A 144,179-nucleotide genomic window follows, 5' to 3' on the forward strand; every position below is an offset into this window, starting at 1 on the left:
GACCTAAAGAACGTTCCCAGGCTTAATCCGCAAGTATCACTGGAAATGTCAAAAACGTAACTTGCACTTATTTTAAAAAGATCATATGCGTACAGGAATACTAAAAGACAGTAGAATTCATTATATGATGCTATAAGGCGTACAAAATAATAAAAAATAAAATTAGAAGAAATGAGGCTTACCTCAACAAGGCACTTTCTACAGAGACAATATTCCTCTTCTCATGATGGATTCAAGAGGAAGTATCCTTCTCATTGCTTCTTTTACATATTTACCAAATATAGGAATGCCTTTCAGAAGTTATTTGCATACAACTCATATTGTCCAGCATCCCCATTCCCAGTTATAACACACCTGTCTCTTGCTAGTTTGTCCATTTTTTATTCTAAGAGAAATATTTTCCAGCGAATTGTTTGGGGTATGTTTTCACAGAGCGACACAACTGGAGTTTATACTGCTTGTCTTCCACTGTGGGAATGAATGCCCTATCTGTGCAAATGTGATCATTCCCCCCCAAAAAACCTGAAGTTTGGACTGGTGCACCGAACAATGCTCTCCCCATTTTGATTTTCACATGCGTAGTGCTTTTAAGGAAGGTTGAACTATTTCCTAGGTATAAATATTAATTATGAGAATTATAATACTTCTCTGCTATCTTTCTTCTAGGTCACTTCCACACAGCTGTTTATTGTGGATGTGCTGCTGCTCAGGCATGCATGTTTGGTGTTGCATCCACACAACATCATCCTCATCAAAATGGCACCCCATATTTTCCCGTTTAATCCAGTTTAATCCAGGCTTCCCAGAAAACCTGATACAAATACTACTACACAATAAGTATGCGGTATGTTAAAAAAAAACCAACTCCCCCCATGGCAAATGTAAAATGCGAAAACTTTGCAGAGGTGAAATCATCATATTGTTAACTTACAGTGTTATGGCATACATACCTATTCAGAAGCAAATATTTGTGTTTAATGGAGCTTACGCCCAAATGGGTGTAGTGGGTGTAGGATTGCAGTAATCAAGCCAGATTAAGATTGGTGGGGGGCGGGGACACACACACCCAAAAAGGCATAGTCCTTGACAGGCCCATGCAGAGCTTGTCTGAGGCCTAGGGCAGCATTCTTGTTAGAATAAAGTTATAAACGCAAACAAAAAATGCAGGAAACCCTGTCCCGGCACTTAGCCATGGGTAGGCAAACTAAGGCCCAGGGGCCGGATGATCTGGCCCAATTGCATTTTCAATCTGGCCTGTGGACGGTCCAGGAATCAGCGTGTTTTTACATGAGTAGAACATGTCCTTTTATTTAAAATGCATCTCTTGAGTTATTTTGGGGGCCTGCCTGGTGTTTTTACATGAGTAGAATGTGTGATTTTATTTCAAATACACCTCTGGGTTTTTTGTGGGGCATAGGAATTCGTTAATTCCCCCCCCCCAATATAGTCAAGCCCACCACAAGGTGTTAGGGACAGTGGGCTGGCCCCCTGCTGAAAATGTTTGCTGACCCCTGCAGCCCTACAAGGTTCATGTCAAGTGTAGGCCTACCTGGCTTCCCGTTGTCCCCCACCCTGGCCTGATCCTTGATAGTACAAAGATGCACCACTATGGTTAATGGCAACTAACTTTTTTTTTAATTATAAAAGAATGGAAGTGGTTTGTTGAATATTTATGGAAAAATTGTAAACAGGTAAGAACATTGGCATGATTATTGTAATAACCTGCAGTTTCATAAGAGTATGTATTTAAAGTAGGTCAATAAATGAGCCAAATTAAGTTAATTTGGACATGCAGGAGATATTAAACATAATTTTTAAGGAACCACAGAAAGAGGGGGAAGGAAGTCAAGTTTTGAAATGTTAAAATGATTGTAAAATTAGTGCAATGTATAAATCTGAAAAGCATAAATAATTAAAAAAAAACTATGGTTAATGGCAGCAAGGTAGGTTAGGCCAAGTTATTGACTGACCCAACAACTGACTGTTGTTTATTGAGATAATAAAACTGGTTTGTCCGCCTTTTGGTGCAAAGTATCAGGAATGGAACACAGCAACCAAACCACCAAGGGCAGGAAAGATACTTCTTTTCCTAGCTTTGTGGTTTTATTTGCCCATGAATGTAATTCATTTACAGTTTACGGATGTTCCTCTATACAGTACTACATACGTACGTGTGTATATTCTAAAAATGTTCCTCAGCTATGTTGTTTCTACTCAAATTAAGAGTTCTACATGGTTTACGGTCGACACAGTTGGGACTGCAGGACTCTTGCACCTTTAACAACTATGTGGAAGGCAGCCATGAAACAGGTTTAGCCTCACCTAGTAGGAAAACTCAATTGCAGCAAAAGCTTCGCCTGTCAATATTCCATCTGCCAGGAATTTTACTAATGGCTTTGCAGCCAACCATTTTGCTTTGGGGCCCTGCATCCCAAAGAGGGCTCCAATTTCCAGAGGGCAAAGTGTTTATGCGAGAACGTGGGCCTCTGTTTCCGGGACCAGGGAAATCCTGGAGGCCCCCCACCTCAAGGCTCTCCACCTAGACTTTTCCCAGCCCTTGCTGGAAAAGCCAGGGGTCGCACCTGGGGCCGTCTGCACGCAAAACAAATGCGTGACCACTGCGCTGTTGCTGCCAATCCCACAGCTAAGCCTTGCGACTGCGTTTGCGCTGCGTGCGACTGAATCCGCTCCTGCCAGATTCCTTCTTTCTGGTGCCTGTCTCCTTTATGCAACCCAACTGTGTGCTGGGAGGAGGGGGGGGAGTAATTTCCAGACCGGAAATGCCTCCCGGGCAACGGAGGGAATCACAAACACGCCTCGCCTTTCCTTGTTTACAAAAGGGCGCTCGGAGGTCCCGCCTCCTAAAAGCCGATAGGGTAGCTACCCTGCTCGTTTGGACAGTAAGGGGCGGGGCACAGCCAACTTTTGAATGGGTGGGAGCAATTTGTGTCCGGGCGTTCCTATATTTTTAAACGGTGCTCCTGCCTTTGCATAATAATTTTTGCCCTTCATAATGATCCCGGTGGCAGGTGGACTCGAGCGCCGCCTTTGGAGCGGAATCCCAAACGCCTCTCTCCTTCCTCGGGAGTAAATGTCACTTAGTCCCATCGGAGCTGCTGGGATCCGATGCACCGCTTTACCCGGGAGTAAGCCCCGTTGGAACACAGCAGGGTTTGCGCCTGAGTAAACCTGCACTGTGAGTCTGCTTCGACTCGCAGCTTTATGCAACTCGCCCACGCCCTTAGCGCTATTGTATTTGCTCTATCCGGCCCTCCTGTTTGTTTTCTTTACACATGTTTTTGTAAAAAAAGAAAGTCTAGTGATTTGCTGAGTCATACGGAGGTTGCTATTTTCCCCACTAGCACTTCAGCAAGCAGCGTTTTCTGCCGGGTTTGTCCATCTCAGATCGGGGAGAAGGTAGGGAACCGATAGTGGAGAAGAAGAAAGGGAACAGTTGCGGGGCCATGATAAAGGTCACTTTATTTGTGGGAGGGTGGGAATTAAGAAAGCAAAGCAAACTTCTGATGGTCGTATTAGCAAAGGGGAGCAAAAGAAACTGTGCGATCCTATGCATGTCCTCTCGGGTAAGTCCCGGTGAGTTCCGTAGGGCTAGCTCTTTAGGTAAAGTGTGCATAGGATTGCCAGCTTTAAACCATTGACTAGTTTAAAAGAAAATCCATTTCTAAAGGGAGTTTGTCGCCCCTTTGCCTGACTCTGCTGCCTTCCGGCCCAGAGAGAGAGAGAGCATAGTGGCTGGACGCTATTTAAGACGCACGTCTTCTTTTGGGCAGGTGGTGTGAGGATTTTTTTTGGGACTCGGTGCCGTTTCTCCAAGGATGGCTGCGACTGCGAGGAAAGTTGTCAAAACCGTGCTGAGCAGGGAACAGGCGGAAGGAGTTGGAGCTCGGGTTCGCAGAAGCATTGGGAGGCCTGAGGTAAGGTGCTGGTTGTTTCTGTTTCACATGATACCCTAATGCAGCCTTGGGCAACTTGGTGCCCACCAGTCATTTCGGACTAAAACTCCCATCAACCTAGCCAGCTCCTGGTCATCCAAAATTGCCACACCTATGTGGTATTAAGGGGTGGCTAAGGGTACCTGAGCTCCAGATATTTTGTGTCACCCCCTTCATTCATCGCCTGCCCCTTTCCCTTCCTCTTTACTCTCTCTCTCTCTCTCTATATATATATTTAAAATCTTACCTTAGAGCAGTGGTACCCAACCTTTTTTTTGTCATGCTCCACCTAAGCATCTCTAAAATCCTCATGCCCCCTCTGTGGAGGAAGCGTAAAACGCCATTAACTGTTAATAACTCATTCTCAAATTGCCCCCCCCTTAAAAATCAAATTGCCCTACTGTGGGTTATGTGCTCCATGTTGGGAACTACGGCCTTAGAGGGTTCAAATGCCCATTTGGCCATGAAGCTCATTGGGTGACCTTGGGCCAGTCACAGCCTCTCAGCCTAACCTACCTCACGTTTGTTGTGGGGATTGAATGAGGAGGGGCAGACGAACCATGTAGGTAGAGCTCCTTGTAGAAAAAAGGTGGGATACAAGTCCAATAAATAGTAAATTAGTCGTCGGGGACCTGATGAAGGCCCCCCCCCCAGCTTATTTTTATCCCCACCTCCCTCAAATCCTACCAGGTTTCACAGTGGCAACAAAAGTGTATTTTTTAAAAAGTAGATTTAAACCTCTCCACCTAGCAACCTGGTTCATACGAAGACCACACCCTCCTTGTCATCAGATCAATGAGCAGAGGAGAGCCATAGCCTCTGCCTCAGGTGATCTGCATGCTCATGCAAGTGTGTGGCACCTCAGGCCAAAAAAAGATTAGCCATCCCTGTGTAAAGCAGATTCTTTTCTACATACTGTCATCTCCAAGGTCCACTGATAACTTGAAAGACATAAGGTGCGGTGGCGCTGTGGTCTGAAACCACTGAGCCTCTTGGGCTTGCCGATCAGAAGGTCGGTGGTTCGAATCCCCGCAACGGAGTGAGCTCCCGTTGCTTGGTCCCACCTCCTGCCAACCTAGCAGTTCGAAAGCACGCCAAAAGTGCAAGTAGATAAAAAGGTACTGCTCCGGCAGGAAGGTAAATGGCGTTTCCGTGTGCTGCTCTGGTTTCGGTGTTCTGTTGTGCCAGAAGCGGCTCAGTCATGCTGCCACATGACCGGAAAAACTGTCTGCGGACAAGCGTCGGCTCCCTCGGCCTGTAAATCAAGATGAGCTCCGTAACCCCAGAGTCGTCTGCGACTGGACTTAACTGTCAGGGGTCCTTTAACTTTAACAACATGGGTATTCTCCCCTTCTGACAATTATGCCGGTAGTTCCCAAATTCTTTACCAGTTAACTCGAATTGAGTTCTGAACAGAACAGCCCGGTGAGGTAGGCTAGGCTGAGAGTGAGTGACTGGCCCCAGATAAACCCAGCGAGCTTCCATGCCTGTGGGAGATTTGAACCCTGTCTTCCGATGGCCTAGCTCAACACACTAACCACTACAACACACTTGACTTCCCTCCAAGTTTGTAGCTTGGTTTTGAGGCAGAGGATCTTCCCACTCTGCAACTTAAGACCCTTTACCTGGAGCTGCTGCAGATGGTTTGAGCAAAGCATCTTTCTCCTGAAATGTTTACCTGGGTGCTGTAGGCAGAGTAAGGTAACCCCATGCTATGTGCCTCAATAGATGAGTTAGGTGTTCCCTGGCTAAGGCTGTGAACATCAGTGGTGTGCCTTGAGTGCCTGCAGGTGGACTCCTATGGGTGGGGCAATAGAGGGAATGGGTGCAGTCATTTGGCATTCTCCATTGACTTCAGTGGGAGAGTTTAACTTAATGTCACTTCTTTGGAGCATTGGGGGCAGGAGTGACTTGAGCAAGCATAGTATACAGGTGAAAACTCAAAAAATTAGAATATCGTGGAAAAGTCCATTTATGTAAGCAATTGTTTTCATTAGCTACTGGAGTTTAATATATGAGATAGACTCACGACATGCAAAGCGAGATACATCAAGCCTTTATTTGTTATAATTGTGATGACTATGGCGTACAGCTGATGAAAACCCCAAAGTTGAAATTGTTAATTTGGGGTTTTCATCAGCTGTATGCCATAATCATCACAATTATAACAAATAAAGGCTTGACATATCTCGCTTTGCATGTCACGAGTCTATCTCCTATATTAGTTTCAACTTTTAAGTTGAATTACTGAAAGAAATGAACCTTTCCACGATATTCTAATTTTTCGAGTTTCACCTGTACTGACATAAACTTCCATGTTTACTTAGACATAAAACTTGTTAAGTTCTTGTAGGGTTTTGATTGCAACCGAAGACCCTCTTGCCGTGCCCCAAACTCCGCCTATCATCATTATCATTATTATTTTGCTTTTTATGACCATGTAAACCCACTGTGTCCAACATCTTTGTGTTCCACTGCTGCATGGGATTTAGCACCGAACTCATCCAACAGATTTATCGCCCATTTTTTACAGAGCAGCTTGCCATCTAAGTAAAATAAATTATCACTAAAATGACAACAATGAAAATAATATACTAGCACGGATCAAACACGGGGGGCATGTCGGAACAAGAGCTGGCAATGAGTCGGGGTGAGAGGCTTGCCCCAAAAGCCTTGACAGCTTTCCTAAAAAAGCACATTCATCCTTATTGAGTGGGTGTGACCCGGGAGGTCAGGACCACACAAGTTCAGTTGTAAGCGGTCTTTCTCAAGCAAGTCACTTAATTATTATTATTATTTTTTGGTAAAATTCTTGCTATTTTAATTTTCAGTTGAAAAATCTGGATCCGTTTCTGCTGCTTGACGAGTTCAAGGGAGGAAAACCGGCTGGATTTCCTGATCACCCTCACCGAGGTTTTGAAACTGTAAGTTATTAAGGCATGCTTGCTTACGTCTGCCGGTTTTTACCATTGCTATAGTACATAGTTTGGGAATGGGCCACAGCTCAAGGGATAGAGCCTCTGGTTTGCATGCAGAAGGTAGCAGGTTCAGTCCTTCAGGTAAGGCTGGGAGAGAGAAACCCTGGAGGACTGTTGTCACTCAGTGTAGAGTAGACAATACTAAGCTAGCTGGACCAGCGATCTGATTCTGCAGAAGGCAGCTTGCTATGTTCCTGAGGCCAGCTGACTTGGGCCTCGACCGATGACAGGCCTCACATGAGACTCATTAAAGAGTTGTTTGTTTGGCTGGTTCTTTGAGATCTCTTCCCCTGCGGGGAGGAGAGAGAGAAAACGGAACAGCCTACAGAGGCTGCCCAATGTCTCTCATTCCTACATTCCAGCTGAAGTGGCCTACATTGCCCTCTCAGAAAGCCCAGAAAGCTATTCAAGAAACACCTTGCCTTGAAATAACAGAGATATCTTCTTTACAATGAACTAATTCTTTCTTTTATTAGTGGCATGGCAACTCATAGCTCCAAACCGGAAAAGTCTGATTATCTCCCTACGGAGACAAAAGGTGTGGACAGCCACATTAACGGAAAGGCTAGCTAAACACATGAAAGCTCCGTCTGGCAAACAATTTCATAGAAACGCTGCACCCTTTTATGCCTTTTCTGTTGAGAATCCAGCGCTATGGCTTCTCCCACAAATGTGCATGCAATTATGGCAGACTGTATTCCTGTTTACGGTCCTTTTTATTATTATTATTACAGTGGAAAGTCCATAAAATACATTTAACACCCTACATTTCAAGCACATGGCTCCCCCCAGAGACTCATGGGAACTGTAGTTTACCCTTCACAGAACTACTATTCCCAGTACCCTTCGCCAAAAATTTGCCAGGATTCTTTGGGGGAGGGCATGTGCTTTAAATACATGGCGTGTACACAGCCCTTGTCTTTGCTGTCTTATTCTACAGTTTTAATGGATGCTTCCTGTTGCAAACGTTATGTACAGCGCTTACTGAGGTTTCCCTGAATAGCGGTGTATAAATCTTCATCTGTAAAAATTCTAGAATTACAAAAAACAAACAAACAAACAAACAAACAAACAAACCCTCTTACAGCACCTTAAAGACTTAGCAGTTTTGCTATGGCCACACTGTGTGATCCAGAGTCTGAAAAAGGCTATGCTACAAAAGACCTGTTCATCTTTAAGGTCATGTCAGACTCTTCTTAATGCTTTTGCTGTGACAGATTGTGGAACAATGTTTACATCCCGCCAGCAGATGGCACTGCTCAGCAGCAGTAGAGGATGTAAAGATGGGTTTGCTCAGGGCAAAATGACTTCTTAGTGAACTCAAGACTTGAAGAGAATCAGATCACCTGCCTTTTAAGCGAATGATGCATTATCAAATCCAGTGGGTAATAGGGAATACATTTATAGGTACACAAAAGTAACAAAAACAAAAACTACCCAGGAATTTATTGGGATTTCACCAGTGTGACTGTGTAGGAATACAGTCCAAGTAAATATTTGTGGGAAAATCACACCTATTTTTCCAGTTCATTCTTTCACTAGCAGCGTGATTTGTCCCTTAAAGTACATTCATTTTATTCCCTTTCAGTGCCACTCATCTATGCCTCCCCCCCCAATTGCTTTTAGTTTGTACAATAAGTATGCAGGATATCATTCTATCATGTCTAGTTTAAAAGAAAAACAGAATGTCTCTGTCTTTGGGGTACCATGAGATGCCATGGGGATTAATACAGTACAGTGTAGTGCCATTGATTTCAGTGGGCAAACAGTAACAATCTGTCTTAACTCTCCTGTTTAAATCAATAAGATTCTAAAAAGTTAACTGGCTGAATTATACCCAATATTTATTTGCTCTGTGGGTTTGTTGTTGTTGTTTTTGCTTGTTTGTTTGTTTGTTTCAAGCTGTATTTTTACTGGAAATGTTATTGTAAGTCTCATATGGCTTAGTTCCATATTTGGAAAAAAAATGTCATTTAGATTACAGTTCACTGGGCTTCAGACTACAAACTCCATTGGAACAAATGCCTTCATGATGGTCAGGTGAGGGTATAAAACCTGCTGTGAGCTTGGGCTTCCCTGATGCTCTGAATCTTCTCTTTCTCAGGTAACATACTTACTGGCAGGCGGCTCCATGGCCCATGAAGACTTCTGTGGCCACGCAGGTAAACTGAATCCAGGAGATCTGCAGGTAAGCTGAAGTGATGAGAATGGAGGTTGCCCTGTCTTGCCCTTTCACTTTGAAATTGGTTTTGAAGACGAGAAGTTTTGCACTGTATTCCCTCCCGTCCGTCCGTCGTCTTCCTAGTACACTGATTTTTGTAATGAGAAGCCTGTGACATCTCCACCCCTCCAGATTTTGTTGGGACTCGGATTGCCCCCCATTGACCAATGGGTCAGGGATGATGGGAGTTTGTGGTACAACAACATCTGGAGTGTCACAGGTTCCTCCCTCCTGGGGCAAACCATTGGACTTCAGGATGCCCTGCATCCCAATCTGAGATGGGTTACAGTTGCGGTACCACCACTCTGTTAAGAGATGAGGTTCGGGAGCTATTTAGGTATACAGGAGGAGAGTAGAGCTCCTCTGCCTTGAACTGCTTGCAGAAGAGGGAGTTTTGTGAGATGCGGGTTTTCCTACCCATGCAAACATCCTCTTCTGTATAAATTCGCCAGATAGGAGCTTTGCCCTCCTCTGCTTTCTAAACAGAAAAAGGATTAAAGTGGCTTCAGTTTGGGATTGAAGATGAGACCTGGATCTGAAAAGAGTGAAGACCGATACTGTAGACAGGGGTAGTTAACCTGTGACAACTCCCCCCCCCCCCAACATCCTTGCTCATTGGAGAAGTCTGGTTAGACTTCAGCTACATCCTGGGAGGGGGGGGGTCACAGATGATGTTAAAGCTTCCAAATCCAATTCATTCTAATACAACATTTCTTAAATACTTTTAATGCAACCCTATGCATGTCTATTTAGACCAGGGTTTCGCAAACTTGGCTCTCCAGCTGCTTTTGGAGTACAATTCCCATCATCCCACTGGTCCTGCTAGCTAGGGATGATGGGAGTTGTAGTCCCAAAAAGAGCTGAAGACCCAAGCTTGGGAAACCTAGATTTAGACATGAAGTTCAATGGGGCCTTACTCCCAGGTAAGCGTGCATAGGATTATTGAAGCGCTAGGATATTTACATTCTGGGTCAATTCCCATCATACCACAATCCACCGTGAAACTTTTTGTTTCCTAAGTGTCTAAAACTCATGGATTATTTTCAGCTAATAGCATAACAAATAATTAGACCTGTATTTTTGCATCTTGTTGCGCGTTGGCTAAATAATGCAAGGTGGAGTTGCCAGCTTTGAGCAAAACACTGGATCGTGTGTGCAATTTGGGGGGACGGGACTAGGAATTGAGTTTATGCCTCACTTCAGCTTCTGCAAAGCAAAATGTTTCAGTTCTCTCACCTTCTCCTTTACCTTTTGGTATATAGTGGATGACAGCCGGCCGTGGCATTCTCCATGCAGAGATGCCTTGCACTGAGGAGCCAGCCCATGGCCTGCAGCTTTGGGTCAACCTGAGAAGCTCTGAGAAAATGATTGAACCCCAATACCAAGAACTCAAAAAGGAAGAAGTCCCCAAGCCTTCACAGAACGGTGTGAGTGTGTCCGTCATTTCAGGAGAGGCACTGGGCGTAAAGGTAAATACATTTGCTGACAAACTAGCAAAAAGAGGGCTCTTTTTTTAAAAACTGTGAACAGTTCTGATAGTTATCTTATGGCTTAGCACAACCCACAGCCTTTAAAAAAGTGAGTCCCTTGTCTTAACTATACCTTTGGGAGCGGCGAGGGGAAGGTAAAGCCATGGCAGGGCGAATTGAGGGTGTTTGTGAGTAACTTTTCCTTCTCTGATAAGGAGCAGTAAGATTACGGGGCAAGTTCCTGTGTACTCCTTGTGTGTACGTAGTCCACATGCTATTGGGGAAGGAGTCCACACTACTGTACTTCCTTGGAAAGCTAATCTGTTGGCAAGGAAAAAGTGGAATGGAAAGAGCCCTTATATACAAAAGGATCTGCTTGTAAAGAAACTCTGTGACCTATGTGCTCAGATTTGTTTACATGAAAGGCCTGTAGCCAGCTCAGTGGTGGAGGAAGCTGTGCTCTCCCTCCTCCTCCTGAACAGAGTCGCTGGCTGGAAAGAAAGCCACATTGCTCATGATGGCAATTTGAGGGCAATTCCCACACGGTGCTCCTCAATGGAGCCCTACTGCCACAAAGAGATGTGTACTGTTGTTATGAACTGAGCTGAATCCTAGAACAATAGGATCCAGAATGCAGCAGTCTGATTGGTCCTAGAACAATAGGATTCAGAATGCAGTGGTCTGATTGGTCTGCAGGAGCCACCCTATCCAGCTCCTGGTGGAAGTGCATCAGCGACCTGATTGGCCTGCAAGAGCAGCCAATCAGGCTCCTGGAGGAAGTGAATCCATAACCTGATTGGCCTATAGGAGTAGCCTGGAATTAGCCAATTATGTGGGGCCCATTGTGTAAATAATGTATATATAGCAGACGTTTTGGGGAAAGATCCATTCATTGCTACTATGAGCTGAATAAAAAGCCTGAAATTCACACTCGACTCCCAGTATATTTCTACTGTTACAACCTTCCCCAACCACATGACATTTTGGACTACAAGGCCCACCAGTCCGAGGCAGTACAGCCAATCATTTGGGGTGATGGGAGTTGGAGTCCAATGACCTCAGAAAAGCACCAGGTTGGGGATGGCTATCCAAGACATATGCCAGATAATAATAATAAATTTATTTATACCCTGCCCATCTGGCTGGGTTTCCCCAGCCACTCTGGGCAGCTCCTAACAGAATATTAAAAACAAGATAAAAGATCAAACATTTAAAACTTCCCTAAACAGGGCTGCCTTCAGATGTCTTCTAAAAGTCAAGTAGTTGTTTATTTCCTTGACATCTGATGGGAGGGTGTTCCACAGGGTGGACTCCACTACTGAGAAGGCCCTCTGCCTGGTTCCCTGTAACCTCACTTCTCACAGTGAGAAAACCACTAGAAGGCCCTCAGAAGTGGACCTCAGTGTGCGGGCTGAACGATGGGGGTGGAGACTACAGGCACCGTCAGTGTCTTTAGCAAATGTTTTCTGGCTGTATGTTTCCCCTCAACCTGTCATATGCTTAAAATTCCAATTCACTGAAGTTACATGTTTCAGCTAGTTAATTATGTAAACCCTCGGGGTCATACAAGTGCAAAACAAGCATGCCAAGTCGTGCTACATCTGCCATTTGTAGGGATCTAAACGGCCGAGCCTTTAGTTTTAAGGGGATATAATTGTATGGGATATTATCCCTTTTGCTTACCTTTCTGGAAACTGTTTTTACTGTCAGTGAGATGCTGTGAGATGTATGAATTATTATTAATAGCACCTCACTTTCAGGAAGCAGTTGTTTAAATCTGCCTGTATAGTTCAGCCGTGGTTTGTTCTTACGGCAAGGGAGAAAAGGAGCCGGGGCCTTGTCGGAGGAGGTTGAGTCTCGAGGGTCGTAATCTTGGTATTTCAAGCAAGCATTTTATTGGTCCCCCCCTCTTTTTTTTAACAAGCTGCCTTGCTGTGACCCATCTAGAAGCACATAAAATAAGTGAGCGAGTCTCATCCTATATACTGTCGAGGCATGCCTTGGTGATATTCTGGAATGTGGCTCGCAAAGGAAGCCGGACGCCTTTGTTCTTGCAGTGAACCAACAGCCACTTCCAATCAGGAAAGGTTACAGAGAGAAAACAAGCCGCACAGCTTGCTAAGCCAGTTCCAGCTGGCCCCACACAGAACACTTAAGCCCACCCCACACTTTAAGAGCTGACCCCTGACCCCTGGGCTCTGCCTCTACATTCCACTTCTTTCTTTTATTAACTGAGCCCTTGCCTGTGCAAAAGCAGACCAGCAGATGGGCGGTCTTGCCCAGGCATTCCTCCGTAGCCCACTGTTAGCTTAGAGGCCGCTCGGCTTTATTTCTCATTTCACTTGTGGCATTTGGTGAGAATTCTAGTAAGAACATTGTCAAAGCAAGGCTAGAGTGGGAGATTCAATATGGGGAAGGGCCATCTGCTCTGCTCAGTGACCGGCACTTCCAGGTTAGGGCTGCTCACTTCCCCTGTCTTGAAACCCTGGAGAACCTCCAACCTAGAGTCAATGGTCTGGCCTAGTAGATCTATGCTTTCCTGTATCCTTAAAACATTCCGTCATGGAACTGGCAGTTCCCTCACTGTGAGAAGTGAGGTTACAAGGAAGCAGGTGGAGGGCCTTCCTGGCAGTGGCACCTATCCTGTGGAACGCCATCTCTTCAGATGTCAAGGTTGTAACTATACAACCTTTAGAAGACACCTGAAGGCAGACCTGTATAGGGAAGTTTTTTAATGTTTTATTATGTGTTTGTATATGGCAACCTAGTCAGATGGGTGGGGTACAAATAAAATAATAATGTATAATCTGTTTCTCCTTCCGCAAGGCATCCTTTTTTTAATCTGCCACCCAGAGTCTGTATAATTTTTATTTCCCAATTATTCAGCCTCGTATCTGAAGAGGTTGGCCAAGGTTGTCCCAACAGTTAACAGCACAACTTCTTAGGTGATGCTCTATTTCTGTGGCCCGAAGCTGTGTAAAATGCACCAGTCAGGGCAGATTCCTCCTTGACCACAATTTTCAAAGCATAGTCCGGTATGTCTAGGAGGAGCATAGTCTGATATTACCTGGCAAGATGAAGAAAATACACACATTCTGTGGTGCTTTAAAATAATTTATGTAGACACGCTATACCAGAGAGACACATTACACTGTTTTTACATTTATTACCTGCACTGCATTTTTCATTGCTTAAACAATTGCTGGAAGTTTTCCAGGTGGAAAAACTCAAAAAAGTTTCATGAGGAAATGAAAGCTTTGGCTATTTGCAAACCTAAATCACTGAAACAATCTGCATCCTATTTGCAACCTACCATTGGCAGTTTGACAGTTGGATGATGCCCTACTTTTGGGTGGAGGCAGTTGATCAGAAGTTTGGTACGAAGTTTCAGATGCAGAGGGGTGGCAGATGCCTACTTGGATGAAAATTTCTGCAGACTCAGCATGCCCACCTAGGATGTCAGCACCTGGCTTTAGATGCTCATGGGCATGTCCAGCAGCAATGAACTCTGGGAATGGCTACTGTAGCTGCGTTCACTGGGTGAGGAGCCAATTAAAATAGAGAGCCCCTGGGTGAGCACTTGACTGTGGCTCAGTTAATCCTGAGTTGCCTGGAAACTAATATTCTACACCAAAGAAAAAAGTATGTTTAAAGTTGGATTTTAGGGGGGGAAACCAACTGCTCTAGCAAACTTCATTTTACTATATTACATCAGTATTTGTAAGTTCCTGGGGTAAATAACACCCATAAAGGAAATACTTAAACTGCTTTGTGCTTGTTAAATACTATTTGTAGCATTTTCCATGCATTTAAAGAGCCCATACTGAAAGCATTGTCGTCACAAAAACTAATTCATTGTGCTCAATTTTGTGATCCATCAGACTGAACACAATCCATGAGCCAAGTGGGGTTGGTTATTAGTTGTCTTTTATAGTCTCAAACAGATAAGCTAAAAAAAGGCTCATTGAGCCACAATCATAGATACTGGACTGTGTTTGGCTTGGTGGGTTTAGCCAGTTGTGCAGGCATGATGTACTGTAAGTGCTTTGGATAGGATATACCCCAAACTCTGCCAACACAGCGTTGACAGATAGGATTTGGCATGGCAGAAATATTATACCCTGATGGCAGATAAACTGGGGGCATAAGGTAGGCATCATGGTCTATCTTTACACATTAGCTCTGACGGAGGAATGAAAGAATCTCTACTTTGCTTTCCACCTTTAGCAGTGATTTTAGAAGCTGCTTCCATTGTGAAAGAGAGGCAGCTGCTGCTCATTACTCCGGTTTCTAGTGCTTCACCAATGGGAACATTTCGCATTGTCTCATCAGTTCAGCCAATTAACGTCAGAAGCTTCATCACCGCATTGCCACCGGCACAAACCCCCTCCGCACAAATGTCAACACTGAATACAGCAGCAAATATGTTTACGATCATCACAGGGTCATATTTTGAGTTACTCGTTTTCATTATAATACCTACTTAGACTTGTGCGGAATTCTTTAGCTGTAATTTTTGCATTGCAGAGGGCTGGACTAGATGTGCCTTGGGGGTCCCTTCTATAAGTCTGTGAATACATACTGAGTAATATTAGTAAGCATGGCTCATTGCCCAGTTACCGCTATGCAACAAGTTCTAACGATATGCATATATCCCGCCCTTAAAAATGAAGACAATGCCTGCAGTTACAGTAAATGTTGTTTGCATGCTTTTCTGAAGCTTTTCCAATTGAATGTCTTTAATTTTATCACCTTCTAGCATTCCTGCCATTGTTTTTATTAGCAAACGTGCTATTCATTATGAAGACAAATCAATGCCACATGTAAGCTGTATGGCCTAAAGAAATTGTGACCATACCAGTGGGAAGTTGCTGCCCTTTCTAGTGCAGGTATAACAGAAAAACCCGCCACCTTCAGACTGGTCATAAATTCTCTTTCTGCGTGTTGAAGATGCTTTGTTGAACCATTTTAATGCTGGTGGCTTATTACCACGAGTAACTGGGGGGGGGGGAATGTACGCAAGATGAGCCAAAGTGGGGTTTGCATACCAAAGTAGTCATAAATTCTTTCAACATGTGGCTTCAAATCTTTCCATAAGTACTTTGCAGTGCTGTTTTAAAAGGCATTTTTGATTTAATGCCTTTTTTTTTGCCTTCCGGAAGGCACCCTTTAAAAAATTCAACATGATGCATTTCCACTTCTGATTCATTTCCTGACCCAAGATTGCAATTTGTACGCTGACTCCGGTACAAGACACTGCTGCTTGAAATTTCATGTTTGAGGGGAACTGGTTTTCCTGTTCCTTATTTTAAGAATAGCAATTCCTTTTTCTAACGCGAAGGCAACATGGATTTGGGTTGTGTGCACTGTTGTTTAGTATAGGTTCACAGGGCAGGTTCAACAAGCAGGAGAGGTCTTGGGGGATCTTGTAAAATAATTGGAAGCAATCATCATTGGAGAATGCAGTTTGTGTTTCATTACTTTACTTTTCATCTGATGCCTTTAGGGCATGTCTGCGCACGGAATTATAAAGGGCTTTTACCAATTCTTATAATCAAAATCCCTGGCAATGTGGGAAATTCTTTGGGGAAATGTGGCAAAGAGGATTGCGAGAGGATGTTCTTCCTCTCTCGTAAACCCAGAATTGGGGCATCCAATAAAGTTGATAGTTGGTAGATTCGGTATAGACAAGAGGAAGGACTTCACACAGTACATACCTAAACTATGTTGCCACAAGATGTAATGATGGCAGCCAGTTTGGACAACATTAAAAGGAGATTAGACAGATTCGTGTGGAATAAGGCTATTGGAGGCTACTAGCCAAGATAGCTGTATTAGCTCCAGAATTGGAGGTGGAATGGAGGACAACAAGCAGGAGAGGCCTTTTGCTCTCATTTCCTTGTGGGCTTCCTGTAGGCAACAGGTTGACCACTGGGAGAACTGGCTAGAAAGACCTTAAGTGTGCCCTAGCAGGGGTTGATCTTACATTCTTGTCATATAAGAAATGGCTGTTGGTACGCCATAGTAGTATGAATTACATGGAAATTATTAGTTGTAAAGTTGATTGTAGAACGGAGAGATTTCTAGATTTTGTTTACATTGTGTTGGAATATATCTCGGTTCTCGTGTCTCATTGAAAAAATGCTGACCACAATGTCTGAAGACCTCTTGCATTAGTCCGTGATTGAAATGCAGGTCTTACTCGAAAGGAACACCTCCAGGGGTGAGAGGTTACTCTCTTTCCTAAATTAATCCCTAGTATCCCTGCTGAGCCCCATGGAGTCTGTGGGTTTGGAGGATTAGGTTACTAAAACACTGGCAAAGACAAAGAAAGATATAGCTCTGTGCTCACTTTGCCTATTAAATTTGTTTAGAGGAAATTCATTTTCTCCAGACATGCCCCATAGGACTGACTTGCACATACAAACGTATAATATTTCCACATAATATTTTTAAACGTTAAAATTAATTGCATTGCTTATTGTTTCTGCAGTTACATTGGGCTTAGTAGCCATTAGTTTATCTTTCATGAGTTAGACAAGTTTAAAACTGGATTAGACAAACTATTGGCTATCATTGCATTTTATGGCAGCCAATTCTATAATTTGGGTGAAAAAGTACTTCCTTTCATATATTCCCCAATTAAGTTGGTTGCTCTCTTCCAATTCTAGTTTTCCAGCTCTTCAGTGTCCTTTTTGAGACAGAGTGACCTGAACTTTAGGCCACATTCAAAATGCTGGCAATTCTATTTTCAGTCTCTTTCCTAATAATCCGTAGGATGGCTTTTGCTTTTTTCAGAGCTGTCGCACTGAGTATTCCTTTCTTTATTTCCCCCTTCTCTGTTTAGAAGTCTCTTCGTTAAGCCACGAGCTTGACAGCAAAGCAAATCTTTTAAAACTATCTGCAGAAGAACTAAACGAAGTGCTCTCTAAATCCTGCAGATCTTTATCAGAAAGAGAACAGTCAGGAGAAAATGCCATGTTTGTCATATGGACCGAGAGAAATGTTCAAACCTGAACCTGTTCCAATAGGAGTAATAAGATGGTACGATAAAGTCCGCTGAAGTACAAACGTGTATGGTGCAGAACGCGCCCACCCATCCTAAAAATGGTTTAATCAGTGCTACCTATCCATATAAAGAGTGTTTCTCTGCTTTACAATTCTTCAACATTTCCTTGAGACTTCACTGTACTTGGCTTCTCAGCTTCTAGGTCAGTGATGGAAAATCTGTGGCCATCCCAATGTAGTTGGACTCCAGCTCCCATCAGCCCTGATGGTTGCCCTTGTTGGCTGAGTCTGATGGGAGTTGAAGTTCAGCCACATCTGGAGGTCCACAGTTTCCGAATCCCAGTTCTAGGTTAAATGCAGGCAAGGTAGCCACTGATGCCGAAAGACCTACATTGTCTCCCAGTACGTTTCCAAGTACAATTTGAAGTGTTGGTGCTGACCTTTAAAGCCCTAAACCAAGGGTCAGCAACCTTTTTTCAGCCGTGGGACGGTCCAGACCATGTGGTGGGCTGGACTATATTTTGAAAATATATAAATAAACGAATTCCTATGCCCCACAAATGCATTTTAAATAAAAGGACACATCCTACTCATGTAAAAACACACTGGTTCCCGGACCATCCGCAGGCCAGATTGAGAAGGTGATTGGAACAACGGAGCATGCCCTTCTTCATTTCCAGTATTATATAGACATTCAAACTAGGTTTATCCAAACCATCTTACATAAATTTCCTGGGCGTTCGGAACAACACAACATCTCCCTATTACTTACAGGACGAGAGCCCAGAAGTCACATATTCATTCGCCAGATCTTGCGCTGCCATGATAGATATTCGACGAAGAATGGTCCATGCTACAATTCAGTCCTAAACTGAAGGCCCTTATTGTTAGATCCACACTTCTGAAGCCCACCCCAGATAGCTGTGTTAACCAATCTTTTTATTTTTCTTGTAAATTTTTACTCACCCCATCATCTATGCTTAATTAAGTATTCTATGTACAGTATATGTTTAAATCTATGTTTGGTTCTTGCTCCTATTTATTTAATAATTATTCGCTTAGATTCAATGCTATTTATTTAGATGTTTTGCTTACGCTGGTCTATGACTGTAATAAAGTACTTGATACTGTTCTAGAAGTAGTGTTTAGCTTTAACCTCCATCAAAATGCACTGCTGGTGAACTCCCTCTTTGTTTTGATGTGTTCTATGCTGCCAGCCCATTTCCCTCCTCCTGAGATATACATTTTCCTTGTTGCTGTTCAGTCTAAGGTGTATACCCGCACTCCGACGCTGTATCTGGATTTCAAGCTAGACAAAGGAGCGAAACACACCCAGGCTGTTCCCAAAGGTAGGAAACGTTTCCTTCATCTCGTCAAAAATGGAATTTGGAGCAGCTTCAATGATGATGCTTGAATCTCGTTAATGGTGTCCTGTGATGGGATGAGTTCTTAGCGTGGGCTTAACTTCCATTCCCATTTTTGGTTGTGTGCTTGAGCCTTTTTTACAAGGCGAAATATCTGAGGGTCTGTTCTGCACACAGCACTTTTTCCTCACATGGGTTGCCAAATCCCTTCAGAGGTATGGCCCGATAGGTACATAGTCACACTTGAAAGACTTAATAGCTACAGTAGTGTGATCTCACTGGTGCAGCAGGGCCTCTGGTCCCTCGCCTCCCTCTGTGCACTTTTAAAATCCCCAACCCTCTGGAGCCAATTTGGAGGTTGGTTGCGGGGACTGAAGAGGACAGGAGTAGAATCTGTCTGTGCACACAGACTTATGTTGTGCCGCTTCATATGGCGCATGGCTTCCCACCAGGAATAGCCATAAGCCCTGTTCAGTCATTTTCCCATCACATTGTCACCATCTCATGAGGGGAAGGAAAGGGATGCAGCTGCTGGCCCCGCCCTCCCTGTCACATTTCCAGCAGCCCCATCCATCAAACACAGATTTCTGCGGGGTGAGGTCTGAAGCCAGCAGCCTGCTCTTCCTGTGTGGTTTCTGGAGAGCCAGTGTGGTGTAGTGGTTAAGAGTGGTAGACTCGTAATCTGGGGAACCGGGTTCGCGTCGCCGCTCCTCCACATGCAGCTGCTGGGTGACCTTGGGATAGTCACACTTCTCTGAAGTCTCTCAGCCCCACTCACCTCACACGAGTGTTTGTTGTGGGGGAGGAAGGGAAAGGAGAATGTTAGCCGCTTTGAGACTCCTTTGGGTAGTGATAAAGCAGGATATCAAATCCAAACTCTTCTTCTTTCTGAATTGTGCGGGGAGCCTCCAGACATAGAGTAGGCCCCCCATTTCAGACCATTTCCTCTAAGTGTTTGGTATGTGGGAAATCTGTGACCTGTTTTTATTAATGCAGCCGTTAATACATTCCAGTTTGATTAGAGCAGTTGGAGAATGGGATTTTTTTTTTTTTACCTTTTCTCTCCCAGTCTAAATTATACTCTCAAACTGTGGTTTGCCAAGTGAGGTAAAAAGTACAATACCCTTTAGGGGCAGCTGACTGGGGAAATTGGGGTGAGGTGGGGAGAATGAAAAACGCACATTTCCATTGCTCTAATCAGATTGGTAGCCTCTTGTGGCTGCATTTCAATTAATGACAGAATGGCAGACAATCCAATCCCATGAACATGTAGTTCAGCCCCAGTTCTTGCAGAAAACAGATGGCTGCTGGCTAGATACTGAGGCCAGTCAGTAAGATTTTTATGTATTGTAAATTCTCTGCCTCAGTTGCAAAGAATCCGAGTTTGGATCCAAAAAAACTTATGCACACACTTATCTTGCTACATATGCTATCCTAACTTTGGTAAGGCTCATTTGAATAAAGATTGCCAAGGTATTTTTTTAATAGTTGTTATTAAATGAGCTCAGGATCTGGAGTTGCTACATTCCTTGGCATTTGCCACACGTTTGTCTCTTAGGTAATGGGCAAAGAATTAGCTGCAAATTCGCTCCATAAGATTTTTCAGCCTTTTCTGTGAGAGACGGATGTTTGTTTCTGCACATTTGTGTTTTGTATGTAAACAAATTTATGGAAACTGTGGCCTTTTAAAGCAATATACTGAACAGTTAAGGAGCTGACGCATAAACATATCAACAAATACTCATTTGCTATCTTTTGAACTATATCCTGAGTTCAAGTAAATCACTTTTAACACTTCTAAAAGGCTGCTGAAGATTTAAGAAGGGCAGGAGAATTACAGGCTTCTCTCTTAGGTATTTATAGAGCTGGCATCTTTTGAAGAGGTATATGATGAGCATAAAGAGATCACAGTCCCTTGCTACAGAATATCAGCAAACAAGGAACCATTAGTTCCTGAGGGGATTAGCAGAAGCTCCAGAGAATTATAGAGAGCAGTGCCTTCTGGAGAGCCAGTGTGGTGTAGTGCTTAAGAGCAGTACACTCGTAATCTGGGGAGCCGGGTTCGCATCTCCGCTCCTCCACATGCAGCTGCTGGGTGACCTTGGGCTAGTCACACTTCTCTGAAGTCTCTCAGCCTCACTCACCTCACCGAGTGTTTGTTATGGGGGAGGAAGGGAAAAGAGAATGTTAGCCGCTTTGAGACTCCTTCGGGTAGTGATAAAGCGGGATATCAAATCCAAACTCCTCCTCCTCCTCCTCCTCCTCCTCCTCCTCCTCCTCTCCCCTTGCCCCAAACTCATTGCCCTAGCAGATACAGCCAGGAGCCTGGGCAATGGAAACTTATCATGCAAGCCCTACTTCCAACTTATTTTTAATGGCAACAGACATGGATGAATCAGGCAGGCCCTGCACACGTATGCAGTTGTGTTTCAGCTTTGGGAAGGGAGTATGCCTCCTTTGTGTGTTAACATGTTTTTGTTTTGTTTCTTGTACTCCTGCAAATCGTGGTGTTCCCCAGAACCTCTGGATGTTTGTGTAGGAGTTTTTAGGTATATAAGTATCACAACTCGCCCTAAGAAGCAGAGAAATAAAGGGGACTGGTTTGGAATGGCTCCTGTACAATCTATCCATGTCACAAAATCAGTTACCGGCCCACTGTTTGACTTCTGAAGCCGCAAAGAATTGACTTTTTAAGGCTACCTTCCAATCTGTGTCTATTTATGGAGAAAAATTGTGGTCATTTAACTGGAGCTTAATGTGTCGGGATTTCCGTGTCTAAATGATGGGGCTTGCTGCTGGTTCTGGGATATGTGCCCAGAGAATGAGAAGGATATAACCTTGAAAGCAGAATTGCTGTGGCTGAAATCCATGTGGTTATTTCAGAGGTGCATCTGCGTTTAAAAGAACACATTTACTAACTGTTGCAGACTAAGCAGTAACGTTTTAACGAAAAGATGAGCGCCGTTTATGTTATGAATTGTTTCCCATGAGGCATCCCAAAGCAATTGACAATATAAAACATTTATGAAGCAGGTAGAACAGTTGCATATGTAAAACCAATTAAAAAACGATTATATGTTTAAAAAAGCAGTTTAAAGCAGCAGTGCATAGATAAAATCAATTCAGACCCAATACAGGTGCCAGCTGGGATAAAGAGAGCACAGTTTTAATCAGATTACATGGCAATATTTTTTTCATCCATGTCAAAATGTTAGGCATTGAGCTTGGAAGAAACAGAGCTGGTGGCTAAATTTAGCAAATAAGGATTTCATCTAGCTGGCGTTCTGGTGATTGCATCATTGTGTACTTTTTAAAGCAAACGGTTCCCATCAAACCAAGTAGGATTTGCATCTGAGCAAAAAATATTTACAACTGGGCTAAGAAGCAGAAAACCACCAAACAATGGACTGGGCCCACCAGTTAAATGCCTTTCCCAAGAAAGAGGTCCATTTTGTGTCTCCTTCCCACAGACCTGCAGCTGAAGGATAAATTGTCACATGACAGCAGCAGAAGGCTAAGCAGCCTGTTGGAGAGGCCTTAGTGGGCTGGAGGTGACCTACAGGTCTTAAATTGTCTCCCAGTGCAAAAAGGTAAAAATGTATTGGGAAATGATTTATAATGAATTGAAAAAAATGTTTTAAACTACTTTTAAAAAAACAAAAACAGAGTCGTTTTGGTTGGGGATAACCCATACTGAAATTCCCAGGTGTCAGAAAAGGTTATTTATGTATGCAACAACTGCGGCCTGTGTTTTGTTAGCTCCCAAATGGAAAGTGAGTGAGGTCCAACTTAAGTTGACAGAATATGCACAACTTGCAGATTTAACACATAGAATAAGAGAGCAAAAAGAACACGCGTTTAAAGAAGACAAGAAAACATTTATTGAATACATGGAAAGTTTTCAGCTGAAAATGCTGGCAGCATTAAGATAAATTCAACAGAGTAAATAATTTTTGATGGATGCAAATGTGGAGAACTGTTTTGAATGGTTATAGTAAAATATACAAAGATGTATGATATGTAAAATGAACCATGGGAAGAGAAGAAGGAAAGACATTGGATATTTTAAAGTTTGTAAAATGTTTATTTGAGATTGTAAAATAGAAAATTTAATAAAAATTATTATAAAAAATGAATTGCCTCCCAGTAAGCCTCTTAAAATGGAATAACTTAATTATTTATCCTGTTGTTAAACAGAGCAGTTGATGAATACCTTGGAAAGTCCAATGTATTTTGCTGTAGTGCATGTCTCTCTACTTTGGGGAGGTTGGTAATAGTGTTGTTATGTTACACCTGAAAATAAATAAAATATGGTTTAAAAAATGGATCCTTTACACCTATGCCTTGCAAATTACAACTTTGCATGGCCTAATACAGGCCTCCATATGTTAAAACTTTCTATGTATTTGACAATATTTTGCCCTTTTACATTGCAGGTTGGACAGCGTTTATTTACACACTCTTTGGTAATGTATATGTTGGTAAGTTGCTTGCTGACTTCACCCTGTTTACATTACTGGAAACTGCTTCTGTTTTTGAGAACCATATTTATTTATTTTCTGTTTTTAGGGGTGAAATAGTATTCAGACTGTTGTAAATGTAAAACAAGCAGCATTTGCTTGCTCTGTAAAAATTGCTGCTTTTAAAGATTAGCAGGTGGCTTCCTATTGGTTTATGATGCTGGGTTGCTCTATAAAGCCTACAATGGTCTCTGCACAGTATTTCCTAAAGATTGCTGCACTGCCTATGAGCCCACCTATCTATAAAAAAAAATTAATCTATGGTTGACCCTTGTTGAGTGTCCTCGGGGCGCAAATGAGCCACCTTAGTTGTGGCAGGTTGGAGAAAGCTTTGTTTGTTGGGTAATGAAGCGGTTATCTGCAGAGGACCATAGTGATGCTAGATATCCTTTCACAGAATCAGAGTTGGAAGGGACTGTGAGGGTCATCTAGTCCAACCCCCTGCAATGCAGGGATTTTTTTACCCCATGTGGGGCTCAAACTCACGACCCTGGGATTAAGAGTCTCATGCCCTGGCTGAGCCATCTCAGCTGAAGCATTTATTTCAAAGTCGAAAACAGATATTGCAGGGAGAACTGTAAAATGCCCCTTACAGAACAATCCTATACTCGGAGGGAAGACCCGTCAAGTTCAGTGGGGCTTAATCAGGTTAATGGTTATAGCATTGCATGCTTGGGCATCGTAAGTCTTACCTTGCAATGAAGTTATTCTGTGATCAGCTGTCTGCCTGGAAATTTTCATGAAAGGTTTAATTATTCATATATGTTTCCAAAACAGTGTGAAATAGCCAGTACCTATTTGGAAATGTTAGCACAATCACCTCTTGAAAAAAAAAATTTTTTCCAGGTCCTTCTGATGCGCAACAAAAAATAGAACCGCACCACACTGCTGTGCTGGACGATGGAGACTGTATTCAGTTTGAAAACAAGGTATTCTGCAACTGATCTTTCTGGCTACAAAACATCACTCCCACCCCCAGAATGCTCTCAGTAGGTTTTAACAATGAATCCCAAATAAACCGCCTTAGCAAGAACCCCCAATTTAACTGTTAAAAGAACGGCTGAACCTGTCTTCATTCCCTTCCTTTGCTAAATGTTTTAAGTGTCCTTTGCTTGCATGTGGTGTACAGTTGCTTGGTTGCAGTTCTTGAGAAGCTATTATCCTGCAACAGCCCATTGACTCTTGTGGAACTGGAGTAAGTGGACTGGATTTGATCGGCTTCATTTATTCTTACTCTATTTTACTCCCCGTACCCTTCAGGTTGCTTAAACTGCAGTTTGCGGAGTGCTTTCAGGTGTTCTCTACAATGGAAATGAGGTGTATTCTGGGATACATTCTGACTCAAGGTGGCCCTGAATAGCAGTGTGTCTAACCAATGTCTTGATGATGACTTCTGTAATACAGATCAATTCTTTGCCCACCTCTCTCTTCAGATATTCAGTTCAGCTACACTGGAGCATAGGAGGGGCTGAGTTTTTATATCTAAGCTCTCCAGGCAGCCTCTCACATGCTGGTTATGATATAGCAGTCTTCAAAGAACAGCCAGACAAAGAAATTGCCTGGCTGATCCCTACAAAACAGGTTGAGAATTTCTGAGCACGTAGTAGCTGCCTGGCTTATTCCTAGACGTATCGCTGTATTTGAAGCCAGGAGCTACCGGTAGCTACACAAGGTTTGTGCCCCAGTGCTGGCCCAATGGACTCTATTGACCTCATGAGCAGTGAGCAAGGAACAGAGGCAGCAACAATGTTGTATATTTGTATGTTTGGATGTACTAAAAGAGCTCCCCAGATCCCCTAGAACTGAGGCTGAATTTTCCTTAGCCCCTTCTTGGTAGGGACAGGGAAGGACTCTTGTCTGAAACCCTAGACAGCCACTGCAAATCATTGCACACGAGAGTGGCCCTCTAGATGTTATTGGCTTTGAATTTCCACCAGCTCCAGCTAGCTTGACTGAAGGGTTAAGGGGTTTTTAGTCCAGCAACATCTGAAGAACCGAAAGTTAGCCAGCACTGATGTAACCGGTGCTGTGTTCTGACAATAGAAGGTAGCTTTGTGTGTTCACTCTAGTTGAATCAAAAGCACCTCCTTCAATCTGTTCAAGTTATTACTGATATAGGAGTGCGCAGTTTCCATTGGCCTCATTCACACGGCATGGCAGACATTCAACTCAAATGGCAGCGACCCGGCTTCTTCCTCTGCCAAATTGCAAAGAGACAAATCTCAAGCAGTGAGCCAAGAACAAACCATTGTATAATTCACATTGGGGAGTAAGATGGTTTGTTTGTTTGTTTGTTTGTTTGTTTGTTTTGCATGCCCCTTGAATCCAACTTTTCTTTGTATGCTTAACTGTCTCCAGGCTGGAAAAAATAGGTGATAATCAGTTGTAATTTGCTTTCTAAAAATATATATTGTCACTTATGTGCTTTTCCTAGAAAAATTGAACCTGACATGATTTGAGAGTCTTGTTTATTTTTCGGTACAGGCTACACCCTTATGTCTCAAGACAGTTTCGCAACACTAAGACTACAATAGTGTCTGTCGCAATTCTTTTCTTACATAGTATCCAGCAATTTATCTTCAGTGCAGCCAGATCCTATGAGCCTCTGCTGAAGAGACAATGCTGCTTTGACAGGGTAGTTTACCTTAAAAGCTACAATATGTCATAACACAGGAGTGGGATTCTTAAGACACCTCTTTTTTCCTTAGGAGAACTGCCACAGCACAGTAAAAAGTTATGTCAGTTCCAGTGGGAGTCCCTACACACCAGAAGAGCCTGGGAATAATTTTCTGACTATTGAAGTGGACTCTAGTCCACAAAGGTTTATGCCATAATGAATTTGTTACTCTTTCAGGAGCTGGAGAACTGATTTTTGCTATTTCTGCTACCTCTCTGGAAACTATTCCAACAGATGTTCAGCCCAGTTATGCTGAGGGATGCTCAAGAATTGGGATGGGGAAGTTCCCTTGTGGAAAATCTTGGGAAGCGTTTTCTATTTGTATTTGGCCATTAGCTCTCACCAAGCAAAATTTGCACAACTGCCCCCTTTGTTTACATGTTTAAATTCACCGTATATTTAATTAACAACTTGCATGTGGTCCATAATATTGTATTTAGATAGGATCCAAATCCCACTTTAGGCACAGGGCCCCTTCCAGATGACCTGCTTATTTGGGTTTCATGCTGACTTGCTTGCACAAAACTTGCCAAGAGGTTAGATTGTACCTGGTCTTTATTGAGCACTGATTCTGGTTTTTTTGTGGGGCAGTTATACTCCATCCACCCTGATTTGCTTGGTGTTTATGCACCTTCCCACTAACCACTTGTTCATCCTACATGGAGAGGCAATGGGTCATTGCTTGGGACAAGCGCCGGCTCATCCTTCTCCCCGAGCTTGGCAGCGGTGGGGAAAACAGTGACATTCCAGGGTCAAATCAGAAACCTGGAAGGCTTTCATAATTCCAGGACTGTCCCTGGAAAGTCGGGACACTTGGAGGGTATGCTAAGGCACCACACTTGTGATCTACTGTATTGTAATTTGCTCCTGCTTTGGGTATCTAATCTCAAAATGTAATTCATATGCTGCCGATTGATGCTTTCTGCTCATTCTTTTAGGATCCTGAAATGAGCCATTTTGTCTTGGTGGCTGGGGAGCCCATTAAGGAACCAGTAGTGCAACATGGTAAGTATCTGTTTATCAAGTCGTCTTCTTTTTAAACAAACGGGGCATACAGAACGTATTTTCATCTCCAACTTCAGGTGTTTATTCTGGAATATCTCCCCCCGCCCTTCTGTTGAAAAATCCGCAGTTGAACATCAGTTACTTCCTGCTTTGGCCTTGCACTGGTATTTATAGGGATATGCCCTGTTTGTAAATCACTGTATTTGAGAGGCCTTGCTTGGAATCTTATGTTACAGTTGTGTTTTGCTCTTGGAAAAACAGGCTGGGGTTTGAGCAGTCAGATCATTCAGATTATTTCCCCAGTCGAAGGATGTGTCATTTTACAGTGTGCATTAAGAGTTTTGTAAATAATTTTTTTGAAAAGAAGTGTATAAACGTTGGAAAGCAAAGTAAATAAATGTTACGAGCCTCTTTGCAAAGGGACTCAGAGCTGCCAGGCCTTGCCATTGTTGCTAGTTATATCTTACCATCATTGCACAAAGCTACTGGCAAGCAAAATGTGAGAAGGGGAGGGTGGGTTTTGTGGAGAAGAACTGTTACTCCCATGGAATTTCAGTAACTTGCTTACCATAGAGCCATCTGCATTGATGCAATGCTGTACATGGTACACAAATGCGTGGGTGGGATGGCTATGGATGACAGTGTGAATAATGTGTATATGTTTGTCGGGTTGGGTCCATGCGTTCCTGCAAGTAAATACATGATGTATGAGTGAATATGGTCTTGTTGCACACACGTGTAAAGTGACTGAGAACCTGTGTGTGCTGTGGTCTGATTGGGGGGGGCCCTCTGCTTCACCTGAATCTGCAGGTCTTTGTCTGCAAGTGTCTGTGGAAACAGTTCTAGAGAAGACTTGAAGGTTGGAAGCAATGTGTGTCCCCCCCTCCCCGTCTTGCTCTGCCTTCTCCACCAGATGCAAACCATGGCAAACTCCTACTTCATTTACAGCATGGTGGCTAACAATCCGTGGTACAAGAGCCACAGTCACCCCTGGCCAATCTACCAGGGGCTACATACAAGCAGTGGGTGTGCCTACCCCACAGCCCTCCTCCTTATCAACCAACCAATCTGATGGCCAGGGAGGGAACAGTTTGCATCCCATCAGGGCGCTGTGCTCCACCCACCCACCTCTGCTATGTCTGCCTCATTTCCCCCTCTTTTTGTTGCAGTAGCCAAAATTAGTGGGGTCAGGGGGCAGAAAAAAATTGCTTGGTTGAGAGCCAGATGAGGCACCCAATGTATTGATTAGCTGCCCCTGATTTATAGGGTCAGATCTTCCCCTTCCAGCATGTGTGAAATCACCAAGATTTCCCTTTAATGTAAAGGAGAAGGGAAAAGACGAACCTGTCTTCAAATGCTAGTGAGCAATTTGGCAATCCTTGCTCAATTGCTCACTCAGCAATCCTTTGATGCCAACCTTCAACACAGCTGAGCCCCTGGGAATGAATCTGGGGACCAAAAGGAGGAGGAGAAAGGAGAAGGAATGAGATGCAAATTGAATTCATCTACAGAAAGCCTAAAGCCCGGAATAATTCATACTGAATTTTGCAATCTATATCTCAGGTCCATTTGTGATGAATACACAGGAAGAAATTCAACAAGCCTTTGATGACTTCAGAAAGGCAAGAAATGGATTTGAGAGAGCCACCACTTGGAAATCAAAGATTGGAAACAAATGACGTGGGGTAGCAGAATCCAGGCTGGCTGGCTTTTAAAAATATTTGCAGCTGTACACCTCGATCTTTACTGCATTTACTGATTCTATTTGCTATTCCATTTGCTTCATTAGTACTGATCATGTGGGTTTGCCAGATTGAGCCCAAATAGTATTTCCAGTATGCCTAGAGCCAAAGATAGCTATTAGAGTGTCATCGATGGGTACAGCTGCATTTTTATTACTCTGAGATATACTTGATATATAAGCGTTCTGTTTATCTGTAATAAAAAGCGTTTTCATCTAAAACATACATTCTCATGTCCTTTCTTTGTAATAATAAATGAAATGGCTTTGTCAAAATCCTTACAACACAGAAAACCTAAAGGAAAGGTGTGTGTGTGTGTGTGTGTGTGTGTAGCTGTAGGAGTGTACCTATTGTAGTATGTATACTTTGTAAGACCATGTGTTGAAGTTTCAGGTAATACCTTTTAAAATAATGGTGTCACACATTGCATTGCATTGCATTGCATTGCATTGGTTAGTTTAGTAAACGCCATTGGTAGGGACAGAATGGGATAGGAGCCAGCATGTGACTCTTGTTTTCTGCCAGTGTCTGTATCAGATTTAAGACGCATGCTTCTGCAGGCTTCCATGAAGGCTGTGAAAAAAAGTTTCAATACAGAGAGTTGGATTACAGCTCTCTCTAGCTCAAAGCATCGGCCGTTCTACTGCCGTCTTAAAAGGAAGCTTGTAACATGGAGCACCAAACCCCCTCAGCAGATTTTTACCTTTCCTGGACCACAAATTAATTTTGAGTTTCTCTTTGTGTCCAGGTGGGAGATGGATTGATTTTTTTTTTAATAGACTGGGACCTGTATCTGCCTGCTTCTGGAAACATTTTTTAACTTTTGTATTTTTATCTCTAAAAAGTACCTACAAGAAAGAGATGACATTGTTTAAGTGAATTCTACTCTTCTTTTTTTAACTGTGCTGTTTACATCTTGTGTATAGTCTTTAAGTTTACGTGGAGAGTAAGATTCTGGGTATGCATTTTTAAAAACATTAGCAGTTCGTAGAGAAATGAATTTTGAAACGTTCTCCAGCGGTGTGACTTCAACTGTGTAGCAAAGTGTGGACGTTAACCACAAGGATGTACAAGCCGTGGACAACTGTAAACATATTTATAGTGTCTTTTCTACATCTTCTGCAAGGTTCTGAACATGGATCTGTAAAGGTAAGTGGGCTTTATTTTGGAACTCTGCATCAATAGGAGTCTCAAGACCACATGGGTTTTCCTGTCTGAAACAATCTTCGGACTACAGTGGCACCTTTTTGTGAGTTCTTTCTGGGGTGACTCTTAAGTATTGCATAAATAAACATCTTTGACGTATGTAATACCGTCAGAGAAGATTTAACAGCACGGTCCAGGCAATTTAAGCATTTTTCTGACCTGCCAGATTTCCAAGGGAAAGACAAAAGTGCATGTTTAACTAACCCATTGAAATAAATAGTGTTTAACTTTTGGCTGACTTCTGCCTTAAGGAGTATATAGAAGACAGAAATGTAATGAATCTACATTCACAGCTGATGGATACTTTTCTTTTTTGGACACTTAAAAATATATTGTGTTCAACGATAATTCATTTTCAGCGGTGGCAGGTGACCAAATGGAACCTTTTTGAAAATTCCAGTATGACAGGACTTTTTGCAATAACATGGCCTTCTCTTAAATTGTTTCATCTGCAGCCAGTGCTTTTGCTGCATCTCTCCAAACAATTTGTGCATTACCTGTAAACCTTCTCTCTCTTTGGCAAGATTAGGAAGGTTGTCTTTATGACCTATCAGTCACTCTGTTTTTGCACGGATCCACTTTGAAAATAATTCGGTTTTAAATACTGTTCCCAAATAACATATTTGCTACTGCGCTTTAATATCTAGCTCCTAGAAGTTTTTGTCATTCCAGGACATTGTCAAATGTATCAGCGTGTGATTAGAGAAACTGCTGTATAATGTACCAATCCAGTCTGAATAATTAAGGCTGAATTCCTATATGGTTTGAGAAGTAATTCTTTGCCAGATCTGATATGGGAAATGCCTTCTAAGGTTGGTTCATGATGTAAGCTTTTGGAAGATAATATTCTAGCCTCCCTTACGACTTCATTGTGCAAATAGCATATTTACGGGACTTTGAAAGTTTTTAAAAGGTATCAGTGTTCCTCATTTCCTTAACTTGTTACATTCTACTGTTAGCTTCTTCAGTAAATCAGAAAACTGAATTGAAGATTCAAGCAAGAATCCTGTTACGTTCACATTAACCGGGGGTGGGGTGGATGCAACTGCTGGCATTTGGCAAAAATGTGAATCAGCCAGGCCCCAGGGTATTTCTGCAGTACAATGATATAATGCCAATTATATTGCAGAAGCAACCTGGATATACTGTGTAGGTCAAACTAAAAAGAGAGAAAGGGTAATCATTACTTCCTGCTAGAACAGAAGTCAGCCTTTCTGGTATTCTCCATGAAATGATTTCCTTTTAACTTATCAAAATACATTTATTGTTAATGAAATTAAGGCTGCAAACCTATGCTATGCATAATTGCTTGGGAGTGGGCTCCACTGTCCTTGCATAAGGATTGGGCTGCCAATGATTTCTACATAGGAAAGAGAAAGGGCTATTTTGTGCTTTCTGTTAAATCTCCTGGGGTTTTGAAATCGTTATTTTTTTACACCAAGCACCTATTATTTGCTGATTTTTCTATAGTTTGGAATATATTTCAGCGGATGCAATTCTATACCTGCCTACTCAGAGGAAAGCCCCATTGAATTGCAGGGGGCTTATTTCCAGGCCAGTGAGTACAGAATTGCAGCCTACGGCTTAAAAGTGCTATGAAACATTTTGAGTGGCAGGTTATTCTAAATCTCAGCGGCATCAAGCAGCTCTTCTTTCATGTAGGACTACGGGCAGCTTGGTGTGAAGTAGATCGATGGACTGGGCTGGCTTTACAATCCTCTTGGCAGGGATCTTTATGCTACAGAGAAGAGCCCAAGCTTAAATTATGTCCTTTCTGTAGGGCAAGTGCCTTGAAACACCTATGTGCAGAATTCCCTTTAAGAACATAAGGTGATCCCTGCTGGATCACACCCCAACTCATCTGGTCTGCCTTTGGGGGACCCTGTTTAAAATTTCCCAGCAGTGTATGGCAAAAAGTGTTGGTTTCCCCCACTGTATCATATTACAGCAGGTGTGTGTGTGTGTGTGTGTGTGTGTGTGAGAGAGAGAGAGAGAGAGAGAGATTTCCTGAACTTTACACAATGACTGTAACTTGCCTAATTAACATGGGCTTGTTCCCAGTATGACAGCAAGTTGAAGCCTGTGTTTCATTACACAAAGAGAGAGGATCTGCCTCTGTGCGTGGTGTTAGGACCAGAGAAGTGTTGGAGTTTAAATACAGCTCAGTACTGCATACCTGAAGCAGTCAAGTCGAGCAGGAGTGCCTATATAGTTTTGGCTCTCTCTTATGTAGCATTGCTGTTCCTGTAGTCCCAAATGCTAGGGTAGGCACCCAACTCCATCACTTCACAAATGGCCAGACACTGCGCCTTCTGGGAAAGAAGAGGAACCATTGCTTTGGCATTGCCCCTGACCAGCTGCTCTGGTTTGGCCCAGTTCAAGGACAGCTCCTCCCACATGCTTGGGCCAGTAGATGGAGAGATCACAGAAGACGTTTTGGAAACTATTGGTAAGAGCTTGGAGAGACAGAACAATGCCTCTCTTGTTAGGTAGGGAGAGTAGCCAGCAGGCACTGGGTGGGAGGAAGTGGAATTTAATCATCTCCAGGAAGCAGCAAGGCAGAAGAAACACTGTGTATGTGTGGGGGAGAGGCTCTTGTCTGGGCAAAGTAGCTTCAGGGTTTTAGCATTTGTGAACCTAATAAAAGGCAGTGACACCCAGGGCCGGCCCATCCATGAGGCAAGGTGAGGCAATCGCCTCAGGTGGAAGAATCCATAGTGGCAGAGAATCCCAATGTAGATCTTCACCCCGCCCCCTCATTCCTCGATGTCACTCTTAACTCCCCGCTTCTTCCTTGGTTCAAAGCAGGAGTTCAGAGCCAATGTCCAAGCTTTGACCCAAGCCAGGACGTTTGCAGTAAATCTCCAGGACTCCGTCTGCCTTAAAAAGGTACTTGACCCTATGGGCATGTGCACTGAGCAAACAAGATTCAGGCTGCTTACTGAGAGCTTTTTCTTTCCCAGGCAGCTGTTTCAGGAAGAGCAACAAGGGGAAGTTTGGCAAAGCCAAATCTGAAGAGCAGGTGCTGTAAGAGAAGGTTTCTTCAAGATGTTTCTTCTGCCCTAGGGGAGAAGGAAGCCCTGTACTTTTTTGGGATCCAAATCTGACTTCCAGGATTGGATAGTCAAGTGGCCCATTTTTTGTATGCAGTTTTGATGAATGTATTCATTTTTGCAAGCAGTATCCCCACATTATCATTTTTGTCTTTCCCCCAACTAATATATTCATTTAATGCACATAGTTTGGTGGGAACTCTGAATAACTCAGTCGGTAGCGCATGATACTCTTAATCTCAGGGTCATGGGTTCGAGCCTCAGCTTGGGCAAAAGATTCATGCATTGCAGAGAGTTGGACTAAATGGCCCTTGTGGTCAGTTCTAACTCTACAATTCTATGGAGTGCTGCACCACAAAATTCAGGTATGTACAAATTTTAAAGGATGTCTATGTTTTAGTTCTTTTATTGTTTCAGAAAGTGAAAACTTAATAGATTCACCTTTAAATGTTCTAACCCAGTAAATAGCCAGGCCACCCCCAACACAGCTGAACTGATTAGCTATGGGGATATTCTCTACTTACATGCCTGCTTAGTTAGCAAAATTTGAGAGATGAGAGATCAAAGTTATTTTTCATTTAATACAGCAATTGGAAACACAGACAGCCCAATGTTCCAGGGCTACCACCACATATTACATTTCATGGCATACGCTGTGAATATTTATTTCCTTAGGAGTTAAGAAATTTTGCAAAAATACACATGTTGTCAATAAACATATTTATTGGCTTTCTGAACCCTCTGCTCCTCTCAATTCCCTGTGACTAAAAGTCATGATGAGCAACGGTTTCTACATAAAATAAATGTGGTCACAATATTCCGGAAAATTTATCCCGTCAATTCCCCTTGGGAGTGCCATTCTTCTCTGGTAAATCTTGAAAGAGCCCTCTTTTTAAGGCTGTAACCATACACCATGTTTTTAAAACGGCAGGAGCAGATAAAAAGCACACTTTTTAAAACACCCCACTGCATTTCCTTGATGTACGTACTTATCACTTTGAGGGGGAGGTAAAGGGAACTTGGAGAGCTTTATCCAGCCCATGCCATTCTTGTTCATGAAAATGAGTAGAAAGATAGGCCCTCCCTTTCCAGTGCTTCAAAAGTTCACAAGAAATACAATTGCGTATTTGACTTGGTTTTTAACGATGTGGCAAGCTGTTACAATAAATAGAGAACAAAAATCCCAAGACACAGTAGCTAAGGAGATATGAGTAGCTTTCAGCTATTGTATATATTCCATTGGGGGTGGGGGGAAGAGTGGCTGGAGCCACCAGCCAGGTTCTTTTATCTCCTGGATTGACATTTTTGGTACTGCTTGCTCTTAAACATCTTCCACATGCCAGTGGCATGGCATTATACCCTGTGTGTGTGGGCTAGGTTAAAGAGCTTCTACAGCTTGGTTCCTGGGTTGCTTGAAAGAAAACCATATTCGACTTCCGGCGGCGACACCATTACGGAGCGGTCGTGGGCTGCCTCGGCTGCGAGGCGACCCAGTCCGTCCCGGGGGTTGGAGCCCCGCTACCGCAAAGCGGGGCTCCGATGGGGTGCGGGAAGAGCGTCCCGCACCCTGGGCTCCCCGGCTATGCCCACTGTGGCTCCGAACCCTTCCCTCGCTCCCCCTGTAAAGGGGGAGTGGGGGTGAAGGGAAAACGGAGCCGGGCTTCAGGGGACATGCCCCAACCGGGACGCGAAGCGGCGGTTGCCCCCGCGATGAGCGTCAAAGTTCTACCTGTCAAATCTGGAGTCTAAGAATCCCGGTGGTCGTGAGTATTGGACTGGACTTGCTTTTGTGCTTTTTGGACGACCTGGGTGATATTTGGAAAGGGAGCCTGCCTTTCTCCCTCCAGAGGGATAGAAAATAACCAGTTTAAGAGACTGCTGTTACAGCGATGGCTACAAAGTATTTGAAGTTTGACAAGTGAGGCTTTTTGGATTTCCCTTTGGGGAATAAATTGGTGGACAATATCTCTTTTTAAACTTTGTGGTTCTTGCACCCTGGATTCAGGGAAAATGGCCGTGAAGGACTGTGACTGAGTGGAAAGTTACTGGTATTAAGATGGAGAAGTCTGAAAATCGAAACTGCAATTTGACACCTTTGCCCGCTTCTGCCATGCTTGGTTTTGTTTTTGATTTGGCTACGAACTGGGAAATGAGCGATGAAGAAAGGATTGTTTTATTGAGACTGGAACTGCTTAACAGAAAATTGGAAATATTGAACTGTCATATGTCAGAAAAGTTATATCCCACAGAGGAGACTTCACAGGAAATGGTTGCATTGGAAGAGAACCTTGGCACAGATCTGAAGGGATTGATTGAACAACAGGATGGAAGGATTTGGCAACTCCGGAGAAATGGATCGTCCTTTGGGGGTGGCAGACCCAGGACAGAGAGAATTGTTATATCTAACTCTCGAGGTGAGAGCTCGGGAGCGAAGGTGAAAATTATATGCCTATGTCTACAAATAAAAGAAGAATGCGACGATGAATTGGAGAGGCCGGAAGAAAAGGTGCATACCCGGATGCTCTGTGCAAGGATTGTTTTGGACTTAGTCTGGATCTGTGGATTTGTAAAGAAAAAGGATATTCCGAGGAGCGGCTCTGGAGCAAGACGACCAAAAATGGACAGAAGGGGGATAGGGTGAGCGGTATTAAGGGTAACAGGAAAAAAGGGATTTATTATGGTAACCTGAAACCGGTGTGTCAAGACTTTAGGTTTGAGATAAAGAAAAGAGGTATTTAAATTTTGTTATTAGCAGCAGTTATAGTGAATGAAGATTTTTGTTATGATATTTTGTTATGATATACTGATATATTGAAAATAATGGGTTAAGAATTAAAATCTTGTGTGGAATTAATACGAAGTTATAATATGATTTGATTTATGTTAAGACAAGAATGGGAAAATATGGTTTATTATAAAACAAGATTTGTTAAGAAGAGTGTTTTAGATTTTAATTTTTAAATTTTGTGATTTCTTAAGATTATGATGATATATGATGTTATTAAAGTAATATTTAGGATTAGAACTGAAGGTGAAAAGGCAGGGGAAGTCTGTAGTAAGATTCAACCAAAGAATTTTTTTTTCTTATATCATAAGAAGGAGAATTATTGGCGTTTGTGTATTTGTCTAGCTTTAGTTGGGTGTTGGGTCAATGTGGGTGTTATACATGTCTGTTGTTTGTTGTAAAATCAATAAATTCTTAATTAAAAAAAAGAAAGAAAACCATATTCGATAAATTTCCTCAAATAATTCATAATTCCCTGTGAGTCAATGCCGCAGAGTGTGAAGACCACGGATGCAACTTCAGGAGACAATGGGGTCTTCTGAAATGGAGGGACAGTCTTAAGTTCCTAAATTTACCCCCCCCCCCAAGTTCTTCTCTCACTACTCTCTTGTTAAATGCTGGACCCCAAGCTATGACTTGGCAGTCTCCCTGGGAACCTAATAGGGAGACACTATCTGTTAATGCTGTGAGCACTTCCATCTTGCGCATGCAACAGTATGCTTTACACATCAAGTTAACTGTGAAATGTTATCCTTGGGGGGGGGCATTTTTGAATGTTTTTCATGGCTACTGTAAGTCAGTTCTTCATGATTCTACGGACTGGATATATGTTCGTTTATCCCAAGGCACTTCTTGGTAAGCTAGGGGAATTCTTCATATTTCTTTTCTATGATTAGTAATTCTTGATCAGATTTGAACAAGGGACAGACTCCTGACATTTTGGATCATTTATCCAGCAATATCTCAAGGAGCACCTCTCCCCTTGTGAATCGACTCAGGCCCTGCAACCATCATCGGAGGCCCTTCTTTGTGTGCCTCTTCCAGGAGAGGTCTGGAGGGCGGTAACACAAGAACAGGCCTTTTCTTTGGTGGCTCCCCATTTGTGGAATGCTCTCCCTGAGGAAGCTTACCCGGTGCCTTCATTACATATATTTGGTCACCAGGCAAAAACATTCCTCTTCTACCAGACCCTTGGCTAATTAAACAACCAATGACTTTTATTGCTTTTGTTGTTAGTATGCTATGTCTTTTTGTTACAGGTGGGTAGCCGTGCTGGTCTGCCATAGTCGAAACAAAATAGAAAATTCTTTCCAGTAGCACCTTAGAGACCAACTGAGTTTGTTCTTGGTATGAGCTTTCGTGTGCATGCACACTGGTATCTGAAGAAGTGTGCATGCACACGAAAGCTCATGCCAAAAACAAACTCAGTTGGTCTCTAAGGTGCTACTGGAATGTATTTTTGTGTTTTTATATTGCAAACTACCCTGTGGTGCTTGGATTATTATTTAGTTAATAAATAGAAAAACCATGGGCTTGTGATCCCATATCTGGGATCCTTTGTAACTAATTCTTTAGTTACAAACCTTAGAAAATAACACCTCCTTTAATCCAAGAGTAATTATTTAACCCAGCCTGATGTATTCTTTAAGTCTACAGTATATCTTTACAGTCTATATTACATTGGCACATTCAACAGAAATGTGTGCTCTTTCCTACCTAAGGTCTATATATGTAGGCACAGGACTGATCTTCTGTTTTTGCCCCCTTTCTTACAGAGAACGTCACTTTCTGCCCTGGAGTGGTCAGAGCAGCAGATCAGGAAAGCTGCTAGCCTGGAAGAGCTTCTCCGCATCACCCACTCTGAGGACTGGAAGCTTTGGAAGTGCCGGCTAAAGCTCAAGGGCATGGCCACTCTGGATTCCAGATCAGCCTCGCATCGCTCCACAAGATTTGCCGCTGCTTTCTATGATATTGAGATACTGAAAGGTAGGCTCACAGTTTATGAACTGAATATTTCTGGATCCTTGTTTGTATGCAGAGCTGACCCACCCATGTGGCTGGGTGAGGTGACTGCTTCAGGCAGCATCCTGCAAGCAGCATCACCCCTCTTCCACCCCGCAGCTTTGTCACTGGTCTCCCTGGCCTCTAGCGGCTGTGAGGGACTGACAGCAAAGCTCTGCAGAACATCTCCACTGCTGGGTCTGATGAGGAAGACTGCTTGCAGAGATTGTACTCGCATGGGGGGGGCTGTGAGACGTTTCTCTGTTTTTTTATTTATTTGATTTTTAACAAATATAAACACATATAAAAATAATTCAAGATCCATATATCGAGATTGCTCTGAATCTCCTGATTTCCCCCCATCCTTCCCATGGGCACTAATAATAATATTTATAACTGCATATCAACACTTATCCAAGTTTTAACCATCCAAATTATCCATACTTTTGCGAGATATTTCTCCTCAGGTGCCAAAAGGTCTCAGGCCACCCCTGTTTTTATGTGAAAGGTAGGTTGTTATATGTGTTTTGTTTGTGTGCCTGAAATACACACACACACACACACACACTTGCTGATGGGTCTGTTCCTTGTTTATAATGTTATGTCAGTGATACAAGCAGGACACACTCTGTGTCTTTTTTAAAAAAATCCATTTGAAAATAAAGTAAAATAATATTTTAAGAAGTCGAAAATGGTACAGATAGGAGTCACCATGTGTCTAGAGATGTCACAGACACTGTCCAATATGTATTCATATAGCATAGCCACTATACCAAAAGCATCCCACAATCGTGTTTGCGGTGCTTGTTTGGCTGGGAGGAAATGACATTCTGTCGGCAATAAAGCAATTGACTTTTTGGGCTTGGGGTGCTACCCTGGGAGAAGCTGCATGGATCCCTGGAAGAAAAGCATAAGCCATGGAGCATTTATTCCATGATTTAATGTGCTCACTTGGAAAGGTGTCTACAAACTTGCAAATTCACACCCTGAAAAAACAAAAAATGTAATGTGCTGAAAGGGTGCTTGGTCAAAGTTCTGAGTTTGAAGTGCAGACAGGGGTGAAACCCATTGTTACAAGCTCTGTATCAGGCATCTCATCTCAAGTGTGCTGACTGTGATACATACCAAAGGAGACCAAAAAGAGGAGGAATGTCCTCTATGCCTGCCACAGACATGTTTAGATTTTCTGCACAAAACTAGGTATTTTTCTTTGTTTTCACTCACAACACAGTTCAAGCAACGCTGCTCTAAACAAAGCATTTTCCCCTGCAAGGAAAAATGTAAACAGACAGCAATATTTAAAAGGAATGTGCCAACAGCAGCTCGAAATGCAGAAACATTCAAATGCCTGTTTTTATTAGGTGTGGCCTGATGTAAAACACTTTATCAGCTTGGATATTGCTGGGCAGGAGCTTCCTGGACACCTGTTCTTACAAAGAGAGGAAGAAACAGAGACCAAAACATTGGAAAGGATGCCATGGGCTCTAGTCATACCCTACGGGTGTGCTGTGGCACCTGCATTTCTGTAGTTAGACCGAGGGTTGCTAACTCCTGAACTGGCTCTTATAGCTGTCCCTTTTAACAGCCGTGTGATCAGGTGACCAAAGAGCAGGTCATAATGTCTGCCGCCATGTTATGAAAAGTTTCACCTGCCCCCTTTGAGCTCATCAGATACAGGTATTTGTTAAAACATCAGGAGAAGGCCAGACATTATTCCCACCCCTTTTCTGGCCAGTTACACCAGAAGAGCTTGACTGGATCAGGCCAAGGGCCCAGTGCAGTCTAGACTCCTGAGTTAACAGTGACCCAACCAGATGTCTTGGAGAAACCCACAAGCAGGGCCTGAAGGCCACCGTGTTCTCCTCAATTGTGAGTCCCCGCAACTGGGCTTCATGTCACCCCAAGCTGGATCCCATGATGACACTGGATCATCAGTGTTGGACGGGCAGCATTGTGTGGATCTGGCAGATCATTAGGTTAGTTACCACGTCAGTCCTGCACTTCTAAGGGGGCTGATGACAGAATACCTGGGTTTTACAGGATACATTGTAAAGCACAGAAAGGATAAGTGGAGAAATTATAACTACATCAGCTATGGTGATCAGTTGGTAAAGCTCTCATCTTGATTGAAGCAATTCAGAATTGATCACGATCCCTCTCTTTCCAAATTGCCATTTCAGAGGTGAGCGTGCATCCCTGCAGGTCAACAGGGGACAAACTGGTTTGCAGCAGTGCCAGGTTTTTGCAGGGAAAACTCATGGGAGAGGAGAACCATGCCCATCAGACAACCCGGTGACGACTGAGAATGGCCATGAAATGTTGACTGGCTGTTGCAGGGGTGGGTTTGGGAGTGGAATACCATGGCAGAGGGAGCACTCCACTCTGCCGCATTTCATTGCACAACTCGCTTGGCTCATTTATATTAATAAACAGCAGATGTCATGATGTTGCTTTCCCCCCGTCAAAGTGCAGTGCTGCATCTCACACAGCTACGGAGGACTCAGAGAGCGGGCCAGTGAGCTGGTGAGTCTAGTTGTGTGATGACAACTGCCGCTTTTAGAATGGCTCCCTTGTTCTCCAGTCATAGATGAGGAATGGCAAAGGACTCAGTGCGTGCCGAGGGAGACCTGCGTGGAAGTTGCCAAAGAGCTGGGCACAGCCACCAATAAATTCTTCAAGCCTCCTTGTGTGAATGTCTATAGATGTGGAGGCTGCTGCAATGAAGAGAGCCTAAGCTGCGTGAACACCAGCACATCTTACATATCCAAAATGGTATTTGGACTTTTTTCTACTCTTCTGCAGTTTGTTTCTCCTTAAGCGTCAAATCCTATGCAGGTTGACTTTGAAGTAAGCCCCTCTTAATTGAATAGACTCATAGATATCTCTTTCCTAAGTAAGTGTGCGTAGGAAGACCAGCCACCCAATGGGGTGTCCTCTGGGGTTGAACTCCCGTCAACCCCAGCTGATAGGAATTGTAACTCAAAACACCCAGAGGACGCCACGTTGGGGAAGAACAAGGCCATGAAAGTTGTCCATAGCTATGAATCTGTTCACCATGGCAGAGCAAGTGTGGCTGTCCCACATTCACTCATGTCTGTAGGACTATAGACTCCACAATGTGAAGAGGAGGACATGGGGTGAACACATGACAAGGAGCTGCAGGCTATCAAAGATTTCAGGTACATGTTAGACTCATGTCCATCGCATGTCCTTAGGGGCGAATTGTAACTGAAGATTCCTAACATGAAGCTTAATCCTCCATTTTGCTTCATTGAGCAGGAAATGTGGAGGCTATTTAACAATGAGGGGAGGCTTTTTAACAATGTGTTTTAATAGGAATAGTGAAAAATGCTGTATTTCATCTTTCCAGCTCTTTGAGATTTCAGTTCCTTTAACAAATGTGCCAGATCCGATTCAAGTCAAAATTGCAAACCACACCGGTTGCAAGTGCTTAACAAATGCTCAGCGCCCATCGTACACCATCATACGAAGATCTGTTCAATATCCAGAAGAGGATAGGTAAGCTGGGCAGTCAGTCTTCTCTCTATCCCATTTTTTTAAAGATACACAGTGTTCATGAATTGTATGCTTTGTTCTAAGATTAGTGGTTATCTGATGTTTTTAAAAATTATTTTTTCAATGCTACAAAGAAAAGTTAATGACTGCTTGGAAAAACAATGTGGAAATATGTTACATAACATTCAGACCTCTCTTCTAGCAGCATTTTTTAATTACTATGGCATCTTTAATATTTACATTTTTAAAAAAGAGTCTCAAAACTGTCACAGGCAGCTGTGGCAAATTAATAAACAGCAGGCAGATGGAATGTATTGAGGCCCCAGTTTGATGACTTAGCAAATGTAATTCCTTGAACTGTTCCTTTGACGACAATGAGACTTCTGGTCAAAGTTCCTAAGACACGTCTCTAAATGCAGAAGCTTCTCAACAGACTCTGAGCCCTAATACACCACGGCCATGTGCCGTCTGTCTTCTTAACTCAGCCTTCCCCAACCTGGAACCTTCCCAATGTTCTGGGCTGTAACTACCATCTGCTTCATCCAGCATGTTTGTGCCGGCTGGGAGTGATGGGAATTGTATTCCAAAATATGTGGAAGGCACCAAATTGAGGAACCCTGGCTTAATGTTAATTTGAGTAGCCCCCCCCCAAAAGCTGGCTCTCAAATGCCATTTTTGCATGTATTTATTTGAATATTTACTGTATATACCACACTTCCATAACAAATATATAACAAAGTGGTGTGTGTGTATCAGTTACTTTTTAAATGTGTTCTTAACATGTTTATTTGGCCTTTTGTTTCCTTCTAGTTGTCCCCAAATAAACAAACTGTGTCATAGTGGCTGGATGTGGGACAGCGATAAATGTGAATGTGTTGTAGACAAAGATCGTCCTGGCAGAAGGGAAGGTATATACTAGTACTACTTATATACTCACTTTAATATTGAAATCTGTACCAGTTAAAAGAACAACATAACATTATGAATAACAACATTATCAAACTGAAATAGGTGGAGGTTATTCCCCCCCCCCCCCCGCTTCTGTAACTCTGCATCCAGGAACAAAAGAATAAATCTGGGTAGATTGGTAGTTAAAAGCATTTTGCTTTTACTAGAATTAACTGTGTCCAGAAGAGGGCAACCAAAATGGTCAAAGGCCTGGAAACAATGCCTTATGAGGGACGGCTTAGGGAGCTGGGTATGTTTAGCCCGGAGAAGAGAAGGTTAAGGGGTGATATGATAGCCATGTTCAAATATATCAAAGGATGTCATATAGAGGAGGGTGAAAGGTTGTTTTCTGCTGCTCCAGAGAAGCGGACACGGAGCAATGGATTCATACTACAAGAAAGAAGATTCCACCTAACCATTAGGAAGAACTTCCTGACAGTGAGAGCTGTTCGACAGACGAATTTGCTACCAAGGAGTGTGGTGGAGTTTCCTTCTTTGGAGGTCTTTAAGCAGAGGCTTGACAGCCATCTGTCAGGAATGCTTTGATGGTGTTTCCTGCTTGGCAGGGGGTTGGACTGGATGGCCCTTGTGGTCTCTTCCAACTCTATGATTCTATGAACTGAAATGAGAAGCTCAGTCAGACAGAAGTAACACTCCTTCAATTGAAGCAAAGCATTTGTCCTCCTCCCAGATTCTCCCACCCAACTTCACATGCACAGGAGGATTAGCCATCATCATCATCATCATCATCATCATCATCGATTATCCTAGGCTATGTGCTCCTAGAAAGATAGTAAAATCTGGGCAAGTTTCAAGAGCAGTTTCCTTATGATATGGCATGAGAACCTGATGTTCAAACCGGGTGGGAAGAAAACACTTACCAAGTGATTTCTAGCCATTGCCGAGACAAATACTGCCCCACCCCTGGGAAGAGAAGAAGCAACTCCAGATAATTGTGATTGCAATTAATGACCTGCAACAAAAGAGCTGCACAGCTAGCACCAGATGTTCAAGGGTGCTTTGCACTTTGTTTTTCCTAAACAACAACACTGCCCCATGCCACAAAGCAAACCATGTGGGAGAAACTAAGGAGGGGTTTGTGAAATTGTCATTAGGGTCTTCTATTCAAAAGGGGGAAGGCAAAAAGCCTATTGGGCATGCCCCAGGCTAAACTAGCTCTTTAGATCCCAACTGGAAAAAAACCCTAGAATATGGCTGTGTATACATCATACATCATACACATAGTGTATACATCATACACATAGTGCTGCTTGGGGGAGCTACAGTTCCTAGAATACTTTGGGTGTACGGTACAATTCAAATGTATGTATATTGCTGTCATGACTTACAAAGTCCGTATCCATACAGACTCTGTTTATTTCTGCTAGAATATCAACTTCATTATAATTACATTCTTTTCAAGCTGTGGACTCCATAGTTTTAACTGTAGGTTGATAGGAGTTCAGATTTCTGGACTCACAGTGCCACAAATAGTGCATTTTATAGGTTAAGTTCAAGTCTTGCTGTACATCTGCAGGATATTACCTTTGAGTGACACCCTATATGTGTGATGTATAGTGAAATGATGATGTGCCAACGTTTTCAGAAGAGGGCAAGGAGTTTTATAAATCTCTCTCTCTCTCCCCTACAAAACATGTGCAGGATTCCCTCCACTTGCTGAACTTGCGATGTGTGCACCAAATATGAACTTTGATGAGGAAAATTGCGAGTGCATCTGTAAATGGAAGTGCACTGGCAATTTATTTCAGAACAAAGAGAACTGCAGCTGTTACTTGTGTACGGAGAACCAAGACAGCTGCCTTCAGAAACACAAGGAGTTTAATGCAGAAACATGCAGGTAAGCCTTCCTTTACATTTCAGTTCAATGCAGCATGCTTGGTCCACAGCCAGGTTGATCGATTCCCACCCCTGGGTTGAAATTTGTACTAAATGATAGGGCTTGTGTAGAACGTAAACCTCCCATGTAACAAAATGATAATGAATGAAGATCCTCCTTGCAATGTGGAGCCATGAGTAATGATTCTGTGTCTTTTCATGCGTTCCTGTAGAACATACTCCAAGGAACAGAAGTGCGTACTTACCACATTGTCTTCTCTGACTTATTGTCTTTAAACAGTTGTGAAGACAAATGCCCATTCCAAGCCAGAATGTGCCCAACCACTCGGCCGGCATGTTCGAGGCACTGTTGCCGCCCGAGAGGGGGAAGAAGTCCTCACGGGTCCCAAAGCAGAGAAACACCATGACTGAGCTTTTGTTATCTCCTGTACTACCACTAAAACACTGCTAGCTGCCCGCCATCGACTGTTAAACAACAATAATAATGGATACGGGTGGCTTTTACTGCTAAAAATATAATTAAAATCAAGACTGTCTTCATTATTAAGACGATGAATGGATCTGCAAGGACATTGCCACCTGACCGCTGATATATGCTACAACAAACTTTATCCTTGTTCTGTAACGGACAACCAGAAAGACCTACGTTCATTGATGCTGTATGAAAAAGAAAGTGGCATGTTAGAAGCAATGGGGATATCTTTACCAAGCAACTTTGAAATGCAGAGAATAGTTCTATGCCCTCAACCTGCTTATTCGTCATATTTCTTTTTAGACCAACTTTTTCAGACCTTCTAAAATTTGGTTCCCTAATGCGTTCAGCATTGACTGATTTGATCTACTGTCTGTGTTTTATTATTTGGGTTTATCCTAGAACTACTGTCTGATGTGCCATATTTAAAATGTATATAGAAAAATAAAGGCACCAGTTATTAATTAATATGCGTTGACGTGTATAATTTCTATTGCAAGCTTGGTCAGAAGGAATGAACTATGACTAGAGGTTTTCATGTGCATCCTTTCATTCCATACACGTGGAATAAAAGTGTCCCCACACTCCTCCTTTTTAAAGAAGTCTGTTCTACCACTCATGTGGTAAGACTTGGGGTGAGGCTAAATGCTATTCCTGCGGCAAGAGATTTTTAATTTGATGCTAGGGAGAAGGAGGGGAGGTTTCACCCTTCCCTCCAGATGTAATACTCTTCAAAATCACTCATCTGCATTGCAATTAGCCTTCTTATTACTTTGCACCCCGCTCTTCCTCGCAAAGGAGCCTAGGATGGCAAACAATAAGAGATGCAACAATAAAATTATCTTAAAAACAATTCCAGTAGATGCGGATGAGGAAAGAACTGAACAGGAGGGAAGGTCTTCAGCAGGCACTGAGAAGGCGTTAAAAATGGCACCTTTCTAATATTCAAGGGGAGGGAATTCCAAAGGGAAAGTGCCACACAGAGCCGTCTTAAGGGGATCTGCCGCCCTGGCGCGGCTATCCCTCCGGCGCCCCCGCCATGCCGCCTCTCCGCCGCCTCCCTCCCGCGCTTGCCACCCCTTGGGAGGGGGGTGGGCGAGCGGGGGATGAGGGGCGTGGCGCTGGAGCGGCGCGGGGCTCTGCGCGCCCTTCCAGCGCTTCCGGGACGGGAGGCGAGGGCGGCCGGCTCGCGCTCCCGCGCGCATCCGGATGGCGCGCCGCTGCCGGGCAGCTTGTGCCCCATCGGGTGGGCGGCCGGCTGCGCCGCGCCACCTGGCTGCGCGCGGGAGCGCGAGCCGCCCGCCCTCGCCTCCCGTCCCGGAAGCGCTGGAAGGGCGCGCAGAGCTGTGCTCCTGTGCTCTGCTGGGCAGCCAGAGGGCGTGGCGTGGCCGGCCAGCTCGCTGCCGGCAGGCGCTGCCAGCGGGGCTGGAGGACGGAGGCGCCCTCCAGGCCATTGCGCCCTGGCGCGCCGCGCCACCAGCCCCAATGGATGAGACGGCTCTGGTGCCACAGCATTAAAGGCGTGATTCTTCCATTGTGCGGAAGGGACCTGCTGATAACAGTGGTATTTACAGGAGGCCCTCCTTCACCTGTGTGAGTGATCAACTGGATATATACGGGCCGAGGCCATAAGCAGAATAATGCACTAGATCAGGACTATGCCATGTGTGGATGGGAGCTTGAACCTTCTGCCTCCATCCCAGCCATGACCGGAATTGGATCCTGCTCCCAACCCCAAGTCTGCTATTTGCAGTTGGACAGAAATCTCCCTTTGGCTCTGCCGGCTGGGTCTGCTGGGAGCTGAAGTCCAGCATGAATGGGCACAGGTTCCTTGCCTCTGTTTTAAAGGTTTGGCTGAGAAAGCCAGTACTGTATCGTGTTTTTCAGATACTAGCTTCTTTAAGGGAAAGGACTGTACTTTAGTAGTAAGGCACAGTAGTAAGAGCCCTGGGTATGGGGCGATATATAAATTCAATAAATAAATAAATACCGTAATAAAATGTCCCAGGTTTAATTCTGGCATCACTAAAGAAGGCCAGGGGGGAAAACAGGTACTAAGCCCTTTCCCCTCACAAAGTGGTTTGACATTTGTCCAAATGGTTCTCTTTCTCCATAAGACTCCCTTGTAATGAGGTAGATGGGGGAGTTAAATGCAATTTGGAAAATGGCTTTCGCAGAATGGCAATTTTGGGGACCTGAAATTCATGCAATGATAATGGCTTGCGTATTTATATTTATTTCTTTTGCAGTAGCTTGCAGCAAATTATCATATATGGGCTAATCTCCTTTTAGTGTTAAGAGCAATTAACTGACCACTTTCATTAATGCCTTGTGGATGTAAATTGGTCTAGACTATGGTAAATAGGCATAAACCTTTCTTTTGGCCTGCCGCACTGTGACAGATTACACAGGAAAATATTGTACATTATTCCAATAGCTCCACCTAGTGTTGTCCTGACATTATTAACAGGTTCCTAAAACACTGCGCCAACTTCAAAACATATGAATTAAAAGAAAATGTTCTATGCAAACATCCATAAAAATTAGCTCAAACCTAAATAAACTACTATATAAATTTAGGAATGCTGAATGCTGCATTTCCTTGTGAGATGACAGGGAAGATTGTTCCTCTTCTTAACAAATATTAAAATGGAATATACAAATAGAATACAGCGGGATGAAATAAACATGGATGAAATAAACATGAATTTGTACAAATCTGAACATTAAGCTCTTTTAATCCTAAGCATTGTTATTTATTATCAATAGCTTGCTTGGGACAAAAACAGTGTATTTTTGGTAGCAGGGGAACATCAGCGGCCGGAGAGTTTAAAAATAGATGTCATATGATACCAATAATAGTGAATGTAACTTAGGAGACCTGTGAAGTTATACAAAGGGCAAAACAAAATGGAAGGCAGTACGATACTCTATGCTTTCAATAACATTTATTTTGCAATCTTTGCTTTGTTTTGTTTCAAGCTCTTAATCAAAATCTCTTTGGCTTTACTGACCCATTTCTATATTGTGAAAGGGAACAGGAAAGAGGCTGCAAGGATAGCAGAAGAGATCTATGGAATAGCCCCAGGTAAAATTGCAGAGATAAATATTAAGAAAACTAACTGATCTAAAAAAAATATCACTGAAATTGTCAAAAATTGATACTCATGACTGCACTGTCATCAAGCAGGTTGGAAATGTAAATATGTGTGTGATTTTGTTAATACAAGCATAAGCTAGAATGAATATGTCTAAGATGAAGAATTAAAGATTAGCAGGGAAAACCAACGTGCTTCAATATTTATTTTTGTTACAGGAAATAAGGTTTTCTTTTTACAGGTGAAACTCGAAAAATTAGAATATCATGGAAAAGTCCATTTATGTAAGCAATTGTTTTCATTAGCTACTGCAGTTTAATATATGAGATAGACTCATGACATGCAAAGCGAGATATGTCAAGCCTTTATTTGTTATAACAAAATAAAAAATAAAAAATTCCTTCCAGTAGCACCTTAGAGACCAACTAAGATACCATCTGAAGAAGTGTGCATGCACACAAAAACTCATACCAAGAACAAACTTAGTTGGTCTCTAAGGTGCTACTGGAAGGAATTTTTTTTATTTTTTATTTTGTTTTGACTATGGCGGATCAACATGGCTACCAACCTGTAACTTTATTTGTTATAATTGTGATGATTATGTTGCACAGCTGATGAAAACCCCAAAGTTGAAATTGTTAATTTGGGCTTCTCATCAGCTGTATGCAATAATCATCACAATTATAACAAATAAAGGCTTGACATATCTCGCTTTGCATGTCACGAGTCTATCTCCTATATTAGTTTCAACTTTTAAGTTGAATTACTGAAAGAAATGAACCTTTCCACGATATTCTAATTTTTCGAGTTTCACCTGTATTGTTATTATTATTTTAAAAGCCAGAATTCTGAAATGCTGCTATTTAAACTATTTCAGTATTTGTTTAATACAGTCTTATTGTGGGTCCGTTGCATCATTATGCGTACAACAATGTAAAAGATTTAGAATATGCCTTTTCTGAAAGAAGACACTTGCTGGGACAGTGAAATGTCTGCTCGAACAGCAGTTACACGTGGCTTGGCTCGCTTTTATTGGAGGGATGAAACTGGATTGTTCCTGCTTTCTCTGCCAAGCAGGGCAGCAAGTTTACAACTTTACTATATGTAAATGAGTCACAATACGTTAAGCTTAGGTCGTTGGCCAGATGTGTTGACTTTATGTCCTTCTGGGTTCATCCCAGTCCTGGCTACTTATGATTCATCCATGGCAATAAAACGATGGAGAATGCAGGGATAGGGGTTTTTAACATCATTTAAACTGACATTAGCAAAAATCTTCCATTATCGCCAGCATACTTCCTAGGCATTCTCGTAGCCTTGCAAATACAAACAGTTGTACACGGTACTAATTTTAATCTGCAATGTCAAACATGAACACGGGAGAAAAACTGCTTTTAAAAACACAATTGCAACAATGTGGCTTTTAAAATATCAGTCATGGAGACAAAATGCTCGGTAAATGCTCCAATTATAATATTTATTAGGTATAATTTATTTGTGTCTAGGCTACGTAAGTATCAATGAGCTGTCCCGTCGGAGTCAGTAAATCTGTCAGAAGCAGTAATGGTTATGAATCATTTTATTAATCTCTCTACATTTTATGGCCTGAAGTTCCCACTTACCTCTGCAGTTCTATAAGGTAGCATACGGTTATTTTCAAACACATCAGTTTCCCTCACTGAAGGCTTAAAAAAAAAAAAATTCAGATGGATAGCTTTGGGCACATACAAAGGTGTTGGTTATCTACCCTCTTTTTCTCTGTGACGTTGCCTTTTGCCAGTCTGTCAAACTCAGTATCGTTTTTCAAAACACCATCTGACCACCAACTCTGACCTCGATTAGATTACTTACACACTGTTACCGCTAAGCTTTAAAGTAATGTTATCCAGCGCTGCTGCATTTGCCCTCAGCGGTCATGAAAAACACCGTTTCCGGGATGCCTTCAGTACCTGGAACCTTGAGAGGTGCACCTTATGGGAATTATATTTGTCATATGTTTCAAGGAGGTACGTTCTAGGTTGCTTAGAAAACTACAGCTCTCTTTGTGCCAAATACATTAGGCAGCTGTATGTAGAAAGCTTGTACTTAAAAGATGGACAAGGTACAGATATTTATAGCCTGGGCCTGTTCTTGTTTTCATGGTTATATTTAACCCTCACATTTCGCGCTAATTTGTACGTTAATGCACCTCTTGTTTGCAGCATCACAGGTAAGGCAATATTTGCTCCTTTGAGCTTCATGGCTTAAAGAGTATAAAGAGAGCCGAACCCCAGTTAGGGAAAATAGAAGGTGATGTCAATTAATCACAAAACTGGCATGGTTCTGCTTAATGTAACTGGAGCCCCTGCTCCAACTACTATATATCACGAAAAAAATTACACGGATTTACTGTGTGCACCTATTTATTCAGAAGTAAGCCACACTGTGCTCAGTGGGATTGGACTCCTAGATATGCATGCAGGGCCGTCTTTAGCTTATGCGCTGCTGGGGTGCAAAGATCCGCCCAGCGCCTCTTTTTTTAGTGGGGTGAACTCAAAAGTTGTTGACTTTTTTGGGGGGGGGAATTGTTCACCTGTAACAAGGGCGCAGCAGAAAAACTGCTTTTGATTGACAGTATGGAGCAACACTAAGGGATGCGGGTGGCGCTGTGGGTTAAACCAGAGCCTAGGGCTTGTCGATCAGAAGGTCAGTGGTTTGAATCCCTGTGACAGGGTGAGCTCCCGTTGCTCGGTCCCTGCTCCTGCCAACGTAGCAGTTTGAAAGCACGTCAAAGTGCAAGTAGATAAATAGGTACCTCTCCATTGGGAAGGTAAACGGCATTTCTGTGCGCTGCTCTGGTCTGCCAGAAGCGGCTTAGTCATGCTGGCCACATGACCTGGAAGCTGTACGCCGGCTCCCTCGCCCAGGAAAGCGAGATGAGCGCTGCAACCCCAGAGTTGTCCACGACTGGACCTAATGGTCAGGGGTCCCTTTACCTTTACCTATGGAGTAACAGAGCAATGGAGGAGGAGAGCAGGGACTTCCACTCCATTGCTTTTCACTGCCACCGATCGAAAGGTAAACATTTGGTGCCCCTTGCAACCATGGGTAAAGATGGCCCTGTACACATGCATGAGATCACAACAGAAGTATGGTTGTTCTCTCTCTCTCTCTCTTCTTTCTTATTGACTCCAAATGGAGGAACAGAAGTCTGCTCACCAGTTTCTGATTGCTGAGTCTTGCAAAGTGTTTCAAATGCCTCTCTACTGGGGTCTTGCAATAGGTTTTTGCGAGACATGACAATTGGCTGATTGTCAGGTTGTGCGGAGTGCTTTGAAAAGTGCTTTTTGTGCAGCCCACATGGCTTGATTTCATTATGTTGTCAGGCAATTGACAGGCGGGTGGCCCCAACTACTTGTTAAATTTGCCCTGTGGGAGGTGGGGGAGATAACAGCCTAATGCTCGGTTCAGACACTGTTCCCTGCCCCATTTTAAAGCAAAATCATTTGCATTGGGCCATTGATGGTGGTGAGTGGAGGAACAGATATGAGATTTTATCAGAGCATGGTCATCGTCATCATCATCATCATCATCATCATCATCATCATCTATATACTACCTATCCAAGGTTTCTGGGCAGAAAGTGGTCCTGCATGTTATAGCAAAGAAGAGAACTTGAGGATGCCATTTCCCCCCAAGAAATGCCCAAATAACATTCCTCTATAAAAAGGGGCAGAATTGTATTTACACCTCTGTAAATCTCTGTTCTATAGACTTATCTTTCAGTGATCTTATTTTAGACTCATGGGCAGACAGATCTCCCCTTCACGAAGCTGCCTTTCAAGGGCGCCTCCTCTCGTTGAAAACCTTGATAGCACAGGTAAGAAACCCTAATATATTTCCCTGATTTTACAATGCAATCCTACATGTCTACTGATAAGCAGCAATGAGACTTGCCCTCAGGTTAAGTGTGTATAGGATTGCACCCCAAACTTTTTATTCACAACAATGCATACAGACTACACAAATAAATTCAGTGTTGAGTGTGCAAATTCAAAATTGAACTGAGCAGTCCTTGCAAAGATTGCACGAAAGGGAATAAAGTTAGGGCCAATTCACACAACTACTGCAGGTTGCCCAGAGTGTTTTCACCAAGATTTAGAAACAAAAATCCACCTCCTTTTCCAGATCTATTTAATGAATACGTCGTGGTAAAAGTGTCAACTTTTCGGAACAACACAAAAGATGGATAAGTTCTAGGCTGCAGCCTGAAGTAGTAGCACAGCAGAAGTCCAAAACCATGAATTCTTTAGAAATAGCGGCGTGCATAGTTTGTTTTCTCCCAATGCAGCTTTTCTTCCCAAACGTCGCTCATGCACACACCATTTTAGCATCCATAAGGAAGGAGACAATGGTTGGTTTATTAATCAGTTTCTTACCAGATTCTCTACTTACCTGTCTTCACACTGATTCCCCACAAAATTCTGTTTCCAGGGGAACTGAGTACATTAACGAGTTCATATTGTGGAGAAGGCTCTATTGCTGAGTAACGTTGCTATGTTATGAGTTTTTTTCTTCTTAAAAAAACTATTTTTATTTTATTTCACCTTTCCTTGAAGTAATGCAGAGTGGTATACATGTTCCCTCTATTTTATTCTCACAAGAGTCCTTCAGTTAGAGAAACTCGATTGCTTAAACTATGCTTGTTCTGGGAGAACTCTTGCCGGTTTCATTTTGCCGAACCACAAATCTAATCACTGGGAAAGGGTGTTTTATTTCAAGCCAATATTAAATCTTTGTAGCTATACGTTATTATTATTATCATTTGCAATTGCTTATTATCCATACCTTTTGTTCTCAACTGTAGGGGTTCAACGTGAACATTGTTACAATAGACCATGTTTCTGCTCTTCACGAGGCTTGCTTGGGTGGCCATGTTGCTTGTGCAAAAGTGTTACTGGAATATGGTGCTCGGGTGAGTACTACCACGCCTCCCTGCAGGGGTGAAACTAGGCTTTATTTCACCCGGGTCAAAGACCCAGTTTGGCACACCCTCCACACGCATTTGTGTATGCACACACGCAGAGGCTGGGAGCTTCAATGGTTGTCCCTCTGGAGGCAATGACTCTGCTTTCCTGTATGAGAGATGCTGCTTCAAAGTGGGAGCTAGCAGGGGAACTGTGTGAATTTTGTATTATTGGGAATATCCAAGAAGATAATCAAAATGGAAGAGCTAAATACCATAAAGAGAAATCACTAACAGGAAGTGCTTGACTTTCTAACGGCATCCACTCGCACGCTCAGTCTTGTCTTTGTTCTGTGTTGCAGGTGAATGCAGTCACTGTAGATGGGATCACACCTCTGTTTAATGCTTGCCGTCGTGGCAGTGCCCCTTGCGTCGATATGCTGCTTGAATTTGGTGCCCGGACGCAAGTGGAGAATCATTTTGCTTCCCCAATTCATGAAGCTGTCAAGAGAGGTAACAGTAGTGGTTTGGGACAATTCTAACTAGATACAAGAATGTCAGATTCTCTGCAGAGCTTGTCAGTCCCAAATGAGTTTCCAATTGACTGCCTAACAAGGTGGGTCCAGCCCATTCCCCCGGCCCTCCCACTTCCGAGCCACTGTTGATGAGCAGAGCAGGTAGTTATCTGATAAACAGTTATCAGAGACATTAAGCTTCATTGGTGATGCTGGGAGACTCAGGGTCACTGGAGGCTGCCTCACAACCTCAGTCTTCAACCAGCCCATGAGTGGATCCTGCCTGTCAGCTTCCTCATCTTCCACCTAAATCACAGTGTTAACCATTGTAGAACTCAGCAAGGAAAAGCAGCTGGAGGAGATTTTGAGTAGAAAAATGGCTGTGGGGGAAGGGTTAAGCAGTCCGTCCCACATCATTCCTCAGAGGCAGGATTCAGGTCAATGGGGTTTAGGAATGTCTAGTTACAGAGCATTTAGAGGGTTTCTAGGCCACTTGTATGGGATGGGGTGGCGCTGTGGTCTAAACCACTGAGCATAGGGGTTGTTGATCTGAAGGTCGGCGGTTCAAATCCCCGCAACGGGTAAGCTCCCGTTGCTCGGTCCTTGCTCCTGCCCACCTAGCAGTTCGAAAGCACGTCAAAGTGCAAGTAGATAAATAGGTACCGCTCCAGCGGGAAGGTAAATGTCGTTTCTGTGCGCTGCTCTGGTTTGCCAGAAGTGGCTTAGTCATGCTAGTAGCCACATGACCTGGAAAAACTGTCTGCGGACAAACGCTGGCTCCCTCGGCCTATAGAGCGAGATGAACGCTGCAACCCCAGAGTCGTCCACGGCTGGACCTAATGGTCAGGAGTACCTTTACCTTTATGCCACTTGCTGCCCTATAGTTCAACAAGGTTTTCTCCTCTCTGTGTTTACATAGGTCACAGGGAGTGTATGGAAATTCTTTTAGTCAATGGTGTTGATGTGGACCAAGAAAACCCACAGCATGGAACAGTACTGTATGTGGCCTGCGTGAATCAAAGGACAGACTGTGTCAAGAAACTTTTAGAACTAGGTACTCTGGTGTGTGTTGGGCTTTCTTGGATGGGATTGGTAGGCTGCTGCATTCCTAAACATCCCAACACTATAGCAGGAACCCACTCCACTGTAAGATGAAGCAAGACTTTCAGGGCGGCTGTTCCTGTTCTGTGGAACAGCACCTCTGTTGAGATACGGCAGCTGTCCGCTATTTGTAATTTCCAGAAACCATTGAAGACATTTTTGTTTCAACAAGCTTTTCCAGCTGGGTGTAAAGGTGTTTATTTTGTATTGTTTTAAAACCCATCTTATTTTGCTTTTTTTCTATTGAAAACAAACTATATTAGTTGCTTTAACTGTATCTTTGTAAACAGCGTTGAAACTCAAAACATTAAAAATGAATAAATACTCCAAATGGCTGACAGGGAGATATATATGCAAGTTGGGAACATTCTGTGCGGACCTTGGCCTGTTGTCACCTCCAGTTCCTAAGCTTCCATTTCCTAGAGGCAAGCAGAACATGTAGCCTGGCCAAGTCTCTAATACAGATGTTGAGGGAAGTTTGTTGTCGTGCTACATCTCCGAGCCTAGGGAGATTGCAAGAAATCAACTGCCCTAGTACCTGGGGGGGGGGGACAGGAGTCAGTGGGATGCTCCCTCATCTCCCTAAATAATATTAATTAATACAACCTTGGTTCCAGGGGCTAAGATGTTGTTGTTGTTGTTGTTGTCATTTTTGCGAGTAATTTTCCCTAACACAATGCATTTTGGTATGTTATTTCCATTAATAAATGCATTTCTATGCAGATTTTACCCTAGTAAATGCATTTTGTGCACATTACTTGACTGGAGGATTGCACAGCAAAATTCAAAGAAGTCTGAATTTCAAAGGATAGTTGCGTTTCAGTTCACATATTGTTTCAGAAAGTGAGAGTTAAGTAAGTATGCCTTTAAATGCAGACTCCATCCCTACATCTCTTATCTGTTCCTCAGTTCCCTCAGGGGCGGAAACAAACCTAGCTGCTGAAATAGAAATAGTTTTTAGAGAGGAAATTTATTCCAGCATTAAGAAAAAGGTATTAAAGGAGGAAATAAAAAAATCGCATTGCTGTCTCCCTTTCTTCTTCCCATGTAACGCTAACTAGTTTGTTTTCATTTCCATTCATTCTCTCCAAGGAGCTAGTGTCAACCTGGGCAAAGGACTGGATACACCACTTCATGCAGCCGCTAGAAAATCCAGTGCAGAAATTGTCAACTTGTTAACAGACTATGGGGCCAGCTTGAAATGTAGAAATTCTGAATTAAAATGTGCTCTTGATCTTGCTGCACCTAATAGCTCTGTTGAACGGGCACTGTTGCTTCGGGAAGGTAAGAAAGAGCTCAGACATTTGTCACTGTCATGCTTCTTGCAAATTGTCAGGTCTTATTGTTGTCCACAGAGGTTCTTAGGGGTTAATTGGTTACAGGGGTCTCCTTGAATGACTTTAAGAGAATTTGAGCCAATTAGATCGTGGCTATACAAATGAAATATATGCTTTGCCTGTGCATGAAAATCTGGGTAATCCTATGTCTGTAACATTTCAGTACTTTGGGGGCTCCCATTAAATTGTAAAACAAAAATGGAAATGGGAAGCCACCAGACAAGAGTGTAGCATTTATCTCTATATACAGAATAGTGAAAAATTTATTAAATAACTTTGGTTTAACTAAAGCCCAGGTTATGTATTATTGTGCTTCAAAAATTATTTAGTGAGATAAACATATAGTGTAATCTAGCTTCCCAAATTATTCCAATGGAAGCTAAAATCTAAGCTTGAATTGATGATGCTTTTTCTATACAGCTTTTTACCTGGATTTGCCTACCCTTGATTCACAGTCTCCTTGTAGACTAGATTTCTGCCCACTGATATATGCTGTACTTATCTCTGAGTTAAAACAAGATAACAAAATTAAAAAATTCCTTCCAGTACCACCTTAGAGACCAACCAAGTTTGTTCTTGGTATGAGCTTCCGTGTGCATGCACACTTCTTCAGATGTCTCTGAGTTGACATTATTGAATTCATAGTATTGTTCTTGTTTCTCTCTTCCTCCAGGCCCTCCTAGGCTGGCCCAACTGTGCCGATTGTGTATCCGAAAATGCTTGGGCCGATCATGCCTTTATTTAGCCCACAAACTACACTTACCTGAACGACTTGAAGATTTTCTTTTGTTCCGATAACCTTACAGTTCTTTTGTAGCCTAATAGAATCAACGAAAAAGATCGTTTACTCTTAATATAATAAAAACCAGGGTGAAAATTAACAAAGGCATATGGGGTTTAAAACCATAATATAGCAAGCTTGAAAAGAGCATCTGTGCAAAGCTTGTTCTGGAGCTTGAAAGTTTGCTTTTCAAATGTTTTGCCAAAATGAAGCAGTTTCTATGTAATCACAGCAAAATGGGCTCTAGGGTTCTTTTCATATCGTCCCCATGGTTTATTGTACACATACGTATAAACGTGGCACATCCATATTCTTATATTTTAACTGGTGTATATGTTCAGTAAGTCCATTAAATGTTTTTCATTTTAATTAAACATACCTAAACTTACCTGCAAGTTACTTTGTTCTATGTTCTTTGATAAGAAGAGCATATAATTCAATTGCCATGTCCTTTCTTAAGGCCACTAAAATTCAGAACAGGATTAGCCAATGCCTAGAAGATGAAAATACATCTGGTATAACAACAAGGTCATACTTTCTCATCTGCTTTAAAAGAGGAGGAAGAGGATCCATTAATGTTGGCATTATCACAGGCATATACAGTATGAAGCAGAACAAATGGATTCACGGGGAATGGTTGATTGCTTAGTTTCTAAAAAGATAAATGACACTGAATCAGTAACATCTAGTCCATTATATAAAACAGTTATCTTTCTGCCTGTGAAAATTACCCGTATTTTTTGCCATTAAAAGCTAACCTTACTTATATGCAAAACAAAATTTAAAAATCCTTCCAGTAGCACCTTAGAAACCACGAAAGCTCATACCAAGAACAAACTTAGTTGGTCTCTAAGGTGCTACTGGAAGGATTTTTATTTTTTATTTTGTTTTGACTATGGCAGACCAACATGGCTACCTACCTGTAACTCTACTTATATGCACACAGGAGGGCTCTCTGAGACCTGGTGAACATTTGAATCTTGGTGGATCTACCGTATTTCAGCAACGATTTTCCTAGGGTTGACATACTTCAAAAACCAGGACCCCTAAGTTGTTGAGCTTTTTTTAGACAAACCCCTAAGTTTGAGGGTTGTGTTGTTGTTGTTGTTGTTTTTACAAAATCACAAATAAAAAATATGATTTTTCAATTAACTTGCTTAAGATCCAGGACAAAGCGTAACCTTTCGGCAATTCCCTCTGGATGTCAACTCCGTCTCTGAAATCCCGGACATATGGCAGCCCTAGTTTTGCTCTCTCTTCCACAAAACCAGTTTGTTTTGTCAAATATTAAACTTTTTGCCAATTCATGTTCACTATTCCCTATGATACCCAAGTGCCAAACAATCTCACTATTATTTAGGCAGCATCCTGTTCTCACAGTGGACAAACAGATGCCTGTGGCAAATATACAAGCGTCCTGTAGCAGTAGGTTCTATAACGTAACTAAATATTAATTGTGCTTAACGTTTCAGCATTCCAGTTCATTGGAGGCCCACAAGTTCTAGCATGGGAGGGGAGGCTTTTCTCTGCCCACTTTCTCCACGCCATCCATAGAAAGTCCCAAATGCTGCAACCTTTCTTCACGGAGCAGTTGACATAATAAATGAAACAGTCACTATCAATGACTTCACTGTCCAAGTGATCTCTTCTGTGTCTCAAAACAATAAGCGGAATCCTGCAGGGGGAAATGGAAGAAAGTGCTGTGCTTGCAAGCACCCTGTGGGCATCTGGTTGGCCACTGTGAGAACAGGATGCTGGACAAGACGGGTCTGATTCAGCAGAGCATCTCTTATGTTCTGCCTGAAGCTGCAGAAATGGCAAGAAATCTTCACACAGAGTCCTAATAGCCAGAGCTTAGCTTCTGAATGTTTCTAGTGTCAGGCCTTGAGCCTGGAATACATGAAGTAGTAATAGAAGAAGAAAAATGCTTATACTGTAAATATATGTATAGCAGCTTTCCCTTATAATCTCTCCTATCCCCAAACATTTGTCGGTAAGCTGGATATGTGACCATTTACCAAGTGGAAGCACAGTATGCATGTAACAGTTTAGTAAGCCTGTGTTGTCCCTGCCAGCTTGTAAAAGCAATTTTACCCCACATCAAGTTCAGAAGGGTAACAAAGGGGTCATCTGTAATGTCCTATAAAATGCCTGACACATACCATTGAACAGCAGTGTCACTTTTAAAACAAACAAACAAACAAACAAACAAACAAACAAACAAACAAACAGACCTAGTCTTTTATAGAATAACCTTTTTTTAAAAAAAAATCTATATTAAATCAGTATTTATACTTTCTGTAACTTATTCAGACTAGCACACATAAAAAATGGTCACTGAACTACACCAAACTAGTCTAAAGGTTTTCCTATTAAGCAACAGTCAATATCTCTCTGTCTAAAGTTTTCAAAAGGGTTAGATGTGTTCCACTGTTTGACATTTTCGAAACAATTTCTAAACATTTTGACAGGTTTATTTATAGAGCTACAATGCTTGGATCTTACACACTTACTGGAAGGAACCAAAATTTGGGATTTGGTATGCATACAGATGATTAGAAGAGTTTGAAAACAGGGCACTGTTACTGTATACCAGAAATACATATCGGCTTGCTACTATCTAAAAGGCTGGTGCCACAAAAAGCATAATGAATTCATGAGTCTTAAGAGGCTTTGGACATCAAATCTGAGGTTCTTAGGCAAAAGGCAGCAAAGGTATGAGAGGCATCTGAAAGCCCAGCTCCTTCCAGCAGCCTGTGTCTCTGCCAGCTCTACTCCTTTGTCTCAGAACTGGGAGGGAGGGAAGACTTCCAGGATCATGTGGTTGCTAAGCAAAGGCCTTGCTTCTCCTGGCCCCACCCCAGCCAGCCATGCCCAGCAGGTAGGCCCCTTCAGAGAAGACCTATACAGTATCTCAAGAAATCCCTTGGGATCTTACCTACTCGTACTAGATCCCCCATGCACTTCTTTTCAGCATGCTAGCAGCAAGGAGACAGGAAAGAGCAATGAAAGGAAACATGAAGAATATTGCTCCCAAGTGCCTGGTGCGATCTCCTTCCTTCCTGCCTTCTTTCCCTGCCCCCTCCCTGCTTCCCTGGAGCTGGAAAGGAAGTGTCTGGGGGACCTATTGTGAGGAGGTAAGACCCCACAAGCTTTCTTAAGATCTAAAGCATTTATCTTCCAGCTTCCATTTTGACCCCTTTCAAAGGTGAGCCACCACCCCACCGCAGGCTCGAGACCACCTATTCCATTAGTCTGTTGTCTAGCCATGACTTTGCTTTTCCAAAAGTGGGCTTTCTGCCCAGCTGTGTGTTATTTTCTTATGTAATAACCTGAAAGGAAGTCCCCCCCCCCAACTATGACTAATTCATTCATTCATGATCCATAGTAAAGGCTGTTTGGTCAAGAACTGAGTTTCAGGTTGAACCTGTTTCCTGGCACCCTACCTACGAATGAGTAAGTAAGCACCTTATGCTGAGGTTAGTCCAGGCATAGGCAAACTCGGCCCTCCAGATGTTTCGGGACTACAACTCCCATCATCCCTGACCACTGGTCCTGGTAGCTAGGGATGATGGGAGTTGTAGTCCCCAAACATCTGGAGGGCCGAGTTTGCCTATGCCTGTTTTAGATCCTTCAGCTGGAAAGCTGTAGGTTGTTGTAGGACTTCCTGCCATAGTGAGTGGTGTGTGTGTGTGTGTTATATACATACGTATTGTGAGGCTAAAGACCAGTATTTTAGTAGTACAATTGGGACCTGCAATAGAATAGTACAGTATAGTGTGGAATGTTCCTGTTCATTATTCCAGTCAGTCAGCCATGCCTGTACCCCAGATACTCCATTACTCTTCTCATCCATTTTGCCACCCTTCTGACAGCTGGTTTGCATTCCATGACCACTGCAGGCTCATTGGGCTGTCTTTTGACTCCCCTCCTTTTCAGGGTTCCCTCCCCAGATATTTTCTATTTCTACAAACTTAAGGGCTCCACCAGGCTGCTGATAGTTTCATCTTGTGTATGAGTGGACCATTTTGCATACATAAGTGCTGGCACTTACACCTGCACATCACAAACAGAAGGAATGGTGTTCAGAAGCAAAACCTGAATTGTGGGAAATCACAGCTGCCTTTGATTTGCCATTTTTTATAGTGAAATACAGGCACTGTTGAAAAGACTGGATAGCTTTACCTTGAGCATAATGAAAGCAGACATAATGCAACTGTTCCTACATTGCTCTGCCAATTCTCATCATTCAATCCTGATGTATAGCCCCTTCTCCCACTTTAAGTTTACTGTCAGTTATGTGAAATGCGGTCAAAGACCAGACTGTCAGACACATCAATGTGTAGGATTAAGGCTGATGTTTCACTCTGGAGGCTAAGAGCTATTCCAACAAATGGAATAAGGGCACGAGCTACCTATGCTACTCAGTCCATTCACATTTTCCTAAAAGAACTGCTGTGATAGGCTGTGCTTAGTTCCTAAATGAGAAGAGCACTGAGTCGTGATTTCTGAAGCCCTTCCAGGTGTGTGGAAGCTTGAATGGGAAAGATATTCTTAAATATTTCAGAGTTGAGGGTTGGGGAGAAATACTATTATTTGTATAAATCATTTAATGTACTTTAAAATTAAATAAAATCAAGGGACGTGGGTGCCATGTGGTCTAAACCACAGAGCCTCTTGGGCTTGCTGATTGGAAAGTAGGCGGTTCGAATTCCCACGACAGAAGGAGCTCCCATTGCTCTGTCCCAGCTCCTGCCAACCTAGGAGTTCGAAAGCACTCCAGTGCAAGTAGATAAATAGGTACCGCTGTGGCGGGAAGGTAAACAGCGTTTCCATGAGCTCTGGCTTCCGTCACAGTGTTCCATTGTGCCAGAAGCAGTTTAGTCATGCTGGCCACATGACCCAGAAAGCTGTTTGTGGACAAACGCCGGCTCCCTCGACCTGAAAGCAAGATGAACGCCGCCACCCCATAGTCGCCTTTGACTGGACTTAGCCGTCCAGGGGTCCTTTACCCTTTTACCTTACTTCTAAATTAACAGATGATGCTACAGTGTGTTTAGATAACTAATTTTTTTTATTGAATTCTACATTTTAATTGTCTCATTATTTATCCACAACACGAAGCCCTGTTTTGTTTTGTTTTTTAAATCATGGTTTCTTTAACACACTATGAACCATTCCACAAACGAGCAAACAAACCACAACTTATTTCACTGCCTGCCCCACTAGGGTGCTGATTGGCCCATTTGAAATTAGAATTTTGGCGGGTAATCCTCCCCCCCACTTGTCCAGCCGTGGCTATTACTGACACCAGCCAGCCCCACAGGTGATCCTCACCCCACCCCCCAGCTCTCCGCCAGACCCACACTGAACCGCCACTGTACAAACAGGGCAAGTGGTTTTATCTGTACTTTAATAATAAACTGTCAACAGAAGAATACAGGATCCTTATACATTGCAGTCACCGCTGTCTTATAGGATGCCAGTCTCCTCCTTTCCCCCTTGCTCAGTGAGCCTTAGGTCAGGCTTATGAGTAGTCGTTGCTCCTCTCTGATCTCATTTAATTATAGTTGGGGAGTTGCCAGCCATTTCTCCTTGAAGGGCCACTAAGTTAATAAGTTTCTATTCAGGTAAAAAAATACGCAAAATACCAAGTGTAATATTAAGTCCCTAAACAGAAACGGATTGGGGGGATGGGAATGGGGATGAATGGAACAGTTACTCTAACTGGCGTGTTGGTTTGAATGGGGTTTTGCTTTGTTTACCCTTCATCATGTGTCGTCTTGAGTTCATCTGTGGTCAAGATATTAAAATGAAATAAAGAAGCTCTGCCTAACACTGTGCTTTTTCATGCCACAGGGAGTATAAAGGAGCAGTTGGAAACAGCTCTCCAAACATGTGGTTTTAATATTCTTGTGGTATGTGGTGCAAAAACTTCTGTGCAGAAAGGATTCAGCTTGCCATTTCTCCATGTAGTCATGCTCTTTTTGAATGTATGTCTAAAAAACAAATTAATTTGTGCCTTGTGATAAGGGCATTGCAGACAGCGCTAACCCCCCCTTCTCTTTCTCTCTTTCTCTGTTATAAATCCCCTGAAGGCACAGTTTGCTGAGCTAGTTAAACTGGCTCTTTCTGTCTTGTTTTTTTGGCAACTGAGAAGTTCCTTTCTTATAAAAACAGAAGGCAAACTCGCTGATTGGACATGGTCCTGGAAAGGATATGACATCAGCCACATCCCTCACTTTGTTCTCTGTGCCCGAAATCTTCATGTACTTTTTAACCCAGTCAATGAAGAGGTGTTCTGTTAAACTGGAGTGCCCCAGGTATTTGGGTTCCTGTAAACTTGATGCTGGCACTGAAGCCTTGGTCTTCTGCAGAATGTTCTTCACTTGCATACACACTGCTTAATAAATGACTCATAGGAACTTGGGATATTTTTTTAACAGGCGAGATGGAATTTGAACTCTTATGATCTCAGCTGTGAAGTGAAATAACAGTAGCCAGACTGTCCAGTGTCGCAATGGATGTGAAAGGGGCAAATGCGAACGCTGGCATATCGCAGAGATCAGAAAGCCAGTCTCATCCAACATACCTACCTAATTTACTGATGGGAGGTAAGTGATAATGCTGTATTTACAAAAATAAAGGGAAGAGATTGTTTCAAAGTGGAGGTGAAAGGACCATAGCTGCACAGTGAGAATTAATGTATAGAATTATGTATTTATAATATTTCTACGCCATCTTTCAGAATATATGTGTGTGTGTGGTAGTTTAGCAATGGAAATAAAAAACAATAAAATGCAGCAAAAAGCAAATGTAAATGTGAAAAGCACAACAGTGCTTAAACAAACAGAGTGATCTATGTAATAAGCATTTTAAAAGCTAGGTAGTTGAAAAGCCTAGATGAATGGAAAAGTTAAGGTGTTATCAGTCTAACTTAAGACTTGTTTTGAACCGTTGCTGCCAGATGTGAGCAAGTATACAGTAAGTTAAGAAAACTGGCAAACCGCTTTCACTAGCGTCTTTTTTTTAACATATGGCATTTGTGATAAAGAATAGTTCTTTCGCAGTTAGATGAATCAATGATTTGCTTTTGTTGTTGATTTAAAAACAGATTTAATGATACAGAATGTGAGCTGAACATGCTGCCACAATGAATGAGTGTGCATTCATGCTTAGAAATATGCAGATTGAAGATACATATAGACATTTGCTTTGTAAACATTCCTGTTTTACCAGATCTATTTTTATTAAGATATAAATATATATTATAATATTGTAACTGTCAGGAGTAGCTGACGTGGTGGGGCAGTGCCATGTCACTGCCTTCCCAAGAGAAGTGTTGCTGCTACTACTTACTGGGACAATGTGAGGCTGGGACTAGGGTAGATAGAAGTGAGGTTGAGACTGTATAGGTGTATATGGGAGGTGTTGCTGGATTTGTTCTACCAATGTGACTCTGCAACTCTGGCTTCACCAACCCTTCCACCTGTTCTCCTGTACAGCCCCAACCGTGCCCCCACCCCATCCTGGTAAACAGAAGTGACACTATGTGCATATAGTGTAGGGCCCACCTGCACTATATATTTAAAGCAAGTACAGTGGTGCCTTGGTTGTCGAACGGCTTGGCTCCCGAACAAATCGGCTCCTGAACGCCGCAAACCTGGAAGTGAGTGTTCCGGTTTGCGAACGTTTTTCGGAAGCCGAACGTCCCACACGGCTTCTGCGGCTTCCTGCAGCCAATTGGAAGCCGCGCCTTGGTTTTTGAACTGTTCCAGGAGTCGAACGGACTCACGGAATGGAGTACGTTTGACAACCAAGGTAGTGACTCCCCCCAAAGAATCCTGGGAACTATAGTTTGTTAAGAGAGTTGTTATGAGACCCCTCATTCTCCTAACAGAACTACAATTCCCAGAGCTTCCAGGACCAGGAATTGACTGTTAAGCCAATCTGAGAATTGTGGCTCTATGATGGGAATTGGGGTCTCCTAACAACTCTCAGCACACTTAACAAATTAAACTTTGCAGGATTCTTTGAGGGAAGCTGTGGCTGTTTCAAGCAGTATGAACCTGCTTCAAATGTATAGTGTAGTTGGGGGCCTACTTCTGTTACCCTCAATATCTAGTTCAGTTGAGGAATGAGATCCACATTGCTTATTTAATCTCCAAGTGCCATAGCAATATACATCCCCCCCCCTTTTAATTCATCTGCCATTAATTTAAGTCTGTTCTCTGAGACTTAATTGAGCCTGGTCTTGGCCAGAGAGGGCGGGGTATAAATAAAATTATTATTATTATTAAACTTTTATTTATTACATTTGTACCCTGTCTACAAGCTCAGTTTTATTTTTTTTAAATCTCAGAATAGTCATGAGAGGTAGAACAGGATGAGAAGACCTGGGTACTTTGCCAAATGCCAACTAAGGAATTTCATGGCCGAGGGCAGCACTGTGCATTACAATCAGTGCAGGAAACACTGGTGTTAACGTCAGCATTTCACGCAGCAAATATGCAAATTGTGGCTATGCATGTACATGTCTCTTTAAACGACTACATGCATGTGTATGGGAAATGAGGATTCCTGGATGCACATACACAATGGTTTGTGGCATCTGCAGTACATGCATTTCTTGCAGGGACGTCCAGTGTAACCAGGGTGTTTTCCTGGAGCAAATGTAATGGGGGAGCTTCCCTGAGTGAGGATTGGAACCTGGCTATCTCACATCTTAACGCAAACAGTTTGGCTGCTGTACCACGCTGCCTGTTATGTTTTCGGAGGACTGGTGTACAAATTGCAGCGGCGATCATGTTTTCCACAGTTGCACCAGAAATCCTTGAGGGAATCATAAAATTGCGTGGGCGGGTCAGAACAGCATGTGGGGGTGGTGAGGACAAGATCATTCTGTCTGGCAGGCAGAAGTGCACTGATGGAACATTCATGCAACATTCAACTCCACCCAGTATATTCATTTTACATATTTGATCAACGAATTCGGAAAATCATACATTGCAGCCTTCTCCTGCAGGTGGAGAATTACAAGCCTGAATGCTCCCCACTCTAAAAACAACCATCCTTGTCCATGAAAAACTAGCATGTCAGAAAGAAGAGTTATGGCCAGGCTTTCTCTCTGATATACAGGTATAAACTTTCTTTATGCAGGAAGTTTATGGCATAAGGAAACATTTAAACATTCAGAATCCCACCCTGCATACTGAAATGGAAAATGTGACGTCTCCTTATAATGAGTCGGACCATTGGTCCATAGAACTCAGTACTCCAGGGGTGAGGAACCTGTAGCCTTCCAGATGTTGCTGAACTACAGCTTCCATCATCCCTGGCCATTGACTATGCTGGCTGGGGCTGATGGGAGCTGGAGTCCAACGATATCTGGAGGGTCACAGTCTACTCTAACTAGCAGGATGTTTTCTGAGCACCTGGAAGAGGCCTGTCCCATCACTTAGCACCTGCCCATTTAGCTGACATTGAATTTGGGACCTTGCAAGGCATGATGTGATCTACCACTTAGCTATGATCTTCCTTGGGTACAGTCTCAGGAGGGTTCTATTACATGGTGTTCTGCAGATACAGATTGGATCATAGCTGGATGTAACCTTGGAAAATCCTTCATGGCAGACAAGTGATTCTGCTTTCTTCAACAAACCATGAGTCATGTCACAAGGAAGTGAACAAAGCAAGCCATGCCTTCTTTTCTCTAAATTTCGGCTTGTTTTCCAACTACTCTTGCCTTGTGCCGTTTTAGTTTGGATTTGATATCCCGCTTTATCACTACCCTAAGGAGTCTCAAAGCGGCTAACATTCTCCCTTTCCCTTCCTCCCCCACAACAAACACTCTGTGAGGTGAGTGGGGCTGAGAGACTTCAGAGAAGTGTGACTAGCCCAAGGTCACCCAGCAGCTGCACGTGGAGGAGCGGGGATGTGAACCCAGTTCACAGGCTCACCATGGTTCAGCAAGGCTGTTGGGTTCAGACGTGACACCAAACCATTGTAAAAACAAGGCAGAGTTCATAAGTCAACCAGTTATGGGTTTTTTGGGTGGAAAACAAACCATGATTATTTTGCTGGGATGGGTTTGGACATTCAAACAAACCACAGTTAGGGTAAACAAGACATGGCTTAATATTGTATGTGAACCAGGACACTATGCCTCAGTCTAACTTCAGAGGTTGTTGCAATGATAAATAATATCACATACAGTGATACCTTGGGTTACATATGCTTCAGGTTACATATGCTTCAGGTTAAGAACTCCGCTAACCCAGAAATAACGCTTCAGGTTAAGAACGTTGCTTCAGGATAAGAACAGAAATGTGCTCTGGTGGTGCAGTGGCAGCGGGAGGTCCCATTAGCTAAAGTGGTGCTTCAGGTTAAGAACAGTTCCAGGTTAAGAACGGACCTCCAGAACGAATTAAGTACTTAACCAGAGGTACCACTGTATATCACATAATCACATAAATGTGATTGGCCTGGAAGAGTTCTTTTCAATGAGAATGACCAGAACTGAAAGAAAAATATGAGGGCATGGATGAGATTTAAAAAAAAAATGGAATGGAGTAAAAAATAGTTAAGGAACAAGTTATTGAGAAGGTATTTTGATACCTTTTCAGGTTTCACTGTTTGTTTTGCTGAGCTGTGTTTCCAGTGAGCCATTATTGAGGATTTATGTTTGTTTAGCAGTTTGGTTAATGATCTGTGACAAAACATGGAAGAGGGAGTCTCCTCTCACAGATAGGTACTGCAGCATCTTTATTATCAAATTGAGCGGAAAACCATACATTGCCAGCAGCTGGACCTTCTCTCTTGATGACATTCTGAATGGTATTTCAGTCTCTAAATCATTCCAGAATGTACCAATTGCTGCTGCTGCTGCTGTTAAACAATCAAAGTGCATGCTGTCCTTATTCTGAAGAGTTTACCAGCTAAAATCTGACCCAGGAGAAATAACAGAGGAAGGGGAGTAAAAACAGTATAGGCAGGCATACCCGGCATAATCTGTTGTTCTGCCTGCTGGGTAATGCAAACAAGGAGAGTATATCAAGGTAGTATATATATGGATAGGGACGCAGGTGGTGCTGTGGGATAAACCACTGAGCCTAGGGCTTGCTGATCAGAAGGTCGGCGGTTCGAATCCCCGCGACGGGGTGAGCTCCCGTAGCTCGGTCCCAGCTCCTGCCAACCTAGCAGTTCAAAAGCATGCCAGTGCAAGTAGATAAATAGGTACCGCTCCGGTTCGCCAGAAGGGGCTTTGTCATGCTGGCCACATGACCCGGAAGCTGTACGCTGGCTCCCTCGGCCAGTAACACGAGATGAGCGCCACAACCCTAGAGTCGGACACGACTGGACCTAATGGTCAGGGGTCCCTTTACCTTTATATATATGGATACTAGCCTAGCAACATCATTGAAGAGGAAAAGAAAGGAAAAAAGCATGCCATTGGATGTGCTATGACACTGACTTTTTATCTCTTTCTCTAGCATGCAATAGTTTGGTCTTCCCTCGAAGTTCATTGCCTTGAGATCAGGTTGACAGGTCGGGTAATAAAACACAATTGCTTTTGCTTACTGAAGCAGGGATGAAGTAATCACATTTAAACACATGGATATCGCTTAACCTTTAAGAATCCTTTTAGACAGTGCCGGATTTACTGAGCTACAATTCCCCAAACCAAGAGTAGATAACCTCATTTAATCACATCCTTATTCTTAAGCCTTGTTTCCCCTCTTAATGCAGATTTTGTTTCTGACTGGTCTCCTTTGCACGATGCTTCCATTCATGGGCGGCTGCTTGCTCTGAAGAAACTCATCCATCAGGTACTGCACCATTAGGGAGATAAACATTGAGTTCGTCTTGCTCATTAAGCCTCTTGTTGAAGGCATGCTCCATTTTATCCAGTAAGGTAGCAAAGGTTTGACATACGTGCTGACCTGAAGGAGAACTAAAATGTAACATTTTCAGAAAATGGTAGTAAAAAACCAAACAAAAAAACCAAACAAACCCCAGGAGTTGAGTTGGAAAGGGAAGAGGTCCTTTCAGTTGTTCGTAGTAGGAAGAATGGTGGTTATCCACCTCACTTTTGCATAAGTCCACTAATGACAACGGGTGCTTTCTGGAAGCTACATGTTAATGTTGACTAAGTAGGCTGAAAAAAAGAATCATATATAAACATGTAGCATAGCTTAAGAGGAACGCTATGAATGAATCCCATTAAGAAAGTTGTATTGAAGGCAAAAGGAAGGATATTGTTGAATGGACCAGACCAGTAGCAGCTGGTGAGGCGGAGCAGCATTGCTCACTCAACTTCCCATGTGGAGGTCACTGCCGATAACAGAGCAGGTGAGGCAGTGGTGATGCTGGCGTGGTGCAGATGCAGCAGCAGAGCCAGTCCAACACTTCTCCTCCTGCAACCATGCTGACCTCTCTGCCACCTCCACACACACACACACACTCTTGATTACTGGCAGCAACCTGTTTGGGGAAGCCAGCTGAGTGACACTCTGCCCCACCAGCTGGTACTGGAACAGACTGCCTTGGAAGGCGGTGGCTCCTCCTTTGTTAAGAGTTTTTTTTAAGTGGAGGCCTGAAGGTCATCTTCCAGGGATGCTGTGACAACTGTTTGCTGCATTGACAGGAAGGTGGGCTACATGGCCTTTGAGGTCACTTCCAATTCTGTGAACAGGGATGCTTCCATATGAGCACTTCTTTCTGTGTCCACACAGTTTTTTAATAGGTACCCAAGTTGTCATTAACTGTTTCAGTCTAGTATTTTATGGGTAAGCCTCCCAAGTTTTTCCACCCTCAAATTAGAATGATTATTTTGCAATAAGATGCAATTGCAGCATAAGCCTGTCCAGCGTGAGCAGGTGAAATGCTATTACGGCATTTCGGGGATCCAGTGCCTTTAAACCGAACACTCTCTCTTTGTAAGTTCAGTCCATTTTATTGATGAATTTTTTATTGCTTTTGATCCAGGCCTAGGGGTGAGTAGTTAATAAGCCTGCAATAGACACCATCTAATTCTACACACACACACACACACACACACACACACACACACACACGTCAGTGTCTGTTTCTCTTTCCAGGATTGTAGCGGGGTGTGGTGCAGAGTTTTACCCATTCTAACCATGTCAGAAATCAGTCCTATTGCATGCCATGGGATTTGCTGTCAAGTTAGGATGGTAGCCTTACTTAACTGATTTCCTCTCGTTTCCTTTTCCTCATTTTTAAATGTTGAAACTTTTTTTTTTTATAGTGCCATTTTATCGTTTGAAAAAGAAAAGAGAAAACAATGAGAGGGTATCAGTAATTAACACCCCCACCACTCTGGAAAAGAAACGGGCATTGCGGAAATTTACAAAGGCTGTTCAGATCAGAGCCCCGATCAACAAGCTGAAACTGCAAACAGGAGGCTTGTCATTAAGCATCGGGATAAACCTTCCTGAGTGGAATTTACTTGTAAATAGGCATTGCAAAAGGAACATGGGTGTGGGGAATGGCACCACTGACTAATGCAGTAGTACATTAACAACAGCTGTGCAGAGTATCTGAACTTCACAATGTAGTTCTCCAAAGAATGTGAATATGAATGTATTAGACAAAAGTGTGCAATTCTATATTTATAAAATGCATCCTGTTAGGGGGAAATTGTTTACAGAAATGTATTATTAGCCGACACTGCATATAAAAATGTGTTTATTAGGAGAAATTTGCACTAAAATGCTGGTGGGTTTTTGTGTGTGTGTGTGTGAATAAATAAATAAATAAATAAACCCCACATTGCTGCAGAAATGAGAACTGATTTTAAGATTTGAAAAACGGATAAAATGAGAGAACAAGCTGACAGATTTGTCCATCACTAGCTACCAGTCAGTGTCTGGAATACTGAACTAAATGGACCAATGGTCTGAGGCAGTGTCCTATGTTCCTATGTTCTCATTTTCAGTCTTTTAATAATGGTGGATTAGCAAAAAGGCCCCTACAATTTCTGAAGCAACTGGGAACAATAGACAAGATAGGGAAGCAACACACCTGCATTCTGCAGATGCAACATTGTTGAAGTAAGTTTGCATATCAAGAATAACCCTTGAGTGAGCCAATCATTCCTCACATCGGTGGGACTTAATGCAACTAAAACAACGATCGCTACCGTCTCTGAGACCAAGGGTGCCTCTAGTGCTTAGGACTTTGATGCTGTACACAACACTTATCTCATTTAATTTAATTTAATTTAATTTAATTTAATTTAATTTAATTTAATTTAATGGGACTTGCTTCTGAGTAGTAGTGAATAGACTTGCACTGCTGGCAACACAAAACATTTCAGATTCATGTGGCAATGCAGAAATCAGCCTCTAATTATCCTTTCTTTTTATTTTAAATCAGGGAAGTAGTGTGAATCTTGTGACAGCGGATTGTGTGTCCCCTCTCCATGAAGCTTGCTTAGGGGGACATTCTGCCTGTGCCAGTGTCTTGTTAAAACACGGGGCCAATGTGAGTAACTTGAAGATGTCTAGGATTTTGGTGCATGCAGAAACAAGATGCCTTGATAACTCAAGAGAGTGAGCCATGTCGATGATGACACCCCCACCACCACCACCCCAAATGCTACTTTCTCATCAGCACTGATTGGAAAAATAATCCAATCTATTAAAAATAGAATAAATATTCTAGAATTGCATATGCTATGTGCAAGGTTGCTGCTGATTGCAGTAATTTGTTTATAGAAAGCAAGGCCAGGGGCTGGAATCTCTCTGAAAATCATTGCCCCTGATTTTGGCTGGATGGGAACAGGGTGTGGGCAAACCACATTCTGATAATGCTCCAAAGCACTTTGTTATCAATATTCTTAGGGCTGTGTCTCAGCACTGAAAACAACAAGGAGGTCTCAAATAGAAAGCTAGGTGGCACATGCTTATTTCTGGCTGATGAAAATGCCATGCTTAATGCCAACAAAATAATTTATGGTGGGGGTGGTTAGTAAGTATTCAGTTGCATGGCTGTTTCCCCAATGTTTGTTCCACCGCTTTAGGCAACAGCTACATTGCTGGTTCTTTTCCTTTCAGGTGAACATGGCTACCATTGACTGGAACACCCCTTTGTTCAATGCTTGTGTCAGTGGCAGTGTAGACTGCTTGAACCTGTTACTGCAGCATGGAGCCAGCCCCCATGCCGTGTGCGATCTGGCATCACCTATCCACGAAGCTGCTAAGCGAGGTAAATGTCAGCAGATGTGCCTTTATTCCAACACAATCTTTGCATCCATTGTTTCATTTAGATGCATGGGTTGCATATAGATTCAAAACCACCTGTGATGTGTATGTATGTTTAATCGAACCACGGTTTATGCAGCCGGTTTGTTTTCACTAATCAGCATCAACCACAGTTACAGGTAGGTAGCCGTGTTGGTCTGCCATAGTCAAAACAAAATTAAAAATTAAAAAAATTCCTTCCAGTGGCACCTTAGAGACCAACTAAGTTTGTTCTTGGTATGAGCTTTCGTGTGCATGCACACTTCTTCAGATTTGGATGGCACGCCTAACTGCAGTTAGTGATTCCAATCACTACCTTACAGATGCACCAAAGAAGGGAGGGGAGGGTGCAAGTCCAGGAAGAGAGTAGGCTTATTACCACAATGATAAAGTATGGTTTAGTGTTATCCCTGAGCACAACTTCCATCACACTGGCTTTCTAAGAGGGCTAGCCCTGTTTTATTGGGGTGGTTAGGAAATAAGATAATGTGGGAAACAATGTTTGTTTGAATTTCATTGTGCAGAAGCAGCAACCGTCGATCCCACAAAATAGGTTCATTAAAATTTGGCAGAAAAAGAAACCTTAATGCTAGAGACAAAGAGAGTGGGTGAAACTGGAAAAAAATTGAAAAGACAGCAAAGCCTTGCTGATTTCTATCAGGGCTACAATGTTTTAGTCATCAGGTTGGTTTTGATACAACTTATAAGTGCCTGTAATCCTTTAAGGCCATACCAAATGTGTGGAAGCCCTTATATCCCACGGAGTCAATATTGATCACAACATAAAGCATCTTGGTACTCCACTCTACGTCGCTTGTGAGAGCCAGCAAGAGGACTGCGTCAAAAAATTACTTGAGTCAGGTAATTTTTAAAATGTTATATCCTGCATCAGGGATAGGCAACATGGTGTCTCCAGACATTGTGGACTACAGCTCCAGTTATCCATGACCTTTGGCCACACTGGTTGGGGCCGGTGGGAATTGTAGTTTAAAACACCTGGAGAGAACCATGTTGGCTACCCTTGACTTGTAAGCCAATAGCAAACTCCCTCTTCAAAGATGAAACAAAATAGAAAATATTCAAAGATGGTTCCTTATGAAGGCAAAATGACATCATCCACGCACAAAAGAAAGGTTATGAGCCAGCCTGGGGAGATCTGCAATAATAATAATAATAATAATAATAATAATAATAATAATAATATGCTGCCCATCTGACTTGGCAGCTCCCAACAAAATACTAAAAACACAATAAAACATCAACCATTAAAAACTTCCCTGAAGGTGTCTTCTGAAACTCAAAGTAGTTGTTTATTGGTTTATCTGCTTGACATCTGATGGGAGGGTGTTCCACAGGGTGAATTCCACTACCGAGAAGGTCCTCTGCCTGGACCTCTCAGTATCTGGGTTGGATGATGAAGGTGGAGTCGCTCCTTCAGGTATAAAAGGTAAAGAGACCCCTGACCATTAGGCCCAGTCGTGTCTGACTCTGGGGTTGCGGTGCTCATCTCGCATTACTGGCCGAGGGAGCCGGCGTACAGCTTCCAGGTCATGTGGTCAGCATGACTAAGCCGCTTCTGGCGAACCAGAGCAGTGCACGGAAATGCCGTTTACCTTCCCGCCTATTTATCTACTCGCACTTTTTGATGTGCTTTCGAACTGCTAGGTGGGCAGGAGCTGGGACTGAGCAACGGGAGCTCACCCCATCGCGGGGATTTGAACCGCCGACCTTCTGATCAGCAAGCCCTAGGCTCTGTGGTTTAACCCACAGCACCACCTGCATCTATACAATAGTTTTTAGAAAACCTAAGCTGAGGGAGGGAATCCCAAAAACAGCAAGGGAAGAACGAATCCCCACCCCCAAAAGGGAAATAACAGTGATGCAAGAATTTTGCCTGCAGAATTTGCAAGGTATTAACAGATCCCAGGGTATCTGTTTGGACAGCAGCCACTGAAATAAATAAGCTCATATTTTAACAAGTTAGATCCACCACAACAAGGTTCTCCTTACTCAGAGGTGGCCATGGCCGATGCAAACACAAAACCACCAACGCTCATAGGCCCCTTCTTGAACCTGTCCACCCCATCATAGCAATACAGGAAGCTCCCTTATGTGAACCAGATCTTTTGCCTATCCACCTCTGTTTGTCTCAGTATAGACTGGCAGTGGTTTTCTGGGGTTTCAGTCGGATGCCTCCCAACCCGATGTGGAGATGCTGGGGATTGAACCTGGGGCCTTTTCCACGTGAAGCCTACTGAGCCACAGTCTCTCCTCAAATCAGGAATACAGAGGGTATTCTTCTCCTTGCGCTGATTGCACTAAAATTGCAAGTTTACTTAAGGCCACTAGGAACATATCATACTCTTATAGCAGGGTTGAGAAGCCTGCTAAACTCCAAATCCTGTCAGTCCCAACCAGCATGGCCAGTGATCAGGAATAATGGAAGTTCTAGTCCAGCATCTCTCTCTCTCTCTCTCTCTCTCTCTCTCTGTGTGTGTGTGTGTGTGTGTGTCCCCTGGTGGTGGTGGGGAGTGCACAGGTTCCTGTCTTACAGTAGAATAACAGATACAGTCAAACCTTGGTTGTCAAACGTAATCCATTCTGGAAGACCGCTCAACTTCCAAATATTCGACAACTGAGGCGCAGCTTCTGATTGGTTGCAAGAGCTTCTTGCACTCAAGCGGAAGCCACGTCGGACGTCCAAGTTGCCGAACTGAGAGATTCACACCTAATGAAACCAGAGTGAGTACCTCAGTTTGGCTAAACTGTAACCAATTTCGCACAGACAGAAGTGAACTTTGCCTTGTAGCTTTCTACAGTTTTAGTCTGTGTTCTCCTGCCAACACAAACACCTGCCTGAGACAACCTACGTGGGTTGAAATATTTGCTTGTTAGGTTAATTGTCAAGAACACTGGGACCTGTATTGTGCAAAGGCATCAGTCATTCTTTGTGAACATCCCTGAATCCTTTCATGCATGTTCAGTTTCCACGTTGCTTTGGCTGCAAGCCTCGGTCTGCAAACAGGCTTGAAGCCAGTTGAAATTTAAACTAAAAAAACAAACCCAACAACTAATGTGCATATATAGGAGGAGATTGTGTAATAAAGGTAATAAAGAATATGGGGAACTGCAGCTTTTGCTAGTTTTAACTTTTTCCTTTCCTTTCCTTTTCTCTCCCCAGGAGCGAGTGCAAATACTGGGAAAGGACTGAATTCCCCTCTCCACGTGGCTGCTCAGACTTCCAATGCTAACTTAGTGCATTTACTTATTGAGTTTGGAGCAGACATCGGGGCTGTGAATGCCGAGGGCAAAAAGCCAACAGACCTGGTTCCTGCAAAGAGCACACTAGTGCAGACATTGCTGCAGAGAGAAGGTGCCTATTAATCTTTGTTTCATTCAAATTCAAAGTATTTAAGGGAGCTGAATCAAGCTTTGAAAAGGACACATTCTCTCTCTCTCTCTCTCTCTCTCTCTCTCTCTCTCCTCCCACCCCACCCCACCCCACATTGTTAATTATGCTTGTTAATCTGAGCTAAGTAATAATAAAAACCTTGCAGATATCTCGACTTAGTTACAACAACTGATGCCACAATGTGACCCTGAAGTTATGATAGGGAGTACACATGTTGATTGCTACACATTCAAGGACATCTTTGTAGGATCCAGGTCTCAGAAGAAAGTAGAACTGTGTGTTCTTGTAACTCCGAAACCTTCGTTTTTATCCTAGTTACACTTCGCAATTTTTGTTCAAAGAGTAGCATCCATGCCCATATTTCTTGGTATGAAACAGAAATAAGTTGCGTGGGAACGTGCTCCAAGAAGGAAAGTATCTTGTAGAATGTACTGCCAATATGCATCCTCTGGTGTGACAACAACACACGAATGCTTTGATAGCAGTTTCCCTTCTGCTATACGCTTCTTTCCAGCAAATTTATACCCATCAAAATAGTCAAGATTTTCTTGTGCCTATGTGGTTCATTATTTATTTATTTATTTATTTATTTATTGATAGATACTATTTATTGCATTGAAATAATACAGCAGATAGTATAAAAGAAAAACAGACCAGTGGGACTGTATTATTTCCAACCCGTAAGCAAATTTGGGGACCCTCCTTATCACATACTTAAACATCAGCTTTGACAAACAAAATTAACATTTCCTTTTGCATATTTCCTGATGAGCATAAAACTCATTCATATTGATCCTGCTCAGTCTGACTCTTTATGCATATATTTGTATCTGCATCTACACACTTAGACACACGTATTCACTTAGATCAAAATGTTATATACCGACACTAGGGGATATGCATTGTATGATATAAATGATGGTGCGTTGGTGTTTTTTATAATGCTAGGGTAAATGTCATATATGAAGCCATAGAAGGTTTGCTGTATAGGCCTGATGTACTACAGTAGATTATTCCTGCCAACATAGTTGCATCTGTGTGGAATCATTTCAAGGGATAAATAAAAGATGAAATATGTATGTAGCCTAACTCTTGCTATCTATGTATAGTTATTATACTATTGTGAAATGTTTTGAAGGCCGCAAGTATGAATCACAACGAGGAAAGGCTTTTAAAAGCTCTGTTGCCATATTTAATTACCATGTTTTGTAAGAAAATACGATGTTCATCTTGCAGTTGGCAGATAAATAATATAGCTGCTAATGAGAGCTAAATAGTGGATATGAATGACTGTGCTCAGCTCCGTTAAATCATAATGAGATGTTTGACTTCAGTGTGGCAGCTCTAACATTTCTGTTGGAACACACATCATGCATTCAAACAAACGAGCATCATTGTTTTCCACGTATGATCTTGGATAGAGTTGGCTTTACTCTGGGTTATCACAAATTGGCACAATAAGAAACTGGTGATTGGATGATATGACATTCCATCTGGAATTAGTAATATAATATGTGCTAAGCATTTTTTAAACATTTCAAATGGGCTGTACCAGGGCAGGATTTAGGTTTGATGAGGCCCTGAGCTACTGAAGGTAATGGGGCCCTTTATTATGTCCAGCTGTCCTTTGTCAACAACAAATTGTCACTGTTTTTTGTGTTGAATATATGCTATATGGTAATTTATAGACCTAATAGGTATCTAATGCCATTTGCACATGACAAAATATGTATTTTATCAAAGTAATTCTTGAACTGAAATACAATTAAGAAGAAGTATATTAATAGTGAAGTATATTGATAGTGAAGTAATTGTTAAGCTCTAACTTAAAATGATTTTTTATTCATAACAAACTTAATAATGCAAACACATTGGCATATATTTTGGAAATGTACATCCAGGTTTTTTTACCTTTAAATTTTTTTGGGGCCCCCAAGAGAGTGGGGCCCTAAGCTATAGCTTGTTTAGCTTATACATAAATCTGGCACTGGGCTGTACATAAATAAGTATGTTGATGATGGGTTTTTTTAAAAAATCATTGGAAAATCTCTATACTGTGCCCACATTCAGATATTACACTCTATGTAGCCCTCGAGGCTGGAAAGGCAATTTCCCGTTAGCACTGGATCATGGCCCCCAGAGGAGAGTTTCCCCTTTTCTGCCTGCTGTTCATTTACTTGAGCGACCTAGAGATCTGTATTCTGTTTCTACTCTTGCGTAGTGTTGTTGCTCCCTGCTTGAAACCCATTGTGACACGGTTTGTGCATGCTACTCTATGAGGGGTTTTAGGGCCGAGAGAGATATCTTTTTGTTCCCATCAAATTCATTTTTTTGACTTTATATCAGAAGGGAGACCCCCGCAACCACTAATGTAGCTGAGGGGGATAAGTTTAGTACTGTATTCTTTGCTGACAAAAGCTGCTTCCACACTGAGCATCTGCTCTGCATGATATCATGATCAAAAGATAATCCTCCCATTCCCCCCCCCCATTCAGCTTTGAGGTTGTTCCCCCCCCCACCCGCCCCCCAAAATTCAGAAAATCTTACTCTTTTAACCCAATTAACTTCTGGTGTATTTTCCCCAGGAGATCTGTCGTTTAGTTATTCAGTTGCTTTCCTGGATGGTTTTGAGCTGTGTAGAACTTCTACTAGCAACTTCCTGTTCTATAGACTATCTCTCCCGCCTAGAAATCAGCACTATCACTCTGACCTTCTCCTTTGTATCTATTTTTCTCTCTCCCTCCACCCACCCTGCCCTGCAGTTTCAGCAAGGGGAGAAAAGGATTGCAAATTCATTGAGGTAAAGGCGGTATTTAACTCTTTCCCACAGATAATGGTCAAGGATGAAATCCCACTACTATCACCATTTGGGGCTGGAGAAAGTAGAATGGCCCACTTAGCTAAAACCAATGTTATTCCAGAAGACTGCTATTTCACTTTCATCTTAAAGCCTTATGGCAATAATTGGTTGCTGCAAAAAATATAATAATAATAATAATAATAATAATAATAATAATAATAATAATTATTATTATTATTATTATTCAAGATTACAGACCCAAAGATTACAGACAATCAAATCTATTTTTGTATTATTTCATTTCCCATGTAGCAATAGCCTTCGTAATACAGTCAGTTGCTTTGTTTGTTTTTGTTTCAGCCCATATTTCTCTCATGCAGTAATTTGCTTTTGACCTTGAACAATGTATCTGAATTTGGAAAAAGTCAAACACAAGAATTTCTTGAAGCTTTCAGGTGCACTGTGAGAAGCAGAGAACTCAAAGCTGTTTTGTTTCAGTGCAGCTGCTCCGGGTCTCAGGAAAGTTGACCTTGTGATGCAGCTGCAGATGGTATTCTGTGGAAAAACGATACAAAGTCAATAATACCTTGCTTGTTTCTTTGGCCTCTTCCCCTCTCCAGGGCCCTTCTCCTTGATGCAGTTGTGCCGCCTTTGCATACGGAAGTCCTTGGGATGCAAACAGCGACAGCGAATGAGTGAACTTCTGCTACCAGATGAGCTGGAACGGTTTCTGTTGTACCTTTAAGTGTTTTGTTTTGCCTGATGGGTTATTAAAGTGTTGTTTCTTATCCAGGCATATTTGTTGTTGACAGCTGTCTTTCTCAAGAGACAATGGAGTGCGCCTCCAGGGGCGAAGTCAAACCGCTGTATTAGCAGCACCGAAGTGACCTCTCCGGGACATAAGCCTGGACAGTATGTATGAAAGTCCTGGGCTGCAGAGACAACAAGACCCTCCTCTTGGCCTCGCTGATGTGGTCCAAAGGAAAGCAGCTTGGCTGCAGGAGTTGCCAGAAAGATGCATTCAAGGCACCATCCAACCTTAGGGACTCAACTCTGGTGCTAAGCAACTGGTATTTAATAACTCTGTACAGTTATTATATGAGCCAAGGGTGGGGAACCTTAGACCCAGAGACCAAATGTGGCCCAATCCAGATGTCTCAGTCTGACCCTCAGGACTTTCCCCAGGCCAAAGCTCTTCCTCAGAGACACCCTTCAGTTGCCCTACAATGCATCCTTCAGAAGTATTTGCACCTGGCTGGAATGTCTCCTTGAATTGTGATAAGGCGGAAAGTGGTACCTCGTGTTACAGACGCTTCAGGTTACAGACTCTGCTAACCCAGAAATGGTACCTCAGGTTAAGAACTTTGCTTCAGGATGAGAACAGAAATCATGTCACGGCAGTGGGAGGCCCCATTAGCTAAAATGGTACCTCAGGTTAAGAACGGACCTCCAGAATGAATTAAGTTCTTAACCCGAGGTACCACTGTATTGCTTGTCTGGTGTGGAGGTATTGGGGGGGGGGGTTGTGCGTACATGTAAACATCTTATTTTTACAAAGCTCAAATGTCACCTACTGTACAAAGGTAAGACTCTCACCTGTTGCCCCACCCACTGTTGGCCTGTGGTCACGCCCACAATCAACGTATGGCCCAGGAAAGGTTGTCTACAAAGGCATTTGACTGTTAGGCTGAAAAAGGTTCTTCCTCTTCCCTGAAAAGGTCTGTTGCCCCACCCAATGTTGGCCTAAACGAAGAGAAATTGGTCAACTCCCCCCACTTTGAATCCAATAATGAAAAATAAATTTGCTTGTAAGGAAAACTACTGTAGGAATCCCTAACATATATATAGCAGTACATGTACCAAAATGAGTGGCTTATTTTAATACATTGAAGCCAATGAAGCATATTACTTTTGAAAAATACAATGTTTTGGTCTTAAACAAGCCCACTAGGGAGTAAGCCTCCTTAAACACAGTGGGTCTTACTTCCAAGTAAACATGCATAAGATTGCACTGTGCACCTTTGCTTTCAGTGGAGCTTGTACATGGCTAAATTTTAACTGGATTGGGGCCACCATTTGAGGATCAGGGTGCCAGTTCCCTGAAAATTCCAGCCACCTATTTTCTCATGTAATTTTTATCTCTGACATTTTGAGAAAACAGCTCTTGCTTGTACCGTGTTTTTTTTCAAGCGAGTGCACTGTGTCTTCCAGACTAGGCTACATGCATCAAACTGTCAGGATGGTGAGTTAAACCATGTGAAGGGTGTTGCAATTGATGCTGCCCAGTGTGGTGCAGGATGTCACTGAGCAACCATCGCCTAGGATAGTGATAAAAGGGAATTAATTCGGTAAGCAACAAATGCGCATGGCATCAACTGACCGGATCCTCTTCAGTCAGTGGGATTGCACAGTTGTCAATGGGAAAGTTCCCCCCACAGGAAATGCAGTGCTGTTACGAATGAGTCACAAAAATATGAAAACGGGTATTTTGAATATTTCAAGGCTCGCTGTTTGTCAACAAAATAGGTGCTGGCCCATTTGAAAAACCAACACCACCTGAAATCCGTATTAGGGTCACAGCTCTGTTAGGCCAACCAAAATGCCACAAAAAGTGGAGACAAGCTCTTGAGGTCTCCAGAACTCTTAACCAGGCTAGATTAGCCTTCTTTGACCCGGTGCCATTCAATGGGACTGCTAAGTTCTCTGATAGGTTGGAGTGCACTGCTCAAGCCTCCTTTGGGTCCATGGGAAGCCCCCCCTCCCAGAGAGATGCCTAATCTCTGGGTCTCGGGTTCGACAGCCACATTGGACAAAATATTCCTGCAGGGGGTTGGGCTAGGTGACCCTCGCCCCTTCCAACTCTACAGTTCTATGATTCTATAGGCCCTGTCTGTGGCCAGGAAGAGGAGCAATCCAATAAGCAGACCACCTGTGTCCACAAAGAAGGAAATAATACGTAAAGGCAAGACAAAATCCCCATTTGTCTACATGCCTGATCCCACTCGCAGTATATTCAATATGACTTCAAATCATTCTAAATAGAAATCAATTGATGTTTTGCTATTGATTTTGACACAAGCAGGCTTTGGTTCTTACTGGGGAGGCTTCTAGATGGTGCTTAGAGAAACTGGGACTTAGAGGATATGATAAATTTGTTCTGGCACATAGGTGAAGAACCCAGTGAACATTGAAAGAAAACGGCACAGGAATTATCTGCAGACAAAGCTCACCTAACATGAAAAGAAAAGGGTAATGCAAATGTCAACTCTTCGGTTCTGAACAGTATGCATTACAACAATAAAACGAGTACAGTGGTACCTCGGGTTACATACGCTTCAGGTTAAGAACTCCGCTAACCCAGAAATAACGCTTCAGGTTAAGCACTTTGCTTCAGGATAAGAACAGAAATTGTGCTCTTGCAGCGCAACGGCAGTGGGAGACCCCATTAGCTAAAGTGGTGCTTCAGGTTAAGAACAGTTTCAGGTTAAGAACGGACCTCCAGAACGAATTAAGTACTTAACCCGAGGTACCACTGTACTGTATTGCATATCTTTGAAAGCTTAAATTCTGCTAACCACAAAGCAAACATGGTTAATAACTGCTTTCTGAAGTGTTTCATTTTGATTGATACCAACAACAAAAGTTGTAAATATTGGAGCAGGTTAGATATTATGTATTCTTATGGAGAACTGGCTTTTCAAAAATTACAACCTGGGGCAGGATCTGACCGCCCTTTTATCTCTGCTGTGGTAATGGCCGGTCCCAATCCCCCGATGACTCACTGCCCTGTCTCGCCTGAAGGCAAGCACTCCTCCTGCGAATACTCAGGTCCCTCCTCTCAGCCCTGAGTCTCTGCAACTCGGGAGACGCCAGAGGGTTACTAGACCCAGGGGCCGCCTCAGCCTCTGATGGCCCAGCTGACTGCAGTGAGGTATCCTCAGCACCTGCAGCCAGGACAGGCTCAGGCCCCTGACTCAGCCCAGATGGTGCTTGTTGCAGAGGATCCGATGCAGACTGAGCCTCCTCCGGTTCTGAGTCCGAGCCCGAGTCCCAGGTCATCACAATATTAGTAAGGATAAATTTTACGCAAATACAAGTGGTCACACTATTCCATTGTATCAATGGCATATATCCCATGTTTTTATTCCTTGGCAAACACCTAATGAACCTACAATATATTTGGGCAATGCTTGGAAAGCTCATAAAGTCTGCATTTAACTGAGCTATCCGGCTGGAAACATGAGTGAACAGAATTGGCAGCCCTGTCTCCAGTAGACTGCACAATGTTAGTTAAGATGCATGCCTCTCGTTGAATTTTATTGCATATATTAAACATTTACAGCTGATCTCTATCTCTCACCCAACCACCTCTATTTCCTAAACTACATTTCCGAATATAAGCACAAGATGGCACTCTCCTACTGCCTTTCATTCGGGCTCACACCCCTCGTCCAGGAACATGGCGCTAAAAAAAAATCCCTTCAGAAGTGATAATGTTAGCTTTTCTGCTGAAAAGAACAGCAAATGGACTTCTCAGAGTTCAGACGTCTTAGTGGGAAAACGCCAGATGAAGTGAAGGCTCATGAAAGCTCATTTTAGTATACAGACAGAAAACTCCTCCCAAAGTAGATGGGTAACAATGCAAATTTGTGCACGTCTGCTCAGAAATAAGTCTCAGTTTGTTTAGTGGCACTTACTTAAGTGGGATGGCAGCCTGAACTGCTTTGCTCTATCATTCAAACGATGCACTCTGCGCATGCAACATTAGAAACAAGCTGGCTTCATTCAAAATCCACCACGGTACATAAACACAAACCCTCCAAGTGTCCCTATTTTCCAGGGACAGTCCCAGATTTACAGAAGCCATTCCTATTTCTGATTTGATCTTGGAATGTCCCGTTTTTCCTTAAAAAAAGAAAAAAGGGTAAAGGACCCCTGACCGTTAAGTCCAGTCACGAAAGACTCTGGGGTTGTGGCGCTCATCTCGCTTTACTGGCCGAGGGAGCCCACGTTTGTTCACAACAGTTTTTCTGGGTGGACACCCCTAATTTGATTGGAGAAATGTTGGAGGGTTAAGTGACCACTGAGCCAGGGACATAACTAACTATACAACCTTTAGAAGACATCTGAAGACAGTCCCTGTTTAGGGGAAATGTTTAATATTTAATGTTTTATTATGTTTTTATATATGTTGGAAGCCTCCCAGAAATGGCTAGGGCAGCACAGTCAGATGGGCGGGTTGTTGTAATATAGGATGTCTCTATTTTCATCAGAGAAATGTTGGAGGACATGTGAACATCTGGGTTGATAGAACTCCTCGGGGAAAGCCAGGCCCCATTCCTGCTTTGGAGGGCCCCTCGGCCGGCTGCTTTCATAGCTGCCCTGCCCCAACCAGGTCATCCGAGGGCCTGATGCCTTAGAACTCCCATTACCATGCCACAAGGTAAACATTGGAGCAAGTGCTACCAGGAAGGCAGTTTGCCAGTTGGCAGCCTCTCTGTTGTCCTCACTTGTGGGTGGTCCTCAGGGCAATGAATGAAGGGCATGCCAGTCTGTTGGTAGCAGGCATGTTAGACAGAGTCTGAAGTCCTGTAACTGGAAAATGCCTCCCCCATCCCATCCTGGAATGCTGGATCTAGGAAAATGGGACTGTATGAATCATGCCTGCTCCTTAAGAACATAAGACAAACCCTGCTAGACCAGACCGAAGCCCCATCTAGTTTTGTTCTCACAATGGCCAACCAGGTGCCTATGGAAAGTTCTCACAAGCTTCCCATAGGCATCAGATGGGTCACTGAGGGTGTTGACATATGACACCTATGCCCTCAACATAGCTGGTTGTGTCCTGGTTTTTTAAGGCTGGCTGCAATGGGAGCAGAACTGGTTGCACAAGTCTACTTGAAACTATCCAACCTCCTACATAAAAACACTGTAGTCACTCCACCTTCTTTTCCTCATTTCTTTTAGGGGTGTAGCTCTCTTTAGGTGAGAACACTGAGTGTGTCTTTGGAAGGATGTGAGATAAGTTGTGCTCTGAAGAGGAATAAAGCACCATGAGAGGGAATCCAAATCAAGTCAAGCTGAACCCTTTCACCAGGAAGGACCATACAAGATACTATTAAAAATAAAATAAAATTGAATAACCTCCTTATGTGCAGATGCTATGATTAAATGAACGTCATACTGTGGAGTTACATACAGATGCCAACTCAGCATACTCTCCAACATTTCTACAATGAAAATACGGATGTCCTGTTCCATAATAGTATTATTAATACTAATTTTACTATTTATTCCCCACCCATCTGACAGGGTTGTCCCAGCCACCCTGGGCAGTTTAACATAATATAAAAGCAAATAATAAAACATTAAACTTTTTTTTAAAAAAAACCTTCCCTATACAGGGCTGTCTTCAGATGGCTCGGGGGTCGGATAACACCATAACTTCCAATATTTCTCTGATGGAAATAGGGATGTCCTAAGGAAAAGCGGGACATTCTGGGATCAAATTAGAAACCTGGACAGCTTCTGTAAATCTGGAAAACAGGGACACTTGGAGGGTCTGCCTCAGTAGTCCAAAGACGGTTGTACTGCTACACCATATATTTGACCTCAGCCATAAGGTCAAGCAATGCCTTATCTAAAACCCACAACTTCCCCATTGAACCAGGGAACTGGGTATAGTCATAAAGGATAGGTCTAACTATGACTACTACCCATGTTGGTTATATGGAGCCTCTGTGTTCACAGGAAGTCTACTTTTCTGTGCTCTCCAATTGCTGGGGAGCACCACTGGGAGAGGGCCATCGCTTCTGAGCCCTGCTCGTGGACTTCCCAGAAGCTTTTGATTGACCACTGTAGGAAGCAAGGGTGTAGGTCCTAGATGCTTGGTGTGGTGTGATGGCACTGTTACGTTCTTAGCTAATTTCAGTAAAGTGGGAAGGCTCCGCTTTGGATTGTTAAAATATATGAGTGAGAATGTGTCAGAGCCAGGAAATTGTTGGGACTGATACATTAATTTTAAAACACTTTTATCATATATGTTGAAGGTGCCAGAAGGCTATGGGCTTATGGCAACGTGATGATTAAAGTTATATTTCAAAGAGATTTAAACTGAGATTATCCCTTCTGCCTACTAATTATTGTAAAATGCAGTATTCTGGCAATCTATCAAGTTCACTTGTTATATATTCTTTCTATGGCTAGGATATTAAATGCCCAAACCTGGAAAGTTAAGTCAAAGTGTCCCATTAAGGTAGAATTAATACGAAAGTTGTGGAAACACCTTGGGGTTGTCAAATTTATGCAAGTCAGAAACTTGCATAAAAGAGAATTAAAAATGAAAGGTCATGGCAGCACCTTCACAACACTATAGCAGCTGATCCATAGTCATTTAGAAATTATAAGAGATTTCATTATTTTAATACTCAACATGAGAGGAATGAATTGTATTCAATCTTAATACATTTTCTACTAGTATTGTTGTTAATAAGATAAAAATTGGAACCACTATTCCTTTCACCTTTGTAGATCTACATATTCCTGAAGTCTGACCACTGTTCAGCTCTGAAGTATTCAATTGACAACTTTCAAAGGCAATAGTTTGAAGTTGCATCTCTCTCTCTCATTCTTAACAATAGATGCTTGTATAATAACTGCCAATCATGACATGAGTCGGATTATTGCAAACAGTGGCCTGCCACACAGACCATGCACATATTTCACTCAGATGCTGCATATCACTATTTGGCAATCTACATCACAGCAAGTCTTAGGCAAGTCAAATGCGGTCAAATCCAAATTCACATTGGCACCTCTTGAATATTGTATGCATCTCAGCAAGATAAAGTGCGTTTCCATGCCATTACGCAGTCCTTTTCAGGTTCCTTTTGACATTATTATAACAAATTCTTTTTGTAATTCAAGGTCTGCACAAAGAAAGACCTAGCAAAACTGTTCTTTCTAGCTATACAAATGCTTTGGCAAGTCCACATTTGAAAAGAACCCTGATTGCCAAAGCCTATTCCTACTGTTCTGAGATTATGTGGCACTTTACTTGAGTTTGGGAAGATGGACTCTGAACTTTAAAGTCTGCTTTTACACACAAAGGAAGGTTTCTGTAGATGTGCAGAAGAGAAAGGGACTGTGTCTCTAGCTTTGATTACAGATAATCATGGAACTATTTATCTCAGAGATAATGGCTTTCATCCTAGCCAAATCCCCAGATGAACCCTTTTATGTTTCTCTTACATAAATGACTAGCTGCCGTTCATTGGTATGAAGAGGAAGTAGGGATATTGCAAGGGGAGCAATGCCTGGCCTGGACTCTACTAATAGGGACGCCATTGAGTGAGTACAAGATGTAAAGAGAGACACTCTTTCCACCTGCACACCCCACCATCATAATATGAGCATCACATGTACAAATCCCCTTAGTGCTCTGATGCCTGCATTGGCCCTTCTATCCCAAAGGAGACATCGGATTGTCTGAACCCACTGTCATGGTCTCAACTTGGGGGGGGGGTAACTTAAAATGGTTGCTGTGGCCAGCACAGTGCTTTGCTTTCTGATGTTCTATCACTTGTTCCATTCTTTTTCTGCTTTTTGAAACATATTGTTTGCCTGTTCTTTGTTTTTGTTTTTATTGCATCTCTGAAGTTGTAAACCACCCTGGGGATTTGTTTGAAAGGCAGGGTGGAAATCTCTATAATACTTAATTGGAAGAAGGCACCAAATTAGTTTCAATTGCGCTTGTATTCATGGGGAAGTATGTCCACTCGCCAGTATGCAGTATTACACGACCAATACAAAGCTTCTATTAACAAGAGGCAGTGAGATGGGCTGGGAAGCAACACAGGTCACTCACATGTTTTGCAAAGAGCCTGCATTGCAATGGAGCATGCGGAAATCTTGAGCCTTTGAGAAGTACATTTCACCATAAATGATCCTGTAATTGCTTGGCAACCATTACACTAGCGTAATATGTTATTTACAGATATAGTCAAAATTATAATTGTGTCTAAGGTTGTTGTTGTTTAGTCGTTTAGTAGCGTTCGACTCTTCGTGACCCCATGGACCAGAGCACGCCAGGTACTCCTGTCTTCCACTGCCTCCCGCAGTTTGGTCAGACTCATGTTGGTAGCCTCGAGAACACCATCCAACCATCTCATCCTCTGTCGTCCCCTTCTCCTTGTGCCCTCTATCTTTCCCAACACCAGGGTCTTTTCCAGGGAGTCTTCTCTTCTCATGAGATGGCCAAAGTATTGGAGCCTCAGCTTCAGGATCTGTCCTTCCAGTGAGCACTCAGGGCTGATTTCCTTCAGAATGGACAGGTTTGATCTTCTTGCAGTCCATGGGACTCTCAAGAGTCTCCTCCAGCACCATAATTCAAAAGCATCAATTCTTCGGCGATCAGCCTTCTTTATGGTCCAGCTCTCACTTCCATACATCACTACTGGGAAAACCATAGCTTTCAATATACGGATCTTTGTTGGCAAGGTGATGTCTCTGCTTTTTAAGATGCTGTCTAGGTTTGTCATTGCTTTTCTCCCAAGAAACAGGTGTCTTTTAATTTTGTGACTGCTGTCACTATCTTCAGTGATCATGGAACCCAAGAAAGTAAAATCTCTCACTGCCTCCATTTCTTCCCCTTCTATTTGGCAGGAGGTGATGGGACCAGTGGCCATGATCTTAGTTTTTTTTTATGTTGAGCTTCAGACCATATTTTGCGCTCTCCTCTTTCACCCTCATTAAAAGGTTCTTTAATTCCTCCCCACTTTTTGCCATCAAGGTTGTGTCATTAGCATATCTGAGGTTGTTGATATTTCTTCTGGCAATCTTAATTCCGGCTTGGGATTCATCCAGTCCAGGTACAGGCAGCTAAATTGGTAACTGAATGATTCATTCCCTAAATGCTTCAAGGCAACTCCAGGTGGCAAATATACCTGGAGCTGTGTGGAAATCCCAGGAAGTCATTAGTATTTACCAGCAAGTAATTGCCAAGAAGTTGCCAACATCTGGTCATGTGTACTATAAGATGGTAAATGTGGTAAGACACTTGCTGAAAACACCAAGAGAGATTAGTCAGATGGTGAGATGGAGGTTCTTTCCCCATCCTGCTTCACAGCAGTGACAGTTCACATGAGTTTTGGGGCATAGCGGCTGTGTTAAATTTGAGGATGTGGCAGCCCCTAGGCCAAGGTTAGCCAATGTGGTGCCCTCAAAATGTTGGTGAACTACAGGATCCATCATCCCTGACCGTTTGCCATGCCAGCTGTGGCTGATAGGAGTTGGAGTCCAACAACAGGGCACCACGTTGGCTAAACTTGCCCTAGACACCTGGCACGCTGGCTGCATAAAACATACAATTATTTGTATTCTGTGGGCTGCTATCTTTTCATAACAGCACAACAGGCTATGATTTTAACTTTTGTTACACTCATTCAACCACAACTCTGCAATCCCTCACTCTATCTCCAAAGTACAGTGGTGCCTCGGGTTACAGATGCTTCAGGTTACAGACTGCGCTAACCCAGAAATAGTACCTCGGGTTAAGAACTTTACCTCAGGATGAGAACAGAAATTGTATGGCAGTAGCGGGAGGCCCCATTAGCTAAAGTGGTACCTCAGGTTAAGAACAGTTTCAGGTTAAGAACAGACCTCCAGAACGAATTAAGTTCTTAACCTGAGGTACCACTGTATACTAAGAATGTTATATATCTATCCTGTAACTATCCTGTTGTTTCTTGAGAAAACTGCATTTTGATCCAGTTTTCCCCAAACCAGGTTTGTTCCAAATTGAGAAAAAGAATGACCTAGCAGTGTTTTAGGTAATGTATAGATATTACTTTCAGTTGAAAGTAGTGCCATGGAGTTTTTGATAACCATTTGTCTTTTCTCTATGACAAGGCAGTTCTGGAGATCATAGTTGATGACTATCTCTGACAAGTCAGTTACATTGCAAACACAATATTTTTGACACCTATCTTTCTGGGGAGCAATACCAGCACATTCATAATTAACATTCAAATATGGAAAACAGCTTAAGGGAAACAAATGGGGTTTGCTGCGCCATTAACCTTAGCAAAGATTTATTTCCTGGAACTAATGCTTGAATTATACTTTCGATCAAAGAACTTTACCAACATCAATTCCTGTCTGTATCTCTTTTTCAGAAATCCATTGGCCTGGCTGGTTTTTGTCAGTTTGTTCATTGTCCTTGGCTGGCATAGCTTAATCTGTTCAAGGTTAGTGTATGGGATATTTGCACTGAAACTCAGATAATTGCAAACTTTTTTGAAGACAATGGTTGATGTGTACCTTAATGCTCCACACTGATCTCCATTTCAATTGTCTCCAAATAAAAACAAGGCATGACTGACGCAATTCACAGTATCTGTTGAGAATTACTAATGGGTGCAGACCATTTACACCACACTGAAAGCTATGATAAAATTCCCATTAGGGAAAACCCATTGGGAAGTTTCCTGTGTGAGCTCTATTTAAACTAATAGACCTGAGCAAAATAATTCCATTGAACATTGTGTGTTGTTGAACAACTCCCACTCACTCTGATTTTGCATCATTTAGAGTGTGATGAAGGTTGTACCTCCTATTAGTTCTCAACAGGTGCTGTGAAGTCACCTGCTATATCAGCATACCTTGCTTCCATTTGGAGACAAGTTAAACTGGGTGATCATGGTTTAATTAAAAGATGAGCAGTGCTTCATTTGGTGTATTACAGATGCAGATTGCTAGTTTACCCACTGTATCCCAGCTGCAAACTGGATCCCAGAACTACTAGTCTTTTGTTTCAATTTAAAAAAAATAAAACAATTTGGCCACAAATTGGGCTTGGGGAACAAACCCTTTTGCTGCCAGCTTTCAAAATACCTATACAAATGGATAAACTTCAACCATTTCTCCCAGGTGCTATTTCCGCCATAATCTCTTCTGAGTAAGAGAACATTTCGTTTTAACATATGAGTCACTGCCTCTACACCTCCAAAGCATTTGATATCCTTATGAAAGTACTGTGGTTGCAAACACATCCTTATTTCCAGCTCTACCAAGTGCAATTACTCAATACTGCAACATAAACATATCCTCATTTTTGTTTTGTTTTTAATGGGAATGTCTGTGTGTATGTCTGTCTTGTCTTAGCCATGAAACAGGATAGGCTAAAAGCCTATCCACACGGGGTGGAAAACATGTAGCTCTCAGGTGTTGCTGAATTCTAACAACTCCCACCAGGGGTCCCAACTTGAATAAAATATTGAGGAGGCACAGGTAAGCCACACCCCACCACAAGACGTGGCACACACACGCCCTGTGTGAATGGCAATGCCCATCAGTTTTTGGGGGGCCAGCCTCCTCAAATGTTTTATGGGCATAGGGACTGCAGCCCCTAGGAGTTGACTCCTATGACTCTCATCATTCTCAGTCAACATGGCCAAGAGTCAGGAGCAATGGGCATTGTAATCCAACAACATCTGGAGGGCCACAGGTTCCCCTTGCCAGACTAGTCAATATATTGCTTTCCTTCCTCCAGTAACTATGCCCAGGGCCAACCTCTTCCTTTACTCTGTCATGAACTGGCAGGATAATGAGGAGGAGGAGGAGGGTGCCGGTGAGGGGTGTAGCTGCAACTGGGGCCCACCGGGGCAAGCTGGGGATGGGAAAGGAGAGGTTGGGGTTGCAGAAAGTACACATGGAGCAATGGAGGACAGCAAGGGGATGGAGGGGGGGTCAGTGTGCAGGGACCAGAAGAGCAGGACCCATAATCAGAACCACAGAGGCCCCCGTCTCCACAAACAAGGAGGGCTCTGAAGCATAGGAGGAGGTATGCTCTGGGAGGCAAAGTCAGGCAAGGGCTCACAACCCAGGTGGGTCTTGTTAGCTCAGGGAGGAGGTATGTGATTCCTCAGCTTGATTAGGCTTAGTACAGGTGAGGGTCACATGCCTCATCAAGCCCAGATGCTACAATCAAGACTCAAAAGAGGAAAGGAGAGCTGAGCCAAGATGTTGTTTCTGCTCAGCTGCCCATATTGATGGACCTCAGCTTGGATGCTCCAGAACCTCTACAGGACTGTGCTTTAGGTTTGACTCTGGACTGTGTTTCCTGACTGCGGGACTTGACATACTGTGTACGCCAGTGGGACTTGCTTCCAGGTAGGCCAGGGGTTCCGGACATACCTTCTGTATTCATTTATTCACCCAATCTGGTCTCCCTTTTGTGCTGTTGCCAACATTTACCTTTCACTCAAATCTAAATTCATCTCCATTGTACTCTTGCTACCACTTCCTTCTATCTCAATGCTGGGTTGTTCTTAAGGAGCTGATAATGCAGTTTCACCCAGGGTTGCTGTAGGTGTACAGGCTACCCAGAAGCTGATGGAATTGTTTCACCAAGGCTGTTGTCCCATTTGTCCTGTAGATGAGCATGTTTCAAGTGTCAATCGACACAACCAGGAAGAATGGAATGACAATAGCTGCCATCACTTGATACTATCCATTGTGAGTGAGTATCGATTGTGCCTGTTACTTGAGGTAAAAAGCTTATACCGAGTCAACCTTTCCCTAGAATTAGAGCACTAGGGTGGATCTCATTACAATATTCCTCCAAAGACTTTCAAGAGGCCCACTGCTGTCTTTCTTCTTTAATGTAAAAACATGTTGTTAGGACAGGAGCATTGTGCATTGTGCTGTTTCCCCGACAAAGCCTTTTTAATATCAGACACTTTATGAGAAAGAACATGTTGGGTGTGCATGTGGGAGAGAGTTAGTAATTTGGAGCAATTGTCTCATTAAAGCCTCGATAAACACCGTGTAAAATGTACACCTTAATGATTCCCCAGACGCTCTGGTTCCCATTTATTTGGTTTCCCACAGGACATACTCAATTCTTCACAAGCCCATTGTGATATGGCCTGATTTCTGAGGCAGTCCTGGAACAGCACTCCTTTATACTCCTTGATATATTCACAGACTTAAGAGTTTGAGGGCTTGACCGCACTTTACATTAAATGCACAGGCATAAAACACTGTGGGCCTTTTTACAAAACGTAATGATACTAAGAGCACAGTGTGTGAGAGAGAAAGTGTGATTTTCATCAGGACAGCTAGGCCATGTTGTGTGTTTGGTGGTAGAGCAAAAGTTCCCAGGTTCAGTTCCTGGCAACTTCAGGTAAGTTGGAACTTTGGAGAGCAGCCACAAGTCAACACTGAGATAGATCAATGGCTTGGCTTAATACGAGGCAGCGATCTGTGTTTTGCTCCTGATATAACAACTTTTGCCAACCCTAGCCTTTCTACTGCACTTAAATGTTTTGGTTTCTCTACCTGTTGCTTGAAGCCTGAAGCCTTTTTGGGCTTCAATTGAGAGAGCAGTGAGTTAGGTATTCTTATGTTTCTCCCCTCCCTTATTGTAGACCTTTGGGGCTGTATTCAAAGCCAGTCAAAGTCAGCATAGACCTCTTGAAATGAATGAACACAACAAAGGGCCCATCCATACTATTGCTTGACCTATATTTAATTGGCTTCTGCACCAATTAATTCCCTGTGTTCAAGAGCTTTTCATGATGTTCTGTGGCTGTGCCAGAGGTTTCCTGCAAAAATCTGGTCATGCCAAGTGTGTGGAAAAGCTGAAGAGAGATTTGACCCACTTGATACGCTGATTTTAGAAGGGCTTGAGAACAGCTTTCTTTGAAGTTTCCATGTATCTGCAGGCATGGGCAATTTCCTCCCATCCCCCTTCCTTCCTTTCTTTCCATACAGCCCCCCCCAGCCCCCCCGGGGTCAGTTTTTAAGTAGTTGAACAGCTCGTTTCCGGTTACTGCCTGGTTGGGACCTGGGATTTCCCCCTCTTTTTCCAAATGATCCTGGTATGCAAAAACATTAACAACAACACTCATACCTCTGTTCTGGTTGTATCGCATCTCTACATAATCTTAAAGCCTGCCCTCTAAAAAAATTAAAGGATCCAGTGTCTCCAGAGAATGGAGAGGGAAAAGAGAAGGAGAAGGAAGGGTCAATGAGTCCAAAATCCCAGAGCACCCGTAGCAAACACCTCTTAATGACAGGGAGGGAGAGTCCTGGGAACTCAGAGCATCCTTGGCAACCTCTTTTAGGAAGAGCCGCTCTGAACAATGATAGACATACCAGATGTATGTAAAATCTGAAGAGAGTTAAACTTTGAGACAGCTATTTTTGTGTTTTATGAGTTTTTGTGTTTTGTCTCTTTTGTGTGGAATGATTTTATCTTGTAAGCTGCCCTGGGTGGTTTATTTTACGCTAGAAGGGTAGCATACAAATATGTGAATAAATATAATTTTAACCTTTCCTTGTATCCCACTAAAATACAGACTCCTTAGGCGGGAAACAAGAGCTTAGTGTAAAAGAAAAAAGAAAAAAAGGAATCCCACTGCCAACTCTCAGGAATTAGGTTTCATAACAGCAGCAAGGCATCACAAGAGAGAGATTAGATTTGGTTTTAATGCCATGACTGACTTTTAATATTAGAAGCATTTATTACCAAGCATAATACTTTTGGTTGACAGGCATCCAATCTCCTTGTAACCCAACAATGAGGCTTTCACATTATGAGAGTTGAAAAGTAGGCTTTGAAAAGTAGGGCTTGGAATTTACAGTAAAGAGGAGGGGTGGAAAAATGCTAGTTATATCAGCCATCATTTCCCAGAGTCATTTTCTTCAGGCCCCCTGCAGTTATTGGGACTGTTCTTATGGCTGCTTCCTATATTAAAACTAAAGTTCATATAAAAGCACATGAGTGACTCTTTTGTTAGGTCAACAGTAGGAATGGTAGAGAAATCAGCTGCAAGCAGACTGAGCACAGAACTAGCCTTTAGTTTGCTGTTGTTGCGAAGTAGTCTTGTTTGCAGGTTTCCCCAAAACGGGATTCCATCCTCCCAATAATTTTGTGAATATTGTGACATCTGACACAATTTGGTTAGCTACCATAAACATTAGCATTTAAAATGGTTTTCAGAACAATCAAGACAACAATCAAGACAATCTTGATTGTTGTATTTGTTGTTGTATTTGTTTTACTGTATGTGTATTTGTTTTTGTGGAAAACCAATAAAATCTTTGTAAAAAAAATAAAATGGTTTTCAGAACAATGAAACATAATAAAAGTGATTATATGAACAAGTCTTCACATTTGAATACCTTTTCCAGGATTATTCCGGTAGGCTTTTCCCGTGTCATTTTATAAAGAAGCATGCAGGTTTAGCCCAGTATATTTTGCTGCTTGAGGCAAAACAGGAAATGCACCCTTGGCCTCCTCCTACTCTGTGAACCCTGTTTAAGTAACAAAGAAGTGTTAAAGAAACCTCAAGATCTGAATTTTTACAGGTGATATGGGGTTGGGTGGAGCTGTTAATAAACGTACCTAGAACTAGATGAAGGATGAAATATAAATTAAAAGTTAGTTGCATTTTTCTGTTGGTCCAGTGTGCAGGATCAACATGAACCTGTGTTCAATAGGGTTTAAAGGTAAAGGTAAAGGGACCATTGACTGTTAAGTCCAGTCACAAACAACTCTGGGGTTGCGGCGCTCATCTTGCTTTACTGGCCGAGGGAGCTGGCGTTTGTCCGTAGACACCTTCCGGGTCATGTGGCCAGCATGACTAAGCCGCTTCTGGCGAACCAGAGCAGCACATGGAAACGCTGTTTATCTTCCCGCCGGAGCGGTACCTATTTATTTACTTTGACATGCTTTCGAACTGCTAGGTTGGCAGGAGCTGGGACTGAACAACAGGAGCTCACCCCGGCGTGGGGATTCGAACTGCTGACCTTCTGATTGGCAAACCCTAGGCTCTGTGGTTTAGACCACAGCGCCACCCGCTTACTTACAGGTTTTAAAAAAATACATCTGATTGCTTGTATATTTACTAGGAAGCCAATCTCAATGCAATCTATGGGCCTCAGCTCCAAATGAACATGGCCAAGGCGAAGGCTACAAGCTGCTGAAACTTTCTTACAAATATTTGGGAACAACTAGCAGAACTAGGAAGTCCCTCCTGCATTTTGAAAAAAAATCAATGCATGGCCACTGAACCTTTGCTAAGAGGACAGATGCTGTTAGCACAGCGTGTTCCCTTTTGCATGTGACATCTGGAAAGCAAGCTGTTTGCTAAACATAGGAGTAGTGGCTTGTATAACTGGGGATACTTGGTTCTAAAACAAAACCCATTTATAGAGCTTTCCTTAGTCTTTACTTTGAGAGATGTGCAGTTAACAGCTGGAAAGAGTCATATGCTCTATAGCCAAAAAGGACTGTTCCAAAGATCAAGTCTGACATCTTATTACTGATATATGTGTGCGTATTAAACCACATTTGGGGGGGGGGGGGTTTACACAAGAGCTAGGGCAAAGAACAGTATCCTAAAAAGTAGGGGCAGTTCCTACAGAAACTCTCATTGACTGACACACACACATACACACACAGTGCACAAATCATATAGTTAAGGGGGAAAATGTACAATATATTTTGCTAAATAATTAGCGAATTATTAGCATAAGTAAGAGATGATCCCTGAAATGGGGAAGTGGACAGCTTTCTATTCCAGGGCTACATCTGTATACAGCATGACTCTGCTTGTCATTCTAGATGGCTTCTAGTTCTTTCCCCCTTTCCAGAAATGCCTTAAGTTGCAAAGCTGATGACAAATACAGCTTTAGCCTAGTTCAGTAATAGAATGTGGTTTTCAAAGCCCACACAACTAGAGAGGTTATACTCAAATGTGGCTCCATGTCACTCATAGGAAGACAATGCATTGGCTCTAGCAGAGCTCAGAAAGTTCCTCTTTAAAAGGAACTAGGGGTAGTTGGAGTTCAAGCATGTCAAAAAAGGAACTAATTCCTGTTCCCACTCATCCCTTTAAAAAACAAACTAGTTCAGTTCACAGTCAGTTCAGTTCAAGTTCATCCAAATGATCCTCTGCATCCCCACTCCGGCATCCAGAATGGAAGAAGCTATGGTGCTGAAGTATAAAATACACTTAAGAAGGCTAAGAAAACATATTTTTTAAAATAAACAAACCACAGTGGAATGTGAATTGTGTAATCCCCGTCCACTTTAAGCTGAGTATAAAAGACATGTAAGATATTGAAGAGTATAAAAGACATGTAAGATATTGAAGATCGACAAGGAAGCGCTCAGAGTTCTCCCTCCTCCCACAATGAACTTAGTTGGCATTCAGTTCACCCAGCAATTATGGGAATTACTTTCAAGTGCAGTTCAGATATTTTTGAACTATTGCAGTGAACTTCATTAAACTGAACTAGTTCATTCCAAGCATTAGGCATCAGAGAATCTACATAGTTAGATCAGCTAACTATTAGCATTTTGGGTAGCAGCAGTTCTGGAAAGATATATGAATGGTGGGGGAGGAATGGTAGACAAAAAGAAGATTCAGAGAGGAAAGCAAATTTTACCTTGCTTCTCTTGGCATATTGCGCTAATGCCCCAACAGAATGGCCATATTTTGCATGTGAGAATGCTTGTTCAAGTGCATTCTCTGCCTTCGGCATTATGTCACAGTAAGCTCATTTCTAACAGTCACAGTAGACCTCTAACTGCTAGATCAAATGTTCAGTATTCAGATGTGCCTATCAGACTGAATGGGGCCACTGCCTCAGAATTTCCCAAAACACAAAACAATTTTTCCTTTCACAAGTAGCTGCCTCTGACATGGGCCCATGTTTTAGGCTAAAGCAGAGAAAGTCTGAGTGAGTCATAAATCCATTATTGATCTTTCTGGTGAAATATCTATGCACGATGGCCTCCAGGAATTGGCACAAGATGCAGAAGTTAACCAAAAAACATGGGAAGCAATTGCTTGAATCATTCACATACCCCTTTGCACTCTATCCAAGAAGGATATAAGAAACTTGCTAAGGAAGACGAGAGCCAGTGTGGTGTAGTGGTTAAGAGCGGTAGACTCGTTATCTGGGGAACCGGGTTCACGCCTCTGCTCCTCCACATGCAGCTGCTGGGTGACCTTGGGCTAGTCACACTTCTTTGAAGTCTCTCAGCCCCACTCACCTCACAGAGTGTTTGTTGTGGGGGAGGAAGGGAGAGGAGAATGTTAGCCGCTTTGAGACTCCTTCGGGTAGTGAAAAGCGGGATATCAAATCCAAACTCTTCTTCTTCTTCTTCTTCTTCTTCTTCTTCTTCTTCTTCACTGGTCCATCTAGCTCTGTATTGTCCACCATTCTGGACAGCAGCTCTCCAGGGTTTCAGAGAAGGGTCACCTCAGTCCTACCCAGAAATGCCAGGGATTGGACCAGGAACCTTCTGCATGCAAAGCAGATGCGCTACCTCAAAGCCACAGCCCCTTCCTGTAATGGTGCAGCTCCTCAGAAGTTCGATATACAGCTGGGTTAAAGGCTAATAATGATTTATCTGCCATCAGAAAGGAAGGAAATATATTAAGGTAACTGATTTGGAACTTGTCCACTGATACTTAGTTCAACATATGCAATATGCCACTAAGAAATATCCCTATTTCCTATTGCAATAAACAAAGCTGGTATTATGAAGTTTTGTTGCACAACTCGGGTTACCTTTGCATGGACAGGCAGAACCCCCCAACCCCAGGCGACCCCCAAGTGGAATAATGACTCAATACAACGTGTTATGGGATTAAAATTGGCCACAACTTTATTAAGTTCCTTTCCGGTGCTTCAACAGCGACCCTGACGTAGCAGCGCCTGCGTACCTGTGGAGAAGAGGTTAACTTGCAAAAGACGACTTAACTGAGGGAGGGCAGGGTGGGAGAAGCTCTGGAGCCAACTGCCGCTTCGCAAGTAAGATTCACCTTCTGTTGTGTGGGCGGGGCGGTCCCTCCCGTTACCTGGCCAATCCCCTGGCAACGCCTCCCCAGGTGGGATTGGGCGATTGGCTGAGGTAGGCGGAGACCTCCAGGAATCCAGCCTGGGGAGAATGAAACCAGCCCGAACTACCAGGAGCCGCACTGGGATCCGGGGGGCTGTGCATGACCACGCAAAAGGCACCCCCCATTTGATGTGGGGAGCGGTCATTCCCTGCTTTCCCCCAGGCACACATATTCTGCACACATATTTTGGACAGTCATGTCATTTCTGCTTCAAGAGTCTTTCAGCTGGAGGTGAATGTTGCTTTGTCTCATGCGCCCACGCTGCATTCAACTGGCAAACCGACTCCATCCTGAATGGCTTTAACTGCCAAATTAGATATCAATTGTCACCAAGCCTCGGAATCGTCTTGATTTATCATATTCCTGAACAGACTTGATCTTGCAGCCTTGTGACTTGTGATTCGGACCCCTCAAATCACATTGCCGCTTCGTATCACACATAGGACTGTCTAGATCATATCTTAGAGACCAACTGAGTTTGTTCCTGGTACAAACTCAGGAACAAACTCAGTTGGTCTCTAAGGTGCTACTAGAAAGAATTTTCGATTTTGTTTCGACTATGGCAGACCAACACGGCTACCCACCTGTAACTAGATCATATCTGAACAAGAACTGAGGAGGCAAGATGGGAACAAAAGGGCAAAATTAAAGGATAAGAGAAACCGGAGCAATATATTAGAGGACCAGATAACTTCAAGGTGGGAATCTGTCTCAATTGATGGCATGTCTGGGCCTGTGGAAAAAAATCCTGTGCTTAAAAATGTGCCCGCAGACAGAGCTTTTATCCAAAAGCTCAGTGTTGGAGGAAATTTTATTTTACTTTATTTTGGAAAATTTATACAGCACACCACTTGATTGTAGGAGACCTCAAAACAGCTTACAAAAAGATATAAAAAGAAATAGGGGGGGGGGGGGGGCGTACAGCAATAGTATAGGACATACAAAAAAGTTTTTTCCTGCTCCACAGTCTTGGACCCAAACCAATGGATTTGACTTACAAGAAAGGAGATTCCACGGACTCTCCTTCCTTGGAAGTTTTTAAGCAGAGGTTGGATGGCCATCTGTCATGTATGATTTATCTGAGATTCCTGCATTGCAGGGGGTTGGCCTTGATGACATCAGCAATGCTGAGGTTTGGTCAACCTTATCGGAAAGCAGAGAGACACCATTCTTAATTCTTCCTATGACCTCAGGGACCGATATAAGAATTATCTTTGCTGGGAAATTGCTTAAAGTCACATCATAAATCATTTGGGGTTACGTTCAACAAGAGAGCTGGCTTTAGTTATCATTTTAACTGTAAAATGTGACAAAACTGAACACTGTATGGTCAAAGGCTCTGCTTTGCATAAATGTCAAGCTTTCGTAAAAGAAAAAAAAGGTATAATGTGAAGCTTTGATACTGCTATAAACAGGGGTGAAACAATCAGTTACATATGGTGTCTGAGTTTTAAGTAGCAGTGATTCACACTTACACCAGAGTTTACCATTTACAATTGACGTAATGTTAGCCATGTCTTCAGTCAAGAAAACGCAATTCTTTTTTTTTAATAAGAATTTATTGGTATTTCAAGAAAATTAACCGACAAATAAAAACAATACAAACATACAAATTACAAAAAAGTATCCACTGATTTCAATTTCAAATATCTAACTTTTCATGTTGTTTCAAATATTCTTTAAATTTCTTCCAATCTTCTTGCACCTTCTCCTCCCTCTTATCTCGGAGTTTCGCGGTCAGTTCAGCGAGTTCCATATAGTCAATCAACTTCATCTGCCATTCTTCCACTGTAGGTAATTCTTCTGCTTTCCAGTTTTTAGCTATTAAAATTCTAGCAGCTGTTGTGGCATACATAAATAAAAGAAAACGCAATTCAATCTTTCAGCTTAGTCCTTCAAATGTTTCTTGGGTAGGGATGGAGAAATTCAGGCCTGGCCATTCTTCAGAGATGCTTCCAGTCATTGCATAGCAGTTGGGGGGAAGCCTCTTGTTTTTAATGTGTTATCTTTTTGATAAACTTCAACAGAAAGTTTTGAGCATTTAGTTTATTTTTGTGTCCTGTTGCGAAGAGCTGCGCTGATGTCTGAGTTGGTTTCCCACCCCCACCCCCTGTATAGCACTGGCATTTAAATCTGCCAGCATATCCCTATTTAATGCCTACTTTCTTTCAGAATTTAACATGGGGGGGGGGTGAGAGAGAGAAGTGTTGTAAAGTGGGCCTGATCGCTCCTGGTGAGCTTGTGCCAAATGCTTTCAGACTGTCACAGACAGCTGGTGTTTTTTCCTTCCATATGGAAAGGTCAGATATTTATACGGTGACAAACGTGACAGCACATTTTCACTTTAGCTCAGTGCAAATTTTGTGGAAGTTGCTGTGATGTGAATAATGAACTACTAGGCTGCAAGTAATCCAGTCTGCCTAATGCTGTCAGTGACGGGTGAACTGCCAAAGGTTGAAAGGTTTTTCCTCTGGAAACGAAAATGAGCTGCTTCCATCACAGTTTAGCCCAGTTTCTCTGAAAGGATACAAGATGGATAGCTTAATTGCTTCTTGATTCCAAAAAACGGTTAGGCAAAAACAAATAGAAAACGGCAGGGACTTTTATACAAGTTTGATGGTCCAGTCCAGAACTAATTTTGTCTCAACTCTCATGTGCATTGGCCTCAATATAAAACAACTACTACAACAACTACAACTACTGCTAGGACTGATAAACTTGTCCTAGCTAGACTATTTTAATATGTGCAGTGTTTAGCTATCCTTTCTTCAAAACTTCTATTAGACGTCAATTATTGTGAATGGGAGTTGTGAAATTAATAACAACAACAACAACAACAACAACAACAATTTATACCCCACCCATCTGGCTGGGCTTCCCCAGCCACTCTGGGCGGCTTCCAACAAATGTTAAAATACAATAGTCAATCAAACATTAAACGCTTCCCTAAACAGGACTGCCTTCAGATGTCTTCTAAAAGTCTGGTAGCTGTTGTTCTCTTTGACATCTGGTGGGAGGGCATTCCACAGGGCGGGTGCCACTACCGAGAAGGCCCTCTGCCTGGTTCCCTGTAACTTGGCTTCTCGCTGTGAGGGAACCGCCAGAAGGCCCTCGGGACTGGACCTCAGTGTCTGGGTAGATCGATGGGGGTGGAGACGCTCCTTCAGATATACTGGACCGAGGCCGTTTAGAGCTTTAAAGGTCAGCACCAACACTTTGAATTGTGCTCAAAAACGTACTGGGAGCCAATGTAGGTCTTTCAAGACCGGTGATATGTGGTCTTGGCGGCTGCTCCCTGTCACCAGTCTAGCTGCTGCATTCTGGATTAGTTGTATTTTCCGGGTCACCTTCAAAGGTAGCCCCACATAGAGCGCATTGCTGTCATCCAAATGAGAGATAACCAGAGCAGATAAACCAGATAAAGAGAGATTGTAGACTAATTCCTACAAACCATAGACTACTAGTTCCTTTCCAATGCTAGAACAGTTGGCATCCTTTTCCACCCCCACACACCTCAAGTACTATACGGTGTGAGAATTTAGCAAAGTGAAGAAACTGGACTCCAGATCTTGTTGGGGAAAGGTCCCAAGATCCCTTGGCCATACTAACTGGGGAGCTGGAGTTCAACAACACTTGAAGGACCACCAGTTCTGCAGCACTGATTTAACACATACAGCCATATGTCTTGTAGCTCCATTTACTTCATGAGAGATTGCACAGACAGGGCCATCACATGTATGGCCATGTCTTTACCTGAGATGTTGGGGCGACTGACAGACTCCCACTCTCCCTGCAATGCGGTCCACCATCCAGTTTGAAACCATACTGGACCTGTTAGCTTTGCAAATGTGCTAGCAGATTTTTTGAAATTGCTGCACCACTTACTTTTGCCTAGGAATGCAGTGTTCATTAACCTTTCAAAAATGGATGCCGAATGTACGATTCATTTTTCTCGGGATGATGCATATTACTGACAAGACAAAACTTAAATCATTTATTATTATTTTTATTTTGCACACAGTGGATAACCAGCGGGCATCGCTATGGAAACGTAGCCACTCTGTTTGTTTGAGTTTCTTCGCTCTCTGGGCTTCTAGAAGGCATCCTGTTTTCTTCACACTTGACAGTTTCCTTTTGGCAAGTGGCCGTCCTGAATAACAGGACAACTTGTGTTAAGTTGCATTAATCCATATCTGGGAAAGCCAGTTCTTTCCTGGCAGTTCTTAGGCCTCCGGCAGCAATGATACTGCAGTATTACCAGCTGGAATGAGGGGAGATGTCAACAAAACTGACACTGCAGGGAAGTTTTAGTAGAGTCTCTTGAAAATAATGACCTTTCTTTTGTTCACTCCAAGCCTTTGGGACAGGTCAGAAGACACATTAGTTTCCTTTACTAGCACAGAGTTGATCTGTGTTTAATATTGGCAGAAAGGCTTCATGAATCCTCTACAGGCACTTTAGGCCCCAGGAATGTGCAGTTAATTAAAGCAACTCCACTCCATTATGTTTCAGTGTCTCAAAGAGAAGTTGGCTATGAAGAGAGCTTCAGAAAACAGCACGAGCTTTTAGGCATCCTTCACCCCATTCTGGGGAAACTTTGAGTTTCTCTCCCACAGCAAGAGAGCGGTAAGAAGGCACACTTTAATTGCTATTGAACACGGAGGCCAACTATATACTGATACATTGCCCAGGCAGAATTAGGCAGGTCCATGCTGTGTTTGAATTTATTTGATCTGATAATATTTTAAAATCTTTTTACTGAGCAGTGTACCAATAAAACCTCTGGGGGTCCCTTGATTGATCATCAAATGGGAACGAAACACACGGAAGTGTAAAGCAGGAAGGAAAAGACACAGAGCCGTTGAAAGACGCCTCCCCAGATGCTGCAGACTTGATGTAAATGCTGCATTGTATTTGAGATCATTTAAAGAAACAAAAGCATAGCGATCATTTAGAAAGCAAAAGTGTGCTGTTTCATTCCAGGGCTGGCCCTATCATTAGACAGAGTGAGACAGCTGCCTCAGGAGGGAAGATACTCCTGGCCATTTCTCCTATCACCCTCCACTCCCAGCCATTCTCCTGTACTGGAGTTGAGAGCTGTGTGTGCTGTTCAGTCTGTCTCATACACACCCCAAATAGCCTTCTGATAGACGCAGCAGAGGATTCCTTCCGGTTGCCAGGATTGAAGTAAGTGAAATTCAGCTGCATGCCCAGTCAGCTTATACACATGGCATGGGGACAGCATCTTGTTTTTTGCCTCCGACAGCGAAATGTCTTGGGCCAGCCTTTTGGCTGTTCTTATGTATCGGGGGAGAGACAAGTTTTTCCATCTTTACGAAAAAGAAAGAGCATTTCATTCTATCCACTGAAGATTCAGGTGCGCAGTATATCCAGGTATTTGTTGTGCAGAGGTGACTGTCTCTTCAGGCTTTGGTATGGCTCAAGGATCACTAAATGAGCTTGTTGAAGAGCGTTGGGAGAACTCAAGAGCTTGCCACAGTTTTGTGCAAGAATGTTGTGACGCTTTGGTTGGAATTGCTCAGCTGTGGATTTTGTAGTTTTTGCTCATCACGCAGCACACAGACGGTACATTGGTGTTTTAAAAGCCCGCAGGTCAAGATCTTTCCTGCCTTGATGAAGACTGTACCCGCTGTGACAAGGAAGAGATTAAGCCAAAGTGCACATGCTTTGTTCACCTCCATGTCTGGAGGTGATGTCAACAAGGCATTCTTGAGGGAGAACAATGCCCAATTAGTCTTGAAAGCTGAGACTGGAAAGACAGAGAGACCTGACTGTGAGAATCCAAAGTTATGATTTGGGTGCCCCCATGAAACCCAGTGAGGCAGCAGGATCTGCCAGAATGCCATGGACCTTCTATTTTCTACGCAGCCTGTGTGTGGGGGGTGGTGGTGGTGGTGGTGTGTGTGGTGTGTGTAGTGTGTGTAACTCGACCTTATATCACAGAAATGGCATAGTCTTCAGTGACCAGCATTTCAAGGAAGCCAAACCCAAGTTTTGCAGTGGGACCCCTGAGATCCCTTACCATTCTGGTATCAGCGAATACATAACAATACACTTTTGTCAATTTCTCTGCAGTGTGAGAAACTCAAGCGAAACATGTTACCATAGCAATCCACTGTCTCGGGGAGAATCATGTGGCCTCATACCATTCTTACGTTTTTTTTCTAACCACTGCTAACAACTCAAGGGCTGGTACATCTTTATAACTGTGTACTTTCTAAAGCTAAGCTTACAGAGACGAGACACGCTCCTATAACATCACGATAAGGCTTTTAACAGCAAAAGGTAAATGTGCTTTGCGGTAGCTATAAATGAAGTTGGGTATGTATGTATTTATCTGTAGTGTTCATAGGCTGTCCTATAAGAAGAAATCTCCAGCGTGGCTTAGGGGATAAAAATAAGTAATCTCTCTGTCTCTCACACTCATTCATACATGTCTGTTTTATCTCACTTGTGTGTTTAAATACATAGCTCTACCCTCTACCTGGAGCAATGATGCACAAGTAGAGGTTTTATTGTAGAGAATTGCATTGCAGGGCTTTGCTCCTGCAAATTATTTGGGACAGTGCTGCTGAAGTCAGCCTTGCTTTCTGTCTGTCCTATGGGTGTCCCTGTTCCACATGGGATGTACATTTGGAATTTGCTTCTGTGCCCCTTTAGGAAATTCTAAAAATGCACACATCCTGTCATGATAAATTTCCACATTTCTCCTGACAATTTTTCTCGGATTGCTGCATCGACTCATTTGACACGTGAAGACTAAAAAGTACTCTAGCATTTCTTTTCTACATACTGATCCCCCCCCCATCAACATGGAGCCAATACTTGTTGGAGGTCATTAAAAGACTACCTACAGAGTCAGAGTTTTAAATCAGGCCAGAGTTTCCATGCCAATCTTACCCGTTCCTGGTGGTGGCTGATTCTGGCATAAAAAGATTCACATGAAATCAAGTGACTCAAGTAAAAGTACCAGGCAGAGAGTGGAGCTATGCTACATACTGTAATAGCAGAATTGGTTATTTGTAATGTAGTGGTAAGTCACTTGCATGTTACAAAATCTTGCCTTCAGTCTGGGGACGAGGTTGTCTCAAATTCAACTGGTTCAACATGGTTCTAGGAGTTGTGGATATGTATGCGTCTTAATCTACCAAAACATCACCACCGAACAGTATTATTACTACCAACAGCCGTAATTAATCCTGCTTCTCATCCAATGGGGCTGTTCTTCACTTTAATTAAAACTGCCTCTAATTCCTGAATGCCGTGTTTTTCATTGTACAAATTATGGTTCACTATGTGCAATAGATAGACTTCTGCTCATGGCTCCCCCCCCCCCCCAGCCAGAATTCACCAGAAATCAATTCTAGCACTCCTCGGGTGGGCGGCATTGCCATTATTGGAGAACGAGGGAGGCATCCATTATGCGTTCTAGCACCTCTTTTTCTAGAAAAATAGCACTGCTTCTGCTACAGGGACAATCAGAAGTCACATAACAGAAATGGTCCGTTTGAATATAGGGAAGTAATATGCCCTCTCCACAGGAATGATTTTGTAACACTATTTTGTATTGCTATGAGTGAGTGAACCCCACAACTTCATGACTGTCAATTATAGAATTATAAAGAGTGATCTTTCCTAACCTGGCATCCTCTAGTTGTTTAGGACTGCAATTTGCACCAGCACCAGCACCAGCCTGCATGCCCAAAGGCTATTGATGATGGGAGCTGAGGTCCAAAATATCAGGAAGGCACAAAGTTGAGCAAGGGTAAGCAAGAGTATGGGAACTGGAATGGCAATATATTTGCCCGGCCCGGGCATGCCTCCCTGTGTGATCTGTAGCTGCTACCTTTGTGAAAGGCAATAATTCATCCTATTGTATTCTGCCTGGTTTGAAGGAGTAGAAAGGTTTGGCCTGGCAGACTCCCTTTTGTTGGCAGAATGAGCCTTTGTATAACTAAAGAAATGTCCAAGTACAGGTGATACATTGCCATAGAAGTTAAACAGCTGCAGGTCCTTCTGGAAGGATATGTGCTTTCCCTACCCCCAGGCTGAAGGTGATGCCATCAAGGTGTCTATGTGAGAAAGAGAATGAAACAACCCTGTCTTGGAACTGGGGCTGAAAGAGACTTGCTCTCTGTAAGAATCCAGTGTTTTGGCCAGAGCTGGCCTGTTCATAAGGTGGGGTGTAGCACTCACCTCGGGCGATGGAAGAGGCCCAGCAACAAAGGTTTGAGGGTCGCCTAGGCTCTCACTGAGTTTTGCGAGAGCCAAGGCACAGTGGCAGCATAGTGCCTTGGCATGGCAGAAGTGTGGCAATAAAAGTAAATGTATATCCAATCCATTTAGGTTTTGCCCACACGTTTGCCTTGTTTTGCTTTAAAGTCTTCCAAGAGATCAAACTTGCCAAAATATTGAATTGCTTTATGATCTACTCCGGGAACATAAAATAACGCAATGTACATTCTGGGATATGATCCAGAAATTCTTGGCTACTGTCCTCCATAATTAATATACATTTAAGCTCCATAAACTTCAGGGGGACTTACAGAAGATGCAGTTGTGCACTATCTGATTAAGATAATTTTGTCATGGCTATCTTCAGTCATCAGCCCAACACAGTGCTCACACTCAGGACCTTGTTTTCTTGACTGGGCAGGAAGAGGATGATCTGAAAGTGGGAGATATTGACATCAGTCCCTTGTCATGGTCAGATCCTGTTGAGATTTAGGCTGTCAGCACCTTTCCCCCTCTGCAGAGGTGGGGACCTATGAAGATGGTTTGTTCTCGGATATTGATAGATACAACTGGCTTCCAGAATGATGGCCCTACAGGATTTCATTGCCGAGATGACTGGTGTTCCTGTCAAAGCCCTGGTTGACATATGGAACATCTGGCTAGCTCAGACCATTGACACGATCACCCCTGAGCACCCTCTCCTACTTCTTGTAGCCCAAAATACCTGGAGGGCACCAGGTTGGCAAAGGATGATGAAGTGGATGTAGCTAAATCCCATTGCACTTGAATTGCAAATCTATGCATGTAGGAGAAGTTTTCGTAACTCAAGAGTTCAGCATTGTGAATTCTTTAAGAGGATGAGTGTATCAAAAGGAAAGGTTAGGAAGGCTACCGTGCCGAGACTTCCGGTTAGGTGCCGAGTCAATGGCGGACGGGAGTCCGACGGCTCCGTCCTCCGCTAGGCGATAGGGATCTCCGTGCCTGCGCCACGGGTCCCTTAAAGCCACGGGAAGAGCGTCCCGTGGACCGACGGCTTCGTGGGTCCCAGACGTGCTGTCTCCGCTCCTGATTTACCCTCGTAAGGGGGAGAATCGGGCGAGCGGAGCCCCAGCACGGGACTGAAGAAGCGACTGCCTGCGGAGGATCAAAGCAGCGATCCCGCCAGACCTGAGCACCCGGCACTTCCTACATAGAAATTTCCAAAGAAACCCTGTAAGTTAAAGAATTGGATTATTTTACAAGTTTAAGGAGCATCGCTTGCAGAGGGAATTGCAAAAGGAAGCCTGTTCCCTTTGAACTGTTTGCGCGAGCTTGGTAGCGTTAAAAGATCAAAGCCGCGACTAACGGGAAAGTTTTGCGAACTCTGCCAAACTTTTTAAAAGTGGATTAAAAGTTGTTTAAAGGATGTTTAAGGACTTAAAAACAGTTGATATGGCAAAAGAAGAAGCCCCTCACCCTCTGGATTAGGATTCCGGGTCAGTAGCGGGCTGTGATACATTGTTGCCATTTTTTCTTTGTTGGTGTCTCAGTGACTGTTTACCAGTGGAGACATTTTGACTTCTTTGTAACCAGATACAAGCTACTTTATGAACTTTGGTGGTAACACTGCAAGTTAGAAACTGTTACTGACTTGGGCTATATGAAAATAAACCCTTCTTGGCTTTAAGGAATTTATATTTTGAAAAACTTTAACTCTTTGCCTAAAAGCTGGATTTTTGGGACTGGTGTGGGCTCCTGGCTCAGCAGCCTCTTTGTTCTCAGAACTGAGCTGCTGGCCACCTGGTGTTTACTTTTGGGACTGTTGGCCTTCTGCTGTGAATGTCTGAGATTGTTACCACAGCAACTGGAGTGACCTTGAGATTACAATTGCAGAGCTCACAGGACATGGACACTAGATCAAAAACAACTGGTGCTAGCTCTGCACAAAAAAGAGGCTCTGTTTCCCTAACTCTGCAGGAACAAATGGAGAAATTGTTTGCTAGTGTGGCAGAAATTGCTGCAGGACTGAAAAGCGTTACTGACGGGTTGAAGCAGACACAAGATCAAGTTTCATCAGGAAATACAGCAGTAAATTCAGCAATAGAAAAATTGCAAGCTGATATAAAAGCTGATATTAAAAATTCTACGCAGACCCTGGAAAAATCAATTGGGCAAATTGAGGAGAACGTAAAGAAAAATAGAGAAGAAATTAACAGGATTGGGCAGGAGGTGACCATCTTGAAAAAGGACTCAGAGGAATTTAAAGTGGTCAAGGAAAAAATAAAAAAGGTGGAAGAAAAATTGGATAATTTAGATTTGGAACAGATAGAGAATATTGGAACACGACAGAGAATTGTTGAAGAGTCTCTCGCTTTTCTGCAGCTACATCAGAGAGAGGGCAACATTCGCTTGAGGGGTCTTCCAGAACTGGAAGGGGAAGACCTAAAAGCCTATATTGTGAACCTATTTTCAGGATTTTGGGAGGTAGAAGAAGTTAACGTCTCAGCGCGCATAGTGAAGGCCTTCAGATTTGGCCCAAGAGGTTCCAGAGGAAAGAAAAGTAACAAAACAGTTAGTGACTGCTTGATTGTGTGTCACGACCGACACGATAGGGACTTTTTTCTGGACTTGCATTATAGAAACAACCTGGTGGTAGAGCAGAACAAAGTAATTTTTTATAAGGATATCCCCAGATTTTTCCTTGACAAAAGAGTTCCTTACAACGACTTGGCAACTGAGCTCAGAAAAAGGAAAATTCCCTTCAGTTGGGAATTTCCAGAAGGCCTGGCATTCACATTTGAAGGAAAAAAGATAAGAATAAGGTCCCTAGCGGAGAAGCAAAAGTTTTTGGACAAGCACCTGGAACAATTTAAAGGTACACCACTCGACCCAGCACAACTCTACAGGTTCCCAGAGGTATTTCCACCACCGCCGGGACCACCAAGTCTACCAAGTCCAAGCCAGGATTCAGAGAAAGATAAGAAAGGAGAAGCAACTGGAGGAGTAGACTAAAGAAAGGAAAATGGCGCTCAAGTTAATGACATGGAATGTCCGGGGATTGAATCAGAGACCAAAGAGACGCAGAGTGTTTTACAGCATAGAAAAGAAGAATTTGGATATAATATGCTTACAGGAAACCCACATAGCCCGACGTCATAGAAGATTACTACAGAACAAAAAATTAGGCCAAGAGTTTATATCATCGGACAAGGTCAAGAAGAGAGGAGTAGTGATATATGCAAAGGAGAAATATAGCCCAAGACAGCTTTTTAAAGATGAAGAAGGGAGATACATCGCAATTGAAATTAATATACAAGGCGAAAAACTTTTGATTCTGGGACTTTACGCACCAAATGATGGAAAGTCAATTTTTTATAAGAAAATACATGATCTGCTGTTGGACTATTTGGATTACAAATTAGTTTGCCTTGGAGATTTCAATGGTGCAGTTTCCACATTAATGGATAGATCTCAAAGAACCAAATTAACGAACGATGGGAAACTCCCAAAGACTTTTTTCGAAATGGTGGACAATTTGAATTTGGTGGACTCTTGGAGATTAAAAAACCCTACAGATACAGAGGCAACTTACTTTAGTGAACCTCAGCAGTCATGGTCGAGGATAGATTATATTTGGATTTCGAACGAATTGGCTCCAAAAATACAAAAGGCAGAAATCGGCCCCAAAACTCTTTCAGACCACAACCCGGTACAGTTAAATCTAAAACTGATTTCCAAGGATTCTTTTAGATGGAGAATGGATGACGCTTTGATGAGAGACACCAAGCTAGTAGAAAGAGCGGCGAAAAAGATGAAAGAATATTTTCAGATAAATTGGAGTTCCGAAGTGGAGAAAAGAATTGCTTGGGATGCAAGTAAAGCTGTAATGAGAGGATTTCTCATTAGTGAAAAAGCAAAAAAGAAGAGACAACAAAATGCAGAAATGGAGAGAATATTGAAATCAATCAAAGAGAAGGAAAAAGAATTAAGAGGACATCCCAGATGTGTTAAAATTCAAAAAGAAATTAAATACTTGCAATCCCAATATGCTAATATCATGAATCAGGACATTGAATGGAAAGTGAAAATGATGAAGCAAAGAACATTTGAATCGGCTAATAAGTGTGGAAAACTACTAGCTTGGCAATTGAAGAAAAGACAAAAGGCAAACGTCATTAATACTTTGGTAGTAAATGGAAAAAATGTGGAGAAACCGGAGGAAATCAGATGGTGTTTTCAAAGATTCTACAAGCAACTGTACAAGGAGGAGAAGATAGATGAAGTAGAAATAGACCGATTTCTGGAAAAGAATGGATTGCAAAAAGTCCCAGAGGAAAAATTAGTTACTCTCAACCACCCAATATCGACACAGGAGATAGAAGATGCAATAAATAACATGCAATTAGGGAAGGCCCCAGGACCGGATGGATTAACAGCAAAATATTATAAGACATTGAAAGACTGGCTATCGCAGCCACTAAGAGAAATTTGCAACAAGATACTAGAAGGAGATAGGGCACCAGAGACATGGAAGGAAGCCTATATCACACTGATTCCAAAACCTGATACTGACAAGACTCAAATGAAAAATTATCGTCCAATATCCCTCTTGAATGTGGATTATAAAATTTTTGCAAATGTATTGGCTACAAGGCTGAAAAGAGTGCTGAAAGACTATATACATAGAGACCAAGCAGGTTTCTTGCCAGGCAGACAAATTAGCAATAACACGAGAATTATTGTGGACATTTTAGAAAAACTGGAGAGAAACATAAATGCAGATGCGGCATTATTGTTTGTTGATGCAGAGAAAGCATTTGATAAAGTTTCTTGGACATTTATGAAAAAGAATTTGGAAAGGATGGGAGTTGGTGAAAATTTTTTGAATGGCATCAAGGCCATCTATACAGAACAAAAAGCGAAAGTAATAGTAAACAGTGTGATATCGGAGGAGTTCGAAGTTGAAAAGGGAACTAGACAAGGGTGCCCTATCTCCCCGTTACTTTTTATTACGGTCCTGGAAGTCCTCCTAAACATGATACGAAAGGACAAACAGATAAAAGGAATCCGCGTGGGAGAGAAGGAATACAAACTACGCGCCTTCGCAGACGATTTGATGTTATCCCTGCAGGAACCGGAAAGCAGTGTCCCCAGAGCCTTGGAAATAATTGAACAATTTGGACTTGTAGCTGGTTTCAAATTAAATAAGCAGAAAACCAAAGTTTTAGGAAAAAATATGAGTGCAGAACAAATTCAAAGAATACAGGAAGGCACTGGCCTCAATTTTGTCAAAACAGTAAAATATCTAGGTATCAATCTCACAACCAAGAATCTGAACCTGTACAAGGACAACTATGAAAAACTGTGGATGGAAATAAAGAAAGACATGGAGATATGGTCAAGATTGAAATTGTCGTTAATGGGAAGAATTGCCGTGATAAAAATGAATGTCCTACCAAGGATGCTGTTTTTATTCCAAGCCATACCAATTCTGGACAAACTGGATTGTTTTAAGAAATGGCAAAAGGACTTATCAAGGTTTATATGGCAGGGCAAGAAGCCAAGAATCAAGTTTAAGATTTTAACAGACTCTAAAGAGAGAGGAGGCTTTGCCCTGCCGGACTTAAGACTTTACTTTGAAGCAGCGGCCTTTTGCTGGCTAAAGGACTGGTTCAAACTAGAGAATGTCGATGTATTGGACTTGGAAGGACATGATAATATGTTTGGTTGGCATGCATACCTTTGGTATGACAAGGCTAAGATACACAGAACTTTTAAGTCTCATATAGTTAGAAAATCCTTGTATCAGGTCTGGATTAGATACAAAGACTTGTTAGAGAGAAAGACCCCTAGATGGATCTCTCCAGTGGAGGCCAAAGCCTATAAGAGACCGAATATGTCTGCAAATTGGTTAAGATATATGGACATATTGCAGCAGGAAGGGGACTCTTTTAAGCTAAAAAGCTATGACCAAGTGAAAAGTCAGGTCCCCGACTGGCTGCATTATCACCAGGTACATGAAACATTCAAAATGGACAAAAAAGTTGGTTTTCAAGTAGAAAAATCAAAACTGGAAACAGAATTGATAGAATCGAACTTTAAAAACCTTTCCAAAATGTATAATCTATTGCTAGAATGGCATACGAAAGATGAACTGGTAAAATCGTCAATGATAAGTTGGGCGAAAGATATAGGACATAACATTATGATGGATGACTGGGAGGGATTGTGGCAAAAAGGTATCAAATTTACGGCTTGTCATGGTTTAAGAGAAAATATAATGAAAATGGTTTACAGATGGTATTTGACACCAGTGAAAATAGCTAGGATGAATACCAAAATGTCAGATGTATGTTGGAAATGTAAACACGCGAAAGGTACCTTTTTTCATATGTGGTGGTTGTGCCCAGCGGTGAGTGCTTTCTGGGATAAGATTTACAATGAACTCAAGAAGGTAATGAAGGTTACCTTTTGTAAGAAACCAGAGGCATTCCTTCTGAGCATAACTAATGAGGAGATACCCAGTCAGGATAGAGTGTTCTTTATGTATGCCACAACAGCAGCTAGAATCTTATTGGCAAGAACATGGAAAGGCGAACAGATACCAACGGTGGAAGAATGGCAGATGAAGATGATGGAGTATACGGAACTCGCAGAACTGACCGCCAGAATCCGAGACCAGAGGGAGGAGAAGGTGTCACGGGACTGGAAGAAATTTAAAGATTATCTAGTTAAATCAGTAAAATTGAATATTTGAGCAGAATTAAATAGAACAGCGGCTTTAGCAGGTATATGTCAGATAAAATTGTTAGCAAGATATTTTTGTGTGAAAGACCTAATTGACAGAAAATGTGTTAAGATTTGGAGTTTTAGTTAAGATATGATTAAGTAAAGTGAAGTGTATTAAAATTGAGTAAATGTGAATAGAATAAGATACAAAGCTACCTAGAAAATATAAATGATTTTGAAGACAGTGGAGGGAATGGGGGAAGTCCCCTAAAATAGAGAAGATAGTAATAAGAGAAGTAAGAGGATAAGTGTTAGTTTATAGGTTTGTATATGTTTCTTTTTATTGTGATTGTTGGATTGTGTTTTTGTGTTGTGTTTATGCATTGTATTTCTGTATTGTTAATGTTGTTGTTTATGTTATGTTTTTCCTTTGCCTTAATAGAAAATAATAAAATCTTATAAAAAAAAAAAAAAAAGGAAGGCTACCGTGCTTTCTGGAAATGTAAATTTCCTTGAAATTATCAAGGCAGAAAATTGCTTCATAGAAAAACAGAAGGGGCTGGATGTTGTACACGGAAATCAATCTGTTCCAAAGTATATAAAACATTTTTATTTAATGTTGCTGTTGGTTTTCTGTTTTCTCTTTTAAAATGTATCAATAGCATCATTATTCTTTATGAAGTGTCCATTCTGCATTTGTCACTATTGCAACAAATAACCTCAGTCTTAAGGTGCTTTACTGAAAGAACAGACAATTAAGTCTAGACACTCTCCCCCCAAACACACTCATTTTCCAGCCCAGATTATGTACACTATAATGTCATCCATTCATGCATAAACTCAACCATCATGCAAGCATAAATATATTGTTATGAAGCTGCAAAGAAAAATACATTCGAAAGTTGTTTTGCCTCTGAGAACAGGCATAAACAGTAACGATTAAGACAGAGAGGAGGAGTAACCCAAAAGATATACTGCAAAAGGTTCGTGATGTGCTCTGAAATTGGTGATGAGATGGGGAAAGTCTATCAGAAACTGAATGGCTCTTGTAATACAGATCTTACTGGGCCAGGACACAGGGGGTTTGGAAACTATATGTCAGTTGGCCCGTGATTTGTGTAAGCTGCAGAGATGTGCTCGTTTTTGGTGACTTTTCTAAGGCACATCTGTGTCTTCTGGTATGGGCACCTCTTGTCTTGAGGCAACATCAGAAATGGTCTTTGGGACACTGTGTAAAGCAGCTGGATAGCCAGGGTAGTCCAGGAGATAGAAGTCCTGGAAAACTGGTGTTGGGAGTCTTTTTCAAGCATGGAGTCATTACTGTGGGTTTTGTCAAGCCATCCTAGCCAATCAGTATTAATGATTACAAGTGCAAGGAGACGCTGCGGGGAAGGTGGGTCCGTCCACCTCTGGCACAGTTGCTGTTCTGATTGCTCTCTATCCATTTTGAAGTGGAGAGGCTCTTGTATCCATAGAGGCTCCATGCACATTTTGGAACCCTGTAAGCAATGTTGACTACTATATACATGAGTCACCCCTTAAGTCAACTGGGAAATGTCTTATGAGAGTCCTTTGCTTGATTTACAAAACTTCAAGCACCTCTCCCTCCCTTTGCTTAATCTCGGTGTTTTTGCTTTCTTAGAAGAACGCTCTGAAACAAGACTTTGATACCTTTCTTACTCTAAAAGTCTCTTTCTAAATCAGAGAAATAATGTTGATGATTTATCTGCAGTGCCAAAAAATCTTCATAGTTGGCACAAGAAGAGCAATAATGTAGATCTCTGCCCCACTCACTCTGACAGCTTCCCATTTTCAGTAGCTCATGAGAAAAAAATGATGTGGAAGTCACACTGACATGAAGAGTTATGTCATTCATGACATCATTCTCCCACTGTGCTTTGCACATGACAGGTGTTTGCCATTTTTATTTTAAATCTGTCCATTCTTCAGTGAAGAGCAAACACTTTAATTCCATTATTTTCCTGTTACAGGGAAGCAGATTTACAGGCCTTCAGTTGATAACACTAATGAGTTTACTTCAGGAGAAGTAGATTGGGGTGGGGTGGGGGGAACTTGGAGAGTTCCTCGTACAATGAGGTTCAGTTTGTTGACAGAATGGTTGGCACCTAATTACTACCTTCATCAGAAAACGATTTTAAAGCATAATATTTACTTTTACCTCTAGCTGTGGTGAATTGCTGCTTTAATCATCATTCTGTATTTAATGTCAGTACCTCTTGCGATGGAAAAATGCCAGTGCAAAATGGTGCTTGAAATAGTGAGGCTCTTGGTACTAAGGGGAACTAGCACTGTTGTAATACAGTAGCCGTCTTGAAACAACAGAGCAGGGCTTCAGTTAATCACAAAATTACAAATTGGGGAAACATGAGTTCTTCTGCTTCTGCCAAGGGATTCTTTAAGGCCTCTCAAACTTCCAATTTTTGCAGCTGTAAATGAGGATTAAACTGAATGGTTTTCATTGTGGGGTGGTAAGAATTAAGCCTGTAAAATCTGGAACATACAGCGAGAATTTCCATTGCTAATGATGCAAGGAATGTAGATAAAAATATGTTTTCAGGTGAACGTTTTAAGATTGCCGTTCCATATTCATTACTTGCGGAGGGTAGTAGATCTCACTGACTTTAGTGGGATTTATTTCAGAGTAAACACACCTAGGATTGTGCTTTAAATGATACAATAGATAACAAACTAATAAGTATTTAAATATGACAATGAATTTATGTTTAATCTATGAAACTGCTAAAAGAAGAATGGTAATGAAACCCAGAAAGGGGAGGTTGGGGGAAGTCACCCTAAGGTGTTAAAGGAAAAATGTGAAGTTGATATAAGAGTTGTTTGTGTTTGTATTTGTTTTATATGTTTTATATCTTATAAAATGAATAAATATATATATATATATAAAAGGATTGTGCTTTAAATGTTTTTAGCAGGTCATGCTTGCTCATTCGTTTCTATAATACAAATTCATCGTTTATAGTGATCTTAAACAAATGTGTGTAATTTCGTCTGTCACATGCTGGAGGGTGTACACTGTAATTTCTTCATTATGAAAGCAAACATTTACCTTTGAAGAAACCCAAGTATTACTGAGTGACTTTGCTGCCTCTTAAAATATTATCAATGATTTATGTGTCTTATTGATGATCATACAGCATGGTAGTATCATCCAATCAATTTACAATGTGGTGCATTTCATTCATCTTTTTTCCATTCATCATCTGATCTAGCTTTTTGGTCATTATCCCAGCAAATGGAGCCCATCTACCCTCCTTTTCATCCCCTCAGTGCTCAGTGAATGAGTGCATTTCTGTGAAGCAACCTCATCTAGCTGATGCATGCTGGCTACTGGTCAGGTGAGTGCTTCAGTGTCAGGATCTGGCGTAGAATATTTTGCAGTACAAGGTTCTCGTAAAGCAGGAGTGGGGACCATTTAGCTCACCAGAGACTGTTGCACTCAGCCTTGGCCAGAGTAGCTAAAGGTCAGGGAGACATGGTTCAACATCTGAAGAGCAACATGTCTCCAATCCTTGTAAAAGATCTGATAAGCCTTATGCTGTATGGATCAAAGTCAATAATTAGATGGAGAAGGGCATTTTGGCGACAAGTGGTGGGAAGACTTTGAAAATAAGGGGTGGAATTCTTTCCGACTTGTCTGATGGAATCATATCCCCCCTTCTCCTTCTGTGAGGGTTCCTACAACCCTTCAGGAGAGGCATAGGGTGCACATAGAGAAGAGAGGGTGAGGAAGGCCCCACTGAACGAGTGGGAGCCGTTGTGGCAGTTTCTGCTAGCAGGGCTGGGTGGCTGAATCTGGCTCAAGGACTATCTCGGGGATGTGGACATCTTTTTAATGAGGTGGATTTAATTAGTTCTGGGATTTCTTTGTAGTCATGCATGTGCACACTTGCCCTCACGTTTCTGTATATAAAGGGTTCCAGAAATTACTGAGTCTATGAGAGGCATGTCTGAGAATCGGAGGCCTTGGTGGGAGATGGCAGCATTGAGGGCTCAAGTAAGAGCACTGCTTCTGATGATATTTCACTTCCTCCTGCTGTTCTAAAAGCAATTCCTGGAAAAGATACCCAGACTAGACATCTTTGCCGAAGTGATGTGGCTCATGTCACTGGGTGCTGTGTTCTTAACCCCGCATGCCTGCCCATCTTCCCTATCAGTGGAAGAAAAAGCCATACATTACAGCAGGCAAGGTCATTGTAAATGGAATTCCTTGGAATTTGTCTACTCCTGAGTAAGATCCCAGACTTAAGAGAACAATGTCTCCCAGTTTTCTTCATGCAGTTCACTGTTATGTTAAGGATCTTATCTGAGTAGAACAAACAGCAACTGATCACTATCAGGCCTGTGGCAGATGAACCTACTGGAAAATAATTACACCTACATAGCTGACAACCATAGAATATATTAAAATGAATATTATTGGGATTTTCCTAATTCAGACCACAAACCAATTTTATTCGGTCTCCAGAGGCCCTGCCGTTTTTCTTTTTTAATTGTTCACAGTTTCACTCGTCATGGGGGAAGTTATTTTCAAAAATGGGGAGAAAAGTACATGGATGTTACCTATTGTTTAGGAGGGGTAAATAGCATCATGTCTACAAATCTTATGCCGGAAACGGCAAACCTTATTCCAAAAGTCTTGGTGTGTAGAACTGCCTTCCACAAGCTGCAGCAATAAAAAATGCAGAGTCTACCTTTGCATAGTAAATCTTGTTTCTGCACACACCATCCAGACAAGCAGTGAACATGATGGTGTGAGTTTTTGACTAGCAGAGAGTCCCAAGAGTTAGACCTAGAGACCTGGGGGCCACTCCAAGCCTCAATTTCCCCATCACGGTCTAGATGCAGAACTTTGTTGTGGAGCACATCAAGGCTGCGAGTGTCACAGGATTTGCCATCAGCAGAACACTGACTAAGCGAGTGTGTCACGGGATCTGAATTTGTTCCAAACTAATTATAGTATAGTATTTGGACTTGGTTATTGGTTACTATTCATTTGTCAAATGGGAATTCATTGCAGTTGGAGCTAACAGCATGCAAATGTATTCCATAAGGTGCCCACTTGCTTAAAATCAAAAACCTTCTGTTGGCGTAGCTTGCTGAAGCATTCAGCAGCTGGGTACAGTCACCTAACCATTCCCTCCAGCAGCTGTGTTTGCTAACTGGCTCTGCCCTCATTTAAACTAGCTGTCATGGCAGTCAACTGATATTACTCCAGAGGATCAGAGGGAAGTGAAAATAATTCAGAGTCAACAACTAGCAACTCAACAACAACATCAACAACAAAATAGCAGCCAAAACGAAGCAAAGAAAAATTCAAAAGGAAGGAAAAGCATCCCATATATATGGGACGTGCGTGGCGCTGTGGGTTAAACCACAGAGCCTAGGGCTTGCTGATCAGAAGGTCGGCAATTCGTTTTGTTTTTTTAAAAAAGAGTTTATTAATTTTCCACATTAAACAACAAATGAACAAAAAATAAACCACACAGACAAATATAACAACACTACAATTACAATAGCAAAAACAGAAAAAGAAAAACAAAGAAACTTATACATACCTAACACACAAATACTGGAACACTGCAAACTTATTGTTTAAATCTAATTTCAAATCATAATTGGGGACTTCCCCCGTTCTCTCATCTGCGTTCAGTTCTAGTTTACTTTAGTAACTTTGTAACAAATTTATCATTCATTCACCATTATTCTTAATCCAAATCCTATAACATCTAACTTACTACAATTAACTTATTTCAAACCTCATTAATATAAAAATTCCATATACAGTACTACTTCTATACTATTTTAATCTAACATTGTATAACTAAAGCCACTTATATTCGCTGGTTCTGCTTCAAATGTCCAATTGGAAGGTCGGCAATTCGAATCCCCGCAACAGGGTGAGCTCCTGTTACTCGGTCCCAGCTCCTGCCCACCTAGAAGTTTGAAAGCACGTCAAAGTGCAAGTAGATAAATAGGTACTGCTCCGGCAGGAAGGTAAACGGCGTTTCCGTGCGCTGCCAAGCCTCTAGAGCAGGTCAAACGGGCGGAGGAAGCCTCTTGGCCGCCTGGGGCAGCAAACGCTGCGCGGAGGCACCCCCCCTGGGGACGGGGTGTCCTGAAGCAGGCTTCGTGACATCATGACACGTCAGATGGACTGTGCATGCGCGGAAATGCCGTGCATGTGCAGTGCATCCGGGCCGGCGCTGCTGCTCCTGCGGCGACCGAGTGAGTCGCTGAGCTAGCAGCGGCTCGTGGGGCTGTCCTGTCCGCCCATAAAGCAGCACAGGTGGGGTGCTGGGCGGCTGAGCTCAGCTTGGGGAGTGGTGGGAGGGGCCGCCGAGTGTCACCCCCCCTCCCCTGGAACATGGGACGACCCACCCCTATCACCCATCCCTTGCTATGCCACTGAGGTCAACATCTCCCTACTGAAATCCGACCAAGTTGGTGTATAATTTTTTTAAAGGAAAGTTTTAAATAAATCAACCAAGGAGGGTGAGCAAAACAAACAGGAAGCTCCGTCTTTCAAATCTGGCTCTAAAATTACATTTGCTGTAGTGATAATAATAAGTGTGTAATTGCTGCAAAGGGGATCCAGAATAGCATGGCAACGATTCCTGTCAGCATATTTGTGCAACTGTTGTGAACGAGCTGCCCCACCCTGCCTTTGTCTAAAGTTTCTGCTGTGTTCAGACTTTCTTTGGCCCACAATGCATGAAAAACAGGCTGTGCTGGTGTGCAAGGGGGGGTGACCCTCATTTGATATGCCACAGCACAGCCTATGTCTGTGGAGGTTTGTTTCAACCACTTCCCTTCCACTTTGGAATGCCTGCCTAATTCACTTCATGCCTTCTTAAGTGTGAAGGGATCCACCGGATCAAAGCATAGTGAAGCCTTGCTCCTGATGTTGTGTCAACTAATGGGGCTCTGTCTCCACATATTGGGAGAAGGTCTGAGTGGACAATCAGTTGCATTGCTGGAGGCTCTTCCATGTGACTGGGTAAACCTTTATCCTTTCGTCATGTGGAGTCCATATAGCAGAGCCAGAGCCGGATTTAGGTTTGATGAGGCCCTAAGCTACTGAAGGTAAGGGGGCTCTTTGTCAACTGTCCTTTGTCAACAACAAATTGTCACTGTTTTTTGTGTTGAATATATGCTATATGGTAATTTATGGACTAATAGGTATCTCAAGCCACTTGCACATAACAAAATATGTATTTTATCAAAGTAATTGTGGAACTGAAATACAATCAAGAAGTCTATTAATAGTGAGGGATGCGGGTGGCGCTGTGGTCTAAACCACTGAGCCTAGGGCTTGCCAATCAGAAGGTCGGCGGTTCGAATCCCCGCAATGGGGTGAGCTCCCATTGCTCGGTCCCAGCTCCTGCCCACCTAGCAGTTCGAAAGCATGTGAAAGTGCAAGTAGATAAATAGGTACCACTCCGGCGGGAAGGTAAACGGCGTTTCTGTGTGCTGCTCTGGTTTGCCAAAAGCGGCTTAGTTATGCTGGCCACATGACCCAGAAGCTCCCTCGACCTATAGAGCGAAATGAGCGCCGCAACTCCAGAGTCATCCACATTTAGACCTAATGGCCAGGGGTACCTTTACCTTTATATTAATAGTGACATTGGGGGGGGGGCAAGAGAGTGGGGCCCTAAGCTATAGCTTGTTTAGCTTATACATAAATCCAGCACTGAGCAGAGCCTGTGAAGGCAGCTTCTGTTTGACCCATTCTTCTCTCTGTGTGAGGACTGCTGTGCCACCCAGGCACGGCAAGTCATTTCCCATGTCTGCCATATTCACAGTGGAAGGAGAGGGAGTCGGAACAGGTTGTACAATTACCTTGGGTGCCTTGTGTGCTTTGAAGGAGCTGACCTGAGGAAAGAAAAAAAAAGCAACAGCTTAAGGGAGCCTTAGGGTACATGACACCTAGAGAACCAATTCTGTAGTTCCCGAGTGTGGGAACTTTGTTTTTTGTTTTTTTAAAGAGAGTTCCCAAAGCCTTCACCAAGGAACATTTCCAAGGAAATCATCGTTAATTTGGTTTAGTATATTTCTATTTCATAACAATTAAACTAATAGAAAAACTGTATCATTTGTCAATATTGCTCTGTAAGCTACCTGCGTGACCTGAAGTCCAATAGATACTTCAAATGCAGGGCCAGGATGAGATAGGTACACAGACACGTTTATCTCAGAGTTATGACTTGCCAGCTGTTGGGACTGATGTGTACACTTGAGATGGCAAGGTGCTGTAGCAGTAATGGGAAATATGCAGCAACAGATGAACAGGCTGAGGACTTTGGAGCACCTCTGCCGGTTGTTCATTTGCCCATTTCTTCTCTGCCACCTCATGTGCTTAGCTCCCCCCCCCACTGCCCTTCTTCAGCATCAATACAGAACTCTAGTCCTCCCAGCATTAATTAGCTTAAAGTTTGGCATTCAGATAGCTGAGGGTTAATCCGCCGTCTCCTTTCATTTTTCAACAAGTGAGCCTCTTGGCCATCTGTGCTAGAGGATTCACTGACAGGACCTTAATCTAAGCTGAGAGAGATTGATTTCAGGCTCTCTCTTCCTGTTTTATGGCCACCTTTTGTTCATTACCACATTTCTATCAAGCAAATGAACAGCCAAGCGAGGCCATGTGTTTTGCTGACATTTTCACGAGAGGATTCGGTATTGCCAGCCGTACAATAGTTGAAGATCTCAAAGGTTAATGTACCCTCAGGATTGTGTAGTCTGATTCTCCCCCTCCTGAAACCTAAATGCATAATCACCTCCTTAATCAATGCCTTTAACCTTTCTGAATTTCATCTGAGATGTAATGTTATAATGAATCCAAGATTCAAAGGGTGAAATGAGTGGGAAATGGTGGCAAAGCGTCTTCTCTGAAGTGGAGGTGGTGGGGGAGGAGGAATGAAATGGCTTTTGAAAAAATATATATAACAGGCTGCTGTTATCTTGGCAGTTCTGCCACATCATGGGCTGCAATGATATAATGCAGGTAGGCTGCTTGGGCTTTTGACGCAGATGCCATAAGACAGGCCTATTGAGACAATTGCAGCACACCAGTGCTGTACCGGGTGGTTTGCCAGTGCTTGAAGATCCTTTTATTTTGCAATCTTAACTGGGCAGCAAAAAGAGGTTGATAGGTTCTCTGTTGGATTGCCATACATGGCTGGGCTCATCAAGCTTGATGAGTTACAGCTTGTGCACTAAAGCAGCAAATAAGATGTAGAGTGCATATAGCTATTCATCTGATACAGGATGTGTATGGCAATGTGCCATGTTTCCCTGTGTGCAAACCTACATACAACATACCCACATGGTTGCATTGCCCTGTGTTCAACTGTCACAGACCAAGGTGAAGAGATACACCCTCAATTAAGAGGGAAGTTTCACAGTTTGGGAGACATTAAGGAGAAGACTCTCTTACCAGGCCATCACCCCTCGCTCCTCTGAGGGAGATGGCATCCTAAGATGGCCTATCTTGTAGATTGCAATGTCCTGGCTAGCGAATAAGAGAAGAGAGGCTTTTTCACGCACATGAAAATAGACCTCACCTCTCTTCGTTTACCATCATTTTAGAACTCTGCCTTGCTCAGGATACAATCCAACCCCCTGATCCACCACGGGATGCTGGTGCAGCGTTTATTGTGATGCCCACCTATCTTTTTGCCAGCGGTACTCCATGGAAAGCTCTAAAGCAGGGCATTCTGGAGGTGGGGATGGACTGATCTGACCTGGGGTCTGCTGGATTTCAAGCCAGTCCAATGACTGTGCCACCCTCAGGCTGCATTAGCCCAGAGCAGCCTTTTGCCTGCTCTGCCCCCCTCCTGCCCCCCTTTGGCCCTGGGGCGGCAGTTATGCCACTCTGTCACACCTTGCCACTGCATAGCCAGGGTTCGGATTGCTCTGTTCACCATCCTCCTTTCCTTGAGTTGTGCCCAATATTAGTAATAGACTAAGCCCATTGAAATTAATGGATATGACTCACTTAATTTCAGTGAATCTACTCTGAGTAAAACCTATTTGGATACATTTCCTTTTCTATAGTGCTGCTGTTCCTAGTGTTGTTCCTACCCATGACAGCCCTTACCCCTCTGTCCCCTACAGTATGGATAACAATTACTTATTCTCCAGGAAGCAGCTCTCTTGGGCAGTTGTCTCAATGTATGGATGGGGTGGAACCACTGTGGGCTTGTGAAGGATTATTAGGAAAACACTGCAGAACTGAAATTTAGAATGCTACCACGTGATTTCACTGTACTTGAAGTGCAACCGTTTTAGGTGACTTAATACTTTACCTTTTTGGGAGAGGGGAGGGGGAGATATCAAAGGCAAAGATGCTTGAAGTGTACCACTCCAAAATGTGAATGAGGCAAATATACTTATTGATGTGAATGCTCCATTGTGAAATTGCATTGTGGGGAGGGGGTCCAGTATGGGGGATATTCACTTCTGTATAGGCCATTGATTTTCCTACACGGTTAATTGTAGCTCCCTCCTGTATAGAAGCATGACTCTCTCTCTCTCTCTCTCTCCTCTCTCTCTCTCTCTCTCTCTCTCTCTCTCTCTCTCTCTCTCCCCCCCCCCACTTCAAACTTGACAGTGTACACCACAATGGGACATGCTGCGCATTCTTAATGCACAGCCACTTGGCTCACTTCTTTCAGCAATTTGCTACCAAGGCTCTGCAGAGTGATGGAAAAACTCTCCTCCCCTTCCCTGCAGAATTAATCAGGCAAAAGAACCCAGTATCTTATATAAGGAAAAGGGGGCACTTCATGAGGATTGTGTTTCTAATGGTTTGAACTTCAATCATTTTATTATCCCCTGGGGGTAAATTTGCCTCCTGGAATTCATTTTCAGTATTACCCATTATTTCTTTCCAGGGATTTAAATAAATGTATTTCATCAATTTTTATATCTTGAAAATACATAAACTATAATGAGATTCAGGAAAACCATATGCACATTTTCCTCTTGAGGACAGCGTGTATTACAGAATCCTGCTGCTTGTCAATTTCAGTCACATTGATTATTCAACTATTCTGCATTTTCTTATTTCCTACAATGCGCTGGACATTTAGATGCAGGTCAGATAGCCTGTGTTTGATCAATACAGTATGGCTTCCTAAGAGAAAATCATCTCCTTTGTTGTTGTAGTTGTTCACTCAGGTATATCTTTCATAACAGAAGACTCCTTCCCCACCCAAATAGTATGAAATTCACTATTCTCTTTAGCCACCTGTGCCCTGGCCGATTATGTGTCCTGTAACTAAAAAGCACCACCACTCCTTTCACCTCTGCTTACTCAGTGGAAAGAACCATCATCTGCAAGTTCAGTTGGTAACAACACAAATATGTCCAAGTTCATCATTTTGCAAACACAAAGTCTAATGATGATGATGATTTAAAAAAAAAAAAAAACTTACTACCTTTCCCAAGATCTTAATCATTTTCTGATCTATTAAACAGTTGTCCTTTTCCTGCCATTCTGGGCCCCTCTTGTGGTGATGATGGTGAAGACAAAGAACAGCAAGAGTCGCCGCCACCAGTTCACTGGCTTGTTGGTATGTTTCCACTCTTCCTCAAGGCCCAATGAGATGGTAGTCAGAAGTGGCTTGCTAGGTGGGGCAGAACTGCTTCCCAGACTGGTGGGTTTCTGTAGCTTACAGGGAAGGGGAGAGGTAAGATTGTGAGGAGGTCAGCATGGTGCAAACAGGACATGAGGAGCACTGGATTGGCTCCGCCAGTGTCTTTGCACCATGCTGAACTCGCTACCTGTTTGCCCCTCCCTCTCACAGTAAGCAACTGTGATTCAGCTGGCAGGAGGCTGGTGAAGTGGATCTGCCCTCCTTAGTGAGCCACTTCTGATGGTGATACCATTACTCCACCTCAGCACATCCATCCCTCTTCCTGTAGAGCAAGCTACTGTGCGGCAATCTCTGTTATATGTTTGATTCCTAATTGCCAAAAGTTAACTGTTAGCTCACCACCTGCAGGGCTGGATCTCTAAATGTAATTCAAAATAAAAACAATACTAAGCCATAATATGAAATTTTACTTTAAAAAAAATATGACACAAAACTTACATATATTCTAAAATGCACATGCATGTATATCATGCGCAGCACATGCTAGATGCCCACTAATTTAGATGGGGATAAGTAATTAAAAGACATCAGAAAAATGTAGTGTGGAGTGGAGTTTCGTAAGCAAGTCCAACAAATTTCTGACTTCTCCCTTGATGTCTACTTAGATGCTTAAAAAAAAAAAAGTCAAATTCTTTCCAAAATTTCTCTCTGTGTGTCTCTCTGCCCTAAGTCCATGCATGGTGTGCCTATTGGATAATGAAGCAGTAACCAGCTTGGTATCATTTAGACTATGTGGGCAAGGAAACACAGTAGGTATTGAATCTGTGATGAATGTAAGTGCTTGTAATGAGATGGAGCCGTTCTGTTTTCAAGGGATTGCATTTATTTAATACAAGCCACATCAATTAAGTTCAATTGCATCAACATCTCTTACTTCGGTGAGGAAAAGAATTAAACGAATCTTTTTGGGCGGAAACCAGGCAGAGATGGGCTGCGGATAGGGGTACACATTTGTTGGGTTGGCTGGCCTGGGGGAACAGGGGTCCCTTAAAAACTCTCAGTGCTCTTCACAAACTCTCAGGATTCTTTGGGGGGGGGGAAGCCATGGTGGTTTAAAGTAGTACCATAGTGCTTTAAATATACCGTGTGGATGTGTTATAGCTTTAAGAGGGACTGTTAGTTTTTGAGAGGTTTCTCTTTTTCTTTCGTTTGGTGCAGGCCTTAGAGCTGAGGCACTGTGTCAAGTGGTTCCTCAAAAGCTTGTGTTGGTAATGAAGATAACAGCTGCGAAGGTATCAGAGTCTCCTGAGTATTGCCTGAAGATCAGAGCCTAGGGATGGATGATAGGGATGTTGCAGAGTGGCTGTCATGTGCAGATGTGATGGGCAGCAAATGGGCCCAGGGAAGAGGAGACATGGGTCCATGTCGATGGAAGCAGAGGATGAGGGAAGCCCTAGAGATATGCGGGGAAATGTTTTCAAGTCGTTGGTTTTATTATTTATGTTTGTTTGAATATGACTGTAACCAACCACCAAAGAAATCCCAAAATTCACATTAGAGCAATACCTTTATTATTTGCTACCCAAAATGTTACAAAATAGTGCGCAAGGTTTTGCATTATCCAAAACTGTTCGTCATACTAGAAGATAAACAAAGCAAGGGTGTATAGGTGGGTGTGAAGTTGGCTGATGTTGTAGCCATCGGCAGTATCTGCGTTAAGTTGTAGTCTAAACCTGGAATGTGGAAAGGGACATGCAAAATGAGCTCTGTTAGGTGCTGTTTTAGACTACACCTAGACTGCCCACAGGGGACGCAGGTGGTGCTGTGGGTTAGACCACAGAGCCTAGGGCTTGCTGACCAGAAGGTCGATGGTTCGAATCCCCGCGACAAGGTGAGCTCCCGTTGCTCGGTCCCTGCTCCTGCCAGCCTAGCAGTTAGAAAACACATCAAAGTGCAGGTAGATAAATAGGTACCGCTCCAGCGGGAAAGTAAACGGCGTTTCCGAGCACTGCTCTGGTTTGCCAGAAGCGGCTTAGTCATGCTGGCCACATGACCTGTATGCCGACTCCCTTGGCCAGTAAAGTGAGATTAGCGCCGCAACCTGAGTCCCTTTACCTTTACCTTAGACTGCCCACAAAGAAACATTCCTACACCCCCAGTCCCTGAGTGGTGGAAGATTTCAGGGGTGGCAGCACATACCTCAGGTGTGGTTTCCTTACAATGAAAGGCACAGCAAACTGTGGTGTAATTGTGATGTATGGTATCATAGATCATGTGGCATATGATTGTTCCAGCGTAAGATTCTAGGCCAGATCATAAGCAGAGCAATTATGGGTGGTTGCGGAGCCAACTTATGATGAAAGCAGCATCATGTATGCCATGGAGAAGGGAGGAGGGGAGGAAGCAAGCAAGCAAGCTTGTTTAGCTTATATGTAAACCTGGCACTGGCTGTGGAGAATGTATCCTACATTTTCATTTTGCAAAATATGTCAGCACAAATACACTTTAGTGCTGAGGAATTAAACGAAGAGAAAAGAGAAGAGAAGAGAAGCTATGTATACTCAAGTGAAATCCAGCAATAATTTATCCAGCTGATTCAACACTTCCCCAAGCACCTGCTATATCCCAAATGGAATATGAGGAGCATATGGAACTATAGATTTGGAAACTGACCCTCAAGTAGCAACCCCTTTCATGCGTGTAATCGTTTTAGCTAGTAATAACTATTCTTCTCCAGTTTTAAATCTTTTAAGAAAAAGTTTCCACCTAATTGTGAATCTGCTGTCTGTTTTTTGCCTCCTGAGACCAGTGAACATATGGTAGTAGAGACTGACAACCCAACAATCAAAGAAATGTTCATGCTTTATGATTAAATCATTGTAGAGCACATAACGTCATCTACAGTTCTACACAGTTTATCTTCAATGTTAGAGCAAAATGAAGTGGGTTTGAACAAGAGAAGAAACTCTGGCAACTTTTATACGGGCAACTACAGCTCATGACCACAAAGAAATAACCTGAACCAGAAAGGTTTATGCAAACAATTTGTTGCCCCTGCAAAATCATTGTGGCAAATGGTGTACATAATGAATTTATGGTCTGGAATACTGAGTGATCTGCAAACACGGCAGTGTAAGCCTCTGCACAAATATATTAGAATTTATAAGTGATGGGGAGGAAGAATAAGCAGTAGCAATGCACATTTCATTCCTTTAAATTGGTTCCCTTTCAGTTGAATTGTTTCTTAGCAAGCTCTGTTGTGTCTGTATTAAGGGCTTTTAAGTATGGCTTTGAATAAAGCTCAATAACAAGAAAACACCCTCTTCCCCCCCACCCCCACCCCAACATGACGGAATGTTGGTAAACTTTGAATATCTGACACAGAGGCATGACCAGAGAGCAATGAAATTAGAATGGTAATTTTTAGTTGACAGAGCAATCTTAAACTTTTCTCTGCTATATTAATATATGTACCTTTGTCAGTTACTGGTGTTCACCCTTAGCTGGGTCATGATCAGGGTGACTGCACCACAAGAAAACAGAGGCAGAAATCTATCTTGAGGTGAACAACCTTAGGCTCCTTCTAGGTGCACACAAAAACCTTCCGCTGCTTTCTCTATGGCACGCTTTCCACGACTTGAGCAGTCCTACATTCCTGCATGACACAACCCTTTATGTTCTTTCCATCCATTCTAAGAAACACTGCAAATTTGATAGGGTGGTTTTGACAGAGGGCTTCAAAAACCCGTCTGAAACTTATTTTTTAAAAAAGCTAACCTAAAGTTACAACAGTCAAAAGTTTGACCGAATTCTTCCTACATGCTGTTTTCTATATCTATCTGGCATGGCGACAGAATGGGGAGAAAACCACCCTTACAGAGTGACTAATTTTTGTGACAGGGCTGTCTCTTGTTGTTAAGTTTCTCTTGCACCCTTTCGGGGGGGGGGGGAGTCCTGCAAAAAACTTGAGACAAAATGTCCCAAACTTGCCTCAAATGTACTCTCATATGTGAGGAGATTTATTAAAATGACACTATACTCTGTTACAGAAGCATGCATCTGATGCTAATAGTTAAAGGCATTTGAGACCAATAAGTCATTAGTCTGTGGAAAACAGAAAGCTTTGGGGGAAGCACATATTGTGCCTATAAACATCATCAGCCACTGTTGTTCTCTGACTCTTGAGCACCACTTGAAACAACCTCCGTATGGTGACTGGCTCCCATGAAGGTTTTATATGTAGCAAATTGGACCCACATCATGTAGACATTCTCCACCAGGCACTCCTAGTAGTAGCTGCTAGAAGTATGAAAGCAGTCAAAACAACTGATGGGACACATCTGGCAGTATTCACACATAACATTGCCATGTATTGTTTTGAGGGGCCTATATGTGGCACTGGTAATAAGTAGACCTGCCATCGGCCTAAGCCTAGGAAACTTCCCCATCCAGAGTTGGCCCACTGTTCCACTTACAGTGGCTAGCAGCTGCCCTCCAAAGTTTCAGTCATAGGGCATCGAACCTGGATCCTTCCCTTAAAATTCTGGGTATCACAATTCATGTCATTATGGTCCTGTGTACAACTGTCTTTGGCTCAAACTACTAAGCTCTGCGCCCGGATCTCCCGATGTCTCCTTCTTTCCCTAAAAGCAAATGCACCTTTTTGAAGCATGGTGTTTGGGATCAGAGCCATAGCATGTACAGTATTATGAAAGCATGCAGCTCATAGCAGCACCAGGAAGGAGAAGTTTCGCACTGGGAAATTGCCTGCCCTGATCCAAATTGCCCTTCACCACATAGCTGCTTTTAAGAAGAATCACACATATCCTGAAATAGGTGCAGTTTGTCCCTTAATACTAGTTCTTGTTCCAGTATGCGAGTGCTGAGAACCCTCCAGTCTTGCCATTAGTACAATAGCTATCCTTCAAAGTGCTGTGTCATTTCCCCTCTGCCAGCTCCCATGTGTTAAAGCAGTCCCGTACTAGAGTAATAACTGATAATAAGAGAGGGGTATTTGTTTCTTAGAAAGTGGAATGGAGTCAGCTTGGCATAGTCGTTTTCTGAATTGATGCAGCTTGAACTCAGCAATGCTTAAAACCAGGTTCAAGTTGTAATGCTTTCTCAATCTCACATGAATTGTGTCTTATAGCAGATTTGTTTGAAAAAAGTTACTTTGTTTCATGAATTATCGGCACTTTTTCTGATGGTTCCCTGAATTGGTGTTGTCAATCGACAATCATCAGCTGCGGAAGACTCTGTCAATAGATACTCATAGGCTCTTTCTGTGCCAACTTTTAAACACCTGCTGATAACTTTTCTATTCTGCCAGCCCTAGGCAGGCCATTAAGAGTACATCCCAACAATTGTCTATAGATGTTTTCATTGATTTGTTTATTATTGCCTTTAACTTGCTTTTAACTTTTTATGACTTTTTTACTGTCTGGTTTTTGTTTTGTTTTTGTTTAATATTGTAAACCCTTGTGATTTTTTTTTATGATGCAGCATATGAATATTGCAATAAGTAACTGGTTTTCTTTGATAAAATTATTGCACTAATACATTTCTCAGAGATGGCAGGGTGAGCTAGCATATGGCCACAAACCAAAATGACTATCTTGTCCTTCCATTGTTGGAGGCAGTTTGCTGGGAATCACAAGCAGGAAGAGAGCTGCTGTGTTCCACTCCTTCTTTCGGGCTTCCCATAGGTATCTGGTTGGCCACTGCAAGAAGAGGATGCTGGACTAGTTGGGCCATTGACCTGATCCAACAGGACTCTTTTTATTTAAGAAGACCATGTTTTTTTCTTTATTGTTCTATCTTCTCCCCTTGGTTTGAGGGTAAAATAAAAGTTGATGCTCCATTCTAAATCAGCTTTCTCTCTCTTCTATGACGGTCTTGCTCATTAGGCTACTTTGACTGAATTTATTTATCAGTATCAAAACCTTTATTGGCATCACTTACAAACATTCAAAAATAAATAGGCCAGTATGACCTCGTCACCATATCATCAGTACAGTCACTTGCCAAAGGGAAGAGGAGGCCAGCAATCTATTTCACCTCTGTGGGTCTCCAACAAGGGCAAGGTCCTGTAATGTACTTTGGCGGCAAAAGATCAAATAGAGGAACTTAGCTACTGTCTTGGTAAGCTCCTGGTCTCTCCCCTGTAATAGGAAGCATGGAATTTATTTATGTTTTGCATAGCACCGTGCAGTGAACAGGACCTGGATTGAAGCTACATTTAGGTGTTGCTTCCTTTTTAAGGATTGCAGAGGGACCCTCTGTACATGTGTGCACACTTAGAGGTCCATGTAATACACAATTCCTCACATCCTCCCTTCCCATCATACTTGAAGGGCATTTTGCTCATTAGAATAACAATGGCCTGTTTCCTTACCTGTTTTTTTAATGGATGAATGGAAGTGAGGATATACTGACTGTTTTATAAACACTTGAATACACTTCTGCTTTTGTCCCCCAATTCTCACTCCTCCTTCGTTTAGCTGCTCTCGCGCCTTCACCGTTCAGCACCTGGCAAATCCCTCGGTGATGCAAGCAGTTCCAGTCCCAGCTTGAACAATGGGAAGAGTTCCCAAGGAAACCTGTAAACTCAACAAAGATAACCCCAATGTGTCAGAAGCGCTACAGCGCTGAATGGTAATGCACTGTCCTTTCCATCTAAATTGGTAAGGGTATCTAATTAATTTGGCAGAGTTTTCCAGCCCTCAATTACGGCATCTGTTGCAGCACAGAACAATCCAGAGCAACCATCTGTCTTTCTACATGTAAAATGAATGGATGAGCAAAGATATAATTTTATTTTAGCAGCAGAGGGTAGGAACGAGCATGATACCCAGGCTGAAGCTGCACACTTCAAATTGTCAAGGTTAATTACCAGAGAAATATACAGAGCTGCATATTGGGCTGCAGTACGCTTGGTGTTCCGTGCCAAAGCACAGTTGGAAGAGGATTAGCAACGAGCAAGTTATACAGGATCATACAGGTTTCATTATATTGGATGTATAAATCTCTTTACCTCTTCCAGCTAATCAGTGCTCATCCCGGTTGCCCACCTGAGGCCCATCTTTCTGCCAAGAGCATCTTGGGCAAGAGAAGCAAAAGGGAACTGTACAACATCTGCTGCGTCTGGATGTAAACCCTGCATTTGACTGCAGCTGACCCACTTAGGGACTTGTAATTTAAGACCTATTTCCGATAGCACCCATTTTGCATGTGGAAGTGGAGATACACAACAGTAGGCATGGTTGTGTGTGTTTTTTTTGGGTTTGATGAAACCATCTCTATGGGGTGTATGTAAATAAGCAATGAAGTGGTTCCCATACAGCAGTGGGAAGATCATGTGCAAACAGGTGCTGCGGATGTGTCTCTTGGGGGTGGGGGGTAGGGTGGGAACAAGGGTCTAAAGGTGAAAATGAGAGTGCAAACATGAGGCCTTATCAAACTGTTTTGAAGAGCACCAATAATCAGTTCAGGCAAAGAACTGGATTCAGTCCACTCGTGCATCCACACATGGTTTTGAAGGTGATTTCAGTGTAGCTTCTGCCCCCTGGCTCAGGTCTTTCCAGTTCTGGTAAACATAATTGTTTCACTTGTTGGATCAAGGCACTATCCTCCATCATGAGCTCAGACATGCAGTTGAAGGAGCTTTTGCCTTCAGATGAGCAAAACAGGAAACATCTGCATGTGCATTGTGTAGTGCTTTGGTTTGTATTGATCAGATACATTTTAGAATATACAATGTGCATTTCCCATAATATAAGGCACCTTTGTATGTTCTTATCACTGATACATGCATTTTTATGCAAACGTTACCCTAGTATATGTATTTCTGTACAGGTTACTTGAACATAGAACTGCATTGCAAAATTCCTAGGTGTGAATTGCGAACGATGGTTGGTGGTTTTTTTTTTTAGTTTGCTTATTGTTTCAGAAAGTGCAAATCTGGTAGTTTCGCTTTTAAATTCAGCCAGAAGCAAAGGGCAACAGGGTCATGGCAAAGGCAGAAAATCCCAGCTTGAGCTCCTTAGGTTGCACTTAGAGTTGTATGCCCAGGCCTATCAGGAATGCTTTTGTACTGACAATACCGGCACTCTTGGACCTTCAGTTCTCTTGTGTGTGTCAAACTGGAACATCCTGATTTAAATTTTATTTAGCCTTTATTGATTTTTCTTCTTTTTCTTAGCAAGTAGGAGGCATGATGTATATTCCTGTGAGCTAGAAGGAATGGAAAAGCACAATTAAAAATGACCTACTTTAGTATGATAAATAATACGTCAAAAATTGAACAGATGGACCCCTGCTGCTACATTCAAGACTAATTTCTCACCCTTCTTCATGCTCAGATTTGGTGCTACATTATCACTGCATCATTCTAATCCTTTCAGCTTGACCTATTGGATAGACAATGGTTCCTGTGTTGAATACAGTATATTCTCTACAGCCATATTTATGCATGGTTATCTGTGTTAAATCAAACTCACTGAAGGTGGCATGGGGTTTCCCCTGTAACTGGTGGCTTCACCTTTGACTCTGAAAGAGTCTTCAGACTGCATTCAGTTGAATGCATCAGCACAGAGGCTTCTATTGGAAATGCTGAATGTTCTTAGATGCCTCTTTTACACAATGGGAAGTGAAGCTGGTGGGGAGGAGGACATTGGCAGTGGCGTGCACCACCACCCGCCATGCAGCTCTATTTCAGCACAGAGAACTTAATGCAGGGTCCGCCAGCGTGGTGCCAGGGTGCCTGCTGGTATCTCCTGTAGTGCCTGAGAAATGTCTAATTACGTATCCCCTCAAAAATCTACCAGTACATTGTGTGAAAGATTCTTTGCTCTTCCTGAGCAATTCCTGTTTGCACTGGCTCAGCCTTTCATACATAAAACACTCTCTTAAATAAGCCCACATTTCAGTGGATGCCAGCATATTCAGTGGACACTCTCACTTCTGTTCTGAACAAAGAAGAGGTACACGGAGCTTCTCTTTTTGAGTGTTGCATTGGCTGATGTAGGCACCTTTTCCCCATTGCACATGCCCACACTAATTTGTGGTCCTATCTCTTTTTCTGCTCCTTTAGGTGTGGAAGCCATTTTGTGTTGCCTCACATTCCCATGGCAACCATTTTGTGTTATACTACACTCCCGTGGCAGCCATCAAAGTTCCAAATGTGCCCACTGGCCATGAAAGGTTAGAAACCCTCATATAATATTTGAATATTGCTACCATTATGTTTTTATATGTGTTGGAAGTCGACCAGTATGGATGGGGCAACCCAGCCAGATGGGCAGGGTATAAATAAGAAAATTATGATAATCATGTATGTATATTGCTGGCGCGTACTTAAATTGTGCCCATAGTGGTACCCATTTTCCTGATTGCCACTGAAAACCTTACTTTATTATTAGTAATAACAATTACCATACGTCTGGAATTTCCCAGACATATCTGGAATACCGCAACAACTTTTCTGTCCGGATTTTCACTGTTTGAATGGCAACCCTACCAAATGCATTTCTGTGGTATTTGTTTTATTTGTTTTGCTTTTTGTATTTGTTTTATTTGTGGTATTTGCTTTTTGTATTTGTTTTATTTGTGGTATTTGTTTTATTTGTTTTGCTTATTGACTACCATTCACCCTCCGCAGCTAATTAACAGAAAATATTATACTTATTTCCTGAGCCAGATTTGGAGGACCTGCCTTTCCTATACAAGGGATCAAAGAATCATGTCTGGTAGGTATTTCAGCTTTCCCCAACCTGGTGCTTTTTAGATGCAGGACTACAACTCCCATCATCACTTGCCATTGGCCATGCTGATGAAAGTTGTCCAAAACATCTGGAGTGCACCAGATTGTGGAAGGCTGCTGTAACCTAACTCATTTATATCAATAGAATCTGTGCACACTTCCTGTGCCCTTTCAATTCAGTCCCCCCCCCCCAATTGGTTTCTGAAGCCCCTCAGAATTGAAAACACAAGTTGTCAACTCCTATCTCCACTAGTGCCAAGTGAAATGTCAAATTCTTTTGAATACTTGTTTGTGGCAAATTGGTGTGAGAAGAACTAATGATAATGGATGGAACCCCCTACCGCATGTACACAGACAGTGGTACCTTGGTTCTTGAATTTAATGTGTTCCAGAAGTTCATTCGACTCCTGGAATGGTTTGAAAACCAAGGCGTGGCTTCTGATTAGCTGCAGGAGCTTCCTGCAGCCAATTGGAAGCCATGTAAACCACACTGGTTGTTCGGCTTCCAAAGAACATTGGCAAACCAGAACAACCAAGGCGTTTGACAACCAAGGTACCATTGTATTTAAAAACCGCTTTGAGCCCCCCCTCCCAAATCAACCAGTGTATAAATTTTATGAAATAAATAAACATAACCTCTTGCTGTCATATGAGGAGTTTTACTGGACTGAGACCGCTGTGTTGAAAAAGGATGGAATGGGACTTGACACAGTTGAATAACTAATCAGTTGTCATGTGGAAACAACCGCTTTTCAGCACTGTCATCCAGCTGGCATGTGTCTTTAGTGCCCAACTGGTAAAGTGGAACACATCTTGTTGACGAAGATCCCCTTTCCATAAAAAGTAACAAACCAAAATCATGGCAGAAAAAATAATTGACACCCCACATCCATTATACACTCGTACCAGTTCCAAAGATGGTGTAAATCCAACCTGACATGGCACATTTGGAAAATACGTTTTCCTTATTGCTCTGAAAATAATGTTGGAAGTGCTTTTAATGTAACATAAACCTTTGGGTTACAGGCAAAGGATTCTTAAGCCTGTCTTCCCAAAAGTAGCAAAACTGTTGGCAGAGGTTTCCTTTTATTCATTTTGGCTGCTTGCTCTTGTATACAAGGACCCAGGCAGAATCAGGGAAGAATTTGTTGTTTGTGCTTAGCAGGAAAAGGTTAAAAAATGCTTTGTGTGTGCCTGGTTCATGGGGGATTTAAACTGCAGGAAACAGAGCAGGGGTGCAATGTAGATAATTTTAGACTCTGGACTTATAATGGTCTGGTGTTATTTGTGTGTGTTGCGGGGGAGTGCTCTTAGGTGTATTACTCCAGATTGTGGCAAGCCAACTGTACTCTATTTGGGGGGCTTTCCTGATCTTTCTGCAGAGGGAAGCCATGGACTTCCACCTGGAAGTCCTGTACTGACAGCACCATTGCAGCAGAATTAATGCTGGCTGGGCCTTCAGCCCTAGCTGCTGTTGTAACCTGTAGCCTAACCACCATCCAGATCCAAAGAAAAGGTGCATGAATGTGCACACAAGGACTGATGTGATTTAGTACCCGCCAACTAGTTTTCCATACGAAACTCTACATAGTAGTGATTGGATTGGGTTCCACAGGGTGGATGTTTCTATCCTCCCAACATGAGAATGGACAGTGACAAATAACTGGAGTGCAGACATGAATAAATAAGTATGATGCGTTGCCTGCCTGAGGTATGAGCAGCTAGAATACGAAACATGAATACAGTGGAACAAGTAGGAGGCAGTTGTTTATTGTGAAAGATGCATACATTTTTGGCTGATGTAATCTGCTGAAAGCATGCAGGTGAATGTTGACGGTGTGACATTATTAGGACCAGGAGAGCCAAAGTACCAGTAGAGGGAGGGCCAGATCTAGATTTGGGGTTTATTCCCTAACTGTTGCTTGGTCAAGTTCTGCTGATCGGAGATGCCAATTTTGAAATCAGTAGGGGGGTCATTTCACATGGGTGAAATGCCTGCTTTGAGATATATTCAGGATTCAAGATTTGATTCTAGTCACACTTATGTAGGAGCAAGCCTCACAGTACACAGTAGGATTTGCTTACTGAGTCAACATGCGTAGGATTGTGCCTAACTTGCAAAAAAGGAGAGACCGTTTTTTCTAGCTCCATACCCTTTGGCCCTCCTAAATAGCACCTCTGCAGTTGGTCAGTAGCTGTTTCAGATTGAGCCTTCTCCCAGATAACACCTAAGAGAATTGTAATGTTTGAGTCTTGAGTATAGAGATGCTAACTTCTCAAATTCAATGGGAAAGTAGGATGCTGCCAGGATAAAGATATCCCTATAGCAGCCGCTTGAATTTTGTGAAACGCAGTAAGTAGAACCGGGGATGGAAGCATTATAGTTTATATCATATGTCTGGAATTATTACTTTGGCAGGAGTGAGGTGGGCGCAGGTGGCATTCTAATGCCCCATTAGGTGCATGAGCAAATTCATACTTGGCAGTTAGCTGCCCTCTGTCAAACTGCAGTTTAAGGTTTCCGAACACTAAATGCTGTTGTGGCAGCCACTCACACGTCTACAGGCATTCAAGTCTTGGGAGCTTGCATTTTATCTATGATCAAGTACAACTCAGTAGGCAGACACAAGCTCCCAAGCCCATTCATTTCATGTGTGTGTTTATCCTTTTTGAATACTCAAGTCTGGCTCTTCATGATATTGTGCTTGTTGCCATTTCTTTGAATGCTTAAAAAAATACATATTAAAAATTGTTCTGTTGTATTTTACTGGGAATCAAATGTGGGGCATCTGCCAAAAAGTGAGTAAGGGGGGGACCCTTTGGGTACAATATGTAACAGTTTGAGATGCCTCTCTCTCTCCCCCCAGCCCCGCACTTACAATATTTTTCTCATTTAATCGTGGGATGTCCCACTTTTCCTTAGGATGTCCCCATTTTCATTGGAGAAAATAGGGACATGACCTCAGTGAGGGTATGACCTTAGTGACTTCACAGTTCCAGGATACACATGACAGGGTCCTTTTTGCATACCCCCAGGGGAAGCTATGCCACATCAAGATTGGGGCCAATGTCACATAACTGTGGAATGGGGCCATGTCTCACTGCCCCTTTCTTTGAGAGGCCTTTTGTTGCTTGTATAGACCAGACTCACCTACTGAGAATTCTAATGGCTCCCCCAAAGACAGCCAGAGGAAGCTAGAGGGGATTGTACAGCTATCTGTTCCATCTCTTGTTTATCTTTTCTTTCATTGGCAGCTGATTGTGGTTGCTCTTCCCAACTCCTAGGAAAAAATAGCCACTAAATGAGTGAGTGAGAGAGATAAGTATCAACAGTGGAGAAAGGTGGTCGGTGGAGCTAGGAGAAGGATGAATGAATACTGGAGAAAGGTGATTAATGGGTCTACAATCCCTTCCAACTTTCTCCTTGAAGAACCTACATAATTCTCAACAGTCAGAGTCTTGCTCTTCTTCGGAACAGTTTCCTGTGATGAGGTAACATGCAGCCAGGGTCTTCAGTAAATGGGAAGCTGCAATGGGTTAGGAAGGCATTTCCATTTTCCAACCCTATTGAAGTCCCAATTAAAAAGGATGCGGAAAGTTATTGTTACAGGGCACAATGAGACATTCCACAGGGAAGTGTTGCAGAAAATTCTTCTGGTTCAGTTAAGATAAATCAACCTGACAATGTCAGGAGCGGAAAGGAGACATCTCTTTAGGGACAAGAGAGGTAGAAACAAAACAAAAAATAGAATGTCATCTGATACCATAGGACAGCCGACACCAAGTCTGAGGTTGAGTCATGTCAACTGAAGACAGCTCTGAAATCTGGCTAGGAGGTTTGCTGAACCACTTTCTTAGGCAATCAGTGAGATTCTGGAAGCAAGCAGGCAGAAGGAGGTTAGATATTGAGTGCTGTCTTGTTCTGCAATTAGGAACCTACAAGCTGCGAGTATTGGCAATACGATATTCCAGGGCCCAGGGATTCCCCTAGACTTTCAATATCTTGCCCCCAACATGTCTGGCTCTATAGGATTAACTTGCCTCTCCCATACCCAGTACCTTCCATATTTCGTGTATTAAGTCAAAACACGAACAAGGAGCAAGTTAGTGTCTAGAAACTCATGCTTTGCAAATGGTGTTTACCTGAACAGAGGTGTGGCTATGTGGAGATTTTCCACAGCTGGTCATGGAGCTCTGTGAAGAACCTCCTAAGAATTCTCAGCACCATTAACAAACTACAGTTCCCAGGATTCTTTTGGTGGAAGCCATGACTGGTATAAGAGTGCTTTAAAAGTAGGTTGCAGATGTGACACCTTATTTTGGTGACCCATGTGAAGTGGAGATAAGCAGGAGGGTGGAGCAGGCAATAAAACTAGCATTCTGTTTTGTTTTGTTTTAATAATATTTATTGCATTTTTTTAAAAACAACAACAACAAACAAAACACAAAAATTTCATAATCCATCTCATTGCTATTTTCCATTGTATGGGGACTTCCCTCAGTCCCCCTCTCTGAGCAGCATTGTCCAATTATCTCCTATAGCAGGTTCTTCTCCTCTAATCTTAAGTTTTAATAAAAAGAAAATTGATCGATTCTGTCCAAAAATTAAATCATATATGTTAAGGGAAACCTATCTGCAATTCCATAAGCATACATTATATATTACAATACTTCTTCAAATACTCTCTATATTTCTTCCAGTCTTCTTTCACCTTCTTCTCTTTCTGGTCGTGGATCCTTCCAGTCATCTCGGCAAGTTCCATGTATTCAAACATCTTTATCTGCCAGTCATTTATCGTAGGCATCTCTTGCGTTTTCCAGTGTTTGTCTATTAATAACCTAGCTGCTGTTGTGGCGTACAAAAAGAATTTATAATCTTTCTTTGGGATCTCGTCTCCTACAATTCCAAGCAAACAGGTTTCTGGCTTTTTAAGAAAGGTATTTTTAAACACCTTTTTCAGTTCGATATAAATTTTCCCCCAGAAGTCTTTATCTTGGGGCAAGTCCACCACATGTGGTAAAAGGTACCTTCTTTTTACTTACATTTCCAACACTTATTATCAGATACACGGTGCATTTTTGCCAATTTCACAGATAAAACTAGCATTCTGGGGTTTGCATCTTGGATCAGCCCAGAGCAAATATATACACACCATCATAGTCTTGTCACAGGGCTGGGTGGAATGCTTAAATAGTTAACAAGAAGTGCCGTGATTATGTAAGTGTGTTTTAAAATCTTGGAGTGAGCATGAAGTCTCATTCCTAAGGGCATAAACTAACTGCCAACCAAGGAGGAGGGGGAGAAAAAACACACACCATCCCTTGTGGCGAGGTCATTCTATAAATGCCTGCTGCCAAGTCTGTAAAGTGCTCTGGAAGCTTTTGATGAAAAAGAATTCACAAGTATTTGTGGAAACGGGGAGGCGGGGGGGAGATGCTGAATGGCCTATTAGGCATCCTATTAGGTCTTTCCTTCCAGTCTCAGAATATCAGTCAAGTTGTTTACATAGTGCCACAGCAAAATTGTACAGCAAAAAGGAAAAAAGAGATACCTGAGTTTTACCACATGCCATAGGAGCCAACTCCCTAGGGGCTGAGGGGGCCAGTTCCCTGACCACGCAAAAGAGTTGATGGGCATTGTCATTCAAATGGTGTGCATGTGTTGCATCATGTGATCAATAATTTGGGGTGGGGCTTACCTGTCCTACAGGACGCAGGTGACGCTGTGGGTTAAACCACAGAGCCTAGGGCTTGCCGATCAGAAGGTTGGTGGTTCGAATCCCTGCGACGGGGTGAGCTCCCATTGCTTGGTCCCTGCTCCTGCCCACCTAGCAGTTTGAAAGCATGTTTAAGTGCAAGTAGATAAATAGATACCGCTCCGGCGGGAAGGTAAATGGCGTTTCCATGTGCTGCTCTGGTTCGCCAGAAGCGGCTTTGTCATGCTGGCCACATGACCTGAAAGCTGTACGCCGGTTCCCTTGGCCAGTAACGCGAGATGAGTGCTGCAACCCCAGAGTCGGACATGACTGGAACTTATGGCCAGGGGTCCCTTTACCTGTCCTACAATGTTTTATTCAGGTTGGCACTCAACTGGAACTTATTTGTAACATTTCAAAGGCATTCAAATTTGTAAAAGCATGAGGTAAACAGACAAGGAGACCTCAGTTGTGAGTTAACATGTAAAGGATCGGGCTGTAGGTCACATATACAACAGAGCAATGAAAGATTCTCATTGAATGCTGCTTGTAGGTAGGCAGGCATGTTTCACAGGAAATCATTAGTGCACCAATTTGATTTGAATGTGCTAACTTATTTCCCATAAAGCTCCTGGAATTTTGGGCAAACAATGAGCACTTCTGGTGGAAGATTAGCCCAAGGAACGGCTGAACTGGAGGTTTAGCCACCTCAAAGTAATCTCATGAAATATATAAACTCTGGAATGAAGCTAATTAAAGCCTCCAAAATCCTTAACCCTACCACTTCTGAGAAGGGTTTGGGAAATCTTTAAGATCTTTATAGAGAATTTAGTCTAGGTGCTCAGTTGAAAAGAGCACTGCCGAGAGACCCACTTCTTTGGGAGAATTTACTACAAGAAAAGGGGTGGGTAGGAAAACTGTTTGGATGAAAGAGTATAGGTGTTGGACTGTCACTTATGTTTTCTGGCGATGTAGAAGGGAAAGATTCTGCCCCCAATGAGCAGTTTCCTTGCTCCATTGTTTTGAGCCTGTTTAACGGCTTGATTGTAGCCTTATGCTCACTTTAAAAACAACACCCAAATGATTAAATGCCTTCACTGACAGCAGTACCCCAAGGTCTCAGGTATGCACCTTTCCCTTAGAGATCCTTTAACTAGAAGAGCATGCAAAACATGTGCTCTCCTGCTGAGCTAAGCCTCCCTCCTGCCTGAGAGGGGAAGAACAGGGCAGCTTTTCAACGGGAAGGGAATCACAGGCTGTGAGGCCTGATGTGGCCCTTTGTATGGCGCTTGGGGACTTTTCCCAGGCTACATTTCCTTCCCAGCCACACAGCCCTCTTCACAAGCCACATTGACATTGGCTTGCAGCGTCCTTGAGTGTTTTCACCTGGCTGGAATGTATGCTTGAATTCTTGCTTGCTTAGATGGAGGATAGCTAAACCTGACCTCCATTTCTCCACCCTGTTTCTGTCCCTGCCCATCACTGGCAAGTGGGGCTGCTGGAAGGTCTGCTATCTTTAAAAAGAAAAAAGAAAAAAAGGTTCCCCATCCCTGCCTTGGGATATCACTTTTAAACCACACCTGAAGCAGCAGTGATACTCAACTTTGCTCTGACTAGCTGAAGAAAAGCTTCCTGGAAGTAATGACAAGGCAGGTCTTTGATCATAATTTGTAATATGTTTTGAAGTAGCCTTTGTTATGCTAGTCCCTTCCATATACTTTGGCTGTCATCAACCTCCAGCATGTTTGCACTAGTGTGGCTGTTCTGAGGGAATATGGAATGCACAAAAAAATGCACAAAAAACCACAGTAATACAGACATATTCTTAGGGAAGGACAAAATAAATACAGACACAGTGAGCAATAGATATACTATATTTTAAAAAGCTATTGCTCCTTGGTATTCTTTTGTGTGTTTTTTTAAGATTGTACTTACCACAATGAGAAGCAGCTCAGAATTCTGCTTTTGATCAAGCAAGGTAGCCCTAGATTTGCACAATCTCAACATAAACAGCTATGTGTTTGTGTTATAGACAAATCTCTGAATATAAGAAGATTAGGGGCAACCTAATCAGGGATTATTGTTAATAAACTTGAACTAAGCCACACGTGGTTAGGTAGCAAGAAACTGACCCAGTAATATGACAGCTCCCATGCAAATGAAATCTTAAATACAAAAATAAAATAAAAAATGCACATGCACAGATACTCTCTCTATTCAAGTGGCATAATCATGCACTGTGATTATGAATAATAAATAACAATAATTATATTTATAAAGCAGCCTGCATATGTACTATGATGGCACTTGTGATTCAATGAGCTGTTTCATCAAGCAGAGTATGATTAAATGAAAGAACACTTATTTTAAAAGGACATTTTAGAAAACGAAATAGGGAAGGGAAAGGATGAAAAGCGTATCTGTATCATTTTATATTTTCCAACCCTGTTGTTTCTTTAGCCACTGATTTGTCCAGGCCACTGGACTTGCCTGTTCTTATATAATATTTGACCCAGTCACAGCTGTAGCTATACATGCCCTCCAATTGTATACATGTCTACTCAGAAGTAAGCAGGCCTACTGAATTCAGGGGGACTAACTTCCAGGTAAGTCTGCACAGGAGAGAACAGAAAAATTACCAGTTTGGGGGTGGGACTAGTGTCATGTTGAATTTTTGGGATGTGTAAAATTTTAGCTGCAAAAGCTGATTTTGGGTGGCATTACAAAAATGTTCACAAACCTTGCACTCTGCATACATAGGAGACCATCTCATTTGATTAATGTGCCCTAGGGCTTTTTCTGCGGTGTTGCCCCAAAAGCGGAAAACTCTCTCTCAAGAGATTAGGTTATCACCCTCTCTTTAATTAAACACTGTTAATTGAAAAGATTCGTGTTTAAATAAGCTTTTGAGTCTTGCAATTTGCGTCTTGTTGTTTTGGCTGCTGTCTTTAGTTTGATCATTTGTGTTGGATCGCAGTTGGTTGTTTTGTGGAGGGGAGAAGTAGGGTACATTTTAAATAAATAAATACACAATTATAGCCGTAGTCACTAGAACTAGAGATTTGGCTAAAAACATAGGTGCTCTGTAGGTGAATTTACATTTAATTCGTGGAAACCCCACTTCCAAATTGGGCCCTCTGCGCATAAGAACTTCTGTATAATGTCTTGTTTCACTAGCAGCAGAGATTTGGGTTTTTAGCACATGTTGCCTATTCAGAGGAGCCAGTTTTTCTCTGGCAATTTTTTTCGCTTTCAATATTTGATTTGCAATTATTTGAAATAATTATAAAGAATTGTTTTGCTCAAGAGACTCTGGACTTATAACACTATAGAACTGCCATTTACTAGGATTTTTAAAGGATATCATTACATAAATATCTAGTGTGGCAGTGACTCTTCTTTTTTCAACTGCCCTTGAAACTTGACCTTATATGTAAGCACAGGGCCAGGACTAGCTTTGTTTGAAGATTAGCAGTCAATCAAAGAGCCCCTACAGATTAAACCTGCATCAAGGTAGACCTGATCTACCTTGGTATTTGGTAGGAAACAGCTCATTCCATAAATTCAAAGAGGGGAAAACAGAAGGAAAGCAGCTGGCGAAAAAAGATTATTTTTCTCATTCCACAGTATATCACATTGTACTGCAGCTCTCAAAGTGATAACAAATTATGAGTAAATGTTCAGTGACTGAGGGATTAGAGAGTTCAGTTTAATAAACAGGCAGAAGCCCTGATAATTCCTAGTGAAAAGAGACTTTAATAACTCACTTTGGATACGTTGATAACAGGAATAGGTGAGCACTATAATAGAGACAGAGTGAAAAGTGACAGTCATTTTCAAACTTGCTACTTTGCCGAATGATTGAATCGCAATCATTCAAGTCCAACGGGCTCTTGAGTCTGATGGAACAGGGAAGCAGCCATCGCTAGGAATAACATACTTGTATAAATAACTTTTCTTATCTCATGAAAAGTTCCTGTTTGAGAAGCAGTACTTTAGTCTTCCTTGTTGGGTACAAAACAAATACATATTCTCGTGCACTTAATCATTCTTTTCAAAATGCTTCCAGATTGCTAAGGAAGGAGGTGGTTTACATTGTTAATGTAATATGTACAAATGTGGGTCCTGTGGCTTTATTTGGACAGTCAAGATTTGGCCTTCATTCAAACCG

The 144,179-nt window shown here is 42.6% G+C and overlaps 4 protein-coding genes across 9 annotated transcripts; all 4 read left to right on the forward strand.

The window, feature by feature from the left end:
• Window positions 1–3,791: 3,791 nt before the first annotated feature.
• Window positions 3,792–29,122, forward strand: PIR (pirin). Its single transcript, XM_033147368.1, has 9 exons — window positions 3,792–3,935; window positions 6,785–6,877; window positions 9,036–9,119; window positions 10,415–10,621; window positions 18,894–18,978; window positions 23,430–23,474; window positions 24,360–24,442; window positions 27,129–27,195; window positions 28,759–29,122. Exons 1-9 carry the CDS (start codon window positions 3,837–3,839, stop codon window positions 28,872–28,874), a joined length of 879 nt encoding a protein of 292 aa, XP_033003259.1. The 5' UTR covers window positions 3,792–3,836; the 3' UTR covers window positions 28,875–29,122.
• Window positions 29,123–29,414: 292 nt separating this feature from the next.
• VEGFD (vascular endothelial growth factor D) lies at window positions 29,415–45,243 on the forward strand. The gene is made up of 7 exons (XM_033147369.1): window positions 29,415–30,086; window positions 37,757–37,967; window positions 40,564–40,754; window positions 41,353–41,501; window positions 42,309–42,406; window positions 44,109–44,304; window positions 44,584–45,243. Exons 1-7 carry the CDS (start codon window positions 30,003–30,005, stop codon window positions 44,708–44,710), a joined length of 1,056 nt encoding a protein of 351 aa, XP_033003260.1. The 5' UTR covers window positions 29,415–30,002; the 3' UTR covers window positions 44,711–45,243.
• A 2,328-nt stretch (window positions 45,244–47,571) lies between these two features.
• On the forward strand, window positions 47,572–56,940 carry ASB11 (ankyrin repeat and SOCS box containing 11). 4 transcript variants are annotated; one of them, XM_033147370.1, is made up of 7 exons: window positions 47,575–47,863; window positions 51,653–51,732; window positions 52,720–52,827; window positions 53,181–53,331; window positions 54,253–54,387; window positions 55,527–55,718; window positions 56,445–56,940. In XM_033147370.1, exons 1-7 carry the CDS (start codon window positions 47,686–47,688, stop codon window positions 56,567–56,569), a joined length of 969 nt encoding a protein of 322 aa, XP_033003261.1. In that variant the 5' UTR covers window positions 47,575–47,685; the 3' UTR covers window positions 56,570–56,940. The 4 variants fall into 4 exon arrangements, with proteins under 4 accessions (XP_033003264.1, XP_033003261.1, XP_033003262.1 ...); XM_033147371.1 differs by lacking the exon at window positions 47,575–47,863 and adding an exon at window positions 49,807–49,879; XM_033147373.1 differs by lacking the exon at window positions 52,720–52,827 and having other exon boundaries at window positions 47,572–47,863.
• Window positions 56,941–62,778: 5,838 nt separating this feature from the next.
• ASB9 (ankyrin repeat and SOCS box containing 9) lies at window positions 62,779–78,824 on the forward strand. 3 transcript variants are annotated; one of them, XM_033147376.1, is made up of 8 exons: window positions 62,779–62,871; window positions 62,996–63,166; window positions 68,301–68,380; window positions 70,953–71,060; window positions 71,633–71,783; window positions 72,545–72,679; window positions 75,000–75,191; window positions 78,651–78,824. In XM_033147376.1, exons 2-8 carry the CDS (start codon window positions 63,073–63,075, stop codon window positions 78,773–78,775), a joined length of 885 nt encoding a protein of 294 aa, XP_033003267.1. In that variant the 5' UTR covers window positions 62,779–62,871; window positions 62,996–63,072; the 3' UTR covers window positions 78,776–78,824. The 3 variants fall into 3 exon arrangements, with proteins under 3 accessions (XP_033003267.1, XP_033003268.1, XP_033003266.1); XM_033147377.1 differs by adding an exon at window positions 77,993–78,030 and having other exon boundaries at window positions 62,821–63,166; window positions 78,651–78,820; XM_033147375.1 differs by having other exon boundaries at window positions 62,821–63,166.
• The last annotated feature ends 65,355 nt before the right edge of the window (window positions 78,825–144,179 follow it).

The sequence above is a fragment of the Lacerta agilis genome, chromosome 4 (genome assembly GCF_009819535.1).
Source record: "Lacerta agilis isolate rLacAgi1 chromosome 4, rLacAgi1.pri, whole genome shotgun sequence".
Lineage (NCBI taxonomy): Eukaryota > Metazoa > Chordata > Lepidosauria > Squamata > Lacertidae > Lacerta > Lacerta agilis.

Bases quoted from the DNA above. Each gene is read 5' to 3' on its own strand.
- PIR (XM_033147368.1), top strand. From the start codon at position 3,837: ATGGCTGCGACTGCGAGGAAAGTTGTCAAAACCGTGCTGAGCAGGGAA. The intron at 9,120-10,414 runs GTAAGCTGAAGT...TTTGGTATATAG, and splicing joins TGAATCCAGGAGATCTGCAG to TGGATGACAGCCGGCCGTGG. The intron at 18,979-23,429 runs GTAGGAAACGTT...TTTACATTGCAG, and splicing joins CACCCAGGCTGTTCCCAAAG to GTTGGACAGCGTTTATTTAC.
- VEGFD (XM_033147369.1), top strand. From the start codon at position 30,003: ATGTACAAGCCGTGGACAACTGTAAACATATTTATAGTGTCTTTTCTA. The intron at 42,407-44,108 runs GTATATACTAGT...AAACATGTGCAG, and splicing joins TCGTCCTGGCAGAAGGGAAG to GATTCCCTCCACTTGCTGAA. The intron at 44,305-44,583 runs GTAAGCCTTCCT...GTCTTTAAACAG, and splicing joins TTTAATGCAGAAACATGCAG to TTGTGAAGACAAATGCCCAT.
- ASB11 (XM_033147370.1), top strand. From the start codon at position 47,686: ATGGAAGGCAGTACGATACTCTATGCTTTCAATAACATTTATTTTGCA. The intron at 53,332-54,252 runs GTAACAGTAGTG...GTGTTTACATAG, and splicing joins TCATGAAGCTGTCAAGAGAG to GTCACAGGGAGTGTATGGAA. The intron at 54,388-55,526 runs GTACTCTGGTGT...ATTCTCTCCAAG, and splicing joins CAAGAAACTTTTAGAACTAG to GAGCTAGTGTCAACCTGGGC.
- ASB9 (XM_033147376.1), top strand. From the start codon at position 63,073: ATGGATGTGAAAGGGGCAAATGCGAACGCTGGCATATCGCAGAGATCA. The intron at 71,061-71,632 runs GTGAGTAACTTG...TTTTCCTTTCAG, and splicing joins TGTTAAAACACGGGGCCAAT to GTGAACATGGCTACCATTGA. The intron at 72,680-74,999 runs GTAATTTTTAAA...TTCTCTCCCCAG, and splicing joins CAAAAAATTACTTGAGTCAG to GAGCGAGTGCAAATACTGGG.